General features: G+C 35.9%; 4 protein-coding genes across 6 annotated transcripts; 1 reads left to right on the top strand and 3 right to left on the bottom strand.

The window, feature by feature from the left end:
• Positions 1-1,519: 1,519 nt before the first annotated feature.
• Positions 1,520-29,909, bottom strand: LOC121423004 (WD repeat-containing protein on Y chromosome-like). Its single transcript, XM_041618275.1, has 22 exons — positions 29,453-29,909; positions 20,973-21,213; positions 18,910-19,056; positions 18,146-18,208; positions 17,466-17,697; positions 16,984-17,030; positions 16,444-16,581; positions 15,691-15,879; positions 14,861-15,052; positions 14,246-14,365; positions 13,461-13,598; positions 12,577-12,741; positions 11,964-12,116; positions 10,955-11,139; positions 10,008-10,163; positions 8,283-8,425; positions 7,472-7,623; positions 6,924-7,141; positions 5,818-5,876; positions 4,593-5,449; positions 3,998-4,144; positions 1,520-3,241 (listed from the first exon to the last, which is right to left on the bottom strand). The coding sequence occupies exons 1-22, from the start codon at positions 29,461-29,463 to the stop codon at positions 2,987-2,989; spliced, it is 4,008 nt and encodes a 1,335-aa protein (XP_041474209.1). The 5' UTR covers positions 29,464-29,909; the 3' UTR covers positions 1,520-2,986.
• A 10,622-nt stretch (positions 29,910-40,531) lies between these two features.
• On the top strand, positions 40,532-64,096 carry LOC121422573 (syntaxin-8-like). The gene is made up of 7 exons (XM_041617720.1): positions 40,532-40,733; positions 45,247-45,346; positions 45,975-46,069; positions 47,724-47,834; positions 49,755-49,873; positions 51,336-51,428; positions 63,777-64,096. The coding sequence occupies exons 1-7, from the start codon at positions 40,708-40,710 to the stop codon at positions 63,797-63,799; spliced, it is 567 nt and encodes a 188-aa protein (XP_041473654.1). The 5' UTR covers positions 40,532-40,707; the 3' UTR covers positions 63,800-64,096.
• A 3,873-nt stretch (positions 64,097-67,969) lies between these two features.
• LOC121423217 lies at positions 67,970-71,745 on the bottom strand. The gene is made up of 5 exons (XM_041618538.1): positions 71,565-71,745; positions 70,680-70,876; positions 70,084-70,294; positions 69,459-69,592; positions 67,970-68,967 (listed from the first exon to the last, which is right to left on the bottom strand). The coding sequence occupies exons 1-5, from the start codon at positions 71,743-71,745 to the stop codon at positions 68,734-68,736; spliced, it is 957 nt and encodes a 318-aa protein (XP_041474472.1). The 3' UTR covers positions 67,970-68,733.
• A 34,154-nt stretch (positions 71,746-105,899) lies between these two features.
• Positions 105,900-136,694, bottom strand: LOC121422396 (netrin-1-like). Of its 3 annotated transcripts, XM_041617406.1 has the most exons (7): positions 136,507-136,694; positions 124,074-124,136; positions 123,020-123,169; positions 121,682-121,690; positions 114,487-114,552; positions 110,977-111,051; positions 105,900-107,963 (listed from the first exon to the last, which is right to left on the bottom strand). In XM_041617406.1, exons 1-7 carry the CDS (start codon positions 136,652-136,654, stop codon positions 107,641-107,643), a joined length of 834 nt encoding a protein of 277 aa, XP_041473340.1. In that variant the 5' UTR covers positions 136,655-136,694; the 3' UTR covers positions 105,900-107,640. The 3 variants fall into 3 exon arrangements, with proteins under 3 accessions (XP_041473340.1, XP_041473342.1, XP_041473341.1); XM_041617408.1 differs by lacking the exon at positions 124,074-124,136; XM_041617407.1 differs by lacking the exon at positions 121,682-121,690.
• Positions 136,695-144,179: the final 7,485 nt, after the last annotated feature.

Here is a 144,179-nt window from a genome sequence, read left to right on the forward strand (position 1 = left end):
AGCTGGATTCATTGATGTAGCATTTTTAGAGTTGATTTCTAGTTTCTTTTCACTATTGTGTGGTCAGCAAATTATAATAACCTCCACAAGAAAGTTGAATTACGATGTGAAGGTCAAGTTCACACAAACAAAATATTGATTCAAATGATCTTGGCAAAACGAGCATTACACTGAAAATTTCACCAAAATCAGATATGAAATGAGAAAGGTGTGACATTTCAATTTCACAAAACAGTTGTGGCGATGTTCATGTGAGGGAGCCAATCACATAACCCACTCATTGTTTCTCTTATATTTGATATGAAAACTTCTTCTTTCGTCATAATGTGAAACAAAATCTGATTCATGCTTTAATATGTGGCATTGATGTTCTTGTAATTGTCTGCAAAACAGGAAATATTGCAAATTCACTCATAAAAAAACAATACATAAACAAATCAAAGAAACAAAAGTTGAGATGTTAAATATTTTAATGTTAGAGTTTACAAAGAGATTGCACTTAAAATGAGATTGTCATGTAACTGACTATACTATCAAACTTTACAAAGATGATAAAATGTCTTTTTTTCTTCAATAATTTGTCATCCTGCTAAGTGTTGTTGCTTGATTTTATGTACATACATGTAACGCCAACAGCCTCTTTTTTACAGAAATTAGAAACAAAAGGGAGAAAGAATTATATATACCGGTATATATATATATATATAAATATATATATTTTAGTCTTTACATGAACAGGCATAAATGTGCCTTTTCAGTCAGGATAAATGTACATCAACCATTGAAATACATGTATTTTTCATCCTTTGGATTTTGTATTCCTTTTAGCATTTTGCTTATAATACCATACCCACCCCTATCCAACCTTGTTGACAGACAGACTTATTAACTTTTTTTAAATAGCAATTTCCTATGAAAATGATATTTTTTTCAAAAAATGTTCCCGGACTGACTGTGCCATGCTTACATCCATCCATAACAAACAATTAGGATTTCGCTAAAGTCACCAAATGTCATTGAAATTTCAAAATAAGGTTATGGCTAAACAACATTGTTAGCAAAATTACTTTTTCTCTGTGGTGAAAGTTTTTGTGGAACTTCTGGAATGCGTTCCAGTCCATTGATTAATCTGTGAGGAACTAAACAGTTGAACAATCCTCAAAATCTTTACTTAAAGATAGGGTGTATATCTCTTTCACATTCCTTCCTTTGGATGTGTTTGAACTGATTGTTAATAGATCGATTTAATGTGATGTGATGAAATCATCCAGTATTGTTATGACAGGGAGGAATCCAAACCAAACATAAATGCAAAATGAAATGAGTAGATAAATTCGTAACAAAGATAGCCCGGTACTTGTCATTATGGTCATTTTCTCTGAGGAAGGCTAATACCTTGGTCACATTTGCTCTACGGCGGCCATACGGCGAGTTGAAACAGTTTTATTTATTTTATTCAAACCACCTAGATGTAGCTGGTACCAAAAAAAAAATTTTAAACGGCTGTTTTCGACTTGCCATACGGCCGCCGTAGAACAAATGTGACCAAGTTATAAATGATTCAGTTAAAAATTTTGTATTGGTAATTTTCCAATATTGTTAGCATTTGCATGATATTTCACTTTGTGTGAAATGATATTCATAAATATAGTGAAATGAATAATAAATATAAAAAAGTAATGATACAAATATTAATGATCCCATATCATATCTTTTCTCATAAAAAAGTTTGGCAAATCTATTCATAATTAGTAAGACATCAATCATTAGAGAGCATTTCAATGACAAAACACACATATATATATCAAGGTATATACCGAATAAATTAATATATATACATATTTCACAAGTTATGGTGGTTTGGCAGTAGTGCATTGCTCATATGATTGTTCAGATGTATAAATAAATAAGGTCTAGTTTAAAACTTCTTCTTTCGTTGATGAATGTGATCAGCCCCTTGAGATGACATGCTTTAGTTTTCGTGTCTTATTCCCATGAACTACTAACTCATTCCTACAACTTTGAAACCTAATCCATACAATTTAAGAACTTGCTGTAAGTTTACCAATGGTACAACTTCTAAGATTAGGAAAAGAGTTATGATAAAACACATGTCATTTCGCCTCAGAGGTTCCATAGTTAATCAGCTCACCATTTTAATCTAATAACATAAAACATAAAAATAGTGACCTAATGCTGAGCATGATAATGCCAAAAAGTTAATTACAGGAATGTCAGGATGGATACTAATTACTTTGTTAGGAATTGTACCACATTACGATAAGATTGATGTATGAAAAAAGCGCTTTCATGACCATAGTGAAATACAGTGATATAAAATGTAGACCACAAACAAACTAAGTTTTTTCACCTTCAAAATCATTTATAATGATTATAAAATATGAGAAATTGATGTTTTCCTTTTCCATAGAAATTTTGAAATATATATGTATTCAGTTGTTTTCATGTAGAAAGGCAAGTTCTTCAAAAAAATTCTAAACAAGATCTACAATACTTAATCACACTTTATAACCATATAAATTTTATATCATATTTTTCAATTCATTGAAAATAAGACATGACTATACAAACTTTTGATCATATCAGAAGATGCAAATTTTCTTGAAAATAATTATTTGCCATGAATTTTACTTTCTCATGCTAAATGCATTTTTAACTTTGCAAACTTTAATTGATTTGAAGGCACTTTTAGTTAGAAATAGCTTAAACTATTAAACTGTTGACAAAATATTGAAATGTGCAAAGAATCTTTTTCGAATTAAATATCAGACGAGTTGCAAATACAAGCTGTACAAGGGGTAAAGGGAAAGTCAGATTTCCATCTTAATTTGTTTACATAAGTTCGTAAACAATTTCACATTTTGAAAGTAAAGTTTCATTTAAGTAAACAAATTGAATGCATTTTTAAATTGGTCACAATTTTTATGCAAAACACATTTTTGCTTTAACTTTTAGGGACTAATGATTATTTCTTTCCCTGGCTTCCGGTGAGTGCATTGGGCAGGGGCTCCAACTGTGTCGCTCTCCGAACGGCTGCAATTGCACCCTCCATTGCACCGCCATTCTCTCCCCCATATGTTGACCTATCGCTCTTAAACTCAAGCTGAAGAGGGGTCAAGGTCAACTTCTCAAGGTCAGTTTCGTTGGTACATGAGACACCCCGTTGTTTCATTCGTTGGGTCATCGGTAGTGTGGACGGGAACTCGACAGCCTTGGTGGACTGTATGGAACAGAGGAAACAAAATCATCAAGCTTTAATAATGAATTAACATGTTGGGTTTTACACTTCTTTTTTCTTTCTTCCCCTGCCCCACTTTATCTCCATATTTATTTTGTTTAACTTCTGTCTTTTCTGAATAGTTTTTTAAAACAGTGGACCCGGGGGGGCCACTTACATTGATGAGTGGATACCATACGCGACCAAAAAAACACGTAAAAAGGATGTCTTTTTTCACGATAGGGCACGTTACGTACGTATCGTGATAAGGGTGTCAAAAACACAAAAATAATGAAAAAAAGGGTATCTATTTCGCTAGGAAAATTACGTGTTTAGGGTCGAATTTGCGGGGATGATTAAACAAAATTAAAATGTTTTGTAAAGGATGTCCTTTTTGCCCCAACACTTTGTGTTTAGAGTCCGATTTGCGCGAGGTGTAGAAGGTGGGGTCGTACAAAACCAAATAAGGTAAAGCCGACGAAAGAAGGACCCGTAACAATAAAACATTCCTGTACTTGTTTAGGGGTTCATTTCAGGGAATATTTGCCAAGAGTATCGTTTTGTTTCCAATACTTGTTAAGGGTAGGGTTTCACACGCCAATACTTGTTAAGGGGTGCATTTTCAGAATATGGAAATTACGTGTTTAGGGTGCTTTTCGAGATCCCATGGTCGCGCATAGTATCCACTCGTGAATGGAAGTGGCCCCCCGGGCAGTGGACATGAAAAGAAAGAAAGAGGTTTCCAACTTGTCATATTACCTGAGTTGCAAGGGCTTGGAAAGGAGCACATATCTTTCCAAATCTTGATACCCTGGTAACATCGATGTCCCCAAACCTCTGACGTCTTTCTGAACGACTGTTGGTTATACGAGCCAGACCTTCGTCAACATGCCGACCCAGTAGACTCTATGGACGAATCAGAGATTATGAAATTTTTTATTAATGGAGAGATTAATCCATTGCACTGACATAATATCACCAAATATTATTTTGGAGACAAATATTCAAAATTACTTAGTTTAGTGTTGGTACAAGGTTTAAAATGACAATGCAACTCTACACTGTATGATTATATTTTCGAATTTAATTGTGCAATTGCAGGGATCATTTGTCAGCTACGCCACTGACTTGCAAATATACTTTATCGGTACAATGATATCAGATTTAAATTCTATGGTGTGGATGGGATGACTTCTTTAATGTATGAGAGCTGATGATTTTGGAACAAAACCTTGAATAATGGCAACATATCCTTGCAAATCAGTTATTTCATGAAATTGAATTTGAAGAGATTCTAAATTTTGCTAATATAATATTTTTGGTTCATTTTGAAATTGAATTTCATATTTCTTACTGTATTTGATCTTGAGCCCAGTCTTATATCCTCAAGGTTTCCTGTGTTGCTTGACCCAGAACTGGATACACTCCTTGATCCTTGACTTCCGGTCCTACGTACTCTATCGTCGTCAGGTTGCGTTACCGTCCCTTTCCGTTGTTTGATTGGCCCATTGTTACCCTTGCTGCCCTCTGATTGGTCAGATTGACTGCAACTTCTCACCGTCCCATCAACATTTGATTTCTTTCTGGCACCATCTTTGTTTTTGATTTGTTCGGAACCAGTATCAGTCTCTTCGGGTAGTGCGTCAAGTGATTTCGAGATTGGAGGGAGAGGATGAGCCGTCTGTGTCACGGTAGACCCTGAGGAACTTTCAGAAGTACGAGCCACTCGAGATATTGAAGAAAGGGCACTTTGATCCCGTTGTGTTGCAAAGAAACCCGATTTTGCTTCTGGCGCTGAAGCAGAAACAAGTAATTTTGCAATGGCAGGCATGCTACCTATCTCAGTCTTGCTAGTTCCACGGTTTTCCCCTGATCCCGGTTTGGAATTTGTATGTTGTTTAATCACCGGAATCTGAACGGGACTGCTGCTGTGACCAGACACATTCGCATTTCCTACCAGGCTAGTATTCAAGTTCACATCAAGAAGAGAAAGCTCCCCGCTCTTTCGGCTGTTTTCCGAGCTGCTTGACTTTCCAGCGCTTGACCCTCTTGATCGTCTGCTCTGTATCGGCTTGGATCCTGGTAGCATAGCAAGGTTCTCCTTGGTAAGTTCAGTGTTACCAGTGTTGTCTTCTGGTGGTAGGGTGATGTCTTCTACCTTCACATCTCCATCGTCAAAGACATCATCTTCCTCTTCGCCTTCTGAGACCACTGCCATTAAAAATGTAACACACTAACTTCGCTCATTAACTCTTCAAAAATCGTGGTCCCCAGCCCTATCAAGTATGCAATTAGGTTTGTATTTGACTTGAATTGTCTAATTTATTCACTTCTTGAGTTTGTACATTAGGTTTCTGCTTCAAGATGCCAGTGGCTTACACGCGATCCCTTCCACATTTCTCATGATAATTTATATAATGTTTTTCTTTTCTTTCCTGTGTAAGATTTTCTAATGGAAAGTGGGTGATAAACTTGAATTAAACTGAATTAAATAAGAAGTATAAGTTTTATAAGGAAAACAAGAAAGTATTTGTCATAAATTTTATTTGTATCTGTCAATTAGAACACATGTATCATACCTCTCTCAAAGATACTATCCTTCTTTTTGGGAGGCGGCTTATCCTCTGTCCAAGGATCTCTGAAAAGAAAAGGAGTATATAAAAGAAAGAAAAATAAAGGATAAGTGAAATTTAACGGTTTGTGAATGGATACAATGTTGTCAGTAGGATGGAGGATGTGTTGGATTAATAATAGTGCTTTTCAGGCAACAATTATCTAGTTGCCTGTTCAATGTATTGTTACCGAACACTTTCTTAACACTTTCAGAGCTCATTTGTGAGGTACATATATCATACTAATCATGCACGCAATCATTTCTACAACTGTTTAAAGGAATTTCAAACACATTGTTACTACTATCCTTATCGGGTCACTTTTTTTCTTGATCATGCATATACAAACTCTTTAAACTCATTGTGTGCACTTTATGGTGACACATTCACAGCTTTATAGTATGTTACACATTCTAGCACATTTTTGCACCTTTAGCTCCAGTGTTTCTTTGTGTGATTACCAAGTAATACACAATGTCCAAAAATAACAACTGTGATTCATTACTGAAACATGGTTTTGGATTAATCCTATGTGGTGATATAATTACAGTGTGAACACTGTGACACAGTCAGCCATGATGTATTAAAGTGTCACACACTGTGACACTGTAACATTATACCACAGTGTCACACACTGGTGACACAGTAACATATCTCAGTGTCACACACTGGTGACACAGTAATATATCGCATTGTTGCACACTGGTGACACAGTCAGTAACATATCACAGTGTTGCATACTGGTGACACAGTACCATAATATCACAGTGTTGCACACTGGTGACACAATCAGTAACATTATATCACAGTGTCACACACTGGGGACACTGTCAGTAACATTTTACCACAGTGTCACACACTGGTGACACAGTAACATTATATCGCATTGTCACACACTGATGACACAGTCAGCAACACTGTGTTAGTTTCCCAAACTGGTTTGGATACATTGTGTCACAGCATCCTGCACTGTGCAACCATTGAAATCATCAATTTTTTTCTCATCATCGCCTCTGTGGAAAGATATTTGCTCACCACGTACCGATATTTCAGATTCTTGAAACCATACTCACTTTGGATGCTGATATGTATTGGGATTCATCAAATCCCAGTTCATGCTCTGGCCAAAGGTTCCAACAAAATGACCTTCAAGTGTCCACAGTCTTGCTGTGAAGTCAGTGGAGGCGGTCAGTAAGAACTGTCCACAGTGATGATCAATGTATTCCACACTGACCACAGTAGAATCGTGTGCCTTCCAGCTTTTTATCAAGGGTGGTCGGCTGTTGTCCTCCTGCAAATTCAAATTTAGGCAGAAATCAAGAAAAGTAACATTTGTGTGTAGTTGACAGATAATGTGTGGATTCAGTTTGATATGTGGACCAACTTCATTGGTGAAATGTGTTTCAAGAATTCATATTCCTTTACACAATTACTCTGAATTCTATTTAAAAAAAATATCTCCTGTATTACTGGAAGAATGGTTTTAAATGTTCTGATATTCTTCAAAATTCTCTTCTTTGATGTTATTTGAAGAAAAGGTGCTCCCGCGTAGGGCCTAGTTATTATTCTAGAAATTTCTTATTATAAGAATATGATCATAGCCACAAGGAAATACACTTACAATGTTGGTAGGGTAGATACAGTGGTTTGAAATACCCCATATATACACATGACCCATGGTATCACCAGATATGAGCAGTGAATTGTCAGCGTTGGTGCTCAGAGCTAGTACAGATTCATCTTCTTCCGCAGAATCACTCGAATAAAACGAACCTATTGATTAAAAAGAAGAAGAAAGAATTGCATTCAAATTCATATGCTTCAATTTTCATACATTTTGTTGCAGAAAAATTCACTATCTAGAATCAAGGATGAATCCCTATTGTATGTTTGACATTCTGTCAATTACTTGATTTAAAAGACATAATGACGGTCTATTTGTCTCTGCTGTGGATTAGTCTAGGATTTGTTCTGGTTTAGTTGTTATGATGAATGGCCATGCATTATGTTTGTGAGAAAAATTAGTTCACTTTAAATGAAAATTTTAGGTGTGTTTTTGGTGAGCAGGGAAAGATTGTGGTAGATGATATTAAGAAATATCTGTTAGATAAAAAGCATAAGATTCGTTAGGAGACATCTATTTTACTAAGAGGTAAATACTAGCTGGAGTTAGACCATCCCACCGCTGCCACCATAATAGGACCGGACGTCATTGATACACTGTGTGGTTTCAAACAACACCTTCACCAAATTTAAACACCAAAACTGAAACCAAGTTTTATATTTATAACCTGATAATTGGATGCACCCCATATTTATTTAGAACCAATAATATGGAGCAGATATCCGATTACAATACAAATTCTATACTGAAACATATCATTTAAAACTCAGGGGAGTAACATCTTCCAAGTCAATTTTTGTAGTCTTACCTCTGTGATGTCTCTTTTGACCATAGATAGCCCAGAAGTGTAGGTGTCCGGCCTCACTTGAAACCAGCACAGCACTGTCGGACATACCACCAGATAACCGGGATGAAAGAAACAACAGTTTCTCCACGGGGGGTTGTGAAAACCTAAAGAAAACAATACGAATTAACTGACCATTAAAATATCAGATATAGGCCTATAACGATCCTGAAAGAAGGCGCACTTATATGCTTATGCATGTTCTTTCAAATTTCTCACCCGAGTTTATATTTGACTAATCAAGTCTAGAGTAAAATGATTTGGACAATTCCATATACATCTAAACCCCATATACACATTTCATCCTGAAATGTTATGTCTTCACATTAAGAATCATATAAAAAAGATATGGTATAACAACATTGGTTCATGAAGTAAAACAAACAAGTGGAATGCCTCTGGCCATCTCACCTGCATCACGCGATTCAACATAGCAGCATTGCTGATTTTGAAAACTACTATAACTCGCACAGGATGTTCAGTGATACTTGATTACTCTTATGTCCAAGTTTTATGAACTAGACCAATATACTTTCAAAGTTATGATGGTAATTCAACAAATACCCCCAATTCGGCCAAAGTTCATTGACCCTAAATGACCTTTGACCTTGATCATGTGACCTGAAACTTGCACAGGATGTTCAGTGATACTTGATTACTATTATGTCCAAGTTTCATGAATCAGATCCAAAAACTTTTAAAGTATTGATCAACAGATACCCCCAATCGGCCAAAGTTCATTGACCCTAAATGACCTTTGACCTTGGTCATGTGACATGAAACTCATGCAGGATGTTTGGTGATACATGATTGACCTTATGTCCAAGTTTAATGAACTAGGTCCATATATTTTCTAAGTTATGATGACATTTCAAAAACTTAACCTCAGGTTAAGATTTTTATGTTGATTCCCCCAACATGGTCTAAGTTCATTGACCCTAAATGACCTTTGACCTTAGTCATGTGACATGAAACTATAATAGGATGTTCAGTAATACTTGATTAACCTTATGGCCAAGTTTCATGAACTAGGTCCATATACTTTCTAAGTTATGATGTCATTTCAAAAACTTAACCTCAGGTTAAGATTTGATGTTGACGCCGCCGCCGCCGTCGCCGTCGGAAAAGCGGCGCCTATAATCTCACTCTGCTATGCAGGTGACACAAAAAGGAGAAAATGGGAGTCAGATGTAGGAAAGTGCTGATTATATTATGGAAATGTCCATAATATTATGGTCTACTTAGTATGAAAGCCGTTCTGTATTTCAAACTGTGCAAATGTTTAGTTCATATATTTTCATTATTCTTAGGTAACCATGGATGATGAAGAACTTAAAATTGGCCATGTTGAAGTATAAAGTTGAACAGGTTTATGTTTATAAGAAAAAATATTTGACAAAGGTAAAACTTGCCATCATTTAAATGTTCAATGATTTCACACATATTCTTGTATTTTTCCAAGAACGAATTTGGACAGTTTTCATAAAATTCTTTCAAATGCTTACCTGCCATGAGAATAACACGATTGAGGTTGTTGTTTTTGCCTTTGAAAGGATAAGAGATATTTAGAGACATTTAGGAATGATCTCAAGAAATTGTTTCTCATTTTGAAAAAAGCAATACATTACACACCATGAAAAGCGGCGGAAAGAGTGCATAAGCCAAACATATTTGAAAGTAGTACTTTACCCTTCTGGTTGCTTGTGATTCCTTCTGTGTCTTGAGTTGGGTCTAGATCTGACCTTTGACCTTTCTTCAGGGGTCAAATCCATGTCAAGGACCTTCTTCTTCATAGCAAGCACATTGACACCAAGCAAACTGAGCACAGCTTTCAACCTCTGGCTTCTAAGGCGTGCATTGAGAGGGAAAAGAGATAACGGTGCTTACAGAAAGACGGACAGACAGGCATAAACATAAGTGGAAATGCAAGCAGAAACTAAAAAATAAAAAAAAACACTGTTTTAATATTACCAACAACGAGTTTGATATAGTTCCCTACTTAGATAAAAAGAATCAAGTGACAAGAGACTGAAATCAATTTAATTTCATGATTCATATTTTATGTTCTTCTTTCTGGCAAAATTTTGGAGAAAAATACTTGCTCCATGAGACGTAACTGGCTTAACGATCTTGCCGTTACACTGGCAACTATTTAGACCGATACACATTTAGCCAATTTCAAAGAAATTAGATTTTGTCACTTGCATCTCTTTGTAAAAGTAAGAAAAATATAGAAGAAGAAGGGAATACAACTGTAGTATGTGTTCAAGAAATACAGGCTGAGAAAAAAAGACAGATAAAGATGGACACAGGATGAGCTTAGGCCAAAACATAGATGCCGCAGGCTTAACTCGTAACATGCAGTCAAATAAAGTTTCAGAATATCAGAGAAATTCATTCAACAAAGTGAGAGCTTTTGAAAGGAATTGCAGTGCAAAATTTCAACAACAAAAAAGACAGACCAAATAAATATGAATAGCAATTTCATCTTAATAATAAACTGTCCCTCTCGGTTTTGCCGCGTTCCTGAGAGCTCCCCAATACATTAAAAGAATTGGAGGTGGATCCAAGGTTTACAGCCAGACTCTGATAATTCTCATGACTTAAGAACGAACAGACATAGAGCTCTGACTTACATGATAGTAGGCTGCCCTCTACGGAGTCTGACTGATATTTTCTGTGTCTCCAGACTCCAGATGAGGATCTCACCATCAAAGCTTGCCGTTGCTAGGAGACTAGGGGGACTGTAATCGAACGCTAAGATGTCATCTTTGTGAACCTGACCACCTTTCCAGTTGGTGTTTGCTTTCAAAAAGCTCGTCTGAAAAGAGGAATGATACACAATGATAAGTCACTCATAATATATATTGCATAATTTTCTCCTCACAAAAGATATGATTCATGATTTTCATCACACATATGATATATTTTGTGATTTTCATCACACACATGATACATGCCATGTTCTTTGTCACGTTAATGATATATTTCTTTTTTCGTCATGCATATGATATAGACATGGTTTCCATCACACCCTACATATTTCAGGATTTTAGTCACGCACATCTTATGGCATACATAATTTTTTTCATGCCTATGTCAGAAACTGGGTATATTTCGTGATTTTCGTCTCACACACGATGCATGCCATGTTCTTTGTCACGTAAATGATATATTTCATTATTTTTGTCACACATATCATATAGACATGGTTTTTGTCACACCTTTCATATTTCAGGACTTTCGTCACACATATCTTATGGCTCATATAATATACTTCACGACTCACGTCAGAAACAGAGTATATTTTGTGATATTCATCACACACATGATACATGTCATGTTCTTTGTCACGTAAATGATATATTTCATTATTTTTATCACACATAATATATAGACATAGTTTTCGTCAATAATATTTCAGGACTTTCGTCACACATATCTTATGGCTTACACAATAATTCTCATGCCTTCGTCAGAAACGGGCTATATTTTGTGATTTTTGTCACACACATGATATATGTCATGATCTGATCGTCACAGATGAAATATTTCATTATTTGTGCCATACATATCATACATGTATACTTCATAAATGACCCATTTCATGACAATGTCACACACATGCAACCTTTCCTGACTTACGTCACAATCCCCATCCTGGTATTGGACTATCTTCCTACTCCATCCGACGCTGAGGAAACCTTTCTTCTTCCCGACTGAGATGAGTCCGGTGATCTCATCATCTCCTACACTCTCACATTCATGAATGCTGTGGCCGTTCTGGAAACTCCAAACCTTTGTAGTTCACAAAAAATAAAGATACAGGTTTCGCGTAAAAATAAACTTACAACACAAACTATAAATAAAAAAAATTACTTTTTAAAGACTGTTATATTCTTATGAGTTTCTGAGGGTTCAGACTGTCTCCTCATCACCTATCTATCTATCTATCCATCTATCCATCTATCTTTCTATCTATCTATCTATCTATCTATCTATCTACATACCTATCTATCTACTTACCTATCTATTTATCTATCTATCCATCTATCCATCTATATTTCTATCTATCTATCTATCTACATACCTATCTATCTACCTACCTATCTATTTATCTATCTATCTATCTATCTATCTATCTGTCTGTCTGTCTGTCTGTCTGTCTATCTATCTATTTATTTCTCTCTATCTAATTCATTTTTTATCATATCTTATTGTATATCACGTTTTGTTTTAAGATGATGTGTATCTTTACCTTTATCGTTCCATTTCTAGCTCCTGAGTACAATTTCCTTCCCGTGGTGCTAATGGTGAGACACGTGATCTCTTCATTCCCATGAGCCTCTGGGATAGTGAAAGATTTGGCGCCAGTCTCCACGTTCCATATTGAAATGGAGGAGTCGTCTGCTGCTGTGGCAACCTAAAATTAAGATGAATGGCAGAGGAGTATACAGGTGTTTTAAAAATATATTTTCAACTTTGAAATGTGTAGATGTCAACAATATTTCTATTCCATAATAAACTTTAAGTGAAATATGAATTTAAACAAAACACCTAGGTCTATTAATCTATACATAAGGAGACCGATTATTATATCAAATAAGATGAAATCGATTGGGGAGTGAATACAATAAAATAATTGGCATAAATTGTATCAAAGAATTCCAAGCATTTCACTTTACAGTCATTTTTTTAAGTTAAGTTTTGTGATATCAACCGTGCACTACTGAATCTTTTTAAATACCCATAAGCGATACACAAGGACCAGCCACTATGACGCCGACGGCTTGAGATGATTGGTTGATAGGAAAATGGAAAAGATGACGTAATCTTAAGAGAAGAAGAGCATTCATGTTTTAATATATGACATATATGTTGGCACCGTTTTGAAATGAACGAAAACCAGGGGCGGCATGAAGCTATTTTGGTAAGGAGGTAAAATGGCGGAGAGAGGCAGGGGAGCTCCCTATTGACGTCCTTTGTTCTCAATTAAATAATAGGGGTGCGACCGGCATCTCCATTTCTCTGATACTCTCCGTATTACTTCTTTTTTTTACTCCCTTTTTAATAAATCCACCTATAGTCTAACCCCTGACGATATTAAAAATTTAGAAGTAAATTATCTTGATAATCTCTCACCATTTTGAAGAATGAGTTGTAAACTGTACAGCATAGTTGAGTTTCATGTGTGACTGGTATTCGTCTCTCTAAGGCATTGTTACGTCCCAGGCTCAGAAGGGCGATATAATCAGCACATGCCGTCATCAGCTCTCGACCCTATATAAACAAACATCAATATTATTATCTGATTGTCATTGTCATGGTTTCATAACTTCCGTGAGATCATTTGTCAGAATATGTCCAATAGTTTACTTGCGTGCCCTGCCTGTATATGTGTATATTTTTTTAGATAGTTTTTTTTTCATCACAACCATAAAGATCAGTATTACTTTAAACAACTTCATATTCCATATTAGTTTATTATATCTCCAAATCCACATCTTTCTATATATACTGACTATTTTTAATAAATACAATTATTACTGTTCTGAACGTGTTCGAACAGAAACGTTACGTTAGATTATCAAATAACACGAGACAGTATCATCTTGAGTATTTTGCTCATAACCGAGTCGGTCAAATAAAAAAGTATTGCTGTAAAGACCATTCAATTCAAAATGGTTTATTTAGATAAAAAAAACTTTCATCACAGCACAGAGCCGAATTACAAAAAGTTTTTACAATATAAAAGATTGAAATCATAAGGAATAAACAAAGTGTGGCATATAACAACAAAACATAATACGATAAAACAACAAATATGGTACACAAAATGTGTTCAATATGACGTTAACATCAATCAGAATACTTTTTCAAAAGATGAAAACATTAATATTTTGTAAACTACTTTATTTCATACTTGCCTGGTATAACACCATGTTGACCATACCGAATTCTGGATTTCTGGCATTCTGCAGACAAGGAAACCTCACGCTTATGGTCTGCAGGCAGGTATATTCGTAAAGGTCCCATACTTTCACAACCTAATCATTAAATAAGAGAAATCAAACATATATCGTCTGTTAAAGATTATACTGTAGTCTAAAACAAGATAGTTTCATTGATTGCGCATAACACTTTCATGAGAACAATTTTAACTACCGCCACATACATTCATTTGTATGTTTTCTATCAATATCACATAATTCATTTTTATGATTTTTATGCTCTATTCATAATGCTATTAATGGTATTTAATGTAATTTTCATCGATGTATATACTATTTATTTTTGTAAGTTAGCGGGCATCTCCATTACATCGTTTTTCAAATTTAAAATAAAAAACATATCCAATGATTGTGATTGATATCTCTGAAAATGGATTTACTTATTTTCTGGGACGTACCGTACTGTGCATGCTTAATATTGATCAAGTTCTTAGAAATTATTTTATTAACTTGAGTACATCCGTTTCAATTTTGTTAGAGCAATGATCTAAGATATTTTTTTAATTTAGTTATAATAGGGAATTCATTTACTCCATCTTTTGCAAAGCTGTAGACGTGCTTGAATCGATCGTTGATGACGACGCCTACGACCGCCATCGTATGACCACGGAGAAAGGCGATTGGTTTATCTTGAACATACGGGTTCCAAAGTCGTACCACGTGATCAATACCACCTGTAGCGATCACGTTCATACTGCGATTATAGTCGAAACATTCCACACCCTACATAAGAAAATAATCAAAATTTAAATTGTGTGAAATTTGAAGGAAAAAAATGTAAAAAATTCAAATCGATTATATTGCCTAATCGATTATATAACTAAATACTCAGTACAAAAAAAAATCAGTTTTCACTGTACTTTGGCAAATGACTTAAAGTCTGATCAACTTGGACGATAAGGTGATATTCATGGTGGCTCTCAGAATATTAGAAGGAGGTTTCAGACTTCAATAATTTTTGCCAAAGTTGAAAAAGCAGATGAAAAATATCACTGAACAAATTAACGACACTTCATTTGTTTGTGTTGGTTTGAAGAGCATTTCGAAAGATTGACTGGAGAGCATTTTGAAGAATTGACTGTTCGGATCTGCCTTTTATATTCCTTATATTCTTTATATAATACCTAGTTCCCACTTTCACAATTCGCCCTACGATTGACACGGTGATCTTAATCGTGTAATAATCGTAATAATCGTATCAGATTAGTCGTGGCAATCGTACTGATCGCAGAAAAAATTGAATAGTTACAATTCTCACGATCAGTTACGAAAGGGCAAATCGTGGCGTTCGAAACGGATCACATGGCAGCGGGTTTTCCCAACTGATGATGATGATGATGAGTAGCTGCCAATCATTTTACCTTACTGAGTTTATAGGTGTAAGATTTTCTCTTTCCCTGTATGTCCATCATGATGAGGGGTGTCTTTCTACACCCACTTGATGAAAGGATGAAATCCTTGTCAGGGAGGTATCGAACCTTGCGGATATACTCTGTGTGCACATACGGTATGACCACATGACGAACGTACTTCTGATGTTGGCAGATGTTCTGAAAGGAATTAGTTTTGTTTCATCAATATCAAGTTTTTCAGCATGACACGAGACATATATGTCAAAATTATGTGAAAATAATTTATATAATTTTGATCAAAGTAAATGTGTTCACTTCAACCATGGACCTATTACGGTCCATGCTTCCACTAAAATGCATACAATATAGAATAAATTCAAATCAATTTAATTTAAACAATCAACAATGTATTTCGAAAGTTATAAAAAGAATTTAATGCTATCCTGAAGATGAAATATTAATTGGTCGCCTTTTCTGATATTACAGACTAACAAAAATGTTTGTTCTTTTCAAAATGTTAAATGAACGTATCTTTCGAAAAACGTTTTGCGGAATATATTATCCAAAATGTTACAAATATTACATGACATGATTTGAAGCGAAGTTGAAACAATATTGTTTAAAAGTGGAATAAATTTTAAATTGAATACTTTGCAAAGATTATCATCTACCTGTCGAGTAAAGAAGTTTTATAAAAGATGGTCGGGCAGACAAAAAGATTCGAATGTCAGTTTAATGAAAATGAAAGTAGACCATACTCACATGCATCCAGATTTTCTGAACAGTGTCTTCAGGCTTGAAGGGAGTCTCGAATATCTTCTCTTGAGGTTTTAGGAAATAGAATAGATTGATAGATCCCTTATCAGAACCCATCACCAAGATAGATTCACCAGAAGGGTTCTAGTTAAGGATGGGGGAGATAAATTAAAATTTATAATAAATACATGAAAAACTGCTGCTGGATTACATTTCATGCTATCGTCGTCGTCGTCACAACCGTCACAGCACACATTCGTCATCATCGTCACCAACATCACCATCACCACTACCACCTCCATCATCGTCATCACCACTATCATCATCATAATCATCATCCTTCTTATCATCCTCCTCCTCCTCATCATCATCACCACCACCACCATCATCATCCTTATCATCATCATCATCATCACCACCACAACCATCATCATCGTCTTCATCACCACCATCACCATCATCATCATCATCATCAACATCATCATCATCATCATCATTCTTATCATCATCAGTATAAACAGGAACAGATGCATGAGCACTAATTACCTTCTTATCATACCAATAGTCCATACACGACGGAATGTCACTTAGAGCTGTAAGGCGATAGAAAAAAAAATCTGAATAACACAGTTTTAAATATCATCATTTGGGTCACAATAATCATTTAGTTTGTAATGAAAACCTTTAGAATTTCAATGACCGTATGTAAGATCAATTAACTACCTGACTCATTGACGGAAGTCAAAAAGGAACAGTAACCAATCTTCGGCTTATAAGTTTTTCTTCTCTATTTTTCTTCTCGAATTCAAATTATCATCAAATATTAATTTCAAAATTTCGCATTCAATGCAATGAAAAGACATGTCATTAAAAAGAATTAGTTGTGTTGAGAAAGAATTTTTAAGTTAGTATGGAAAAGTTATCACAATATTAAACAATTAGTCAAGACAGGAAAGAAAAACATTTAAGCAAAGAGGTGAGAAATTTTAACGCATCTTATCTTTGTGGATATCAGTGATCTATCTTACCATAGAGATTGAATTGTTCAATGCAGGTCTTTGTGTTGACGATGTCCCAGAAGCGAATCGTTCTGCTATTTGATCCTATAGCAATCATATTGACATTGGCCATGAAGACAATATCACTGTACCATGTCTTAAAACGTCTCTTAGATCCATTCCGTGGATCCTCAGTGCCATCCTTAATCTCCAGGCACGTCTCCAAGCGAAGGTTCTCATCGAACAGACACAGTGTCCCCTCCTGAACAAATGAGTGAGTTAGTCATGTTAATAGGCCCCTTGCGTTTGTACTTCTAAGACAGTTTGATCTTTGTAACTTTGTTATTGTTAAGACGTAAACTTTAGCAATTTCGTTATTTCCACGAAGAAAGTACCAGTACTTCAATTAACCCTTTGAATTGAACTGAATTAAATAAAATTGAATCAAATTTATTTTACCTTTGATTTCAATTTAGAAATTTCCAATTAAATATAACACTAATGCTCCTGCGAATGACTATTAGTGTATTCCTAGGGATTTCTGAGTGTTCTTTTAAGTACATGTATATGGTATCCTGCTTTGTATTTTTGATTGGTCTGAGGTAAGTTCCGTTGATGTGACTGGTATACTCGCTCGAGTCGATAGCAGCCATGATGATTGTTGAGCAACACTGCATATATTATAGGTGAATATTGTATGATGGACGTACCTTACTCAGTGTTATATACCGACAGGGATTCTCCAGAACTATATTGCACCATACGATGTCTTGCTGCAAATCGAAAGAAAAGTTTAAACATGTTTAAGCTGATAGACTGTGTTTAAAATGATCAGTGAAAGAAAAATCACGTTGAACTAAAGAAATTCAAGTTTAGATGATAGAGGTTATAACGACCTAAATATTTTTATTTGATTACTAATCAGATGGGTTTTTTCTTAAAACAATTCTCACCCACCAAATGCTAGATCTAAGAGGCCCATTTTGTTCAAGATACAGAATAACATATCCTGCAAATTTCTTTTCATGTGGAATTTTTATATAGAAGAAAGAAAATCAGTAATTTTCACTATTTCGAGTTAGAACTCATAATCAAACAGTTTTGAAATTCTATTAATCAGAACGAGTACTATTATGACGACATTCTGTTTGAAAAAGACTAGGAAGGATACCAATTAGAATTTGAAATTCTACTGCATGTAAACTTCAACCAATCAGAAGTTCACTGGGGGTTGTATCTTTTCTTTAATGGGAGCATTTTTATTAAAAGAAATGTTTAAATTTAACTGTTAAAATCCTTGTATCTGACGGCGTCCGCAGCAAATTCATCAGCGCAAATCACTGACTATAATGTTTAATGAAATGATTTCCTGTGAGAAATGTGTGATGTGCTTTGTGGATACAGGTCCACTTCTCATCCCCGTTGCAGGCTGTGGGAAGACGAGGGATGGTTCCACAAATCTCATCACCCTTACCTTATTTTGGGCGATATGTCGTATTTTAGGCTCCTTGTTAAATACCACATTCTTCCTCAGTTTCATGTTATCATTCTCCCTGTAGTGTAGCAGCATGTACGTCACAAATTCGTTCCAATCGACCATACCATCGGCTGAAGTGTCCACCTTAATTTGGAAAAAAATATTAAAAGAACATTGGTGAAAAGTAATACATGTTATAATAAGTGACAAAAATACGAATTATTCCAAGTGGAGACATGGATAAATCAAAGTTTTAATTTCGACAGAGTGTGGACGTTATAATGTTTGATTAGACCTGAAAATACAGATCTTGCTTGATATCAACAAATCATATGTCTCTTTTATTTTACGTTTGGGGAGGGAAGGGGGAGGGGTCAAAAGAAAGCCATTTGATAGTCTCTCCCTCCCTCCGAAAAGAAGCACCGATATCAGTGAGACTTAGATAGCACATTAGGGCTACAACTGAAAAAAAATGAGACAAATGAGTGTAAGAAAGATCGAAGATGTGTGTGAAAGAGAGAGATGTGGAGAGAGAGAGAGAGAGGGGGGGGGGTGCAAAGAAGGAGGGCAAAATAGAAAGAATAAGAAAGAAATGAGAGGGGATAGAGAGGAGGGAAACTGACATACAGAGAGAGAGATAGAACGAGGGAACGAAAAAGGGAGAGAGCGAAAAAATTAATGGTGACCTAATTAAACACAATACTATTATTAATAGTGTCTGATTTCATAATTAGATGCCCATCCTATCTCCTTTCCGATAGAGAGTATATAAAACAAAATATTGAATGTATCGATTCCTCCCGAACGATATTGCTTGTCCTCATATCAGTTCTATATTTGAGGTGAAGGCCATTTGCTATTTGAGATGGTGACCAAAGGCTACAGAGCATTGGTGCATGTTTTATCACTCAACATAAAAAAAATCAAGTACGAAAAGATCAATTTGTAAAGAAAAATATATGTAGGCCCTATCCTACACATCACCATTATTTTCGGTGAAGAGAACATAGGATAATTTAAGAATTTACAGTACAATAATAAGCATATAAGAGCATATAATTCGTATTTCAGCCTTTGCCTGCGATTAATTCATTTGATAAACCATTCCAATTCATTTCAAATGATAATCAGAAAAATATTGCTTTATCAGAATTTTATTGGCGAGCTCGTTTATACTTCTCAACGATGCTGGTTTTGCAATCACATCCCATGGATATCGTTTTTAGATGTACCAAAACCACATGCATGAACAGTGATCCCAAATTAAATATTGAGAGTATAATGTGGCAAAAGCATATATGCCATTTCTAATTTTGCGCGGTTTTTTGAGCATGAATCGAATTTTATTACCATCGAACGCTCGGTTGCTTTGTAAAGACCGTTCCTATGGCGACGTGTGCAAAACGTGCATCTTTGCCGATGGTTAACAATAGTACAAACAGAAAATTCACTGTTAATGTTTTATTCATATAGCTGAAATTAAAGAGCAGACAAATCACCGTGACATTTAGGAGACAACTGAACAGTATTTCGCAAATAGTAAGCACTTCCTTTCCTATTACTTTCATAGCCGACGGTGATCTTTTCTGAGATATAAAGTAGAATTGGCATTTTATTGACTATTCAATAACGAAAGGTTCAAAGTCAAATTAAGCCAACTAATCTTTGACAGACATCTGTAATATTGATAGATGTTTGAATAAGTGCCTCGACAGATAACTATAAATATTTACATTAAGAATCTCTATTTTGCTTCAGTAAGTGGTACAAGATCTGCCAAAATTAAGATATAACAAGAGAAGAGGGAGGAGTGTTACAGCACATTTTGGTAAGTTACAAAAGTAAAGAAATCAACGAAGAATACAAAAGGGAGAGAAAAAAGGGATATCTGAATAAACAAAAATCATCTGAAGGGCAGCCGAAAGGAAGCGTTTTGGGGAAAACAATTTCATGCAAAGAAAAGAAAGAACAAAGAAAAAGTTTATGAATAATGAGTACGAATGAAAAAAAAACCCACAAATGCTCCTAAACAAAAAGAGGAGACAGTACTGATACTTCACCTTTGCAAAGAGTGCTTCAAGGTGAGCGTCCCAATCCGACGATTTAAGCAGACTTCTGACCATGTTTTTAAACTCTCCAAGAGTCACATTTCCCGCCTCTCTTCTGATAATACGACCAGGGGAATAGGTACCATCATCTGGCATCTCATCAGTCGGCTGGTGGACAGCAAACTCCGACATGAGCTGCTTGAGGTGCTCTAAGTTGAGTTGATCCTCGAAAAGGATCACCCCGTTACCCTCCCTTAGTAGAAAAAGAAAAAATAGGATTAAAAAAAACACGATGAAGGGCGATGCATGATCATAATGGTTGCGTAATGAAACGAAAATTATACAGGCTGACATACAACAAAAACTGTGGTGTTAACCGGTGTACATAGAGGACCACACCAGTTATTTTACATCGGTGTTAAATTGGTGGTGTTAGTTTTACACCTATAGGTGTTATAACAATACCTTTGGTTGTTAGATTTACACTCTTTGGTGTTATGTTCAATCTTTAGGGTGTAATTTTAACACCTCAGGGTGTGGTCCTCTATTAACACCAATTGGTGTCAGTTTTAACACCACAGTTTTTACAGTGTACATGTACTAATACAATGGAGGTGTTACTTAAACCCCATTCCGACTGTATATTTAATTAAACTCTAGTTTTCAGGTATCATTTTCAGTCTGGGCAACCCTTTAATGCCCGGATCAGGCAAGTATACATTGTATTCACCGGATGTTATCAATTTTCACTCATTGACTATGATCGCCAATCAACGACCATAGTTTAATTAAGGAGCTTGGTTTAATTAACCCACGTCTCTTCATACTAGTAGAAAGCGAAGAAACTTGGTACTGATAAATTACTACTCCGAAAACATTGCTGTACTGCCAACCACCATTGCTAACTCAAATGGGACCGTTTCCACCTACTGAACTATAATTGGAGAACAACCTATTATCATTCATTTATTTATATAGTTTACCTATAAAAAAAGGTAGATCAAACAGCAAAAAAAAAACTTTCATTGGGGCCCTATTAAACGTTCAGCTCTGGTCTATGTATTCTACACAAGCTGCGAAAGCTATTCCCTTGAATAACTATTAACGAGTATTATAAAGGCGCTAATTGATATACGCTTATGGTATATATGGCACTATATTTAGAAGAAATTTCGAATGATTTGATAAGAAGACAATAATAGACAATTATTTAGCGTTTTATATGGATATATTGATGTAACTATGTTTGGATGAATTCAAAATTTGTTTTTACTGAAAAAATTTGACGATTATTTTTAACCGAAACCATGTTAAAAATCGGGCATTATTATGTTTTGATCAAGACCGCCATCTTTGCGCAATGCGATTAATAACAAAGTAGCTACCTTTTTATAATGGTTTGATCAATCGACAAATTGAGATCAAAGATCTATGTCTTAAAATTTATTTCTCTCGCGGACATTTCAACTTATGGTGAAACAGAAGACCTAACGATCAAGTATCATTTCTCGACCAATGACAATGCTTGCAAAGGACGCTCTGTTGCCAAGAGATGCCATACAGTCACAGAGAACCATTAGGTCAATTCTCTTCGAGTTTTAAATTCAAGATGAGAGTGCCAATTGCCTTCAAGATGTCCGTCTGTATGACATCAAGTGGTACATAAGCAAACACTCTTACTCCTATGGTAAACATATCACCCGTCTTCACAAGCCAAGGCGCCTTGGACACGCCGCCATTTTGATTTGGTTGGTTTCACCCTGCTTTATTTGCATGGTATACATTGTATGAGATAGTGCGAAGTGGAAGACAAGGGGCTTTATGTCACTAAAACTCGCTTGGTCATGCATTGAAATACCGACTTTAGACAATATTTGTTGTGCACTCGACGAGGCAATTTGTGCTATGAGCTTCTTAGGGCATTTACTGGTCTTACGGCGTTGTACACACTTTTCAGTTGTGATGACCAATTGCACGTGAATAGCGAATGTTACCACGATTTTGAAGGGTATGCCCTCATATTGTTGGATAACCTTACAATTTATTTTAAAACCAAACTAATCGCTGATTTAAGGGGATGATAGGTTGAAGAGGGGAAATATTTCTATACCTATAAAACAATTGTTCCGAAACCAAATCTCAAATTTCCCCCAAGTTTAATATTCAAGTGGCATTTATTGGAATTTTCATATTATCTTTAAACGAAAGTTCACCCTCCAGCAAGACTAAATTAGTCCTATTGACCATGAACATGAGTAATAATCTAGGACCTCTGTGGTCTATGTAAAAATGAATTAAATCAAGAGTGCCAGCGCGAAGCGCAAGGGGATTTTTTCAAGAGGGGTAGATGATTTTGTCATGAATATTGACCAATGACCGACCTATGAGTTGATTTTTTTTAGCATCCACAATGCAGAACTGGGACCGTTTCATGAAAGCTGTCAGCACCGACAAGTTGTCTTTCTCCGACAGTTACCATAGTAACTGTCAGAGGCAGGCCAGTTCCTTTCAGCCAATCAAAACTAAGGATTTCACTGAAATTGTCAGCACTGACAATTTAATCAGTGCTGACAATTTTCATGAAACTCCCACCGGTATATATTTTAAGACGCTAATTTATAAACTTTGATCGGCCTGCATGGGTTTGGTGAGTATGACTACTACACAACTCCCATATGATGTTGACGATCAATACATACTATCTACTGCAATGTTCCATGCTTGAAGTGAATGCGATGTGAAAAGGAGGCTAAACGACAATTCAAATGATAAAGCACCAGCCTGGTTATTGCAATAGGGCATACAACAATTAAGATTCGACAATGATGAACATACATAACCATCAGTCAGATGAAAAAAAATCAAAAGAATAGAGTGATATGTATCATTGATGTTTGTTATGCCAAAGTCACACACGGGACCGACCCCAGACTAATCAAAAATAAATTTCAATTTACAATCGGTCGGTTTGTTGGTATAAATATGATGTTAATTAAGTCACTTCAACTGTCAAAGATAGATAAATACAATTTTGATGAAACCAAAGAAATGTTCGATGGCTTTTTAGTAAACACACTATCATATGTAGTGGTTGAAAATTGACATAAATCTGATCTGAAAGGAAAATTAAGAGAAATATCAAGTCCCACTCAGACATTTTGAAAAAAAAGTTGAACGAGGAAGTAATATGAAAACAAGTTTGGGACTTCAATGAATTACGAGTTACATGGACGTATCTTTAAAGAAATTGTTATTTTTTAATTAAATTCTTTAGATTTATCTATTCCGTGCCTTTCGAATAATAAATGAACTGTTACTGCGCTAGCACGATAAGCGTCTATGGGCTGTGTATGGCTCAATAAGACACACCACTATTATTATCGATCTCCAAATTAAATATCTCCAGTAAAACTTGATATCTACGGAAGATATGAATCAAGTATCCATGGCAACCATGCCAATCATACACAAAAGTGGGCCTAGAAGAAAAAATCTTCTTCCATTTCAAATTTCGCGATTTAGGAAGTATTTAGCTATAAGTTCTACACTGTAAAAGCTGCAGTGTTAAAACTGACACCAATTGGTGTTAATAGAGGATAACACCCTGAGGTGTTAAAATTACACCCTATAGAGATTAAACGTAACACCAAAGAGTGTAAATGTAAAACGAAAGGTGATGTAATAACACCTATAAGTGTAAAACTAACACCACCAATTTAACACCGGTGTAATATAACTGGTGTGGTCCTCTATGTACACCGGTTAACACCACAGTTTTTGCTGTGTACGATTAAAATGCAGTTGAGAATTCAAAAGCAGGCAATGTGTCCATTGTGTGACAATTTGCCCCAAACATGTTAGATGGGGAGGGAGTGTTGTTGCTATTGTTTTTTAAATATATTATATTAACATGATTAACGACACTCTCATTACAAAATATATACGCACCAATCAAAATTCTATTTTCTCACTCAACGGTACTTATTTTTATTTTATACAATAGATAAGGCCCTATAATAATTAAGAGATAAATTTTGTGTTGCCTCGTTCTCCTATTCATAGCGATCCAATGAACCTTCCCGTCCTTATTTGACCATACAAACGACTGATACCGACCAGCTCACATCCCTGGTATAATCAGGGGCCCGTTGCAGAAAGAGTTGCAATCGATCGCAACTCTAAAAATCATGCGCAACTTGATTTTCAACCAATCAACAGCGCGCATTTGGGACTTGCGTTTGATTTTTTGACTTGCGTTTAAACGCAACTCTTTCTGCAACAGGCCCCTGAGAGTTTAAACTGATTAACAACTGGTTCTATTCTTACTTTAAGAATGGCCGTCCTTGTTCTGGTTTTCTCTGGATACTAATGATACTTGATCCTCCATGGTTATTTTTACCCTCAAATCCGATCAACTGTGATGTTATACAGGAATTTCACTGGTTTTCTCTTTCAATTTGGGTCCGTTATATACCCAGCTCCCATAAAATGCTAATTGACGTAAAGCACATGCGGGGTGCATTGCTAGTCGGTGATTTCCACTGCATATCATTGCATCTGATTGAATGTTGACAAAATCAGTCAGTAAAAATTACCTACAAAACTTTTAACGACAAACTTCAATGTGCAAGAAAATATGAACCACTCTTCTAACTTGGCGACAATATTAAATGGGTGGGAAATTAAGGGCACATTTTATTATCGAGTATATTATCTTCTGTCACAAATCACATCACTTTTGTGGCGCCCAGATTCAATGATTCAATCTAAATCGGTGCAATTTTCTATTAACGACCTTGGAAAAAAAATACAGCTTAAATCTGGATCCGAAAGCAGCGATGGCAAACTTGATCTAAAGAGTAATTTAATCGTCCAATTTCGAGAATGAAATAAGCTTCCTAGATTTAAGGAGATTGAGTTTTGCCGAAATCAATTTATTATGAAAAAAAATGTGTTTTGTGTGTGTCATTATCATGATTATGTATAGGAGCGACCGCCGATGGACAAATATAGATTTCTTATAAAATACGGACGATTATGCATGTATGATGCCGCTTTTGCAATTTATTGATGTCTGACTGTTGATTAATTTCTGATGAGTATTGACTGCAATATTGATAATGGATACACAATGATGAGCTATGGTGGTATATAGTTCTATATGTTAGCTAATTAGCGATATAAATTAAAGGCCTATCTATTCGATTGACTTCAGGAATTAACAGTCATCTTTTTCAAGCACGTTTTTTTTCTCCGAATTTTGATTTACAATTATAATCATAGCTAATTGATATAATCTAACCATCGATGCCATAGGATGCAGTGTACATTCAATGTATTTGTTAATGTGGTTGTATGTAAATTGAACCACGTTTCTGGATGTTGTAGAAAAGGGGATGATGGATAAAATATTTTCATGAATAATATCAATTAAAAGACAATGGATACTTAGTTTCAGGCTGAAATCAGCCTATTACTTACTTTTTTGTATGATATTATTTCCTCTCTCAAATTTAATCAATGTTATACTATAGTTATACGTATAGTGATTTTCAGTGGAAGGGGAAAGATGGAAATAAATTTCAACAAAATTAAAGTTTAATTTTAGTCTAATCCAACGATGTTGTAGGACTAAGCCTGTTCATCGATCAAAGCAGAATGTCCATTGCGCTCCCCTTCAGACAAAATTAGATGCACTACTTGTGATGGCAGGGAGGAATGGCAGGGGTATCGTGATTTAAATAAGGGCAAGTCCGTGAAATAATCAACCTTAATTTTTGCACGTCCGACCCCCGTTTTTATCAAGTGATACTGAGAAAAACTGTCACTTAAATGTATACTTTCTACTCATCGCCTAGTGATTAATAAATTAATTTATTTATTCCAGTTTTATTTACACGGGGTAGCCCTTTCAGTTATAGAATTGAATTACAAAGAGGCCCTGAAATTTTAACTAACAACTCACAACTAGGGAAATCCATATTGATGACCAGTTCCTATGCAAGGATAATTTCCGTTTAAAAAAAAAGAACCCAGTTATATATAATGCAGTGGATATACTATTTCATAACACTGAAGTGGTTCAAGGTCAGCAAGTCAAAACACGGTTGTTGGATATCAAAGCAAAAGTGGCGTTCAGTATCAATCTATCACCGATTAAAGTGCAGACTTTACCGGTTTGACAGATAGGAACATTCTCTGTCTGTACTCTTTATGCACTGTGAGATATGATCATTACTATAATATGGCCGTAATTCTCTTGATTTATTTGTAATTTTGTGTTGAATAACAGGGGCCGCGGAACGGTTTTCAAAGTGGGGATGACCATGCAAAAAATCACAATTATTTTGTCATTTTTACTTTTTGTACAAGGTGTTTGAAAAAAAAAGTGGAGGGCTGAGGCCCCCCCCCCCCGCTTCCGCGGCTCCTGACTATAATCATGTTGTTATACATCTATTCTTAATAAATACTTAATCATTAAAAAAAAGATCGGTGAGATAGAAAGTTGAGAAGAAACAAATATTCATGATATTAGTCACACCGAAGGAACAGAATCCAAAGTTGTCAGTGAGATACAATCGATTAGTGCGATCTGGGGCCCGTTGCAGAAAGAGTTGCAATCAATCGCAACTCTAAAAATCATGCGCAACTTGATTTTCAACCAATCAACGGCGCGCATTTGGGACTTGCGATTGATTTTTTAGACTTGCGTTCAAACACAACTCTTTCTGCAACGGACCCCTTGGCTTGTGGGATGGATGTAGCCATGGAGTACACTCAAAACTGCGGTGTTAAAACTGACACCAATTTGTGTTAATAGAGGACCATACCCTGAGGTGTTAAAATTGCACCCTAGAGATTAAACATAACACCAATGAGTGTAAATGTAACAACAAAAGGTGTTGTAATAACACCCATAGGTGTAAAACTAACACCAACAATTTAACACCGGTGTAAAATAACTGTTGTGGTCCTCTATGTACACCGGTCAACACCACAGTTTTTGCTGTGTATGATCCACGGTGTAACCAATTTATAAGGCTTCTTGGTTCAACAAATGGAGAAAGAGAGAGAGAGAGAGAAAAAAAGAGTTCAGAAACAATGACTCTACCTCGATAGAAAAAAAACGCACGTCGACCATGTAAGACAAATCAAGACAACTCGAATTTGAAATATAATAGACAACTGGGACAAAATCAGACACTTACTATCACTGAACAAGATCAAATCCAAAGACAATAACTAAAGCATACAAATCAAAATCTAAACACGATTTTGAAGTTCACACAGTTCTCAATATTTGTTAGAGGTAAAATACTGCAACAAAAGTGGTAGAAATGTCTTCCATGTGTGTTTTGGGGTTTAGAATTGCACTAGGCTTTGGAAACTATAAAGCACTTGTTACAAGTCAACGTATGTGTCTTCAGTGTAAAGAAATACAGTTTGTTTTTATCATGTAAATAAAAATGATGACTACTGTATATTAAGATGATGTCCATCAATTTATCTTCTTTCTATATCGTTTATCCATTTATCAATACCAGCTATAATGGGACTTTATCATCAGAGAAAATGTGCAGCTATGTGATATGCAACTTTGTTCAAGTATTTGCATTATCAATTTCGTCATTAGTCCGTATCATGTTATGTAGTCATCGTTTCACCACTATAAAGCAATTTGCTACCAACAATAAAAATGTTCAGTTAAATGTATTTTGTTTATCTCGTAAAATACATCCATATCACTAAACTTTTTTGCTCTGTCCAGAATCACCCGTAACTTAGCAACAATGCTTGGTTATTTCATGAAGCCCGGCGTGTAAATGTCTTTAAAATACCCCCTTTGATTGAAAACACGAGAGAGTTTGTACAAAGTGATGCCCCAGGAGACACCGAGGTGAATGAAAGTGATGGTGAGCATCTCTTTTAGGTCTAGGAATAAACATCTCAGTTCTATGTTTTCAGTTTGCATAACAACATTCTAAAGAGGAGCTTATAATGTCAACGAGAAGGAAAGATTTAATCAAAAGTTTGATAAACAAGTTTAGCCTATCGCTTCCTGCACTCGAGAGTGTTTGTTTACCAGGGGGAAATAATTTTGTTACAAAAACAAGTTAGGAAAAAAAGGAAACTAAAATATAAAAAATATGTGTCACTGATGACTCTCTAAAAGATTAGAATTGCCAAACAAACTTATTAATCTCATATCCTACGCAATGTCTACTAAAATCACTTAGTTACAATATGAAGATTTGTTTAAGAATTTGAAATAAATAGTTATGAAGACTCTTGATAATTAGGTTGTTTTCAGGCAGTCGATTATAGATGGTGTGTGAAAAAAATCACATCTTAGATCATATTTTGTAAATACTCATTCGGATGATCAGATTGTCATTACAGAAAAAAACAAGCGTATTAAACAATCAATTCGAATCCATGTTAATTTCAAAATGACATTGGAATGGGGGATATAGAATGGAAAATATACTTACTCTGTATCCATCTTAGACGTGATTTGAATGCTTTCTCATTCGTTTCTCATCAGTTGCTAAGAAGCCTCACTTGTTGTCTCCTCTACCCCGGAGATTCGGCTCGTATTCCAATCATCAAATCACTCGACACCCTTCCTCTATCCTTCTATAGTTTTAATGTTTCACAACAAACACCAGAGCAGACGATAAGGTGACGTTTATTCACACGGCGGGAAAGTCAAGGCGCCATTTCAAACGCCATTACCATAGCAACTGCTTCTCATATTCATTATCCATTTATCCAAAAAGCTCTTTATGGTCGATCTTCGAGTTCATTTTGGAGTTTATTTGTGAGATCCGTAAATTGAGTTGGTTATGAAGACGCAGGGCGAATAACTATTGTCCTTTATGGTGATTTAGTTCTACTCCAAATCCAATAATTTTTTTTTCGGAAATATTAATATCTATAGAAGAAGAAAGTAACCCTGTGAATAAGTAATATTCATTTGACTGATCAGTTCAGTTCCTTACACGATAATACTGCTATCGTGCAATGTCGTGGGTTCCATGGAGATTTGCGAATCATCACATATGTCCTTACACTAATCAAAGTGCCCCGAATTCTGATAATTTCATTTCTTTATCAGGGTGCCCTCTCTCAAGCCCAAGACATGCCGTTTCTGTCATGTCCCATGCCCTATACAAGAAGACCATGACATGTTAATTCCATTCTCCTGTACTTCGTAGATGATGATCCCGTTGATACTCACTTTCGAGCTGTAAAAGAAAAAGAGTGAGAAAAGACAAAACAATATAATTTGTTTCCTACTCACATTGTTACAGTTTCAAGATTTCAATAAACACACTTATTATATTTAGGAATTTGTATTTTTATTTATTTTTTTTATATTCTTTAAAATGACCTGTTCTTATCACCTTACTACCTAGAAAACAACATGCATTAGTTAGTATTCTGTTTATATCTACTTCAAATTTGCTGGTAAGTTGAGGATATCATTTAACTAACTTTTTATTCATTTTTCAGATTGACAAGAATAGTGGATACTTTGATGTAAGATACGTCTCCAAATCCTGATCGTGTTAGTCATCAATCTACCAGTATTTAGTTTCATATTTTTACATGTTTCGTTTCAAGAAAATTACTATGCATGTTTAGAAGGGATTTCACCTTTTCAAATGCAAACACGATTTTAAGGTAAAATGAGTTTGATAGTTTTGGTTTTCATATACTTCAATGTAGAGCAGAAACGTGTTATCGCTTTACACTTCGGCTGTAATTTTGAAATGCATTAAAACGCCGCCTTGCATTGTCAAAACGTGCTCTCAACGGGTGAAAAAAGGACCTATTATTGGCAAAACGATCAATTATTCAAACAAGTGAAGCGGTAGATTGTATTGCCATGCCTCCAACGTTATTTGTTCCAAGGAAAAATATCCTGTGTCTTCATGTGATTTAGAATTTTCGCTTCAAACATGAAAAACGCAATATATGTTTTAAAAAAAATATATAAATGGGAAGTATCTTCTCGTGGGTTTCCAACAAAAACCCGTCTTTCGGATGGTGACGTTAAAGGTCAGTCCCAGACGTAAATAATCAAATCTGATTGATGCACGTCTGACAAAACTCAAATACACAGACACACACGTCACTCACTCTCTATTTCGTTTGTATTCTATTATATGAAATATGAAAATTTTTAATTTTCTCCTCATTGGAAGGTGAAATAAGTATTCTTCCTCCATCAAAATGGGGAATTACAATTGTTCTAACATTTTATGGCTCAGTAAAACTGGTCCTTATTGTTAAATCTGTAAAAATTGAAATATTGTATAATTCAAACAATAAAAAACAACAGAAATAGTGAGTGAGGGACATCATCGATTTGCGTGTTGCCGAGTTGCGCATATAACTGTTTTGTGAAAAATAAGCGAAACTTTAAAATGTCATAACTTTCTTATTTTACATCCGATTTTGATGAAATTTCAACGCCATTCTTGTCAATTAACTTTTACTCCATTTGGATGGAGACCAATCCGAATCGAGTGATATAAGAGAAATGTAATAGTTTAATTTGATTTATGTTGAAGTGTTTCTTATTTAACGAATCGACTTACTCATTCCCTTTTTCAAAGCAAATCCTTTCCTGCGTACGATATAAAATTCGTTCCTCAAACTGCAATGAAAGGAATATCAATATAATCTAATTCGATGTATGACTCGAAAAGAGATTTATCATCTTTTAAGGAGAAAATGAAAAAAATAAACGCATTCGAAACGGGCGCATACATTCGTATTTCCGAAGGTTTGTAATTCCGAAGGTTCGTTAGTCCGAAAACGAAATGAGGTTCGTAATTCCGAAGGTTCGTTAGTCCTAACACGAAGTGAGGTTCGTAATTCCGAATGTTCGTTAATCCGAAGACGAAGTGAGGTTCGTAATTCCGAAGGTTCGTCAGTCTGAAAACGAAATGATTAAAGAACATTATTTAGTTTTCGGACTAACGAACCATATTTCGTTTTCGGTTAATTCAACTAACCTTCGGAACATCGAACCTTATTTCGTTTTCGGATTATCGAACCTTCGGAATAACGCCACAAATGTTCGGATTAACGAACTCTTTTACGTGTTCGGATTAACGAACCCTTTTACGTGTTCGGATTAACGAACCCTTTTACGTTTTCGGATTAACGAACATCGAGGTATAGGCAAATTTACGTGTTTCGGAATTACGAAACTTCGGAATAAAGAACCTTCGGAATTACGAAGTGTAACCGAGACGGGCAGGGGTGGGTGAGTGGTATGCAAAACAGTTCATATTTGAGCTTTCACGTTTGATGTTTGATCAGTGAGGTGGCTTTAAGGAGCTTAGCATTGCCCATCTCTTACACGTTCAGAAATGACAAAAAAAGGCGATGAGACATTTTAAGAACTTAAGTAAACCATGAGTTGTTAAGACTACACGAGTTTGTTATGTAGCAAATAAAGTACGAGTGTAATATGTTCATGGGATATATATCGCGCTTTATGTTAAAACCTTGAAGGAAAATATCGATTGATTGAATACATATCGAATGATCTGTCATCCTTTTTGTCTTTTCCAAAGTTTCAAACAATAAAAGTAAGCAAGCAAACGAACAAAAAATATTCAACTACACATAGATGAATAGTATAGGAACAGAACCCTTTCCCTTTAAAGGTGTGTTGGTACGTGTTTTCACATAATCAATTCTTGGAAAGCATTCGCATTATCCGTTCCAACAAAATGCGAGGAAAAGCATCAGTTGCTTTACTTGCTTAAGGACTTACGCAAAAAAAATATATTGATCATTATTTTAATCACAAACTGTTAACAGATGTGACATCAACCGCCAGTAAACTTAGGTTCAACAAAATAGTATGCAGTTTTGTCAATAATTTTAAACATGACTGAAATTCATTATATTTCCTGCTACAAGTTTATTGTTTTGCTAATGCTGAAATGACAGGACTAAAAATATAAAACTGACAGAGTTTAACTACAGTCTCATTTCCCATATGGCGGCCGTACGGCGAGTCGAATACATCCGTTATATTAATTTTTCCTCAAACCACCTATATCATAGTATATGTATAATCGCCGTACGGCCGCCGTAGAGCAAATGTGACTGAGGTATAACTCTATTACATAACGTTAATACTACTACTACTACTACTACTATTACACTGTAAAAATGAAGTGCTATAGCGATTACAATGCTTCTTTAGTGGCTGAACTATATACGACTACTTATTTTCTAGTTCAAATCTGAACTAGAAAATCAGCACTCGTATAGTGCAGTCACTATAATAAGCAATGTAAATGCTATAGCACTTCATTTTTTTTACAGTGTACTATACCACTACTGCTTCTACTTCTTTTACTACGTAGCATCGTCATCACCACCGCCACAACCACCATCAATACCACCACCACCACCACCGTCACCAGCACCACTACCATCATCATAACCATCATCATCATCATCATCATCATTATCATCACCATCACCATCATCACCATCATCATCATCATCACCATCATCATCATCATCATTACCACCACCACCATCATCATAATCATCAGCATCACCACCACCACCACCACCGTCACCAGCACCACTACCATCATCATAACCATCATCATCATCATCATCATCATCACCATCATCATCATCATCATTATCATCATCATCACCATCATCACCATCATCATCATCATCATCACCATCATCCTCATCATCACCACCACTACCACCACCATCATCATCATCATTATTGTCATCATCATCATTATTATCATCATCATCATCATCGTCATCATCATCATCATCATCAAATACTGATAACATAACAACACTAGTAATGGTAATGACAACACCAAAGCAAGAAGAAAATGGGGTTTATTTTCAACAATAATATTCCCTTTCGTTCATCGTTTCTCTTCCACCACCTAGTAGGTTCTTTTTTCTTCTTCTTCTCAAATATTTTTTTTATTACCATTATTATTCTTTATTCGTCGTTTATAGGGGAAGGGGGGGGGTTAAGTGTAGCTAAGGGTCTGCTTTTAAGTTGTGTGTATTTTTTTTAAATTAATATAACTTCCTCATTAATCAGTTTGATTGAAGAGTGTGGTAAACGAGGGAGGAAAAAAAAATCTTGTATAACTTGAGTTTTATATACAGATTATGAGTGTATTTCCGTAATTCAGCTAATAGAGATTTTTGTTGTTGTTGTACCCGGATTCTGTTCTGTACTTATCCCTTCATGATTATAAGTTGTTAAAGAAATATGAGCAGATTGATTCTAAGTTTACATTTGAAATTCATTCCTTTTCTTACCATGTTAAAAGGTTTATGTGTAAACTTGAAACAATTATGTTAATGATGTCATGTTATATTCATTTTTACATGTGATATGAGTAAGAAATAAAATATGATTTATAACAAAAAATTAATGCGTTTGCTTTACACACACCGCAAAATTCGGTGCTAATTTAACACCAATCCGTCATCTACAAACGAAAGCACCGGGATGTATTGACACAACACCAGCTTGGCGTTGAGCTGAGCAACAATCAATGTTAGAACAGCATTGGCTCAAATTGCTAATGTTTAAAAACTTCTCTGGTGCTATATCTTTATATTGTAGATAGCTAACTCGGTGTTGAATTAACTCCAGTGTTTTCATGGTGTATAGGCCCCAATTTGCAGAAGACTTGATCATTACCACACGATATGCCAAGGGAAACAAAGTTTGTTTGAGAGAGCAAAGGTGTGTGATATTATCTTAAAATTTAACATGAAAACATACAAAGCGACCAAAGTTATTGCCAGACATTATCTTTGGTACATCTGTAATTGCTCGCCATGCTAACAAAATTATCTCTCTCAATAGAAATGACGATTTTATCTTTCATTTATACAAATATTAGGTTGCTGAGAGCGGTACATTAACGTACATTATATTGAAGACCATTGTTCCTTGATTCGTTCGGGTTCTAAGAATCAAGTAACAATGTACTTAACATTTTTTAATACTATAATGTCTCCTCATAATTTTGCTGAAGCACGTAATTTAAATTTAGTCATGTTGGAGGCCTAAGCCTATTAGGTATGCAAATGGGCATCGGAAAGTTTATTAGAATTATCTATTCAATATATATGCAGTTACGTAGAAAAGGCATCAATGTGTGATGCACAGTACACGATCCATTGGAGTCCAATTTTCAAAGAAATTGTAATAGCATTTGATATGAAAATTGTAACCTGTATAATTAAACCATCTAAGTCTTATTGGATTTTAGAACCTCCCTGTATTGCTGTAGGAATAAAAGCAAATTCAATTCCAGATCGTGATGAGATCGATCGGCGTCACGTCATCGGCTGAGATTTGAAGCCGATGAGAACGTTACTCCTATCATAAGGCTATATAACAAAGCAGAAATAATTTTACTTCTTGGAACTTGTAACTGTTTGTTCGAAAATCGCATCTTAGTCGGATCGTGGTGTGCGGCGGGTTAAAAAAACTAAGTTGGGTGAAATAATGTTGTTTTTTATTCTAATGTTAACCCTAGAAAAATGAAAATGCTTATAAGAGCATAATACACCTACGCTTCCCATGGCATGCTATTTGAAATATGAAATGGATATCGCGCATAGAGACATGATTTTATCATCGTTATATGCGCTATATATAAGCAATGTTTTATTATTATTATTATCGTAAAATTGTGAAAACATGCTTTCAAAATACTTACAGCTCTGGAATCTAGCCAATGGTATTTGTATCATCCATCTTGACCACGTTTTTCTTCGCTATGTTGAAAACCAGATGCAAACATCAGTATACAGGCCTACACAAGTAAACAAACATCGATTGCCCCCTTTTCAATACCAGCTAATTTTCCTTAGCGACACACTAATTGAATGATCCTTCGAGGAATGCGAATATGAACGCTCGTTGGGAGATCATCTCTCTCTCCGTTCCTGGTTTTGTCTGCACAAGTTCGCTGAAGAAACTGATCAGAACATGGAGGTATTGAATTCAGAAGAACTCTATATGCTTATTAATGTAGTCATACTCGGATAAAATCATGAAATATTCCCATCTTCTTAACTGAACTGTTTACTAGAATAACTCTCTCCACCATGGCCCTTGTATGCACTGATACGAGTGCCATCGTTGCTTCCCAGAGGAGCTGATAGTCCTTTGGGTATGAACAATAGGAATCACATTAACAGTTAGCTCTATGACAAAAGCTCACCAGTCCGTTATATCTGCTTGAGGCTGCTCCGTAGTCTGCTACGGCGAACCCCCGAAATAACGTATCTGCATGTTCGTACTTTTGCCAAAATTACCCGGCAAATTTACAATCATTACAACATATACAAAATGAATGTTTGTTATTCCATACCGCAATCACTCCCCTTTACTCGGATGTCGATGACTTCTGATGATCTGTCACAGGGGCGGATCCAGTTTTCGCCCATAGGGGGGGGGGGGGGGGCCGAAAAATATTTTCATCAACATTTTTCTCGATTGGCCGCTATAATCTGATTTTTTGGTTGGTTTTTCAGGGGGTGGTCCTAACTAAAGACTGAAGTCTTAAGTATATGTTAGTTTTTATTGTTATAAACAAGATAAGGTATCTCATGTGGTCTTAAGATATAATGCGAGCGCGAAGCGCGAGCTAAAATTCTTTGATATTTTATGTCCTTAGAACTGAAGATTCTGAGCAGTTTTTATAATCATGAACAAAGATAAGTATCAAACTAAACAATGCGAGCGCGCAGCGCGAGCTGAAAATTTTAATAACAGTGTAAATCAAACGAAATAATAAAAGCTTGATGTGCGAGCTAATTTATTGTGTGCAAATTGATTTCAGAACTGGATATATGAAGTGTCATTTAATCCTCTTGAATGAGATTCATTACACAGGCAATGCGAGCGCGAAGCGCGAGCGAAAGTTTATTTACCAATTCTTGCCGTCAGGGTCGGGCCGGCCGTTAAGGCTGTAAATTACACATCATGGGTATAATACCTCTTTCTTAGTTTTCTTTCTGTTTTCCGTAGTTTCTTTTAAGATGAAGAGTACACTTTTTTCTGCAGGTTGTCAAAAAGTAGGGGGGGGGGGGGCGGGGCCGGCTCGGCCCCCTCCTGGATCCGCGCCTGTGTCACCGTGATTGTTATGCAGACTGTAACTTTTGAAAGCGACAACGATCCCGGGAGACACTGGGGCGACACATGTGGAGACAACATTTATTAACAAGCATGCAATAAATTGGTTTGCTCTATATAGGGACCTTCTTATTCTTCTCATTGTGATTGTAATTTTGGAAGAAAAGCCCCAATTCTTTTAACAGGCGTGTAAGAGCTGATAAAATGATGAAGTGCATAATGTGTAGAATTATTTTCTTAAAACTGGGGAAGCTGTGTAATAATAGGCATCACCATTGGACCATTTCCCAAAACCGTGGCACAAATGCCACTAGATTTCTGGATATCTTGAAGGAATAATTTTATAAAGAAAAAAAAAGCATGCATACTTTGTGATAGTGACATAAGTGAGGCAAAATTGTTGAGGGAGTTGAACACCGCGTATTCAAAATAAAAGAAAAAAAGTTGCGAGCGAGCGAAAAATTGTGTTATTTCTGAGTTTGACACAATATTCAGAAATAATGTAATATCTGCATGATCTACAATGATCTATCCACTTTATTCCTATTTCTTCTTTTTTTCTTGGTCGGATTTCTTCAAAGGGAGCCTCCAACCCCCATTTCTATGCCAGTGCATCATATCAAAATACTTTAAATGACAATTATGACATTACATCTGATGTGAAATTAATTACAAACCCACCAAGTAAAGAAAAATACTGCCCTCAATTAAGACTACACATTACCCGTGGTCAGATTTAGCTCAGGGTGTTCCATTGTCCCTCAAACCATGAGACTATTGTCATGATTATTATAGCTCTATACCCAAACAATCTTCTATCTCCTCTCCCTTCGGCGAAAGTCCTCTTTAGTCCTTCTTTTCCTTGTCAAGAATACTTGGTTCATTACATTGTTTCTGCGACACCACGCAATGGTCCGGTCTATTTTCCTCTTTTCTTGATAGCCGTAAAGTCTCTTAGAAGCCTCTGGGCAGAGAGGGAGAGAGTGGTGGCGTCCTAGCAACCATGAGCAAGTGTCCTATCAAACGCCACCAGCCACCAATATTAGTGGCTAAGCTGATCATTATCATGAAGCTGTTATGTAGCTCCATGGAGGTATATATATATAAAAGGTTCATGGTGAAACGCTTGATCACAGACGACTTAACAAATTGCAATAATCATGGTAACAGTTAAAACTATTGAAATCCCTCCATCTGCATGATTGGCAAATAGTAAAATTGGGATTGTGCATTTGTTATTATAACAAGTCCCTGATTCTAGTTATGCTTACGTCATTGATTTGACCTCAGTGACGTAATGAACCAAAAGTGTAGAGAAGGCGAGATATGGTGTATCAGACGAAATTTATTTTTTTAAATGTGAGTGAGCGAGCAAATATTGACATGTTTTACAATTCTTTATGACCGATTTTGTGATAATTTTGACATAATATTCAGAGAATGATGTATCACCATTTTCTTTTTTCCCTTCAATTTTCTCTTTTTTTTTCCTGGTCCTAAAGATGGGGGGGGGGGGGGGGCGCCCTTAAAAATATGTTCGCCAACCGGGGTTCGCCACTGATGTACATGTCCGTAGAATTATAATAGTTCGCCTTACCATAGACATCGTTGCCGTTACCATTCTTCAACATTTAAAGGGAAAACTCACCCTGATAAATAAAAGTATAAAATTAAAGAAAAAATCCCTAATTAATTTGCGCAATAAAAGATAAGTCTCTTTTATCGCGCTGTAGTCTGATTTTCTTTGCCCTTTCGTTTGGATGCCTGCATCAATTTTAAACTCCAAGTTTAAGATGTGGATTTCTACTTGGATTTCAATTGACGATATGTTTATTGGAAATAAAATTAAAAACCAGCAAAGGTTATGAATTTAGTTCGTCTTTATGCGACCAGGTCCTCAAATCCCCCAAAATGCAATTTTCTAAAAATTGATGAATTTTATTTTGTATGGTTTACTAATTTCAATATCACTTTCTTTTAAAAAAAATTGTCATATTCCAAAGGAAATTGTGTAATTTATGGAATTTAATCAGTAAGAAATTTAGCATTTTGTTCCTAGGTCTAAAAACTGACCCCGAAATAAAATAGCACCCGAAAGTTGAAAGAAAACTTCTAAAGAGGTACTGAATAATTGGTATAGATGGCCAAAAGTAGGAAAGAGAAAGTACTGCCACTATATGAACATGATGAAGAAAATGTCTCAAGACAAGATAAGACGGTGGGCGAAAGTAGAACGGTATCGAATTTTCATTAATTTGTTTGATGTACACATTCTATTCGCGATTTACAAAAAGAAAAAAGATTTCAGGTCACGCAGGCTGCAGACTCGCATTATTCGGTTTGCCTATCCTCCTATTGAATTCTTTTTAGAAATTCCTTTAAAAACATGTTTCTGGACCGCGACTTATCAGGTTGCTCTGTGCGCTTGCTGCTCGTATTTTGATTAGTGAGATGTATCCTCATTGTGAATTCTAACAGTCCTTAAAGGACAAGTCCACCCCAACAAAATCTTGATTTGAATGAAAAGAGAAAAATTCAACAAGCATAACACTGAAAATTTCATCAAAATTGGATGTAAAATAAGAAAGTTGACATTTCAAAGTTTTGCTTATTCTCACAAAAACAGTTAAATGAACGAGCCAGCTACATCCAAATGTAGTCGAGAGTCGATGATGTCATTCACTCACTATTTCTTTTGTTTTTTATTGTTTGAAATATGAAATATTTTGATTTTCTCGTCATTGTCATGTGAAATGAAGTTTCATTCCTCCCTGAACATGTGGAATTCCATTATTTTAACATTTTGTGCTTCAGGCAAGGAGGTCCTAATCATCAAATTCGTAAAAACTGAAATATTGTATAATTCAAACAATAAAAAACAAAAGAAATAGTGAGTGAGTGACATCATCAACTCTCTCATTTGGATGTAACTGGCTCATTCATATAACTATGTCATAACTTTCTTATTTTACATCCAATTTTGATAAAATTTTCAGTGTTATGCTTGTTGAATTTTTCTCTTTTTATTCAAATCAAGTTTTTGTTGGGGTGGACTTGTCCTTTAAAATGCCCCTTTTCATGTCAGTATATATCATCAGTATACGCATCTTGTTTGTTTTACAAGTGTTCAAATTGGTCCTTTTAAGGACTGAAAAAATCCAACCATTCACCTCATGCTTTGCAGTCGCATTATGGAGCACATCTCTGCAATGAGCCCATACAAAACAATCTGTAAAATATTATATTTTTAGGCAACAGTTCACTTTATCATTGATTTGGCTTGATGCGCATCCTGCTTGATTACAATGAGTGTTCAGTGTTCCGATTTTAACTCTAAAGGATGGAGTTTCATTATGATGATTTTTTTTTCAATCACGATTTGGATGTTTCAGCGACACCGTAATATTCGGTCTTGTGATCTTCAACAAGCTTCAACTAAACCTCTTTCACATTTTTTAATTGGTATCTAACCATGTACAAAGAGTGATTATTGTACAAGTGCATGAAAAGATAGTTCTTTGTTAATTGCATTGGTATAGGGTGACATAATTTTGTTGAAAGATGGCAGGATTCGGTGGAGATGCGTGGTAAGTTGTGGCTAAATTACTTGTTTACAATTTCCTCCCAATGTAGTCCCATTCATTGATATCCAAGTTAGTGACACAAATATTTGTGCATTCGTTGATGAACACCTGTCTTTTATAATTAAACGAAATTCAAGGTAAGTGGTGGTTTAAATAATACAGGTTAGGGTTGGTGGTATTTGATTATATTATCGCTAAGAAAGTATATATGCTTGTAAGAAAATAAAGAAGGCTATATTAACAAAAATACCTAGCCAAGGCAAGACAATGATTCAATTTGTGATGATATTTTGATTAAAATGCATGGCAAGTTGTTCCCCTAAGCTAAGTCTGCCCCGTCCCCCTTGTCTGCGCACACGCGTATCTGTGCGATTCTAGTAAAAGAAGATACGCAACAAGCACAATTACAACTGCTGTACATAGACGGGTATTCGTAAAAAAATCCGACTCAAAATGGTGGAAAAATAATGAATTTATGCCTTCTCATTCAATGAACGAGCCAAGGTTATAATATAACCTTGTTCTCAGTTATTTCTCCATGTGTGGCAAAATAAGGGTGGCAATGTTTGGCTTATTTTCTCTTTTTCTTTGGGGCAAATGCTTGATTTTTTTTACACTGACAGTTTCCATTACACCTATTATTCATACAACTTGGCTCTTATTTAAATTTGATTCTTTAAATCATTTTTTTCTTAATTAAATATAGAGATAAAAAAATGAAAATTTTCTTGCCATATTACTTTCCACCAATAGAGGGCGTACCCAAAAATATGCCCAAAATTCAAGTTTTTGAGCGCTCTGGTGAATACAAAAATTATTCCCAAGTTACTAATGAAAAATAAATTGCAACTGTATGGAAATTAGTAATTTTGGTCACAAAAGTGATATTTTAATGATTTTTTAAAGTGTGTGCTCTGTACAACATTGGCATACCATAGTCCTACCCACTCATGGTTTCAAATCGTCTCGTGTGTGAAGGATTCATATGCACCTGGTGCACGCGAATCTTTCACACCCTTTTTACTAAAATAACTATGACTTTACATCGTAGCTAAGCATTATATTTATTCTATGACACTTACCGAATCATATGGATCGTTTGTTGAATTCTGTTTGGTGTTGTTTTGAATAAAATAAGAGCATTTTTCGTGATCTTCACGTAGATGCCTCTTGATCAGCGTTGATATCAACTTTTGCCTAAAGAGGGCGCGCGATATTATTTCAAAGTCGGTAGGCACTTAAGAACCAAGTAAAATTATGTCACTCTCGCCGATGAATATTCATTAGATCGTGGTCGTGCGTGTTCAATACACACTGAGTGCATGCATGCAGAGAGTTTTTATTGAACACGCACGACCACGATCTAATGATTATTCATCGCGAGAGTGACGTAATTTTACGAGTGTCCTTTCAAACTTGGTTCTTAAGTGCCTACCGTACCTTTGTTTACGGTGTTGCAAGCTAGCTGCATTCTAGGCGATCAGCATTATTTTCTTGCTCGTTCAATCCACTTTCATCATCATCTTGTCAAAAGATGGCGTACTTTACCAATAAGTATATACATGAGATGCAACCTGTTGATTTTTGGTACAATTTCCTATTATGCGCTGACGACTTGAATTGAGAATGTTCGATACGAAAAATTGCTTTTCGATTGTTGTTTGCGTACTTTCCACCGCAGTATTAAGGACGGATCGAACGGAGTATCCTGGTTGAGACTTGGAGGTAAGCGATAAAAACAGTTTTATAAATAATTTCCACTTCATTTTGTTTTTTTAAACTAAATTTATTAAAAAGAAATCATTAGTGGAGAAATACTGAAACGTTTGGCGTTTCTAATTCCCTCACATTCGTGTGATGAATGAAAACGTCAAAGTCCACTATGAAACCACATGCGTTGTGCGAGGTTAGTATTACTAACCTCGCATGTTGTGTGAGTGAGTCCTACCTGTAGATTCCCCACAGGCAGGGTGGTAGCACTCATTCAATGAACAAGGTTATAATATAACCTTGTTCTCACTTATATCTCCATGTGTGGCAAAATAAGGGTGGCAATGTTTGGCTTATTTTCTCTTTTTCTTTGGGGCAAATGCTTGATTTTTTTACACTGACAGTTTCCATTACACCTATTATTCATACAACTTGACTCTTATTTAAATTTGATTCTTTAAATTATTTTTTTCTTAATTAAAAATAGAGATCAAAAAATGAAAATTTTCTTGCCATATTACTTTCCACCAATAGAGGGCGTACAAAAATATGCCCAAAATTCAAGTTTTTGAGTGCTCTGGTGAATACAAAAATTATTCCCAAGTTACTAATGAAAAATAAATTGCAACTGTATAGAAATGAGTAATTTTGGTCACAAAAGTGATATTTTAATGATTTTTTAAAGTGTGTGCTCTGTACAACATTGGCATACCATAGTCCTACCTGTAGATTCCCCACAGGCAGGGTGGTAGCAGTGAACAAGTGTATGCCTTATGGCATTTCATGTGACGGCCTCAAAATGCAGCCCTTCTCATCAAAATCCCTGAATCGTGTGCAAATTGAATGAGTGCGCGGACATGGGGTACCATTTTTTTTCAATCTGAAAATGACTGCCCGAGGTTTTTTCAAGAAAATCCTATATTTTCTTTCATTTTTCAATGAGAAATTTGGTAAAATTACTCTTAACAATATAAGGAATATTAGTAACTGAAACATTTTGTGTTCAAAATAAGAAGAAATTCAATGTTAAATCTTAAATCAAATAGTTGGGTGCGCAAACTTGGGGCCCACCATCATATAAATAACTATAATTAACATGATTAATAAAAAAAATAATAAGAGTCTGTCAGATAATTGATGAAACGTCAATATCTGAAAATGTTGTTTGGTTTTTAATGGCGCTCTCATTAAAAAGAATAAATGCACCAATCAAAATTATTCCATCATATCAAAAAATATATTTTATGTTATTTTCAGTAGATAAGGCCTTATATTTTAAGATTTGAGAAGTATAAAGGCTGTTAAATTTAAGATTGTGCAAGCGCACGCAAGCTTTGTTACGCTTACATGTAAATGCAAGTGCAAAATATACTGTGGGGTCACTTTCTCACTGCAACGACCCTGCCTGTGAGGAATCTACAAGTAGGACTATGGTATGCCAATGCAGTAAACAGCACACTTAAGAATTTCATTAAGATATCAATTTTGTGACCAAAATACTTATTTCCATACAGTTGCACTTTATTTTTCATAAGTAATTGGGGATAATTTTTGTATTCACCGGAGGACTCAAAAACTTGGATCTTGGGCATATTTTTATGTATGCCCTCTATTGGTATAAATTAATTAAAATTGCAAGAAAATTTTCATTTTTAAATCTCTATTTTTAAGGTAGAAAAAATAAAGAATTAAATTTACTTAAGGGCCAAGTTATATGATGAATAGCTGTATGAAAACTGACAATGTAAAAAGACTTCAAGCTTTTGTCCCCTAGTACAAGAGAATTGCCAACCTTATTTAACTACACAGGGAATAGTAACATAGAACCTTATATCATAACGTTCATTGAATGGGTGCGTGGGGGTATGGTATAACTTAAGAAATATCAACATCATATCGCATTGGTGAACACCGGATGAAGGTGGAAAGTGCAGTGCAATATATATTATATGATAAATGATGTCTATAAATTATAAGACATTTCTTATAAATATATAAAAAGAGTATAGTTTTGCATCATTCTTAGGTCATTCCTAGCTTCATCTGTGGGGCCTGGTGCCCTCCTGCTTGCTGCCTCGTTCACCGACAGTTAAAGGGGCAAGCCTGGTCAGCACACTACTCACAGGAGCTCTAGTAAAATATTAAGGGCACCAGCCCCCACAAGACTGAATGAGTCATATAAATGGAGTCACCACTCACCAGCAATCATTGGCAAAAATTCTCTTCCAATTCCTAGCCGAAGTCGGGTCATACTCGCAAGATTTGTTAACGAACGTACCTCAAACACAATGTTCCTTGTGCATCTTTTTTCTTCTGAATATTGGTCTAATTAACACTATTAAGGGAAATCTTTCAGAAACAACATTGTTGAAACATCAATTTATTTGAAGGTGTTTGATAAGAAAATGATTAAAAAAGATGCTTACATCATCAACATCTTATTCTTACAGGTAAAAAATGTAGTTGTACAATGTAGCACACAATTATTTCATGAGAAAATCTTTAAAATCAAGTTTAATTGTCATTATATTATGATATATCTATATCTGGCACATTAATATTAATTCATTTTTGTGAAATCCTGAAATCTTGGCTAAAATCCAATAACTCTGAACGTCACAAACACAGAAAATCATATGTGGGGTAGTTTATAGACAAATACCAGATATTTTGATGGAATGTCTTGGTTATATGGTTATATCAGGGGTTACATGTAGATCTCCTTACAGCTTTGTATCATGAACACATCTTCAACTTGAGTGCAGATCTCTAGATGTTAAATTTTTTTCTTATTTTTAATCACCAGGCTGACAGACCATGATGCCTGTGTTCGTCTGGGTCAAACTATCATGGAAATGCTGAATGAACGAGATGGTCTACAGAGAAGTGGCTCAAACTACTCAAAGGTACATTTGTTTTCCTGGTTGTGCTCTGAATGTATTGAGATACTAAACACTCTTTTCATCAATACCTCATTGACATATTTCAAAGACTTTTGTCTACAGACACTAGTTATAATGCCAGCTTATGCAAGCACATACCTTAAAGGGTGGAAACAATAACCAAGATCCTACTCTATTGTTCAAACTCCAAACTGGTACTTCCTGTTCATTCAATATCAATGGATTACCCCCCCCCTTCACCAATTTCTATACTCATCTTGGACCCTGTGTAATACTCTCACAGTATCAATGCTTTATATATTTCTTGAATACAGAAAATCTGTTTCTACTTGTGAATTCACATCAAGTTCACAACATTATGTGAGCATTTAGTTGTGTAGGTTAAGAAAACAGTAAGTGTCTTTGATGGATTATCACACAGTGAGAAACGCATGAAAACTTATTGAATAATCCCTCTAACGTAGAAAAAAGAAATTTGACATTCAATTGATGTTCTTTCATGGTTGATTGCCTTCTAATGAAAATACAGATTTTTTTTGCTTGTTTGAAACTAGAAAGCAGGATAGGAGATGGAGTATATATATATGAATATAACCAGATCATCATCAATATCTTTTCTTTTTTTCCCCAGATTAATTCAGAAATCCGGTCTCGTATCAGGAGGTATCAACAGGATGTTCAACTATTGGATCAAAATCTCAAGAAAGCATCAAGTTCATTCCACTTGTATCCTTAACTAAATTAATACGCCGCAACTTCAGATGAAATATTTTATGCTGTGATTAGAGCTTTGAGAACTGTGGTTTTAGAGTTCACAACTTTGAGAGTCATACATTTTTTAAATTTTATTTTAATATCAATTGCTGTTTTAAAAAGTAGTGAAGGTCCTATATCATAATCATTCCAAAATTATGTTTCTGATTCTAACATGATATCAGCTTGCTTTAAGAATTCACTTCCATATAGTGGCATGATAAATTAGTTATTTTTTATCAAAATCATATTATAAATTTATACCCATGAAGGATATCAATCTTTATTCTACTAGAACATCAGATTTAGAATATTCCATTATGGTGAAAGTCACAATTTGATTGACAGGTGGTCCATGTAATTAACACTTTAAATTTGGAATGTTGGTTCAGAGGCTGAATGATATTCATTATAGGAAGGTTGATTTCTGTATAATGTACATCATTCCTTTCAAACCCTTTCCACCCAACTCTATTGAAAAAAAAGAAATGTAGTTCATTTACTGAAGGTCATCATAATATCATGCATATGCATGGGAATGTGTGATCTAAACTACTTTCAAATTTGATACAGGGAATGGATTGGAAGTAATCTTAAATGTTGATTTTGAACTTTACTACTAGATTATTGACTTACCCTTGTCTTTTGAACTACAGTACAGCATCATCTAATACAGTGAGCTGTAAGGATTGATTTTAATTTAATAGGCATATATCACCTTTTCAGTCTGAGTCCTTTGTAGTATGACTGTTCTTTTGCACTGTACATGTCTTTATATTCTCTGATGTATCAAACCAGTTGCTGTCTCGTGCAAGTGGGTAACATTTTCATATCTTTGTATGGCATGTAAGACACCTAGATGGGGTCCACAAAGCTTTGTGTTCATTTTCAGAAAAATCATTCTTCTCGTAAACTTTATTCTTCATCACAACATTAACCTCATCAATGATAATATTCAGTTCTTTTATAGCGTGTGACACATACATGTAGCAATGCATGTCCCTATGCACTTGGATGAAATTAAGGAAAGAAATTCGAAAGTAAGTAAAGAGTGTTGGGCACTGAGTTCATTACAAGTTAAACAGATACTTTTGTAGGGAAGTCTTAAACTTATCGAAATCATGAATATTTCTCATATAATTGGGAAGTGCATTCCATAAGATGGAAGAGGCATGTGCAAATGAGCGCTCACCATATGTTTTGGTAACAATGGGAGGAATAGCAAACAGCTGCTTTGTGCTTGATCTTAGAGTACGAGAAGTCTGATTTAAAGTTAATAATTCGGTTAAATATGATGGAGCTATCTCATGGAAGCATTCATATGCAAAAACTAATAATTTGAAAGAAATACGAGAATGAACAGGAAGCCAATGTAAGTTTCGTAGTACAGGGGTGATTAATTCATATTTTCGAGTTTGAGTTACTAATCTTGCAGCAGAGTTTTTGATAGTCTGTAGTTTCTTTATTTGTCGCTGTGGTAAACCGAAAATTAGTCTGTTACAGAAATCAATATGACAGAGAACAAATGCATGTATTATCATCAATGATGATTCATAGTGCGCTCAAAGCAAACATAAAATGATTTTAATCTTCATTTTTCCTTGACCAAGATCCTGTCTTTGTTTAGAACACAGAGGGAGGCAGACAGAAGGAGAGCATTGGTAGATAACCTGAAGGCCAAAGAGAAGATGTTACAAAACTCTTTCAAGCAAGATGTCACATATTCGGCACCTGAAAGGTAGCTCAGTTTCTTTTTATAAACTGTGAAAGTAACAGTAATTTTACATGTATTATCAAGAAGCTGCTGTAAACTGCTTATCTAAAAAAGAGCCAAAGGAGTAAATAAGAGAGTCAAAAGGGGCCTAAGCTTTCAATCCTAGCAGAATCTTCTGCTAGGATGACAAACATATAAGGTGGAACAACCATAATATAGACCACACACATTCAACAGCAACACTGGAACAAGGAGACAAAAGGGGCATTAGTGAGAAGAGATGACCAATCAGGTTAATGAAGGGGATGAAAGAAAAGGAGTAGGCAGACACAAAGGGAAGTTGGTGTGAGTAAGGCCAAAGAAAGACCTCAAGCCAAGAGGGATTAAGATAATGAGGCAGGCAACATCAAACAGGATCTGGAACAAAACAGTGATAGAGGGTATGAGGAAGATATGAATAACAAGAGAATTAGTGAGAGGTGGGTCAAACAGGTAACAAAGAAAGGCATAATAAGCTTGTGCATAAGAGTGGGGAAAAAAGGGAAAGAGAATGGAACATTAATTTAACATGTATTATCAAGGAAATGGCATTTACATGAAATTTCAATATATCAGTTAAACTCGCCAATGGTTCATTGTAATGTTTCCAAAAGCTATTCATGAATTACATCCGACTTTATGAAAGACTGGAGCGTGCTATAACTTCTGAAGGTTTCCATGCCGAAGAAGAATAGTGTAGTAGGTTTCACGGTACACCATGTATCTTTCTTGGGCAAGTGTTGGTCCTGAAAAGGACCACCCAATCTCTGGTGTACCGTGAAACCCACTACACTTGAGCGTGCTGATAAACTAAATGAGGTATCCCCAAATTCATCTTTGTGGTAAAACAAAGTCGACTGGATACTCCTAAATTAATACAGGGTTAAAGTGATTGGTTAACATTGGTTTGACTTTTAAAAAATCTGAGCTAGTAGGTCACACTTGTCACCTGTGTCTGTGATATGTTACAAAAATGAAGCCAAGAAAAAATTGCGTTCGAAAATAATTATTTAGTGCTTCAAAAGTTGAAATATAAAGTGACCGGAAACACCATCTTAATTTCATCCCATACACTTATGTGTACTATTTAGGCATCTATAAGACGCCTATTTACAAAATTGGTGTTTGCCTTGTAGATTTAGCTTTTCATTCTCAATAATGGTTGTTTTCAGGGTTTATTAGTTCTACAAAATGTAATACATGCACTTGTACACATGTTTCATCTTGGTTTGAGAATTTTTTAAATCAGCTACTCACAAAGTTAAACAATACCTTTAATGGTAGAATTTGTATTGAAATGATTACTTACACAACAAGTAAAACAATGTACAATTTTACAAAGATCATGTACATATAGCTGATGAGAATTAAAATGATTCATACCTCAGTCACATTTTCCCAGTGAGTCGAAAGCAGCTGTTTTATTTGTTTATATTCAAACTATCTATATGCAGGTGGTACAAGAAAATGTTAAGACAGTTGTTTTTGACTTGCGGTATGGCTGCCGTAGGGGATATATGACTAAGGTATTAGAATCTAATTTAGCAGCTAAAAACATTTGTCTTTTGTAAGTCAAATGACAAAGAGCTCTTGACAAAGAGGTTCATGAACAGTACCCAACTTTTGATAGCCGACATTTTTTCTGTGAACACTTGTCACACTGACTGCATGTTCTTTTAATTTGATATTATTTCTCATTCCAATTTAAACCACAAATCCTTTATACAAGACTATCCACTTGAGAAATATGTTTCTTGACTCGATCTAGTGGTTCTTATTCATTAGTTTTATTATTTTTATGACCATGCTGTTCACAGTTTACAATCCCAACACATAATGTCTTATTCCATATTATCTGCACAAATTGACTTCATTCTGGATTGCAACTCTTTTTTTTCTTGTCAGAACAAGTCTATTGCCGAGTACATCGGGCTTTGCTCAGGATGGCTGGGGAGGAGTGAGTGAAGAAACAAGGAATCTATCAGTCAATGAATTACAGCAAGAACAACAGAGAATAATACAGGGTAAATAAAACAAGATTTTAAATGGAATTCACAGATTGGGGTGATTATCTGTAAATCATGAATTAAAAGCATACCCCAGATCATTATTAAAGGACAAGTCCACCCCAGCAAAAAGTTGATTTGAACAAATAGAGAATAATCTAAGAAGCATAACACTGAAAATTTCATCAAAATATAGGAAAGTTATGACATTTTAAAGTTTTGCTAAATTTCACAAAACAGTGATATTCACATCCTGGTCGGTATGCAAATTGGCAGACTGATGACGTCACCCACTCACTATTTCATTTGTATTCTATTATATGAAATATGAAATATTTTAATTTTCTCCTCATTGGAAGGTGAAATAAGTTTTCTTCCTCCATGAGAATGGGAAATTTTATGGTCCTCTACAACTGGTCCTTATTGTTTAAGCTGTAAAAGTCGAAAATTGTTTAATTCAAACAATAAAAAACAAAAGAAATAGTGAGTGGGGGACATCATCGACTCTCTCATTTGCATGTTGCCGAGTTGTACATATAACTGTTTTGTGAAAAATAAGCGAAACCTTAAATGTCATAACTTTCTTATTTTACATCAGATTTTGATGAAATTTTCAATGCTATTCCTGTTTGATTTTTCTCTATTGATTCAAATCAACAATTTTCTGGGGTGGACTTGACCTTTAATGTTAAATGATGGCAGTGTTGGTTGGGATGATAGATGTAGGGGTCTAGGATTGCCATGATGATGATGATGATGATGACATTGATGAGGAAGAGGAAGATAATGAGGAGGGGGAAGAAGGGAGGGAAAGAAGAAGAAGATGGTTAATTATGATAGCAGGGAGAATTATGACAGTGGCGATTACAATAATGATAGTGATCCCCCTTATAAGTAGGTGTCATATTTATTTCAAATCACCCATAATGGCACATTTCATTGAATATTAGACAATACAAATGGGCTGACGAGCAGAAGTAGATTTAGAATTAAAAAGGAGTAGGGATGAAAGGCAAATCGGTATTAAAGATAAATTCCAGTTTTGGTAACAATCTCAAAATGACGTTTTACAGAATCTAATATAATAACCACCCAAGTGTCTGTATGAATAAAAAATATGTGCCAAAGGATTCTGGAAGAAATTGTGTAATTGCTGAGAAATAAGCAAAATGAGCGCGGATTCGGTCACTTCCGTCGGGTCTTTATTCCAGCAATATTAATACACTGTCCCATGTGTGCCTATCTGTGTTGGTGATCTTCAGTGTGAACATTTTTCAGCGTAGATGTCAAGATTTCACAAAGTTCAGTTTATGTAACTGTACCAGATCTAGATCCTCGATAATATTCTGACAATTAAGCCTGGTTTTACAGGCGTTCTCATGAAATCAGTGTTTACTGCAACTACTGGCATTTCTCTTTAACCTACATGTAGGAGGACAGGGAGAGTGATATTATTTTTATCGTTATTTTATTTTTTTAGAACAAGACCAAGGTCTAGATGACTTATCAGCAATCATCAATAAACAGAAGAGACTTGGACAAGTCATAGGACATGAGGTGGACGAGCATATCGGTAAGAAAGATACGGTGTCAAAAAACTTTAAAAACAAAATAAAGGGGAAAGAACATGAAAAAACCCCACTACACTCGCAAATTCATTGTGGCAGAGGTGGTACCACCTCATGTTTCTAAAAATTGTACTCACCCATCTAAAAAATGATATTTATATCTTGCAAATTATTGCTGCCCTTGAATTTTCCAGAAAAAAATAAAATGTTATACCTTGGTGTAGCCCGCAGAGGACTGTAATGATCTTTACTGATGTGGTATTTCTATTGTACTTGTGAGCATTTAACTCTCTTGGAAGTTTGATGGTCTTAAGATAAATGAGAAGCTTTACTAAGAACAGCAATTTTTTGGTCACAGGTGGAGTGGGGGAGGGGGGATGTTCGACCCTCTCCCATTGGTCACCATTGGTCACAAGGAAAAAAATCCTTCCAAGGGGGCTGGCACATTCCCGTGTAGACCCTAGAATGCCCCCCCCCCCCATAGCTGAGACTAGAATCATAAGCATCATGCTTACTGGACTTGAGAGCTGTAAGTCTGATATGGTTCTTAAATCACAGCCATATTTCAGGTTTCTTGCATTATGCTTTCAAGTTTTTATGTCTCAAAGCATTTTTACGATTTGGTGATTTCAGATATCATTCTTTTGTGATGAGAAGGCTCCTCTATACCTCCCTGTGACAAATTATCTTAAAACTGTTAATTTGAAACCTTTGGAGAGGCAATGAATGAAAAGGTCTGCTGCCCTCTATTGGCTGTTAGTTGCACTCATAGATAGAATGAGTTTCAGTCATTGTTGGTGCACTTTATATCTGTGAAAAACTCTTTTTGAATTCTTTCTCTCTCTCTCCCTCCTTTGAAAATGGACAGAAGGACAACAAGAGGGTATAGTGCCCTCTATTGGTGCTCAGGGTGTCGTCCTGAGGAGAATGAGTTGAAATTATTTTGAGTGGAATTTGTTATGTGTGGAATGCACCTTGCTGACTACTGACACAGACATGAGTCAGAGAACTGTACATTTGTATAAGAAGCAAGTATTTTTTCTTTCATTTTTGGGGGCTACTTTTAATGAATAAATAATAGTATTGAGCTTTTATATAGCGCTTAATACAATACAGTTTCTAAGCGCTTTACAATCTAAACAGAACATAAATAAAACAAGTACGATATCATCAATTTAAATATACACAAAGTATGAATATAAGTGTACAATTTAAGAGGTAATTAATGTTAATCATATAAACAACAAATCAATAAATGAAATAGAAAGAAAATAACAGATAACTGGTAATTATTAAGTGTAAAACAGGAAGAGGTAATGAAATATCAATCATATAACAACAAGTCAATAGAAAGATAACAGATAACTGGCCATTGCAACAGCTTACTTGTTTTGTTGATTAAAAAGATGGGTTTTGAGTCGATTTTTAAATACATCAACAGTAGGAGAATTCTGAATGTGGACAGGGAGATTATCCCAGAGAGCAGGGGCACACACCGAGAAAGCACAATCACCATAACGGGTACGAGTGCGAGGGCCAGGTGCAAGTTTTCACAACTTACTCTATTGCAGTGAATGGGAGTTTCCAGGCCTTTTTTTCATTTTTCAGGGCTTTTTTGAGCAGTTCAGTGGCAAAATTATTTCCGAGCCCCATGCATTTTTTCCCGATAAGAAGTAGCATGATACAGTTGCTACCTCACATGAAATCCTCTGTAATTACATTTAGAAATAATGAATTTACACCAAACTGAAATTACATTTTATCATTCTGTGATCAAATATGCAATTTTTGACTCTGCATGAGGATGACTGTGTAAATTATCCCAAGGTGCGTTTCATACCTGCCCTTCTATCACCCGAGGCCTTGGCCGAGAGGTGTTTGAAGGGCCTGTATGAAACGCACTGAGGGAGTGACGATGTACACTGTCATCCGAATATAGAGCAGTCCATATTTGTTTTATATACCTCATCGATAATCACATAACTCTATCCCCAATCGATTTAATTTCAGGACCACTAGTGTGACACTAATCTCAATTTGATTAGCAAAATCACTTCAGTTGTAATTCAAATGAGCTGCACTCCTGGGGCTGCTCTCCTGCATGCTGGCGCTACCTACGACAACCGATAAATCCAGTTGGCCAGCCATCAAATTTGTGATGTGTAGCGAAAAAAAAAAAAAAAATCTATTCTGATTTTTTGTTTCCTTCCTGTTTTATATGTACATGTACAAGACTATGGAACATTTTGCTATAAGAAGATGAATATTCCACATTTTCATTTTTATCTATTTCACTTAATGCTTTCGAATCCCTGGCATTGGTGTACATATGTATGTCATATTTCTTTCCCTTGCCTACAGTAGGGAGTAATTGAAAGGGAAATTAAATAAAATGCCAATGAGAGCATGAAACACAATGTAGCCTGCCAATAATGAGATTTCCTGCCCAGATAACAAATACATGCTGAATTGTACATTCATGTCTTGGCGAAGCATATGTGTATACATGGTGGGATTAGTTTGAGGCAGTGGATTTATACTGTATGCTGCCCTCTACTGGTGATCTGTTGCTAGTGTTCAATAGCTTTCCCCAATGTACATGTACATAGTCTTCTATGTTTCAGTTGGAATTGAACCATTAATGAAATCATACAGGTAAAATAAAGTTTAACCTATATATTTAGGTGTAATATTTTTGACAAAGATTCATGTATCAGCAGTATGGGATTCCTAATGTGCTAACTTTTCTTCTAGGCATACCATTCTTTCCCTTTAAATGGTAAGCGTCTTCCTTTCACCCATTCCACCATAGTCTTTCCAACATTCAACTTTCTGATTAGTTTCTTGTGTCCTTTTGTTACAAAATGTACATGCAGAATTATTCAAATAGTTTCTTTTTCATCCAAAGAACTAAATATAAAAGAGCTCAAATGAATTGACATCATTTTCAGTTCGAGGCTGAGCTCTCACTTATATGAATATCTGAGAAAGTCTACCTTTTGTTGCCATTAAAAAAAAAACCATGAGAGATTCCGCAGCCCTAAGTAGACATCAATACAATGATCACACCCGAGACCGGTGGCTGTTTTGACAATCCGAAACAGAGACCAGCCCCCTCTCGATCCAAATCCCAGCTGAGCAGCCGAAAACTCTGCAGCAAAAATAAACGTTTGTTTAAATGTGGCATACACAAGGGATGGTACGCTGGAGGGAAGAATGAAGGAAAGTGGTGGCTTTCCCCCGTCACATTGTGCTCTTTATATTTGATACAAACATGGTCTAGAATTGTTGCCAACGTAAACCTTTCAAGAGTAGATTGATGACATTTTAAGAGAGACATTCATGTGTTTTGAATAGACCTAGTTTCTTCTCTACAGTATATTTCGAACATGAAATGCCCATTTTTAAATCGATCATCAGTTGGACATTCTTACTAGGGCATGAGGTGTGGATTTCTAACAGCGAAAACAAGTGAGAATCTTCATAAAATCTAGTTCACTTAGACAATATCTTGAAAAAAATAATGAAAAGAAATTTTAAGGAATGTCAGTGAGTCTGAAATCTGTCATTATTTCATGACAAAATAAATAAGAGGATGAAACTTTGTCAAGAAGTTCAATTCAAACATTAACATACAAGTGTGACCAGTAGAAGTAATGCATTACAGATGGATATGGTGTTGGTATTATTGATTACTTTTCAAAGAAATTGCATAGAATGTATGTATGATGAAAGAATAGTTATTGGAAATCACCTTAATGGAATGGAGTATTCAATTCAATTCATTTATCTCCTTTTTCAATCTTTTTTACATTTACAATGGTAGTTCAATTTACAAAATATTATATCATTTAAATCAGTTTTTAAAAATACAATAATACCATGAAATCAAAAGGGAAGGAGACCAACTAAAAAGCAGAGCTTGTAGGGTGAATGCCCCCCTTTTATAGGTACATTTTATGAATAAAAAAAATAACAATATACATGTAAATATAGACATACACAAAGAGAATGAAGAAGGGGGGAGGAGGGAGTGGAAAACATTGAACCCATTTAAAAGTGTTTGCGAATTTGTGTTCAGTGAAATCTTTGACATTTATGACATTATGGTGTATATTTCATGCTATTTCATGGTATATATTTCATGCTCTCATATCATCCTTTAATGTTTTCATGGTGTATATTTTTGCACATTGTAATTACAGTCCTCTGGACACTGATGTCTGATTACGTTTCCCCCTCCTTCCTTGTAATAAATCATGGTTTATTGACATCATCGCCCATGAGGTCATTCCTTATAATTTTAATTATAGTCTGTTATTGCGGACACTCTCCGTCCATATCACTCACCAATAGCTGCTTTAATTGACCATAAAACAGCAAATCTTCTTCAAACATGAGCTACATTAATCACCTCCTATTTCCTGGATCGGTGCTGATGACACTTTCCGTCTTGTTTCCTTCTGTCTGAAACAGGGGGAGGGAAAGGGAAGAGAGGGGGGATGGGGAGGCGGAGGGGAGCTAGACGGAGTGGAATGGGTGGGGAGGGGATGGGGAGGGGGAGCAGGGGATAGAGTCAGGGGGAGATAGAAAGAGGGGGGAGGTTTAGAAGAGGAGATAAAGGTAATAATAGCCAATTTTTATAAAGCGCTTTTCCCAGAATAGCTCAAAGTGCGTTACAGCATATTATTTCCATGGTCATTGTATTCATTTCAATCCCGCATGAAAAGTGCACAATTTCCACTCCCTGGGGAGCATTCCTTGCATCCTCATTACCGCGCTGGCAAAATCAAACATACAATATCTTTTGCATCCTACCGGGTACCCATTTAGCACCTGGGTTGAGAGTGGCAAAGTGTGGATTAACGCTTTTGCAAAGGACGCTAGACTGCGGTGGGATTCAAACACACGACCCTCTGTTTACAAGGCGAGAGTCAGTGGGTTTGCCCAGCAGACTAGGGAAGGCTGGAGGAGTTGTTCGGAAGGTAAAAGGGAGAAACAGGGGAGGGGTAAAGAAGAGAGAGAGAGAAAGAGAGGGGTAGAATGGCAGAGGATAATGAACAATTGAATTTTCTATTAAAAAGCTGGCTATCCTCAAAGATTTCCTACTTTTCTTGAGAAGAGAGAAGTTTTAATCTTCGATTGAGCGCAATCGCATGATGAGAAAGAATGACTCAGATCATCTTGCTTGTATTGACAGACATGGTTTGACCAACTATCAGGGTTTCCCCTCCTTCTTGTCATCCAGAATTACAAGGGCACTCTGTGGTGATGAAATGAGAGGAAGAGACTTGCATTAAGAATAAAATATAAAAAGGGATGAATGAACTCTTGTTGCAAAACTGATTTTTTTTTTCTTTTACTATGCTGCATGAATATCTCCATATTCAACTTGTTCTTAGATCAGTATGGGAAAAGTGTTTCTTTATGTAACTTTTTTATAATCTTCGATTGAGCACAATACGACCAATTTAATTTAATATGCAAATTTCTGTATTAAAAAGTATTCAGTATTTAGTGGGTTAATATGTACAAAGTGTTGTAAGATACTGATGGCGCATGTACCTTGAGGGTATCTTTGGAGTTGGCAGTAAATGTACCCAAAGCAATTGTAGATAGATGCATTGTTGAATGGCTCAGCTGTCGTCAAGCTTTTGATGACAGACATGACATGAGAAGCCATGAGGGGCACATGTCACAGGGAATTACAACTTTGCATATATGGCAACTACCATGGTAACATGGCTCAGTATCCAATCGCAATCAAGGATTCCATGGTAGGTGCAATGATGGAAAAGTTACAGGATGAAAGTTCCATAAGTGTTATGAAATAGGCCCCAGGTTATCACTACATCTGTGGGATTTAGGATATGTGGATAAATCATGAAAAAAGACAAGGGACAAGAAAATGAAGCATTTAGCAGTAAAATAGTAAAGGTATGTACTGTTGCTGTAAAACAGTTATTAGTTTATTCCCAAATTACATAATGCCCTACATTGTAAAATGTTTCTAGTCTTGGCAAGGATTCATGGAGAGAAAACAAAGAGGAAAGTCAAAGAAAAGGATATACAAGTTATATTACCAAGGGCCTGTTGCAGAAAGAATTGTGATCAAACGCAACTAAACAAATCTTGCACAATTTGATTTCCAGCCAATGAAGCACCCGTATTCGGGACTTGCGCTAGATATTTTCACTTGCGTTTAAACGCAACTCTTTCTGCAACAGGTCCCAGGACTGATAGCAGGAGAATGGTTAACACTTATCAATTAATTTTACAAGGTATCTAATTCTGACTCCAGAATCCCCAGTATCTTATTCTGAATCCAGCTTACATTCTCATACATATCCAACTAGTCAATCAACATCCTTGTCATCCAGAAGACATCAGAGATCTTGAGAGTACCAACCTTACCTGCAAACATACAGTACATGTATGTTAGAGTATGAGTCAGGTATGATCTATCAGTCAACAGGCTAGTTCCCCCTTCTTTTCATCCAGTAATACAACACTTCATTAAGAAAAAAAGTGAAGAAATCAATAGGAAGAACATGAAGAAATACTGTGGGAAGAAATACAAAACAGGTTTCAAAGACCTGGCATTGTGACCGATGGTGTCAAACCGAAGGTATGCTGATGAATTTTCCATGGATGTGATGTCGGAATGTTTTACAAGGCTGTTGTAAAGCGTTGAAGGACTGTAGAAATAACTTGATTGGAATAGGACTTGTGAATGTTTGGTCCCCAGTTTTTCCTTGTGTTTTAAAGAGAATATCATTCATGCAAAACTCTCTCATTCATTTTTTAATGGTGAACTATTTTCTTCCTGTCAAGTCTTCCTGTAGCATCATGTTAATTGAGCTGAATAGTAAGCTGCTGATTCTAATGGAGCGGGACTTCCCCTGTGGTCATTGAATGTTGTTTGGGAGTTGAATGCTGAAGGAGAGAGGCGTGCTCTCAGCACGTTAAGAAGTAGTTCAGCTGTCTTTCCTTTGGTTATTGACTGGTGTTTGGGGGCTGAGTGCTGAAGGGGAGGGGTGTGCCCTCAGCACCCTTGGTAGAAGATCAGCTTTATTTCCTATGGTCAATGATTGGTGTTTTAGGATGGAGCACTGAAGGGAAGGGGTATGCTTTCAGCACCCTTGGAGGTAGATCAGCTGTCTTTCCTGTGGTCATTATCTGGTGTATAGAACTTGAGCCCAAAGGGGTGGGGTGTGCTCTCAGCACCTTGGTAGGAGAACACCTGTCTTTCCCCCGTGGACATTGACTGGTGTTTGGGGATTGAGCCAGAAGGGGGGGGGGGGGTGCTGTCTACACCCTTGGTAGGGAATAAGCAGTCTTCCCTGTGGTCATTGAATGGTGTTTGGGAGTAGAGTGCTGAAGGGGAGGGGTGTGCTCTCAGCACCTTGGTAGAAGATCAGCTGTATTTCCTCTGGTCATTGATTGGTGATTGGGGGATGAGCCTGAAAGGGAGGGGTGTGATCTCAACACCTTTGATGGGAGATCAGCTGTCTTTCCTGGGTGAATTTGTCATCAGTCGCAACAGATCACCTTGGTTCCTTTTGACATGCATAGTCACCTCAGGGCTGCAGTTTTGAATTCTTTTGTTTTATAGCTCCCCAAAATGATGTACATGTAGTTTGAAAAGCCTACTGGCCTAGTATCAGCCTTGTCTTTTGGAATCTCCTGGGCCTGATGATCTAATGATAAAAGAATTACCTGTCTTAATAGCCATCTATCTATGGTGAAAACCTGTCTGTAGTGGTCATCTAAATTGTCTCCCTTTAGAATGGAATATGGGTTATAGAACCCCTTTATAAAGGCATTCTCTCTCCAATGACCATTTTTGTTCACCTGCATAGCAGAACGAGACTATAGCTGCCACTTTTCTGACAGCGACGGCGGCTGCGAAGTCAACATCAAATGAGTTTTGATGATGATATACAGTTAACACATGAAATTCCATGAAGGTTTGCTCTTTATAAGGCATAGCATCAAACCCATGATAGATCATCTCAGGGAATGAGGTTTATCAGAGCTGGATGGATCATAATAAAGGTGTAGTAGAGGTATTATGGTCTAACGATTTTAAAGTTTCCTGACTGTGAATCACAGGGTCTGGGTTTCAATCCTTAAGAGGCACTCTACATCCTGATCTTGACTAGACGCCAATCTACTATTCTTTGATACATGTAAATGTAGGATGCAATAGTTCTTGTCACTGTCCACCCAGTTGTTTAAATGGGTATCAAGCAGGAAGAAATTCCTTGAATGCTTGAGCACCTATAGGCAGCCCAGCTACAGACGGGGTATAACAACATTATCATGTTAAGCAGGTCCTCTGGTAGAACAGTTTTCAAAACTGAAATTGCCACCCTGGATGTATATGACATTATTTTTATCATTATTTAGTAACATATTAACTTTGATCCATCTGGATGTGATTTTGCAGTTGTGACTTTAGCAGGAGTGACAGAGTTTAACAGCTCCGTGCTCCAAGTGAGTATAGAATATGTCTGTAGACAATGCATGAATCATATGACAGGTGATATAGGAATTAGCTATAAAAATGTTGGATTCTTGTGTTAACCCCTACAAGATGACCCACATTGTGTCAACAACGTTCCCAAAGCTATCCTTTTGAAGAAGTGGTCAAAATTTTGGATACTCATCTTTGTGGTCTGTTTCTTTTTATTTCATTGTCCAAGCCACAAGAAAAAGAAAAATCCTGTAGAGATTGTCATCATTGATCAAGTATCATCTTTCTTTTGAACTTAATCCAACAGGAGAGGGTTGGGGTCCAAATGAAATGAATCAGCAAATTTTTAATAGCGGGTCAACGTTTTAATGGTCTTGGTGCTAACAAGATTAGGGGTAGCCCCCTGAGAAATGCATATTCATAGATGTAGTTGTGTTTTTTCTTCCTCCTAACCCGTTGACTTTTCCTAAACAAGTAGCTTTGCCCTGAGTAAACCTACATATTATCTCTTAGACTTTAAGTAGAAATTTTATGGACCACAAATCATGCGTGATTTGTCTAAAACTAATAAGTTTTATCAGAAGGGCCCAGTTTAACCATCTTTCAGTCCATGTTTCATTTTGACAAATGTTTGCAGGTCTATTGACCATTTTGTCTAATAGTCACTTGGTCTCTTTTTGCAATTTGCTGTAAGTACCAAGTGAAAAATCACCAAAGGGAAAATCATATCAAGCACATACCTGTAAAGACTGAAAGCAATTTTATAAAAAGATATCCAACCACACTGTTTATTAATGAAATATTTTATGACAACATCAGCAGAGCTGCCAAGTAGTACTGATTTTCAGTATTTAGTACTGAAAAGTAAGAAAAATGCTGATATTTTAATGTAAAATACTGATTTCTAAAGTTTGAGCTTTATGTGTTGTCCTATGAAATACGGATTTTCAACTTAAAAAATGCTGAAATGTTCTTTTTCAGGTTGGCAGCTCTGCATCAGCCCATTGGAACAGAAAATCGTTTATTTCATTCTGGGAGCAAGTTTTAGAGTGTCAATTTTCAATTTGTGCTACGGGTAATTCCTTCTCATTCACATGAATGTATATATCTAGGCTACTGTTACTTCAATAGATTTTTGAAATCTTGGGTTTCAGAAGTGAGAGTAAACTAGAGACTTTTACCTTTCCCCTTAGGGTTTAGAGCCCCAACCAGACAAATCTAATTACCATTGAATCATCCCCTGATTAGCTCTTCTATGCTTCTGTTCACTGCTTCATATAGGACCAACAACAGCTCTTCAATCATTGAGAGTGAAATACAATGTCAACACTGCCCTTGGGGTCTAATCATTGTCACTCTGCATTCTGTTTTGTCCTCATTGACACCCCCTCCCCCAATCTCAAGTCCAGCGAAACTAAACTGTCTAGGTGTAAGCCCCCATCACCCAGAGGCATTCCAACCAGAAACCCGAACCCTTTTGTCTGAATCTAATTTCCACATCACTCAAGGTATGGTCCGTAGAGTTCTTGGCCCGAGGGAGCTGGTCCGTGTGCGAGGGTCAGGACTGGACAGTTCAAGAGAATTGAGGTCTAGTCCATTGTGGGAGTGGACTTGATGATTTGTGAAATTCATTGACTAGTAGCACTCAGTTGTTGGTTAACTTAAGGTAGGCTTTGATACCTGTAAAGCTTCCCTCTTCTTCAGATTGTCTAGTGCAAGGTTATTAGCAATCTTGGACTTATTATTTCGCATGAATAATTTGAATCCATCTTTCTTGCAAGCCAGCTTGATAATTTGTCAAATAACACACCTTTTTACCAAACTCTTATCAGGATTACTTCCTACAAAGAAAGAAGAGGGATAATTAAAAATTTCAGACTGATGATGATGGATTTTTATTATTATTTATGAAATAAGGAAATGTCAAATTAAAATAGGAAGTCTTTTCCTGAATACAAATACATATAAAGTACAGTAAAATGACTAAAAATATGAAGTTTAGGATTATCAGTCTAGGTGGTAAGTGGATAATACAATATAGTTAAGGCTCATGAACCTTGAAATGTGATCTGCATTTGTCTTGTAACTCTTGTGGATGTGTGTAAAACTTGAAGGATCAGAACTGTGTGATAATTTGGACTAGTGGAGACGGGCCTACAGAGTCCACTAATAAAGCACCAAAATGATAATTTATTAAATTCCAAGAAATTCTAAAACCATGTTTCACCACTTCCTGAATGATGTAAAACATAAATCATTTCTGGTTTATTTTATATACTTGGATATAATGGATTTTAAATTGATAGAAATTAGAATCATTACAACCAGCTTTCCATTGGGGATATTTTCATTTATAGCTTGTCTGAATGGCCTTGTGTTATGGCAGGGAAATGGCAAATTGATGGGGGAACATATTGAATCATGCTTGTGTACAAAGGTACAATTATTAAATTGAAATAGTTATTTTTTGTAGCTAGATTTGGATTAAATTTATGGAAAGTAATAATAGTCTAGTGAGACCTTACCTGTATTTAGATTGCCCGACTTCTAGATGAACCAATGGAAATAGCTGTTTTGAAAGTTTACCTATCAGCGTTTGGAAATTAAGTCCCAAAATTTTGAATCACTGAAATGGTCAAGGCTTACAGACTGTTGATCAGTAAGCCAAAAAAAAAGAAGAAAAAAGATTGAGTAATAAACAGCATAACCTTAAATGCAATGTTACATATACATGTAGACTCAAAATGCTTAGTTTCTCAGGTGAGAAAATTACATTTACTGGCTCTTTTTGTAAGCTTTGTCTTAGGACATGTAGACCTACATGATGTAAACTGGTTGGTTATGTCAATAAAAAATAAAAATTCATGATTTGGAACTGTGCATAACACTGCATATCCCCCTTCCTGAATATGAAACAAGAAAATTTATTTCTTTTTAGGCCACAAAATGGTCATCGAATTACCAACAACAAATGTTACAACAAATTCCATTTTTGGTTGGGAACCAACAAAGTTTTTTCATTCCTATAGTCTTCTTTTTGTGAGGAGAAGTAACCAATGTGCCCCACGAGAAGGGGGGCAGGAGAGTAGATTGAATTTGCTCTTGATTGTTACAATTATCTAGGGAAATGAAGCCATGATTGTTTTCGAGCACTGTTCACATTGTGAGTAAGGGGAAATCAGCAAGTAAAGGCCTGGTCACACCGCCTGAGCATTGTTGGAGCGGTCATGAAGCGGAGAGGAAAAATCATCACCGCTCGCTACCGTTCACCATTTTTGATTTCGATTGTTTTTTTGTTTTTCCCCCCCCCCAATTTTGTCAGCGAAATTCGACTCTCTTTCCCTTCCGCTCCGCGACCGCTCGAACAATGCTCGGGCGGTGTGACCAGGCTTTGATTGCTAACTTGAGCTAATTCTATAGTAGGCCTATATTTTCCTATATTGCTGAGTTATACTCACATTGTTCATCTGCATCTTAATTTACATTTTTTCAGTAACTTAAGGCAATGCATTAACCCCCCCCAAAAAAAAAAAGTGCATGACAATATTTGCTTTTGAAGTTCTAATTGTTTTTTAATCCTCCATTTAGATAGGAGAAGTCACTTTTTTTTTATAATACTTTGAAATTTTGAATTCTCAAGGCCTATATTGTTCACATGAAGAATATGTTCAGAAAATAGCTCTTCTTGCTAGTAGACTATAATGCCCCAGCCACATCTGTGAGTCCAACTCAGACTGATTTCTAATGACATACCTTTGGTCGGTTGTGTGTCAGATTTGCCAATGCGACTAGCACTACCAAAGTGAACACATTTTTTGAGTTGTTAGAGGTGTTTCTCTTATCAAGGTTTTTCTTTCTTTTCCCCCAAATTCAGGCTTGTCTTCTGGGACTTCCTAATTCTGTCAAACTTTAATTGTTTGAGGAATGAGGTTGGTTTGCTTGTTTTGATGGCTGTATTTGGAGAATGTGGGAAAGATAATTGATACAGGCAGTATGGGTAGTTCAGTCAGTAGGTGGTTTCAAACCGCCTCGATCATAAGAATCCCCGTTAAATTATGAGAACTTTTTTAGGCTAAAAAAATACCCATTAATTATTCCTACATTCACACCACCCCGAAACATACCTTTCTGGATAAGTTCCTGAAGTTACAAGCATGCGCAGTATGGTCTGTATAAGCAGGCAATGCACGAGATTCAAAATCACTAGCCCAGCAGCCACCCACGGCACCCGCGTCCAAGGACACTCTGGGCTAAAAGTTCCCGTAAATTGCTTTCACATTGCCAAAATTGCCCATTGCCACCTGCGACCTTGGAAAAATCCCCGCAAAAGTTCTAATAATTTTGCCAAGTACCTACTATTTAGCGGGTATTTTCTTTCGGGGAAATTACGCGTAGTTTGCTTTCACATTATCAAAATACCTGGTCTTTTCTGATCGGGGTAAATATCCGGATCAGAGAATACCTGGAACTGACAAACTTCGAGGCGGTCTGAAACCACCTAGTGAATCACCAGATTGTCTTTGGAACTAATAAACCTCATTCACTGAACATGCTTTCAACAATATAAAAAATAAAATACCCCAACATGAACAACCAATTTTCAAACTTTCAAACGGAACCTAAGTTTTTGTTCTCTGTAATGCCCACCTTTTCTTATCTATGTATATCAATACTGCGATTTTGTTAATCCAATCTACCATTGGACTGGTGTCCATTTGTATTTAGTGATAAGACTTAATATGAGAATGTTAGTGGAACAACATTTCATTGGAAGTTTATAGGATCATGGGTAGGATGTCTATTTATGTGGTGTAGTGGTTCCGACTCTCGCCTTGTAAACAGAGGGTCGTGTGTTTGAATCCCACCGTAGTCTAGCGTTCTTTGGCAAGGCGTTGATACCAAGAAGACAATACATCTACTACCTAAACAATTTTGTCATTTCTGGCTTTCCATAGTGGGATTTATTGAAATTATCTGTTCAAAATATGTCCAGTCAACTCAATGAAAAGAGAGATAGAACTTGATTTATAACAATGCGCGGAGTAACTGCTCAATGGGTTTATAGTTGGATATGAAAGACCCCCTCTTGACAGTTTACCCCTCTCCTTTGAGTTACCCCCTCTTCTTTCAGTTACCCCCTCTTCCTATTATCCCTCCTCTTTCTATTACCCCTCTCAATTCTGTTGTTATTCCTTCTTGATTGACCTCATCAGTTTATCATGCAATCCAATCTTCTTTCAATAATTGCTCTTTAATTTGAGTGGCAGATGGTTGGTAAATGGGTGATGACCGCCACTTTGTAGACCCATGAAAATAGGAAATTACCCCTAAAAAATTTTCGCAGCAAATTTCTTCCCCGTCTTTCACTGAAGCAGATGTGTTAGGGAGTCGGATTTGAGGTTTAACCTCTGTTTGGCCCATCTGCATTATCCAATTTCAGACTTTCCCCAATTTCGTACCTTTCACTAAACTCGCTGTCTATGAACATGGTACCTTCTATAATTATTGCTCATTTTAAGGTAGATGTGTGGATATGAAGGGAAGTGTGGAAAGAAAGATAAATTTCTTTGGTTTGTTCAGTTCTTTTGGTAAAATGATTAATTCTAATGCAGATAAAAGTATATCGAGTCATAAATTGGGCAACATATTTGTGAATCTGTTTGCCTTTGGTGCTTCTAGTTCAATACTGCTCGTACACTTTGATTTGTTTTTGATTGAAAACAAATCTTAAATTCCTATTCATAAACTTCATGCATGTAGGTCAGATGAAATTGGTTGTTTTCAATCCACACCATGAGAATGAATAGTACAATACGCCTGGTTAGATTTTGTTAAAGATACTGACAATTAACTTGAATAAAATACTTTTTAGTAAAATCAGAATGTTGTTGACAGTATATGTAAATATCTCTTGTACAAAGAGAGGACTCGTTAAGGATCTGTATTTTTAAGTATTTCACCTTTACAAGTGTAGACTTGCATATTTTGGGATAGACGCCCTCTTTTGGATGAATCCTTATAATTTTTTAGGGTTCATTTAAAAAGGTGAGAGCAACATCTTACATTTTGAATCCCAATCATCTGGTTATTTCCTAGACCTATTTTTCCCTTGAATGTGTTTTCTCACATCTTTTAGAACATCTTCCTCTAACATATAAACAATATGACTCTGAGAACAGATTTGAAAAATATTATTGTGGAAAATTATGGACAAGTAGTGGAAAAACAATTCCGAGGGCATCTGCACCTGCGAATCAGCGGGATAATTTGTAAATAGCGCGCTATTTTGCAAATTATCCTAAGTTGACTTGGGATTGCAATTTCGAGATTAATCCAGCGAACTATGAGTGAGTCTCCATTACAAATAATCTGGAGGTTGTTTTAATTTGGTGGATCAGAAATTATTTGAAAACTCGGGCTGGTGCAGATGGACCTCCAGAGAACAGCTTAATAGGAACAGAATGCCTCCCCCCCTGAAAACTCCCACATCCCCCAGAAAATTTGCCAACCCTCCTTTGTGGAAATTTTCATGGAACCAATTATCAAAGGCTATCACAGGATTTGATGTACAGTGTACTGAGAAATGATTGATTTCAAACTATGGATGCAAGGTTTAATTATTATCATCATTTATTTGGCAATTTCATAGAAAAATACATTGATGTAATAATGTTGCGAGATATAACAATTCGACATGAATAAAAAAGTGATTCCTAGAGTGCAAAACATGGCTGTCATGGACGGAGTTAGCTAACTTTTCTTTGTGGCTCTCATACCCTGTCAAGTTTTGCACCATGACAATTTTATCAAACATTCGTCTGACTCAAATTGGAAAGGTAAAGAGTGAAGAGTTCAAAACAGAGAGTGTGCACATTTAAATGATTTTTACTATTTGTTGACTATGAAAATCAAAAAGGCTTCATCAACTTATAAAGCCAAAAAGAAGACAAGGGATAATTGAAAAAGGAAATTTACTAAAACAATAACATCCTTCTTAATTATTTTCTTCTTAGGAGAATTGCTTCTGTGTGATAATTGGACATGACTTGATAGACAGACAGTTTTTTCTACTTGCATAGTCACTGAATGGCATCATTATCAGCATGCATTTTCTCTGATTTCAAAGTGAATTGTAGTCAATAACAACAAAAATAATAAAAAATAAAGAAGTGTTTATGATTAGCCTCTGTGACCATGTGAATTACTCACTGAGAATTGAGAGGAAATATCAACAAGCCCAAAACACTGACCACATGAGTAATCCTTCCTCTCTCTTAATTTTTTTCAGAAACTGGTGTAAAGTAGGAAACATCTTTCACCTTGACGCAATAAACCATGGGTCACTATTTGAGATACATATTTTGGATATGACTGAATGAAATTGTATTGCTTTAGAATATATACACAATTATGCATAACACATGTCTGAACTTGAGCAAGTTAATTACACTTTCCACATTCATTACAGAATGGTATAATTCTATGTCTCTCAAAAGTTTGTTTGATTTAGGACTCATGCACATTGAGGGTAGGTTCAATATCGTTGGCTACCAGTGTGATATCTGAGGAATACATAAACAGATCTATGAAATCTGGAGAAACGCAATCAAATTTTAGCAGTAGACTTTAAAGAGGATTGATTGCTTAAAGGTAAAAAGGGCAAATGACTTACACAAAGTCAGTTAAGCCAAGTGTCGCCGTCATCATGAAGAGTCTTTTATAGACTTTATACTAACTAGTAGAGTTGCTAAAACTCAAGTTCAAAACTTAATGTATCGTCTTTATATCCGAACCCAAAGTTTAACAGTAGTCAATCCCTTGATATCACTTAGAAGTACAAGGTATCGCGTGACAATGGACAATAAGAAATTATGGCATTTTTGTTATGTCAGGAAGATGAATGATCAGAAATAGCTGATTTGATCATATATATTTCCTTTTTTGATGATTATTTTAATATATTCCCGGTTTGATGAATCTTAGAATGACCATTTGGACCCATAGGCATTGAAAGATACTGATCAGTTTACTGGCCATCTGCATGTATGTGACATCGTAGTTGAAGCATACACCGTTAAATGACCATTGCATGCAAAGAAATTGTTTAGTCATCACCATCTCTGGTTATCATCAAGAAGGGATTTTCCTGACCACTACACATGAAACTTATGAACGGTAAGCTTTATGCATCAGTTCAAAGATGGTTTAGATGGAGAGGGGCAATGGGAAGCATTAAATTAAACTCCACCATATGGTACACCATGTACATGGAGTAACATTTTAACCTCAGTAGTCAGAGAAACTGAGGGGAATTTAGAGAAAGGAAAAGGGTTGGATATGGTCATTTTATGGTTTCTTCCGAGAGAGTCCTTCCGCCATCAATGGAGCCAATTATAGAACAGGTTTTGTGAGGTGAAATCTGTTTTTGAACTGTTTTACCCTTCATAGATAGCCAAGTTCAAGTGACTGAACAGCACTGGTACACTGTCAAGGACCTACATTTGTTCTCAGGATAAGAGATGATCCCCCCCCCCCAGGAACGGTCATTTCACAGATTGTTTAATTAATAAATTGTTTTGTCTTAGTACGGCTAACTCTGGTAACATAAATGTATTGTTATCCCCTAGTTACATTTGGAATTTAAACATAGTAAACAATAGGAAACAACAAACCACATCAATCAGTAATTTAGAACAAACACAAAGCATACTATTACATATTCAATGTATTTTTTGCTATTTTTGATGCCCCTCTTGTACATGTAATTGTAGTTCCTATGCTTTCACACACTATTTTCCCCTCCCACTCCCCGTTTTCCAATCCTCAGAAGTTCATCCATGCCTGATTACCCACAATGCCCCTTTCGCAGCGTCTGATAAGTTAGTGTCTGTAGACTGACTGAGTGATTCCAGCGCCCTCATGCAGTCTACGTCTTCCTGTAACCTTTGACGCAGGGCAGCAGACAAAGCTAGTGCCCTGATGGTGTCGGCTGCAGCCTGTTGAGAGTGTGCGTTGTCGAACTTGAGCATCTCCACCAGAAGGGGGAGTCCTCCTCCTTCAATGATCTGAAAAGTAATCAAGTGATTTTGATCAAAATACAGTGATATATAAGCAGATTATGGTCTCTGTGGACAGGTGGTCATCAAAGCAGGTTTGACTGTATGAATATAAGTTTGAGTAATTTATGCACAACAGGAAACTCTTTCGTCAACCGCATCAATAATGATAAACATATCTAGTATGGTACTGTACCAAAGTACTGATATCATTGGATAACAAATCTCACGGTTTGAGTTCAAGCTCTACTGCAGTACAAGTATTTTCTTCCTGTTTATGCTATGTTACCAACTTTGAACTGATTGACTTTTTTATTATTTAGAAGTAATGGTATCAAGGAATACAAATTATCTTAAGAATAGAATGCCATAAAACAAAACTCTCTCCAAAGTCAAAACCGCCCATTGGTATGTCACTGGTAATAACTTAATATTTTTGTTATTCTGGGGTTGGTTTGGCTGGTGTGAGTGGCATAAGACAGCAGTCCTGTCCAGTGTACCTTGAATTTGTTGCCATCGTGTACAGCCAGTCGTCCAAGGGCTAGAGCTATCTCTCTATCACACAGACCTCTGTATCTCCTGTCTGGACTCCTGATGGCATCCTTGAGAATCCTTACCAGGTATTCTGTTGTGTCTGTTGAGAAACCATGACATGATAGATCTTGGTCTTAGAATGACCGTGTCTGAGACTGCATGTAGTCGAGTTTGCTTCAGATCTACTCTTGAAATATTCCATTTCACTGAAATATGTGTTTTCACTTGACTTGTAGTGAGTAATTGCATCAGAATATTATATTTTACTTTGAGGATTTCAGTTGGTTTTCTAACTATGAAATGCTTGATGGTTTTTATGGCACTATCATTGCACTGCTAATCAATCAGCTGTATTGTCAAAGAAGTGCTCACGTAAGTTCCATTGGAACATTGGAATTGTCAGGCATAACGCAACTACAAAATAAGGTATGGATTGTCAAACACCTTGACAAGATACACTATGAACGTGTAGATTGCTTATGTTCAATACGGTCTTTAATCAATTGTACCATTTAAGTACTATGTAGCTCATTCTAGAAGCTTTTATCGTGCAAATGATGGCAAGTTTTATGAAACAGTACCCAAACTCACCTGTTCCTTGTTGAGCCAAGGTAGCTTCCTGCCCCTCTTCTGCGATGTATGAAAGTGTAATCATGCAGATGGATTTGAGAAAAGGGTCCCCAGTTAGGTACGGCTGCATTTTCTCAGCCACCCCCTCTTGCCTGAAGATCACTCGGTTGTTGGGTGCGGTCGACAGGTTACAGAGGATGCTCAGTGAAATCCGAACCAGATCCTGTACATCCTGAACAAATGAGTGGGAATAAAAGAAGAAATTCTACTGGTAGTTCTAAAATCTTTCACATCCTCCAGGTAAAGCATTATGGATAAATATTAAAACTTGCAAATGCCAGGACTTTTGCTAGAGAAAGGTGGTGGAGGTGGCTTCCTTAGGTGCACACCTCAACTTCCTTTCTGCCCTTGAATTCTATTCAGTGGTTCTAATTTTAAAGCAGTTTTCCATAAACATGCCTTGCCTTTATGAGGGATTACTGTGGATGCCGGCAGATGTATGTAGTTTAAGTTGTACAAAGTTCGGCAAGTAATATCCTGATATTGGATTGTACAACTTTGGCAATATTATCGTTTGCAGACATGTATGTTTCTGAGAAAACCACTCCTTTGATTACCTTCAGGTGCATTTTCTCTGCATATTTCACAATATTGTTGGCACATAGCTTCACCATGCCCTGCAGTCCAAGCTGTACAGACAGTGGTAGGCTGGCCTCACTCATGTTGCATAGACAGTTGTAGATGATGAAAGCCGTCTCCCAGGCACCAAAGAGACCATCCTCATCAAACTTCTTTAGAATGGAAACAAGGATCTCTGGATGTAGAAGAATGGGATATTGGGATGAGGGAAGGTTTACATGTATGTTCAGTTGGTCTACCAGCAGTTGGTCTAGTTCTCAGGCAGTCTGATATCACATGGGCTATAAACACCATTTGGTCTATTAGCAGTTAGGTGTTATTGCCATTTAGTCCACACTTAACTTCTTATACCCAATTAGCAGGAATCATATTTATTGTAATGACTAGATCATCCAATTTCTGCTTCATCTTCTAATGATTGTCAAATGAAAATGTTGTTTGTAACATTTCATCTTACCATATAAAGTTTAGAGTAAATGGTATTAGACCAAGTGGATATAAAAATAGGTACAGTCAAAGTAAATATTAGACAAAGTGCTAAATTGGTGAAATGGCAATCATATCAAGTGGTTAATAGACTGAAGAACAAGGATAAGGTATACAAAGACCATTAATAAATATTCCAGAGGGAAGGGAATGTGAGCAAAATTGACCGGGGGGGGGGGGGGTAGTATTTTCTGTCCTTCTATATGCTATGAAAAGTTGAGATTTATTTTGTAGAGTATGTATTTCTACTGTATTAAATTGTTGTTCAAAGTACAGCAAGATTGTTCAGTATTATTTTTACATACATGTAACTTGCAAGTTCAATATCTTGGTGTATCACAAGGCATTTTCAAAGTATAAAAGTAAAAATCTATTACCTGATCCACCACAATCACAGAAAAACTGTGTGAATTCCGCCTTGTCTTGACATTTCCAGAATGCTTTATCTATCTCCTCGCAGATCAGAGCAACTTTGGGAGTTGCCCAAGAATCACCTGCTCTCAGCTCTTGCTTTAGCTTCTCCAGAAGATCCGTTGTATTGTTTTGAGTGGATGCCATCTTGATCGTCAAGTTTGTGAATGATCCTCGCCTAATAATGACTAGGGAATGACTTTCTAATGTATTGTTTAGATTCTTGAACTGGTACTAATGATAATTTGTATTGTTGTGTTTTGTATATTTATATAGGCTTTGTGTTAGTGACATCATATGATCCAGACCTATCCTGAACGTCATGCATTACATAGTCCAGTGATAAGAGATCTATTTCCTGATCCTGCATCATTGAACTACAAAGTCACTGTCAGAATAGATCCGCTTTAAGATATATAGCGGAATACAGAGACAATCAACAGGAAGGGTGATAGTTGTTTATTACTTTAGATCCATCCCTCTCTGCATTGTATTATTAAGTTATCACCCTTCTAGCTTGCTACTGACATGAGGGGCGTGTATTATTCAAGTTCATATTTCAGCTACTGCAAAAAGGCCATAACAGCCATGTAATAGCAATGAAACTTGGTGGCCTTTCAGGAAGTAAGCAATAATGTATCCTGTTGTTGACTGATACTCTCTTTTTTTTAAGAATAGTAATGACAAATAATGAAAAACATATTTAGAGGTAAACTGTTTCTTCTTTCGAACGATACTCAACTTATGAGAGACATGAATGATTTATGAAACATGCTTGCAATAGCTCAAACAATCAAATTTCATAATTTAAAAAACATTCAATATGTTAAAAAAAATTTTTAAAGAGTCGCCCCAAACTTCTTATTTGCTTACCTATTCATAGTTAAGCGCATGTATGAACCACAGAAGGTCTTATATAGGCCTGTGGTAATGCTATATAAAGTGAAATCTCTTGGATTACTATTTCAGTCTTTGCAATAATTCTTCGATTATAAGTTGTATTTCTCCCTATTTTTCATTGAAATCCTGTTCTAGCCGGGAAGTAATAATAAATTATAGAAACTCTCTTCCTACCTTTGGTATGTAAATGCAAGAAAAGGAGGTGGATCTATTCCGTCCTTCTATAGAGATACACATAGAAATAAAAGAGGAACCTTTAAGGTATGTCTTCCTCCTCCTTTCAGAGTCACTTAATGATGTAATCATCAGTCTAATGTCATGCTATCGGTGGGTATCTAATCTTTGCCTCTTCTACTTCCGGTGTGTGAGCAGCAAGCCAAGCCGAGTTGTTTTTTCCAATAATCTTCCCCCAATGCACAGTGGACCATCGGTTATCATTTAGCTACGATTGATGGTAGAGATATGCCCCTTGCGGAAGTGGGAATAGGTTAAGTATCACTTACAAAGTCAAGTGCGATCCACCCTTCACCGTCTCAGCAACCCGCACAGGACTGGATTCTGTTTCTTCTGTATCTTGTTTTCTTGGGGATATGTGATTTTACATCCAGTTCGTGAGATCGATGATATAGAAATGACTTAATGATAACTCTTATTTACCCAGGGTAGCCACTCTCAGCTGTAAGCTGTTCTTCCAGCGGGCCCTGTATAACATAATATGTTATTATTACCCTTCTCCATTCTCACACGTCGAGCGCCTGACAAAAAGGCAGAAGGTCCCATTTTTAAAGTCTTTGGTATGACACAGCCGGGGATCGAACCCACGACCTCCCGTCCATGAGGCGGGCGCTCTACCACTGAGCCACCATGTCCAGTTTTTGAAAAGTTTTGAAAGTTCTCATAATTACAGGATTCTGTCTCAAACTTATTTATTCGTGTAGATGATGTATGTGTATACTTCAAGTTTTACATTTGTTTAAAGTAAGACCATCTTTACTCAGTTCAATTTAATAAAACGATGCCCTGGAATGTTTCTAGGTGAGGGATAAAGACTAAAATAAAAAAAAATGGAGACTGAAATAACAAAACATTCACTAGAGAATGAACCAAGTGACCATTCTCCATTCACAAAACCATCAAAATTGCCATGAAAAAAAAATTCACTGCCTTTTTTTTGTAGTTTATGTTTAAGAGTATACCATATCTTGTGATCTTTAGAAACAGGTGACTGGCTGGCTGCTATAGACAGGCTCTATGTATGTGGTTCCAGTATACAAATATACCGGATGTGAGAAAGTATAATGGAAATATTTATCCGAGGTTGGTTCGGCAATTAAAAGAAAAACAATAACATTGCCTTATCAACCAAGGATGTGTACTTCCAGTATACCTTCAAAAGAAATGCCCGGTATATTGTTTTATATCCCTTCCATATTCAAGTTTGAATGAAAAATGTTTGTAATCTAGTCTTAATTGACCCATCTCCATGATCTGGACAAAATCTAGATGGGCGTAGCTCTAATTAATGCAAAATTGGCTTATCAACTAAGATAGCGGTTCCTGAATAGACTGCGCATGGCTGCCGCCGGCTCCCAAGCATCACTCATGGTAGTTTGGCGGCTGTACTGAAATCGATCTTCTCATGTTCTGTTTACCGATGGGACCGGTTGTGAACTAAAATCAAGTAGCCCAAATCTTTTGCTGATCGAATGATGGCCATCATTAATTTTATTTTCACCATACAGATTCATTATAAACAAGCAAGAAACGATTTCACAGTGATTTTTAGTTATCGGAAAGTTTGTGATTCAGATAGCTAGCATTGCATATTTACCTGTGCTGATTGCACTGTGCACAGCTCAGCAGCGAACCGGATAAAGCGTCTGTGCCAAAGCATCACTCGACTTGCCCGGTGGAGGCAGCCCGTCGTGCACTGTGACCGAGAGATTGCGTGGTTTTCAGTTGGATGCAAAATAGAAAAAAAAAACTATTCTACTCTGATGTCATTCTAAACTATTTTGATCTCAGATGGATATTGTTTTTCTGGTGAAATTATGATTAGTCACCTGAAGGGTTCTCGACCAATCAAATAGCAACAAATTTTCAGTAAGGGATATACATGTAACAGTCACTATCGAGAGGTGGCTGTTATAGAGAGGTGTCCACTCACACAGAATTTACTGTATATGTTGTCTGTGAACTCATACTTATCACAGTTTCATGAGAACAGTATCCCAGGCGTGTTTCTTGGTGAGAGATTTGAGCTGGAAATGGGAGCTGTCATGCTGGAGACATTTCTTTGGTTCCAGGGCTTGATGTGAGTAGGTCTGAGTGTTCAAACCCGTTTCCTCTTATTACTCATCAGGGTCTATCCCCATCATCCACCTTGGTCATGCCAAGCTAGTCTGTCTAAGAAGACCTTGCTTTCTCATTTCTCTCTGGCTCGCAGATGTTTCCGTTATAATTTTTTTCTTTAGATTTTAGTTATCTATGCATCTTTGATCTTCCCTGATCATGTGATCTTCAGATTTCTGCGTTTCAGCATCTAGAAAGATCCACAAGTGCTTTGGGGAATTATTTTGCCATTTTCATGTGTTGGTAATGAGAAAGATCGTGATCATATAATACTTTCCTGATTCTTATTTTATATCCCTCTGAATATGCACGTAAATTTTGTAAAGGAATTAAGTGACATTTATTGAATTGTTTCTTTCATTAATTACACCAAGGTCTACAATATTTCAGTTAAATCGTAGGCTCTAGTTTAAAGCATTGGATTGCTTAAGATCTGATACCGGGAATTATATCTACTGTATGAAATTGCTTTTCCATGCATGACGACCATTTGGTTGTGAAACATCTGATTTTATTTGAGTCACTGCATGGTTTGCTTCATTATATCTTTAAAAAGAGGAGGAAAAGGATGCTTCAGTGAAGTTCAGATTAGGTAGGAAGGAGAGGGAAGGAGTTACATGTACATGTTATCATTGGTTAAACTTTTGACTATACATGTATGTATCTGAATGTTGTACATGTAAGTACATACAAGCATACATTGACCCAAAACTGACCATTTCTTAGCACTCTCTCATTGGAGGAAATAAAATGATATATTAATTGTGGTGTATTTAGTATTTACCCAGGGAAGCCACTTCAGTTCCGAAAACTGTTCTCCCAGCGGGCCCTGGTATTATTATTACCCTGACTTTAGCTGGGCTGCCTAGGCACTCAAGCATTCAAGAAATTTCTTCCTGCCAGGTACCCATTCATCTCACCTGGGTTGAATGCAGCACAATGTGGATAAATTTCTTGCTGAAGGAAATTACGCCATGGCTGGGATTCGAACCCACAACCCTTCATTTCAAAGTCAGAAGACTAAACCACTGGGCCATAAATGACTATCTCTGCTAGTTTCACAGGTATCCTCTGACATCTTGTTAAAAGCCCTGATACAAAGATCAGGCAGTAATGTTGATATGACTCTAACTACAATTTGAATTAGACATTTCACATGTGACATCCTTTTCATAGAAATCCCCAATCACAGCATTCAGATCTGTATCTGAAAGTAATCCCTGCAACTCTAACTTGTCTGGATGCTGTATGAAGATTCCCAGATTGATATGCATTTTATGTTGGCCATGTCCCAAACCTTATTTTTTAGCAAATCACTTTTGACTTTTCAAGCTCCAAATTTTGGGCAGAAATCATTACAGTAGGTTGAACCATATATTTGTGTACTGATTGGCTTATTTGAAAAACTAAAATGTATTTCAGACAAGAAGGGTGAGAAAACCCAGTTGGAAGTTTCATTCTGCATTTGTTTTTACCAGTTTCAATTGGCACTATCCTACGGTCACTGCACATCCAGACCTGTGGGTTCTCAAATTGAATGTGAATATTCTTGCTATCCTACATTATGTTGCCTTTCATGAGTTTTTTGCAGAACCATATTTTTCTGTATTTCCATACTCGCTTTCAATCTGTCCGGTATCTTCACATTCATGTTACTTTAATGCACTTGGTCTGTTTGTCATTTCACATATCTTTTAGTCAAATATTTTGACAACATAGGGGAATAGGGTTACATGAATGTGACTCAAATTTGGTTTCAGGTAGGAGCACATTTCCTTCCTGTTTGAGCAAGAACATTCTTTCACAGAAAACATGATTTTGACCCATAATTTGGTCCCTAGACTACAAGTATACGTGTACATGTACATATATACATGGATGTTGAGAATGATTTAGATACTGAAAAGTGTATGAAAATGCTATTGTTGGACATTATTCCATGATGACAGACAGGCAGATGTATATAGTCTAATGCAAAAAAGATGCATCTTAGCCAGTATTCTAGGAGCACAACTTTTTCCTAAAGTGACTTTATTCACGATGTTGGTTTCTTTAGTCTATACAGGATATAGACCTATTCTGCTCCTGTGGTTGAGGAGGAAAGAACTTTGCATGTTACCTCTAGGTTTGGTGATTCCCTGTGCGACCATTTTGACTGAATTCATCCATGGCTTTGTCCCACCGCGTGTTAGCAAGGATTGATCCCGGCATGTGACGGATATGGGAAATTATCAATATATGCACACACCCAGATTTAATTGTGATGTCTCATTTGAATTTATTTCTGGAATTCGATTTTTTTTTCCTCTTGGAATGTCTGATTGTTTGAATGTCTGATTGAAAGCTCGAGAATGAGTAGCCATGTGCATGGTATGCCTGGCTCTCTCTTACAGTTCACCTTCTCACCATATATATTCCATTATGTTAAATGCAAATGTTAGTATTTATTACCTGAGAAAGTGAAGTTTTTAAGGGATGCTTCAAATTTGAAATTTGATTTAATTTTTTTTACAGATTTTACAGATCGGATAAAAAGATCTTTCTGTTTGAAAAATGGAAGTAAATAGTGGTAGTGACTTTTAAATTGTAGATGTGTTGTGGCTCAGTGGATAAGTCTCTAGACTTTGGCCATGTTTATGCTTCCACTTTTCAGGTCAGAATCAGCGATTTCATACGTGATAAGTAAAAAAGATGGTTGCGTCCATGCTTAGTTACATTTGAACGACGTTTTAGAGCGCAGATTGTAACTTTACAAAAAAGTACACTTTCTATTCCTCTAATTTTGATTTACAAACCCCCCCCCAAAAAAAAAAAACGGAACATGAGTTATGATGAGGAGACATCACTGAGCCAAAAGCCCGAGTAGCAAAAACAAATAGATGTCTTATTATTTTCTTATGTACATGTATACATTAATATTCTTGATTTTATATTACTAACCATGGTTAAAAATTATATACAAAAGTCAAGTAGCTCCATGCAATTGCTTAAAGATTGTACATTATTCGAAGTTAAAATAACACTCAGAAAAAGCCTTTCGAAAAAGAGCGCGCCCAATTTGACCTCGCTTTCCTGCTCAACAAAAATTAGGATGCGAAGCCAGCTGCAGATCGCCATTTTGTCTGCAAAATTAAGCATATACAGCACCTCCAGAACCACGGTTGTTATCAGTGTTTTGAAATGTCGCTTGAGAACGCTGATTCTGAATCAGAACCTTTGAATCACATGGTTCACTTCAGGGTTTGAATCCTACTGCAGCACATCCTACATTTGCCACTCTCCACCGAGGTGTAGTAAATGGATACCCAGTAGAGAGCAATAGTAGGGTTTAAATGCTTTATCACTTCATCAGAGTAGCTTTGCTTTATAGCCGGCATCATGGAGTGTACAGCACTTAGAAATATTGTATTGAGCTTCATAAGTTACTACTACTGCTGCTGCTGCTGCTGCTTCTACTACTGCTACTACTACTGCTACTACTACTGCTGCTGCTACTACTACTACTACTACTACTACTACTACTACTACTACTACTACTACTACTACTACTACTACTACTACTACTACTACTACTACTACTACTAGTTCTACTACTACTACTACTACTACTACTACTACTACTACTAGTTCTAATGCTGCTACTGCTGCTGATTCTACTACTGCTGTTACTACTACTGCTACTGCTGTTACTACTACTCCTACTACTACTGCTACTGTTAACCATTCTATTCTCAACTTTCGTCAAAGCTTTTCTTGTCTATTTCCATTTTCAAATCATCCTGTGTCTCTCAGACAGGGAAAGTCCCTTTGTAACTAGAATCTTCAAAACTGATTCAATTTTAATTATTTATTCTGTTGTGTCTCTCATTTTTTACAAATGTTCATGACCTTTCAAATGATTGTAATCTTCATTTTTAATCTGGTTGGATATCTGGGGGATTAGTACCCTTTAAATCGATGGGGAATCCTTCTTCAGATGAAGATAGAGTGATGTGTGGTCAATCCCTATGGTGTGTTGATATGTTCATATTGCAACCTATCATTATTTGAAAAAGTTAAATGTGTGAAATTTTAACCCCTCTGAACGTCTGTGATAAAATTTATTTGAGCTGAAACAAAATAAGTTTAAGATGTTCATCAAGTGACCAGTACTTAACTAGGCAATCCTATTGTCATTCATCTAGTTATTCGTGTTAATTTTTCAAGTGATGAGGTGGCGTATGGTAGTCGTGAAATGCAATGAAAAGCGCATGAAATTAGTCCCCCTGACTGGCTAGTTATGATTGTGTTCATGTGGAGTTTGCACCTTGTAGTTGTAGTGCTAGTTTAAACTCTTTGTAGGCCATGTTAAGCTGCAAACCTTTTTCATGAATTATTTCAGTAAAATTAAATCTCCTTCACCATATTCAATCATTATTCCTTGCAAATCAATTTTCGAGATTCAGGAAAAATTAGAGTCATTAATAACCTAACTACTATTTTAACTTTTTAAGCATTGAAAAATATTAGAGATGATACAAATTTTAAAACATGGCTTTGAAATCTCATGTAAACCTAAGTTATGATGACCAGACGCCTGACTGACAGGATATTTTTCTTGATGATGAGAGATGACTATTTCAGGTGATCTCTTGTGAGAAGAGATGTTTTCAAGGATTGAGGTTGAGAGATAAGGTAACTTTTCAGAGTGGCTGACATTGCCTATTTTCACTGAAATTACCCCCTTCCAACTTCTAATAATTTGAAAGAATTCAGGTAAATTTTCATGAAGGGAAAATATGAAAGGGGTTTATGTCTATATTATTTGTTATTTAAAGATAAAACATGTGTAGAAGTATAGCATGTAAAGCATTTTAACCTTATTTGTTATAAATTTGAAGGTTAATTAAAATGTTTACATGGCAACCCCCCCCCAAAAAAAAAAAAACTAGGGGAAGTTAACCATGACATTCTTATTCATAACCACTGGTATTAATGAAGCCTGAGAAGTATCATATTTCACATTTATTTGCATAATATTTTCAGGTAATAAATGTATTATTTTATATTGAGGAATCATTATGAATTGAAATTTGAACCAATGCACCTGTTTTCACACAAATTAAGTTCTTGAACTCTTTATTCATAATGCAACCTTTGTAATACTATATCCATTAAAAAGTAAAATAACTAGTTTCCAACACTTGAAAATGATATCTGGATAATCTATTTCATATAGTGTTTGGAAATAGGGAATAAAAAGAACTAGGAGCACTGTAAAGCAGAATAATTCTCTTTCACTCTCATGATATTTTTAGACAGTAGATCTCACCAAATACACCATTCTGTTTCCCTGTAAACAAAAATGAACCCTTATAACAATAGTGCCTCACACCTATGAAGTAATAACTATAATTCTAATTGCTTTAGCACATGTGCTTTGTTTCTCTGGAAATCCACATATGTGTTATGGCACATCAAGGGTGCGTGTGTTCAATGTTGGTTTCCAAAGTTTAAACATTAAAGAGAAATGCCAGTAGTTGCAGTAAACACTGATTTCATGAGAAAGTCTGTAAAACCAGGCTTAATTGTCAGTATATCATCGAGGATCTAGATCTAACTTTGTGAAATTTTAAAATCTACGCTGATGAATGTTAACACTGAAGATCACCAACACAGATAAGCGCACGTGGGACAGTGTATCATTATTGCTTTGAATGTCAGCCTGATGCTTGAACCGAATCCTGTGCTTATTTGCTAATTTCTCAGCAATTACCCGGGGCAATTACACAATTTCTTCCAGAATCCTTTGGCACACATTTTTTATTTATACAAACAGACACTTTGGTGGTCATTTCATTGGATTCTGTACGAACTCATTTTGATTTCATTTCCACAACTGGCATTTATCTTTAACTTGAATCATGATTTAAAATGCTGTTACAAAATGTGGATATAGTGAAAAACAAAGGGTTTGTTCAATGTCCTCCATTCCCGGTCCTGAAGGTAAACATCTTTCAAATCATGAAGAAATTTTGGAGAAAAATTTAGACGTAAAAACAGATATGTTTGGAAGCGCAATCAGCTCAGATTTTAAGACCTTCAGCATCGCGTTTGCGACATTGAACACTATATAGTTTTGAAACGTCTTTAATTTGATCTCGCAGCAGAAGCCTACACACTAGCATGTGCCAGAATTTACCTTTCTTTTGATGGGTTGAAATGCACAATAAAGCTGCGCTAACAAAAGTGAGAAATCTAAAGACCAAAAACATGGGCAAGTTGTCGTCTAGTGGTTCTGCCTTTCAAACAAAGGGTCGTGGGTTCGAATCCTAACCATGGCGTGTTTTCCTTCACCAAGAAATTTATCCACACTGTGTTGCACTCGACCCAGGAGAGGTGAATGGGTACACAGCAGGATTATTTCTTTGAATGCACTAAGCGCCGGTGATGGTAGCTCGAGCTAAAGCCGGGGTAATAATAGCAGCGCTTTGTATCCTCAGGCAAAAAGCACTTTATAAATCCAGCTGTTGTTATTATTACTATTACATAAGCGGCTTTATATTTTCCACACTGAACGATGCACCTCTCATCACGTTTGTGTTTTGTTATAGCGTTTTCAATCATGATTCAAGTTGCAGTGTAAATTTGAAAATTGACATTGAACACACCCATAGTATTCTGCTATCCCCGTGAGCCCCTTTGGATGTATTTCAGACCTGTCAGGATAGACTCATTCCTCTCTGTTGTTGCCATGGTAACTGTAACCACTTTGGCAACACCAACGCTGGTTTCCTGAAATTGTCTGATGGTTCCTGTTCTGTCAATTATGTTTTTGTTTGGATGACAGAGTTAATGCTTGATCCAATTGTTGTCTTGCCCCCAATGTATTGAAATGTATGTAAAAAAAATCACAAGGAATATGGGGGTGGGGAGTAGGTTGACTGTTACTGGTAGAAATAGACATTTATGTACATATATAGGCCTACTTGCCTACCAGGTACCATAGATTAGCAAGTCCCTTGATTATCAGGAAGTTTGGCATTAAAAGATTGATTGTTATTTGTGTTTGAAAATGTACACTTCTTAGTTTAACTTGACAATGCAGTTTAACAATAATTATAAGTTTAAAAAAAAACTTATCTGTAATTATTGGGTTTTTTTAAACAACAAACTTACATGTAATTAACTAATTATTGTTTTAGGGAAACATTTTAGTGTGGGTCCCCACTACATAAATTGGTTTTGAAGCATGCACACCTACAGTATGTACAGTGTATGTTCTTCTCTGTTATAAATTATGCAGAATAAGAGTTAAATCCCTTCAAAACTGCACCGTGTTGAGGTCAATTTATCTACTATATCATCAGAAATACAAAATAATGTATATTTGACAATCATTTTGAATTATTTGTTGTATATGGATAGCACTGAGGCGTCCTCAATTTGTTTATTGCCGATGGGCTGATTTATCCCTTTAAGACTGGGATTTGACAGGTAATCACATCTGAATTTCACCTAGTTGATATTTGATGTCGTTGACCCTGAACATGTGTTTCCTTCAACGTCCTCCTTCTTTAGTCCTGTTGAAGAGACTTGAATGCATTCATGAATTGGGGACATTTTGAACCCCTCCCTACGACATTAATTTGGTTTGATATCAAAAGCCATTAACAATTGGTAGTTTCTGGATGGAAGCTTTCCATGAAGGAATTTGCCAGTGATTTTCACTGATTACTGTTAAAAGCTATTGAAACCCTTGCATCTGATTGGCTAAGAATCGATCTGTCATTGAAAAGTCACACATTTTCCATGAAGGAATCTGTCAGTGACTTTTACTGATTACTGTTAAAAGCTATTGAAACCCTTGCATCTGATTGGCTAAGAATCGATCTGTCATTGAAAAGTCACACATTTTCCATGAAGGAATCTGTCAGTGACTTTCACTGATTACTGTTAAAAGCTATTGTAACCCTTGCATCTGATTGGCTAAGAGTCGATTTGTCATTGAAAAGTCACACATTTCCCATGAAGGAATCTGTCAGTGACTTTTACTGATTACTGTTAAAAGCTACTGAAACCCTTGCATTGTATTTATTTTCCATTCATAAAAAAAAAACATACAAAGTACAAACAAAATACATCATATATAATTACAAAGTAAAATGAATACATATTAATGGCCGGATTGCCCATTCAGAGTGGTAATTATTACCACTCTGTTTTGCCTAGGGGTCCAGAACATAATAAAGTAGATCAATTTGAATTATAAACATAATTAACAACTGAAAGGAACATTAAACAAAATATAAAGTAATGAAGTCTTTTTGAGACATAAAATAAAATTAAAAGTTACTATTTCAAGATAAAAGAAAATACACCCCCTCCCCCCTCCCGGCAAAACAACGCGTTGCTCAGATATCAATATAGTTTGAAATCTGATCTGATTGCTTCTGATTGGCTTAGAGTCGATCTGTCATTGAAAAATCACACACAAGATTCTTAGTGCTGCCATGGTAATAGCTCTATGGTTGAAGTGAAGTACCGAGACGAGACTATAGTTGAATGGACAGTTTATATTGCATCTGATCCATCACCACCTGATGCCATCCTGTTACTTGGAGAGGAATTTATCTCAGGTAGTCATCTTCCCTCTCTGGTTTCTCATCCTCCTACCATGCTCCTTTAGAACATTGCATCGTACGTACAGCCTCAAGAGCAGCCAGCCAGGTCCTCATTCTTACTGACTAAATTTGCACGAGGTTTAAGCCTAAGAATTCCCTGGCTTAAGCTATATGCTTCAATCAGACTAGACGAAACAAACTCCAAACATGGTTTGTCACTGGTAATATTGTGCATCTGTCAGTATACAATGTTAGTTGGGGCTAAAAACTTGAAAGGTGCAGTTTATCATCAAACCTTTATTCTTCATGGGAAGTTTGGGATTATGTTTATAATAGAGAAAACATTACTTATAGAAAGTGCTCCATATTCCATATTCATGACATTCATCTTGTAGTTGTATGTAACAATAAATTTACATGAGGAGTATCATATGCTTTGGGATATTGTATTAAAGAGCTGTCATGTTCTTCCAATGTGAATGGGTGGACGTTTTGATTGAGTGATTGATTTATCATCCAACAACAATAACATGTTTACAAATTAGCCTTCTACATGCCATTCTTCAACATGCCATACCAATTTGATATACACAATGCTACTATTCTATTATAATTGATATAATCCGCATACATTCGTAATTCCGAAGCTTCGTTATTCTGAAGGTTCGTTATTCCGAAGGTTTGTAATTCCGAAGGTTCGTAATTCCGAAGGTTCGTTAATCCGAAAACTAAATGATTGATGAACCTTATTTCGTTTTCGGATTAACGAACCTTCGGAACATCGAACCTTAATTCGTTTTCAGATTATCGAACCTTCAGAATAATGAACCTTCGGAATAACGCCACAAATGTTCGGATTACCGAACCCTTTTACGTTTTCGGATTAACGAACATCGAGGTATAGGCAATTTACATGTTTCGGAATTGCTAACCTTCGGAATTACGAAGTGTAACCGATATAATGGTTCTTTTTAAATTTATTCCAATATCATTTTTCTATTCAAAGATGCAATACGATAAAAGCAAAATGATCACATAAAAAAACATACATGTATGCCTACATAACACAAACTGTTTCATTGGTATGTACTGATTATGAAGCTTGAGGAGAAACAATGAAAATACAATTTTAATTGAAATTTCTTGAGACAGTGATCCATAATCATAAGTGAAAAACGTGATATTTATGATAGTCTCCAGTGAAAAAAAAACAGGTAAATGAACAAATTTGAACATTTATTTAAGATATTATGAATTTCTTCAAATTTGTTTTTTATTTGTAGCAGATATTCAACAGGAATCTTGTATTACATTTTTATTAATATCGGAAGAACAATGCCACCAAATACTGACACTTGTCTAAACGCAAGAATCTGAGAAATTGGTCAATTCCATCGTGACTTATGGGACATTTGATACTTTTTTCCACATAACTGAAGTGCATATCTGAAATAGTAGCTGCACAAACATGGATTTACTTTATTAAAATGTAAGAAGAATACTGAAACTTACTATGTACAAAAGTGTATGCTTTCAGCTTGGTTGCATAGGGTGCTATATCTTCAGAAATGTCATTGTGACTTATGGGACGTCGATGGACCACACAAATTGAGCTCTTTTGTTCAAAGTGCCATATCTATCTCAGTTTCATGTCAATGTTTTTAGATTTAGGCTTGGAGATTAACCAGTGATAGTGCTCACTAACAGTACCTAAATTGGACTTGATTCATTTCATTTGTTTCAGTAGTTGTGTGCAATCATGTGTGACTTATGGGACAAGTGAATGTGACTGATGGGACCCTATCTCATTTCATGGAATTTACATTTCCTCTCGATGACTTTTTAAGTCAAACTTAATTTCAGCATGAATAAATATTCCCTAATAAGATGATACCTTTAATAATTCATGCCATTGTGTCAGAAATAAATTCAACAAAGGGCAGAAACATCTTTTCATGCACTTCATGTACATGTATATACACTGTAAAGGGAACATTAACCAAAAAAAGCTTCCTAACTTGTCAGCAAGCTTTAAGAACTGTAATCAAATAAGTACAAAATAATCAAACAATTACAATCATAAATATTTAGCAACAAATGAAAAATGAACAATTAGAATAAGAATGTAAACACTTTCCATTGTGACTGATGGGACAAAATGATAGGACATATTTGTTACAGATGGGACAAATAAATGTTGCTTTTCTCTATCTGTCTCATACAGTATGGTAAGAAAATGACCTTTACAGTGTATTACATGTAAGAAATTAAGACATTAATGCTGCCATGAAGTACATGTATATCAATATTCTTGTTAATTTATTCTCTTTTGTGTCAAATGCTGATATTTTTCATTAGTTGTTGATGTTTATGATAAAATAGATGGATATCAGTGCACAGGCACATTTTTGACAAAAAATATTAAAATTTTGGCATAAATTCGTAAAAAAAATTAACTGGACTGTCTAGAAAATGGTTGCAATTGTACTATCTAAAGTGCATGTACATGTATACATGTATAGTAAAAAGTGTATTCATTTACATGGAAGGTTTTACCATTGTTTGTGAAAAAATATGAAAATAATTGATTTTCATGAAAAATCCAAGATGGCCACCAAAAATTGCCAATTTGGAACCCCATGGGACACGATTTGGCAAAGGGAATAGATTCATTAACTACATGTATACACTTCAGGCAATACAAAAAAGTTGGTTAAAATATATATCATGGGGGTGCACCCTATCACAACTTCTTTTTTGCCAGCTGCTTGGGTTGATATGTCATCTCTTTCATAGAAATTCTGAATGTCTGTAAGGACATCATCATTTATAGAGTACCAAAGTGATGATGTCAGTTGTCATGGTGTAATGGAGGCCTGGTTCTAAACAAAATAACCTGGGGCCATTTCATAAAGCTGTTTGTAAGTTAGGAGCAACTTTAAGAATGACTGGTGATCCTTTCTTATATGCTAAAACATATGCTAATTTATGATGACATTTACCACAAGGATCATCGGTCGTTCTCTAAGTCGCTCTTAAGTTACTAATAGCTTTATGAACCAGTGCCCTTTTACGACTCTCAGAATGATGGTAACAACCAGGGACAACACACATCACCATTTTTGCAAATACAAATGTGTATAGACGATCGTGCAGCTGCGACTTGGTTTAGAACCGGCCGATTCGAAGTTCATGACATTGTGACGTCACACTTCGGTACTCTTTAAATGCGCATGTTCCTTTCTATTGGCAGGCGGCAGGAATGATTCTGAGAAAACTTGATTGCAAGCTTCTGAACAATTTTTTGGCATTTACAGGGGCCTTGATAGCTCTGGTCATGGTAGCCTTAAATGCATCTGAGGACTGGTGGTGCTCTTATTTTGACAGGATCCAGAGGGTCGCTCAACTACAAAATTTGTGACTGATGGGACATTGCAATAGGTTTTAATAGTTTCCATGGAACTACATGTATATACATGTACCAAGTTCACATCATATGTAAAACAGTGGATGCATATTCCAAGGGGGACAAGAAAACCAAGAGAGTGATCTGGACCTAAAAAAATGAATTAAAGCTAGGGTGAAACAAACCCAATTTACCTGTACTCAACTTTGCATTTTAGCAATCATATTCAGTTTTCTCCTTCTTTCTGGGCTGGGCACACAATGCAAACTTTTTTTTGTGTTGTTCCATGCACTGCCTATGATATTCAGACTGTTTTTTCTGACAGTCAGCATACTGTTCTCCAGCTTTTGAGCATTCTCATGTCACTCGTTGATGTCATAGACAGCTTTAAGGTGGCATGGTTTACGAACTGTATATGTGACTTATGGGACATGTGACTTACGGGACTTAAATGTATGTCCCCCCAGTATAGCTATTTCAAGTCCAATACAGATGCAGCTTGATTTGTTGAAGCAAGCATGTACTGTAGTAGATAAAAAAGTCCAATACTTGTCTGCAAGAGTCTATGGCAGCATGTGAGGGAAACTTAATGCTTAAAACTGTGACTTATGGGACATCAAACATACATACATTGAAATGTATTTTGTGCCTCACCGTTTCACTGCAGCATGTAAAACAATACAGCTAATGGTAAATTATTGCTTGGAGGTCACATGGACAGTGGAATTTTTCAACAGCACCCTTTGCTTGCCAGGAGCCAGGGATGGGTGAAAGTTGTACACTTTCTATGAAATCTTAGTACCAAAATGCAACAGAGTGTAAATTGTATATTTTATGAACGAATGAGGGTATAGTAAATATAAGTGTGCTTTTGTAAACCTTAAACTGTATACTTATTAACAGTATAAACAAAATTGCTCAAAAAAGAAATTTTTAAAAATGGAAAAATGCAACATTTGGCTGGAATTGACCACTTGTTAAAAAAGTTGATTTCATAAAATAGCATTAAAAACTGACATACTTAAGCTTTTAGACATGTACTCGTCACTATACTTTAATTGATTGAAATTACTTGACATGAAGCAGCCTCAGACTTCAAAAGGGAACTGGATGATAAACTTACTCCGATGAGTGCGGCATTTTTAAGATTATTGGCATTTTAAAGATTATTTTGAGTTGGCAGATATTTATTCATTGTATTTCACTGTTGCAATTTTCAATTCAGTGGACCATATAATAATTGTCTATACACACATACTGTCTCAGTGTGAATGGGGTCTAGTTGAATGTGTTAAAATAGGTGCCACGCCAGGTCCTTGGTTTGAGGGCAGCAGACAGTCGTTTGGTTAATAATCAAATTATTGGTTATAATTTATTGATTGAATTTTATTTCACTTGGAGCATCCTCAAATTTCAAAAGGGAATCTGTCAATACAGTTGAAGATGCAAGGAGAACAGCTAGGCCTAGATATAAATGATGTTTGTTCATTGTGATATATATGCATCATGCGTGAATGATCATTTTTGACCAATAGTGGTCTTCAATCTGCAAATCCTTTCTCTCATAACATAAACCTTCAGCTCTGATGTATTTAACGAGAAGCTTGGCAAAGGTAGCTTGTGAAATTTGAGCTTGGTCGATTCTGGAAAAAAGTTCTGAAGATGGTGAAAACATGGACATTTCTCATCATCTCGCTTCCTCTAGTTGATGACCACTAGATGCCATTTTAGACATAAAAATATGTATTATTAACAATGGTTACAAATTTCCATGTGGCCAATAAAATAGAATTAAATTGAATTGAAAATTATTATCATATAAGAGAAAAATGTAGAACAGTATTGTATTTCATAATTTTATTTATTTTTACAATAATATTGTTAAATCTAAGTAGGTCAGTTCAGGTGTCTTACAACAAGAGCAAGAAGGTATTAGTTGTAATTATGTTAAATTTAGATAGGTGTAAATTTTCATTTGGAAAAGACTCTTTCAGATAATGTGTAGTATCAGTATTAAGAGAAAATCTTAGGAGGAAACCACTTGAAAATAATGGAAATAGAAGGGTTTTTTTACCAATTAATTTTCACATTAAGTGTTGGTTTTAGAAACCTTTGGTTCAGCTTGAGTCGTGTGCACAGCCATAAATGTTATGGAACGAAATTTCAAAAGCAAAATTAAACCATTTGCTAGATTGATATTTTATTAGTTTTAATTCGAATTGATAAATAAAAATATTTGATATATTACAACAGCAAGCAGTCCGTTTCAACTGACATATACATCGATTATTATAAAATATCCATTTGAATTCTAAACAAGCTGCCCTAGAGAAAATTTAGCTTGCATTTTGACCTAGAGGATTTTCAAAAGCATATTTAATGGATTTTCAAATCTAGATTATTGAATCTTCATCATCTTATTTTCAAATAAGGACTATGGTACAGAAATATAAAATAAATACCTTTTTATAGATATGATTTGAAAATGGTAAAACTGCAATTAGAATCTGCCATATTAGTTGAACTTTGATAATTAATTAGATGAATGTATGAAAACACTTGCATGTGAAATTATGAAGTATTCCACATGCTAGTAATCATCTTTTAGAACAATCTTTTGTTTTCTGTTCAAAAGTAAAAAAGAATGAATTTTGACAATTTTAAAAAGTTTTATACACTAGTGCTTCTCATCATTTTTTATCACCATCATCATCACCACTACAACCACCACCACCACCATCATCATCATCGTCGTCACCACCACCACCACCACCACCACCATCATCATCATCATCATCACCACCACCACCACCATTTGATTTTGATTTATTGTTTACTTCTGCAATTACATCATTCGTATATAATACATTTTCCATAACATAACAAACATAATATATTGAGAACTTTTTTGGCATGAATCATAACTAAATGTACTAAAATTATCATTACAAACAAAACTGATCTCATACCAAATTAGTTAACATTTACAATTTGCAGGAGAAGGATTGTCATCATAAGTAGATTGCTTGAAAAAATGACAACCCCAGGTTAAAACTCATTGATTAATATAATACATTACTACAGCAGAATCGATATACAGTACATTTCATGAAAAACAGCAGTAATGTAATTTGAGCAATGAAGATGGAGATGATAAAGATGAAGATGATGGTGAAATGGTGAAGATGAAGGCGATGGAGAGGATGATGATGGTGATGATGCTTTAATGATGACACATCGACACAGAAATTTTACTTCAAATATTCTGATATCAACATAGATTTAACGTTTGCATTAACATCCTCATCATCATCTTCAAGCTGATCAATTTTAATGGTTAGGTTATTTTCAAATAAAATGTGGTGCATTTTTCTTGAAAGTTGGATCATCTTGTTATGTTGGTTAAGAAAGTCGTCTCATTTTTCATACCACCGTCTTATTATTCCCTCATCCTCTTCTGGGAAACAGGTCTCTTCTCTTCTATATGGTGGTGTTCACATGTTGCACAATTTCAAATATTTCAAGAAATTAAGCTAGAGATACACATGTATTTCTATAGTCAGGTCTACAGTTGTGCAGAGTGTAGTATGATGGTACACATATGTAATGCACTTTCTTTATACATTATCTTCAAGTTTGATAGTTAGCGAAGATGAAAGTTAAACAAGGCTTGGGAGTCCATGACATGATTTTTATGATAACTGCCATCAGTTTGCAACTAGCATGGGAAGATGAAAGCAACTAATCAAAATCTTGGTTCCCATGGTAACATTGATGGAAATATTACCATTGATGGTAGATTTATGGAATGGTTATAGAGGGAGGGGCAGATGTCTTGCATTAAAATCTGAAGCTCTTCTCATGAATTTCAAATAAGTAGATGAAATCCTGAAACTTATCCTGAAAAATCGAAGTGTGAAATGACCCCATCAGATATCTCTTAAACGTTGTGGTGAAGATAAACCTGAAGCGAAATCTTGTGTATTTTCTTTGATTCCTGTCTTTTTCTGGACCCTATATTCCCAGGGATTAGATCAGGTTTCCGGCAAGGAACACTAATCAAAACGCTTTCAGACCGGATATTGGTCCGCTCGGAGAGAAAGGTGAACCAAATTATTGCAAATGATCCCCAGACCTGTATCAAATTACAAAAAGTAATTAACTTCTAATGCCTAAACCGAGTCTTTTGTTCTCTCAAAGCAGTGAGATTTGAAGGGTATTCTGGAGCAAAAGGAAGAACAATAATCTCTGAAGTGTTGTTCCTAATATTGTTTGCAAAAGTAGCTTATAAAGAGAAAGAAAAGGATTAAGAATGAGATAAAGAAAACGCTAAGATTTAGGCCAAGGGAATATGTTTTGATAAGAAACTAAATGCTTGGACAGAGAGGTAAAGAGAGAGAGAGACGGAAAAGACAGTGAGAGAGAGAATACAGAGAAAGAAAGAAGGAGAGATCTAGAAAGAAGTGTAGGTGAGAAAAGAGTCTTTATCAAATTCACTGGTTTCACCCCGAAAGTTTGAGACCTACTTTGCCATATATTCTGACCAGAGAGCAATAGAATCGTGAGATAACAAGAAACATTGATCAGTTGTCGCCTGTATAACACAAATGTGAAGCCAGTTTTAACGGCCACATGAAACTAATGAAGTATGCAGAGTATTTCAAATGGCATGTCAGAATCAGACTCGACCAGAAATAATCTTCGTCTTGCGGACATTCGGGTCAAAATATTTACCCTTTTGTCACTCAGTCTAATTCTCAGTGTATTGTCAGAATTCCACTTTCAAAGTCAGTTGTGACATGTGGCCATTTGGGGCTAATCTTTGTATACATCCCTGAATTCCAGAACAGAAAATTCATCATTTCTTCTGTTCGGTGGAATAAGGAAGTAGAAGTAGTTGTCAATAACTGGAGTATATTCCTTTCTAGCTCTGAGCAGAGGAATCCAATCTGCTGTGGCCTTTGTAAAGCAACGTTTTGTAAATGTTGCTGTTAACGCTACATTGTGATGTGCAATTGAGTATGCTTTTTAGTGGGCTAGAAAAAGAAGTCTTATCAAATACTAGACAGATTGTTGATTAAGTTTTACAATTTTTCTCTAAACTCAATTTCTTCCATGCAATGTTGAAGCAATTTCGTCTTGGTATTATATGGAGACAGATAAATATAGTACTTTTTTCTATTTGCATTTTACATGGAGTCATTTGTTTTATTTGAATTTGTTATGTACAATACAAATGTCACCACGTCCCTTACTTCATTCTACCCAAAATGTTTGTACTTGCGTTGTATCTAATGGTTCTTTGCCCATATTTTTGTTGTCCTTATAGCATTTTTTAATGATTTATTCCACTTTCGTATGAAAACTAAATATAAGTTCCATATTTCTCTTTTCTCTGTATGCAGAAATCATTGAAGACATCAATACACATGTTGGTAAGACTGATCAGAGACTAATACGCGAGACCAAACATGTACGGAAAGTTGGAGAAAAGGCTAAAGACTGTTGTAAGTATAATTTCATGGAACTTTATAAATTGGGTTCCAAAAGAAACTTATCAAACTTTACAAAGGGCACTACTCAAATTCCAATTTGTCTCGTGTTTCCACAGATCCAAAACAAATTTCCCGAAACTGAATCCCAAATTTCCTAAATTCATAGAGATTTCCTGGAATTTCAAAGCAATAATATTGGGAGCCTAAATTTGGTCGATATGACCAAAATCAAGTAATTTAACTTTTTTCTTGTTTATATCCTCTTTAAAAATGGGAACAAAGTTATTAAATGTGAGCAAGGGGCGCGAGTGAAAATTTTTGAGCTACGTATCAAGATTATTTTGACCGAGTCAGTGTTTCCACTCTTTACGAAATCTGGGAGCTTTCAGGAAATTTTGATTTTTTCCAGGAAAATTAAAAGATTGGGTCAGTGACAGAGAGGCTATAGCCCTTCAAATTAATTGGTTGCAGAATCCAAAGTCACAGAATGGCAAAAGAAAGAACGATGAAAATAAGATGCAATTAGACAAACTTCCCAGTTTATTTCACATGCCCTTCATGAGTATGTTTAATGAATGGCTCAATCACAAAGAAGCCAAGTTCAGTTTGGGTGGTTAGTATTGTTTATTTTTTAAAATATTGGCTGTTACCTTGAGATGCCATTTCAGTATTATCACTTACATGTACATGCCATTAATGATGTAACTATAATTTAATTCTTCTTTTTCAGCTTTCTTTGTCATCATTGTTGTCCTGCTATTAGCCATTGTCATCATTGCATGCATACCATACAAGAAAAATTGAAGAGCTGTGAAAGTTGATGCATCTATTTCAATCATGGAGGAAATTCTTAGAAAGTGAACAGTATTTTGAACTTCTTTGTGAGAAAGTACCTTGGCAACATGAAATCTACATGTATTATGGATTTTTCATTTGGATGTCTGCTGCAAATCGCACCAAAATGGAACACTGCAAAAATCATGGTGTTACAATCAGTCTTCAGGGTGTTAGGTTGATACCAGGGGTGGTGTTTCACAAAGAGTTCAGTGTGACTTAAAGTCAAGCTTAAGTTCTTTTTTGAGCTTGATCTGAGTCCCATGTCATAAAACTTGTTATGGTAACAAACTTGCAATAAAGGGCCGTCGGCACCATCCCGAGTTTTCAAATTAGCGCGCTATTTCTGATCCGGCATATTATCCCGATCTGAACAATCTTGAGATTATTTGCAGTGCAGACGCAATTATCGCGCTAGTTCGTAGGATTTATCTCGAGATTGCAATCCCAGGTCAACTTGGAATTATTTGCAAAATAGCGCGCTATGTAACGAATTATTGCGCTTATTCGTTGGTGCAGACGCACTCGGGATTATTTAATCACCGCGTCAGACCATAATGCATCGATGCCTCGTTCGAGCAGGAATCGCTCTTGCGATGGTGGAGACGGGGGTTTCTTGAATCTCGAGATTAATCGCGAAGAGGGCAAATCGGGCTAAGATTGAGCAAACTCGGTATGGTGCAGCACCGCCTTAATAGTTTAAAACTACTGAAATCCATCAAATTGATTGGCTGATAGTCATCTTGTGATAAAAATGGTGCAGTTGTTATTATAACAAAAGTTTTTGTGAAACAAGATCCTGACCAGTGCAGTTGTGCATCATTTACCAGGGGGGTGTTTCAAAAAGATTTAAGTATGACTTAAATCGCACTTACATGCCGACGTGTATCTGAAATACAACGCGCAATCTAATTGATCAATATGCAATAGTGCGCATCCTCTTTGCATGATCTGACCAATGCGGTCATGGCTTTTATACCGCACGCAACTAGGAATTTAAGTGCGACTCTAAGACATACTTAAATCTTTGAGACACACCCCCAAAGTGTGTATTCTGACATTAAGATTGACTTAATGATATCATTGCAAGCAATCTAATCTTGTGATGAAGGGAATCCAGTTATTACAACGATTTTTTAGAAAATGTTTACCAAGCTGTGATTGTGGCAATTTTGCTTAGCAAGGAATATTGATTTCTGCCTGGTAATTAGTTGCCTCACCTGGATTGGGTGTGGCAAGTTAAACCAAAGGACAATATCGTCATAGCAGGGGCAAGGGTATAGGAAGAAACTAGCAGTTAATAGCTTATCAACTTTAGTTCCAAAAGCAATGATAAATCTTGCAAGGAATTGCAAACTAGCATTTTTATTGCTTAACTTCTCTTTGCACCAGACAAGACAGTTCAACATTAATGATAATAATGATAACGCAGTTCTTGTACAGCGCATATCACATTATGTCATAACGTCCCTATGCACTTCCAAAGGACTTGGATATTATTACCATTGATTTGCTCTTGTTCATATTGAACTTTCAATAGCAGATTGCAATTAAATTTTGAAATAGTTCGTCAAAATGTTTTTTGAAACACATTTTTCTAAGAGTTGTACCTGTACTATACATATTCCAGTCATATAAAGTCTTTACAAAGTTCACAGTATTTACATATTGTTGTTTTGAAGTTTTTTTTCGGCAAGTTACACTCAAATATGCAGAAAAACACTACTTTTAATCTTCGTCAAGAAGCGGAGCAAAAAAAAAAGAACAACTTTGAAAGGTCATTTAATCTCTCTTTTCCCCCCAGGTGAACCCTTAACAACCAAAGGCAGGTGGGGATTTAGACTCTCTGTTCTCATTTATTTCCAAGATGAAGATTGTAATCTTCACCCTTTATTTTCATGAATATATATTGGAAATTAACCTGGACACTGGACGGAGTCCCTGTCTTCATATCAATGCTTTGTATTTCTAATATTTTCAAGTTTATATGGATGAAAAGTTTGTTGCTCCAATTCTTATAAGAAGATATCAGATAGCCAGATATGACTTATTAACCCTATAGATGCTGGTAATGGATACTGGAATATGTCTCCAAAGTCAAAATGCATGGTCATTGGAGATTGCTGTACATGTATTTTGATTTCCGTTAAGTTTCAAAGGGCCAGTTTTATGATGTCTTAGACGTAATCACTGGTTTGTCTGAATTGTACATAAATTATGGGTGTTAGTATAAAATGGCAAACCATACAATGTTGAAATTTCATCCTGTACCAGCTAAACAGAAAGTTTTTATAACTGCTTAACCAGTGATTACATTGAAAACTCAGCTGAAAATTGAGTTAAAAAATTGAAGAGCAAGTTGCATCCTGACTATTTTATTGATCATTCTGGTGCAGTACAAAGATGTATGAATTTAAAATCTGATTAATGTACTTTCTTGGTTTGGAAATGAGTTGTCACATTTGTTACTTATCTACACAATATCACTCCTGCTTGAGTGCCCCTAGTTTTGTCAAAAGCGAGTGATTTGTCCCACTGAGAAATGAAATAAAAACAATTTTTTTTATCCCTGATAAAACCAACTACTTATGGCCACCCCTTTGCCCCATGGTAAGGTTTCGGGTAACTTAGTTCCACCACTTGAAAATCCTTTGTGACAAACTTGTACAGAATTATGCATTTTAATATTGTTTTTCTTTCTTTGTATTCAAGCTGTAAAATATGGTTATTATAATTGTTACCTGAAATCTCATTATTAAGTTATCTTAGAAGTCACAAATGGTCGTATGCAGACATTTTCTGCGGGGGGGGGGGGGGGGCCGGATGTGCAAACTTTTTCAATAGCGAGGGAGTGAAGTGACCAAGCTTGTAATTTGGGCACTTTTGCATTTTTGTAAATTGAAATTGTAGGTTTTTGTACATACTTCTGGTGAATTTTGTGAAAATTTTCAGTAAAAAAAAATGAATTTTCACAATCATGAGGGGGGGGGGGGGAATTGCCCTCTGTCTCCCACTGGTTATGGCCATGTAATCATATACTTATTGTTCTGTATATTTTTTGTTTAATTAACGTTCCTAATGTTTTCATTTTATGGGTCAACATCTCTTTGTATATAATATGTGTTTGTTCTACAGTGCAATCTTGACTGATCAGTCTATGTCTGCAAGACGTATGATACTTAAATAAATCAATATATGTATTGTATTGCGAAGCTAATAAGGGGTGTTTTATGAGGTGTAAAATTAAATTATGGTGATTGTTCAGAAAGGGCTATATTTTTGCTCAGGTGAAGTCAACATTATTTTTTTTGCTCACGTTGCCTTTTATTTGCTATGACATGTAAACTGTAAAAATAACAAAATGATACCTTCATTTTTGCACATTTATATCACATGTATATCTGGATTTATTTGAATAAATGAGTAATATGCATTTATAGTAAATGTCTGTGTCAATGTATATCTATGTGGATCAAGAACTTGGCTTAATAATGTAAAATCCTTCTCTTTGAGCTTGTTTATATACATGTATGACTATTTTGAATCAGCCAACATGGACATAAATAATACTTTGTGTGTACACATAAAATTTGAGAGGTAATACTTTGTGTTTACACAGAAAATTCAAGAGGTCCTTCCAAATCTGCCAATATCCAGATTAGATTCTCTGTATAAACATGACCCTTATAATGTCTTCTTTCTGTTGGGGCAACCGTAGCAATATTCCAGTTTGGCCATTGTGCGAGATATACCTTCACTATGTCAAGGCCAAACTGGACTAGAATTGTAATTACTTGTGAGTATAACATGCACAGATTTCACTATTGTGATGTTATTCTTTTGTTTTGCAAAAGTAAATTTAAATGAGGGATAATCCTTAAAGTTTGTAAATTAATGCTGCTTTTCATTTATGTATAAAGTCAAGACTTTAGGAAGAATATGTATTATTATGCATTTCATAACATTTTCCAATGCTGGATTTGGGTGCATTGTTTGTTTGTTATTTTTTTGTTTGGGCTATTATTACTTTTAATGGGGGGGGGGGAGGGGGTGAATGAGATGGACAATGATGACGAAGAAAAACTAACCACTTCCACTCAAAAGATAATCCATACAGACAAGTTCAAATAGGAAATAGGAAAATTCAAATAAATGCAAACATTTAGCAATCACAGATGTGTTGGGAAAACAAAACACATGTAAAACCTTCAGACATACAGTAGCAATAATAGTTTGACTAATATTTTCATCTAATCACTTCTTCCGTTATCTTGGCCCTCCCTTTGCTATTTGAGACCTTGAACTCGAATGAGACAGACACACACAAGTGATGATATTAATTTGTTGCAGTTTGTGATTATTTGCTTTGCGGAATGGACGAGGAGATTGCAATCGTGTTTCATGAGACGTTTCTGCAGTGATCATCACCAGTAAATTTTCTATACGCCAATCAGATGCAAGAATTTTAGTAGCTAACTACAATAATCTGACAAATGCTTTCATGTGATTCTCCCCGGTCCATGTTCATTATGCGTAATATCCGTATTGACCAGACGACACTGGTTTGATTTCTGCTCAAATTTTACCCGCCAAATCCTTTCTGACGCCCAGGCTGACGTGTCTAATGGTGAAATTGTGACAAATCGCTTCAAAATTGAATTATGGTGGAATGAATGAAAACACTTTGAATTTATGTCAAGAAATTTATCAATTTTTATATTTTAGTTGCACTTTGCTGTACTTCATCAAGTGTCCTGGATGCATTTTAACAAACTTTTAAAAAGAGAAGTATAAATGAGGCGACCATCCTTAGTCATTGAAATTGTCCTTGCCCATGATTATGAAATCTCTGCTCTCATCAAAATGCAAATACAAAACAATCACTAATCGATGTTCAGCGAAGCGCGCACATCAAAATTATTTCTCTCTCCCTATTTTGTTCAACTGCATTAATTTCAAATTAAAAAAAATGTTTCCCATAATCGAGGTCTAAATATAACACGTTTATAACATGCACCTAAAATATGTAAGGACTGATCCGTTTTTAGGTAACAGGTCCCAAGAAATAATAATGTTTTTTAATTTGTTTCAAAATATGGTGCTGAGATCAATGCTATGTTGCCTATATACTTTCCCCTGTGTTCTCACATCGTGTATTTCATACACTGCAAAACTCCGATGTTGATTTAACACCAACCCGGAATCTATATGTCCACACCAGAGAAGTATTGACAGAACTCCAGTTTTGAATCAAACCGATGCTGTTTTAATACTAAATGTTGTATAAACACCTTTCTGGTGTTAGACCAAAACGAAACTGGTGTTGTTTAACACTTCTCTGGTGTGGACATATAGATTCCGGGCTGGTGTTAAATTAACACCGGAGTTTTTGCAGTGTATATGATGCAGAGATGGAGGAAATAAATCCATGAGGGATGATAGAATGAAGAGTATGTCAGAAGAAAGAGAAGGGGGGAATACGAGATGAAATGAAGGATGAAAAGGAAGGGAGTATAAGGAAAGAAAGAGAAGAAGATCTTGGATGAAACGAATAAGAATCAGTGGCGACATAAATGATATATGAAGATTTGAAGGTCAATCTCTTTGGAGTCCAGTGATTCGTAAAGTCAAGTTTAGTAAGACTTCCTCGATACGGGTGATGTTATTCAGGGGTAAAAGTAGTTGGACCGCCTTTGATCTTTGGAATAAACTGAAATTCCTGATAAATCTATATACTAAATATAGTTAAGGGTATGAGTAGAGACACCTTCCGGTTAGCTACGAAATAGAACCTGCTCTCATGATCTCATCATCCATTTTTTTTTCAAAATCAAGTTGAACATGGCCCTCGCACTAAGACCCGATATGGTGGTCGTGCATTGTTGCACCTACCCTCTGGAATAAACTCCCAACTCATATCCAAAATGCCCCCTCCATTGAAATTTTCAAATCGTCACTTAAAACTCACCTTTTGTCATAATTTTTATTAATTGACTGTAGATTTTTATAATCTGCCAACCTGTGCGCTTTGAAACACCACTATAAAGCTCCCTACAAATGTTATATTATTTATTATTATTTTCAACAATATTTTTTTTATTTATTATTTTTTTTTATAGTTTGTTAGATTTTGTTGATCGCGTTGAAATACGAAAAGGATGGAAGACAATAGACGGAAAAGGCCGGCGTTGGCCCGTCGTTTAACCATAAATAGACTGGGCCATTTCGACGCCTATGAAGAAGGGGTGCTGATTTTTTTCAGCCCCCCCCCCCCCCTTCCCTTTAATATGATCTCGGCCGTCAATCACGCGATCGCGACGAAAATTGGCACGCGCATTACCTATGGCATAATCTACAAAATGGTAAGATCGCTTTCTGCGAAAAATGTAATTGCTAATTAATTATGCTAATTTATGCGTGCAATCAAGAGTTTGCTCTAAATGAATAAACGATGCCCCTAAAATGCTTAGTTTTGGTTCACATACTTTTAGGAGAATTCTGATCAAATGGGGGATCGCAAAAATTTGCGCAATACTTGAAGGTATAAAAAGTCAGCGAGCGACGCGGTCAAAAAAAATGCACGGCGGATTTATCACGAAAAATGTCGAGGGGGGGGGGCTATATCTTGTCGTGCATGCACACATGGGATATGCCTATATGACCTAAACAGCACTATCATTTCTCTGATCATTTTAACAACAAGAACGACGATATTTTTTTATACACAAATTGGGCTATTAAAGAGGATAAAGATGAGAGTTGAGGAGCTTCCTTCAAACCAGACAGAAATGGAATGAGAACTTTGAAATCTTCCAGGCTCGGGAGGGATTCTGTTCGACCGATAGGGTAATACCAAGCTTCCGTTTGAGCCAAACATATTTTTGTCCACCTTTGGATGCTATACTTAACCCAGGACCCTTTCTTACAGGTTCGACGGATGGAAGTTCGTAAAACAACCCCATGTAAAAAGAAATGAAACGGAAACATTGCAGTGGATCCAATAGAAGTCATAAGATTGACTTGATTAGGAAAAAATTATAACTTTCATTGTTTTGAAGCAACAGAGGCTTATGCCGACCAAGGTGCTTTGTTTTCTATTTATGTGTTAATTGGTAAGATTATATGGGCGATCGTAATTAGCCGTCCCTTTTTTGAGCCAGGGTATCATCAGTTGCAAGCAATAATTTCCTAATGAAAAAATGCCAAAATTCTGGGTCGCCGGAAGTTTTTTTTATAAGACAGTATAAGGGGAGGAGGCTCCATCGTGTTCCGGTGTACTCCTGTCCGTGCAATTAAACGAAACTCAGGTATATAAGTAAAAGGCTAAATGATTTTGACAATTTTTTTTTTCTATCGGTGGGGATCTTCTTCACCACCACACTGGTTATTTACCCCTATTTTTACCAATACTTACTTCACAGAGTTGTATTTTTCATTGCTTCTCGAGTTGGCTGCAAAGTCTAGTTGTTGTAATGATTTGAATTCGTTTTTTGACGCTCATTTTTTTTCTTCTAAGGGGGAGGGCAGGAGTAGGGGCAGGCTTGATACGTTGATTTGATTTTTTAAAAAGGCTTCACCATTTAAAGCATTTTTGTTTCGCGGAAACACCACACACATCTAAATTTGTCAATATTATTGGAGAGGATATATAAAATGTGACATATCAGGGTGTAAATTCTTATTCCCCCCCCTCAACCCTTATCATAACATATTTTTGCCATTTCGATGATTTTTTTATTTTTATACGAAAAATTCATTACTGTAAAAAAGGGAAAAAATGCATTTATGGTCTTGTCATTATCCGGAATTACCAACGTGCGAAAAAAAATCGTTATTAAGTTATTTGATAGGCCTTCGAAATAGTTGTTTTGTATTAGAAACCCTGTTCTCACTGTATATGCATATTTTCGTTGTGTGAATCCCCTTGGGATATACTGTAATCTCTTGGTTTAAATATATTCATGGAAAAGGTAAAAGCTTTCTAAGATCTTGAAGAATACCCCCGCAAGCCATTATACCCAAAGCTTGTGATTATTGTAATGGAAAGACGTCCTCTTGAAATGAACTCTCATCAAAATGACAGATGGATGGATTTTGATTACTTTTCATATTCCAGGTAAAACCTCTCCTTCGGTGTCTTATTTCTTGACAGTTTTGCTGGGTGAAAAAAGTTGCCCTTTAAATATATCCGTTCGTATGGCGAATTTCGTACGATTTATTCAGAAAAAAGTGTCAGGAAATAAGACATATATGTTTGGGAAGAAGGTAAAAATGCGTCAAGATTATCTTCTATTATCATTCCCCTTACAGTTCTTTCTCTTCATCTCTGTTTATTCTATGTTTCTCATCAGTCTCCTCTCTCACTCTCTCTCCCTTGCACCCTCCCATGCACCTGCATGCAAGAAAACATTTACGCTAAAGACCACCACACATGCACCTAACGATTGGTCTTCGACCAGATTTTGGAATAAAACGTAGAAGAATTTGATGCTAATATTGAGACTTGGAGTATCTTACTGTGTAATGTTTTAATTAATCCTGCTGATACCTATGTTCAAATATGTGTTAATATTATAATTCTTGTTAGAATAACCTCATAGCAATCGTACGATTGGCTACGATTTTAAACTAATTTGGCCTTTACTCCAAAATAAAGGCTTGCAATCATCCGAAATTGTTATTAGTATTCTTTCAGTTAATTATGACCTCAAATACAAAGATACCAATTTTCATTCATATTTTCAGAAAATTAGCAAAATGCGATTTGTTCCAAAGTCGGATCGTGGACCAGCCGAATGCTATGCGGTAGCCAATGAAACCAACCGATGGTATGCCATTGGAAATAACGTATTAGATTTGATCGGTCTGGAGTCAGTTTCATTGGTGTAACTGTAACCGAAACCGACTCCAAACCGACCGATTAAATGCCATTGGAAATAACGTAATATAGCTTTGATCGGTCTGGAGTCGGTTTCATTGGTGTAACTGTAACCGAAACCGACTCCAAACCGACCGAATATAATGCCATTGGAAATAACGTAATAGATTTGATCGGTCTGGAGTCGGTTTCATTGGTGTAACTGTAACCGAAACCGACTCCAAACCGACCGATTATAATGCCATTGGAAATAACGTAATATCTTTGATCGGTCTGGAGTCGGTTTCATTGGTGTAACTGTAACCGAAACCGACTCCAAACCGACCGATTATAATGCCATTGGAAATAACGTAATAGCTTTGATCGGTCTGGAGTCGGTTTCATTTATGTAACTGTAGCATAAAACATCCTGACTCACGCCCGAACCCTAGCCTGTTCCCCCATCCGATCTCACCCCCTCTATTCACTTCCTTGCAATCTCTTTAACAGTAGAAGGAGATATGGATATTTCATATCGCTTGTTAATACTCATGTCGTGTTGGAATTCCCTCATCTGGTTTTTGTTACATGAGTTATGATTCTGACAGTTTTACATCTATTCCCCAGTGAAAACAGAACTATATGCTTACATTATATCATTTTTGTGAACGAGTTAATACAGGAGATCTCAGTATATAAATCTATTTAGCTAAATGATTTTGTTTCTATCTCTCGTCATTAGTTTAAGCTTAACAGTATGTTTGTTAGTCTCGATGCATGATTAACATGATTAATGGGAAGATTCTACCTGCTTTCTCCCGATCGAACCTCTGAATGCAATTACATGAAAGAGACATTGATATTCTACTCATATAATCATGATAATGAAATAATGCTATTCTTCCGATCCAATGTAACTGGCGTTAAGATCTAAATCGGATTATGTTTCTTCATGTTCATTTTCATTCCCGTCAAAATTGGTAAACTTTGCAGAAGAAATTAGTGATATTAAGAAGCACCTAAATGCTTATCATGCTGATCATGTTCGTAGGGTAGTGCATAATTTACGAATAGCTTTATGGAATTACCCCAAGGTGTATCAATAATAATGCTAAAAAGAACATTTGAAAAATAATGTTGTTACCTCCAGATAGTGGACTGAATGAGGAAAATAAGGAAAATTGCTAAGATTTATTTTTCAAAAAGGTTAATAAACTTAGAAAAACAGGAAAAAATTAAGGAGAGCTATGAGATGACGAACTAAGATTGTACTTTCTTGTCGTCAAGATGACACGGAGTTAACCTCGTCTCCAGGGGAATGAGTCTTCAACACATCGCGATCTCGGCCAGCAATCTGGGCACAAGGCTGTTTCATCCTATTTCCTGGGACCAAGCTGATACATGACAACAGATTCACGGAGTAATGTTTAACCAACGGGTTTTTAAAAACCATCACAAGAAGGAGCTAATTTTCCAGTAAACTCGCATTAAACCCGCCCATACATTCATGTCAGTGACGGGTTGTGTAGGATAATTGAATAATTCGCTGAATTGTCATCATCCTAATACATCCCCCACACTAATGGCGTAGGGTTCATTGAAAAAAAGGAAAACAAGGAGGTACATAATCACTCAAGATAATAAGTGATTAAATATTTAATTAACACGGCCATTGAATATTTTCTTTTATGTTCCTTATCCTTCGAACCTAATTCTGCCCAACCGTCCCAACTACACCGGTTGCCCCCGAGGCTAGGGTGGTTGAGGTGCCAATACGACCCATATCATCCTTTAAAGACGGAAAATAAATTTAATAAATTAATGTGGGCGGTAGATTAAGAAAATGAGATATTTTCAGGATTATCATTAAAGTTGATAAAATCAATTATCTGTGTTGTATTTGACATTGTGATCGTTGGGGCAGTTATTGCTTATCAGAAGTCCACAGGAAACATACGCTGCAAAAACTGTGGTGTTAACCGGTGTACATAGAGGACCACACCAGTTATTTTACACCGGTGTTAAATTGGTGGTGTTTGTTTTACACCTATATGTGTTATTACAACACCTATGGTTGTTACATTTACACTCGTTGGTGTGATGTTCAATCTCTAGGGTGTTATTTTAACACCTCAGGGTGTGGTCCTCTATTAACACAAATTGGTGTCAGTTTTAACACCACAGTTTTTACAGTGTATAATCTACGCATGTCGTTCACTCACAACCATCATCGAGTTATCTATCATTGATTACCTTTTTTGTTGCTAACTTATTCTTTGTAATGAAGTTATGAATGACATGCAGATAAACGGAAGAGGAAGAAAATCTCTATTATGGAACTACTAAAATACAATATTTGAACAGATACTAATTTTCTCAATTTTGTATACCCTACAAATGTTTTTGTAAGTTGGAAATTAAATTCAAACAACTGAAACTGTCTACCAAAGGTATTTCATACAAAAATAAATGCAATGAGAAACACAAACAACAAGTTCCGTTTTTTATACAAAAGATGTCAATTTTTAATATATATTACACAATACATTGATAGTCATCACAAATTTAGTGTAGATTTGGCCACATTTATTTTTTTCTTCAATTTTCACGAATACATTAATGCTTTCGGTTTCACCTGACAATGAACTCAAGCTTACTCAAATCATTGGCGACATCATATAAAAACGATACCTCTGTGACGTAATCAATAAATTCGATATAGACAACCCCCTAAATGTGGCTTTTCTATATATGCATCCATATTAGGACATAATTATTTGCAGGACTATCCTTTTTTCAAAGCAGACTAACATTGTGTGGTACCGCCCAAAGAAGCTTAGAATACCAATGTCAATATTGTGTGGTCTAACTAAAATATGTTAAACTTTACAAATAAAAAGTTGTTTTGTCTATTATACACAGCAAAAACTGTGGTGTTAACCGGTGTACATAGAGGACCACACCAGTTATTTTACACCGATGTTAAATTGGTGGTATTAGTTTTACACCTATAGGTGTTATTACAACACCTTTGGTTGTTACATTTACACTCTTTGGTGTTATGTTCAATCTTTAGGGTGTAATTTTAACACCTCAGGGTGTGGTCCTCTATCAACACCAATTGGTGTCAGTTTTAACACCACAGTTTTTACAGTGTACCAGTGGGAGGTGGCATACACTGTAGTGTTTACTTACCCGTGTTTTCTCTTGAATGATCATACTTATGAAAGTACATGTTTTAATTTAACGATAATGCGTGAATATGAATTGATATCCGAAATTTGTTCCACAGAAAGTTTTGTAATAACTCCTTGGGAGTGTTTCATCAACATTTTCATCCGACAAGTTGTCAGATCTGACATCTTTCCCTGATGTTGATTGGCTGAGAGGTACTGTTACTATGGTAACTGTCAAATAAAATGGGACTTGCCGGATAAAACGTCCGACAAGTCCTTTCATGAAACGCCCCCCTTGTAAGCACAAACGTTGTAACTTCTGAAGGTTTCCATGGTGATGAAGAATAGTGTAGTAGGTTTCACGGTACACCATGTTTCTTTCTTGGGCAAGTGTTGGTCCTGAAAGGTTGCAAGTCATGTCACCATGCCATAAATTGAGCTTTCTAAATTTTGGATATTTTTTTCCATAGTAATGTTGATGGGGCTGATTAGTTTTTTTTCTTGTATTGTATTTTTGAAAATGGGAATTTTCGATATATTTGGCATCTCACTGATAGCCTTGACTATAATTTCTTAAATACAGCATAAACATTTCGTGCACATTATACGCTAAAAAGGTGTCGCCATTTTGTTTTGATTAATTACCGTCAATAAAATAGCATCAATGAGAGTACAAGCACTTTATACAGTTCATCATTTAATCTAATATCATATCATTAAATAAAGTATTTACATATACCATAGAGAATACATCACTTTTGTTGAGCAATAAGAATACATTACAATAGAGACATGAACCGAAACACAAACGATTTAGGTAGTATCAATACCCTAAAAAACAAAATAAGACAAATAAGCTTTGAACGTTTGAAGGTAGGAGAATAAATGGCTCGCAGGATTAAAACGACTAACATTCAATAAAATTTCGAAAAGTAGAAAGAAATATACATCAATATACGTATCATTTTACCAAGTAATTGTTGAAACTTTGTGAAAAATATAATTATTATGGGAGAAATAGATGATACGGTGAACATCAATCCTCTATTTTTCAATTTCCTACAAAGGAGTAAAAACTGTTTGAGGAATATATTTATTTGAATGAGAAAATATTTTATAGTGCTTAATACGAAACAATTAATAATCGCATAGTGAATAATAATGTTTCGATATGATAACATCCACGTATGAACAATTCTGTTTACAAATATGCTGTTTGCATCCACGAAAATGGTATCTATCTTAATGTTTATGTACAATGTGAAATATAAATAACAAACTGAAGACGGATAATACACAATTAATATGGCACGAAATATTCAGCCTTTAAATCACATGTATATCTTTTTTGGGACTTAACGCGCCGAACCCATGAGATCGTGGCTCTACTGTCCCTTTTCATGAGCTTGCTCTTAGCATTTACTACGCATGCGCGCGCGCCATTCACCACTCTTCGTCAACGTGGCGCCATTTCGCCATTGGCATGACAATTGCACGGCATCTTATAGATCGGGATGTGTACTTTGTGTGTTGATCAAGCAATCGCAATGATACTTTTGTGCAAAATTGTAATGATTAAGCTGTCGGTCGCCATCATTGCAGTCTTTTCTTCACATAATTACCATAAATTATCACTTTCAATTCCTAGAATCAGTTTTGACAACTTCTATCAAGTCACGCCCATTGAGATGATGTCTGCAACTTTGCCATTCATTGAAACACGTGCCTTTCATCTGGAGTGGCGTCAAAATGAATTGTACCTGTTCACCATTCTCTCGCAAAATTGAGAAAATTCAATAAATAAAAACCTTCAATAATAATAGACCAAATATATTCCGTTTCGTGTTTAATCAAAACGCCCGTGGAAGCTTTTGTTTAGCAAATAAGTAATGCCCTCACACATCGACACCAATGGGACAAGAGCGTAGATTCGATAATCACTATGGAACATCTGCAAAATTCAAATACCAATAAAGCGTTGATCAATAGGTAACTTATTTGAATACACTTTGGCTTAGACATATCCCGGTCTCTTGTTATCTACGCCATTTAAAACAGTCCAACTTCTTAAACCTTTAGCTCTCAAGGTAGGCCGTAAGTTCAGTTTCATGATGTCTTCAAGGGTCTGGTATAGCTGCGATTACTTCTCCTGATCGCAGCTAGGCAATTATTCGACCGTATCAGTAGTTGATCTCTCACTAATTCGTCTCTTGTCATCTGTTGACTGAGCTCCAAGCTATCTCGGCTTCATTCAGGATTCCATTTTCCCCATCCGTACGGCCTATAATATCGAGTACCGTTTACATGACGCCTTCGTTCCATGTTCTTTTCGTGGATTGAATTATAGACAACATTAAAAACAAGTCGAGTCTCTCATTCCTTTTCTCGTCGTTAACAAGATTACACTACCATGCCTAACCTAGCACTGATTTCGTCTCTGTTCTCGCTGGAATTTCCGCATCCTCATGTCCCACTCGTCCCTCCATTTCAGGACGATGCTCTTGTTGTCGACGACGATGCCGTCCCGTTTCGACGATGACTCGTCCTCGTCGCCGAGTATCAGGTAACGATGTCGGAGTCGTATCTTGGGGCATTTACAGGTCAGGTCTCGTTGTCGAACGTAAATGAAGGTGTTTCCTCGTCGGATTCGTTGGTCGCCTCGCTTGTAGACGGTGACGATGTTGACTGTGAATTTGACCCACTCGTCCTCCATCTCTCGCGATAATACGTGCGCATGGAGAACTGAGAAGAAGAAACAAATTTATTGCATTTTATTCATTGTATTTTCTTAATCATTCATTTAAAGGAGTTAGCCTCAACAAGCTTCTATTTTCTACGTTCTCCACTCTCTCTTACAATCAATTTGAATGTATCTACTTGTGATTACCTTAATTTAAGTTGTAATTCAACTTCATTTGCGTAATTTCCTTTGGTGTCAATCTTATTTATTGATTCTATAGTGTATCACAAGATATTACTTTTTGTATTTTATGTTGCATCTTTTTAATAAACTTGAACTTGACGATTAAACATAGGGAACACAAAGAATACCCCACTTCATAATTATTCATACACCAACACGTCTTGTTTGAAGTTAAAATGGCAGTGTTCTCAATCAAGACCTGATTCTACGCTCTACTTATTCCAAATCCTTGTAGGTCAAGTTTCTAAGAATGCGAAACCATTTTCAAATATTCCCCTCTTGAAATCCTCAAATTGGATACTATACCATGGTCACAGCCAACCAGAAAACCAAAGAAAAACAACGTTTAGAGACGAGAAGAAGATGATGATATTATCCATCGCCAGAGGCAATATTTATGGAATACAAATTATAAGCCTGGATGAATAAGTAAATTCAAATTTGAATTTAATCGAAACCACACCGACTCTTAGAGAAAATAACCCTCAAATTATGTGGTGGGAATTATTATCTTTTGTGTGGGAAGAGAAATAGTATAGTCGTTTATCCCTTACTGATATTGGGCAAATAGTCTTTAGCTGACGGGATTCTAAACCTGCCGATTTCAAGTTATCAGAGTGCATTTGTGAAAAGTAGGAAATATGTTGTAACTCTTAAACCATTTCCTATTTATTTCATTTCTTTTAAATTGACGTTGTAGCAAAGCAATTGAAAGGCATGTGTGCGTTAGAAAGGGGTTGAGCTAGGCTAAACTTATCGAAATGATATTCAAAATTAATTATGAAACTAACAATATCATGGAAGGGGAACACACTCTTGACAAGAAGGGCAATTAAAAGGTACGTTGATGATGTGGATAGTTTTCACGGTTTCACATGAAAAAGGGAATTCCTGCAAAGAAACATGTTTTTTTTAAACAGGATGAATTGGATACACCATGGAAAAAATAAAGCACTGCTTGAAAAGAAAGTAACGTTCAAGTAGTGGATTTGAGGAGGGACAAGAGAAAGGTATGGTTTCATGAAAATGTAGGCCTACTTTTTTTTTAGAGTTGCAGTCAGGGAGGGTGTATGGGGAGTTGGGTCGCGGAATATTAGGGGGAAAGATATAAAACTCCCACCAATCCACAAAAATAAAAGTTTCTGAAAAAGAAAGCTGTCTGAATTGAGAATTGTTACTTGATATTCTCGGGGGTTATGCCCAGGCTATCACAACAGACGGGAAATATTTGATACCGTGCCTATTCATCTGTCACTCCCCATATTCCTTTCCAAAATCTGAAGACTCCCATGCTCCTCTAAATACAGACTGGCAATGGGTAAAACTTTCTAAATATATCGCATTTATAACTCTCTTAACAACGGTCTCGTGAATCGGTGAAGTTCGAATGAAAGAGTTTCCTTTTTTAATTGAGTAATTGGAAAAATCTCACATTAATTTTACAAAGAAACTATCACTACAGAGCCGGATAAATGCTTATCTTGGATGTGGCTTTAATAGAGATATACGTGCAGCTTTCATTGTGAAAATCGTTTATTATAATCAACTGTAAATGGACGTATAAATTACTTTTTAAAAATCAGGGGTGAGTATTTCGATTTTTAAGATGAAATCATTTTGATGACCGAAATACAACCCTTTTCATTAATCGGAATATTAGGATCACTTAGGACTTTTTTCATTTACCTACAGCAATACATGTATAAAGTATTAAATCTTAACTCCAGCAATATCCCTGCATGGTTTATAGCCCGATTATGGCATCGCCGCCTAGTTCACGTTTGTCGTTACCATGGTAACTTGTGACATCCTTTGAGTGTGTCATATCACCCCAAGTCGGATGCAAATTATGAGAGTTTTCCGCAGGGCAAAATCATCTTGTACCAAATTGATCTCTGAGCAACCATAAACAACAGCCTTCGATCGACTGAGTATTACCTCGAATAACCCATCTCAATCCCTGACACCTTTCAAACTCTAGAGGTAATCTGGAGATTTCCTTTGGAAAACCAAACTTCAAAAGTATATTTTAACCGTTTCGAAGTCAATGATTATGCATATCAACATTTAAAAGGTTGGAGGAGTGACAACCTTTTCCAAATGTTACATCCAATCTTGTATAAAGTTGAATCCAACATTTTAAGTGTTGGGTACAACCATTTAAAGTGGTTAATGCAACATTTAGAAAACGTTGTCACTCCTCCAACCTTTCAAATTTTAAGTTAACATTTCTAGTTTTTTAGAGTGCGTAATGTCAATGAACTGTATAGCGCAAGATTGGTAGAAGCGGATGATTAAAGTAGGATCTACTTATTAAAACCTACCCTGAAAAAAAAGAAAACCTGGAACAAACTAAACTCAGTTCCAAGAGAAACCACTTTATTCACCCTTCCATCAAAAATACTGAGGTAATGCATTTTCCCGTCAACTTGAAATATCACTGTAAAAACTGTGCCATTGGTGTTAATAGAGGACCACACCCTGAGGTGTTAAAATTGCACCCTGGAGATTGAACATAACACCAAAGAGTGTAAATGTAACAACCAAAGGTGTTGCAATAACACCTATAAGTGTAAAATTAACACCACCAATTTGACACCGGTTTAAAAGAACTGGTGTGGTCCTCCATGTACACCGGTTAACACCACAGTTTTTGCTGTGATTGATTAATATTATTTTCAATATTGCCTGACTCTTTGGACATGCTGGAAAAAAATTGAGGGTTTTGACGTGAAGGAAACCCCAAACTCGATAATAAAATTTGAATCAAAGTTATTAATCGACAATGTTCGTGTTGCTTCATTTTTCGGAAACGTGCATTATTAGACTTACCATAATCTTTTTTGCAGTATTTATTTTGACTAATTTTTCTTGTTGATCCCGCACAATTTCTAGGACAGTCATCATCTGCGGAAAGAAATAAAACACATACATCAGATAAAACTAAAGTACATATCTCAATCATAGCTTTTATTATGGATAGGCACAGTATATTCTTATAATAAGCCGAATTCTGTGTCATACATTGTGTGTAAAATTGCAGAAAATTGGTATCTGGCATAAGGGACGTTACAAATTAGCTTTAACATTTTTTTTACTATCTAAACAGACGTGTTCTGTTAAATTGCAGAAAATTTACTGCTATAACAATTTACATGATAATGAAAATTATACATATTTAGCTTTTTGTTGTAAAATATTATCTTTTTTTAATAGTGCACCTTACCCACACAAATTCAAAATGGTTGGCTTTTTATATTACATATTCAGACAAACAACAACGACACAAAAGTTTGTTACTTCAAGCGAGGGGGGGGGGCGCAATTTTCACTAGTGGAGGTGAAATGTAAAATGCAATTTTCGCTCTAGACGGATGGCGATTGAACAAAAAAAATACAGTCGCTGCAGGGGGGGGGGGAATGCTCCCTAAAATCCGCCGCTGGACTCTTCGCTTCAAGTCATACAACAATCACGACGGATTGTGAAAATTAGGCACGCCGTACGTGCCTCTGCCGTAGACTCCCAGGCCAAGAATCCGAGGGACAATTTTTGATGAATGAAATATTCAAACATTTGTCTAAGAGCGATTTGATCAGTAAGCACTCGAGGTGAATGGTACAGGAGGGAATGTCATATAGATAAAGTCTGTGACCATGACTGCGCATCGCAAACTGAACTTGCAAATACAAATAATGGATGACGATATGATTTCTGTTTCAGACAAAAAAAAATGTTATTTTTAGGAATGCAACAGATCATCTGCAGATCAAAGCGAAAGAGAGAAAGATCTAGAGTGAGGTGATTTTTTTTTAGGTTACAGTGTTTGACAGGGTGCAAAAGTCCACAGGAATTAGCAGTAAATAGAGTAAATATAATAGGCCTAATTATCGAAAAAGTATAACAGGTAGGCGAGAAAAAACACAAAGTAATCTATCCAGATCACAGGTCTACGTGAAAATACAGATATAAAAAAATGAAATAGATATGGGGGGGGGGGCAAAATACATAAAGAATGACGTTGTGAAATCGTACAAATTAGTTGATTTCCGAATTAAATATTTCATTAACCTTCAAAAATTGTGGTCATGCCGACAAACGATAATCACATATTTCCGCCAAAAAGCATAGTACATTTTGGGTATGTGGACGGGGGCCAATCGAAAGTTGCATCTTGGTGAATCGCATACGTGCACTGTCCCATTGAATTCACTGGGATTCTTTACTCGACGGGAAGAAATCAAAACATGTCGAAATTTCAATAAAAAAACTTTAGAATTCCTTTAACACTTTCAACCTTACTCTTTTTCCTCCGTAGTGGTCTGATTCTGTAGAGGAACGACCGATTAACCACAATCCATGTTTGAAGCAGAAAAATATAATTCAATAGAGGCACCCGAATGAAAAATGATAAATTAAATTAATATTGTCCGTGATTTGAATGATGCATTCAATTCAACGATATGATAGTCCGACACATTATATATTATGATCTTTGATTACGCCCCAACCCCCAAATAATATCAATAATTAAGAAAAAAATGGAGAGCAATCAAAGGAGAAAAGTGACAGACTGCTCACACATTTTGTCTTCTTTTATATACAGTTTTAACTTCTTTGTCATTATTTCGCATGCCATTCAGTCTGCTAGGCTTTGTGATTTTTTTCTTCCCCGAATTCAGAACGGACCCCAATTTTTGTTTCTTTATAGACGCGCCATATCTCATTTCTGACACTATTTGTGTCGAGGGGGTCAACCAAGAGGTCGTTGTAAATTGGTTCGACTGGCGACTATCTGACGCATCCCTCATCCAGCCAAGTTCAGGTCCCGCGCATTCATAATCACGTTGGACATTTTATAACTAAAATCTTCCCCGTAGTCCAATTTTGTTCTACTGTGGCTGTGCAGTTTGTCGCATCCTAGTCCAGCTAAAAACCTAGATGGTCAATAAATCAATTTCTGCCCTCCTTAAACGCAAGTTGGTTGTCCCCCTCGATATTCAAATAAGCTGATATCGAAGGGTTCCATTGGATTTGCGTTTTGTCTATTGATACTGAATGTAGCGATGTCAGACTGACTGGATTAACATAATTCTTATTTTTAGATTGAGAAAATAAAAATCTCTCCCTTCGTAGACCCCACAGGTGATAATGGAACCTAGAATACAAAATTCTTTGGTGTAGATTTGTCTTGGAAATAGAGTCTCCTAAAATGTGAAAACACATCTCGAACGAGAAAGGGAGACGTTGCACTCAAAACTAAATTATGTTGGGGCTTACAATACACGTACATACATTGATTATGGATGGACAATGGTGGTGGAATTTTTTTGGGAAATGGGTCTCATTTCATTTCATGAGTTACACTTGCAGTAATGTTCAGTCAGACCCATCTCTCGGAATATTCAAACGAGATGGAAAGTGATTGATGTGCAAGAGAAGGTTTCAAAGTTATTAACACTGTAGTCCAGGAGCTTGTAAGGTGTTTAGTCTTGCGATATTCCGGCACATTTATCACCTAACCGTGAGTTATCCCTTGACGTCAAAATTCTTCCAACGTACGTTGCACAAGGATTGCATGGTTTAGTAGGTAACTGGTTAATTTCCTCCAGAATAGGATATGCCCCAAACCAGGAAGCGTTCTCACCTTACAAGATCACGTTTATGGATTCTTTATTTGTTTATCACAAGAAAACATACACCACTGAAATAATCTTCAAAGTTTCTTTACGAAAGTTACCGGACAGCGAGGAAATGGGCCGATTCGCGAAACAAACTTGTTCCTTTCGCGAAACACTAACACATCGCAAAGAAGTTCCTCTCATTTGTTAGTCATGAAGTTTTGTTATCTCTAGTTTCGACCAAAAATCACGTTTTCCTGGTTTTTGCTAGTAAATATTGATGACACGTACCTTCCCGCTGAATATCGTTAATGGCCCAAACTTCCTCTTATTTCTATTTCGAGTGGAAAATGACCATAATGAGAGACCTGCATATTGGATGCGTGCAGATACTCCATATTACAAAAATTTGAAAAATGTCGTCTTCCAGACTAATTAATTTAGTCATGCGTGGAGTCAGAGTAAGATTTCAATTGAAAGCTGTGGAGTAGCTAATTTATATTTTGGCATATTCAAAGGAGGGAAGGTAAAGGAGGGAGGCGATGGCGGCATCTCTATCAGCATCAAATTGTATAACACCTTCGACGACAACGACGACGACGAAATTTTGATATTTAATAATAAGACGCATTCGCCCTCTAAATTTGTATAAGCCTTTTGTTGACAAGCACTGTATCACTGACGATGGGGTATTTTCAAGCTCTCTGAAAGGAAGGTTGCCTACCTGTTGTTTGTGAAGTTGCAGCTTCATCTCGCTGTTCTTGAGGCTGGCTTGTTATTCGAGGGTGTTCTGTTGGTGAAAAAAAAATAAACAAAAATCATTCCTATGATACCGGAGACGTGTTGTTACGATACATGTACACTCTTAAAAATGCGGGGGCGTCTTGGTCTAGTGGTTAAGACTCTCGTCTTTCAATATGAAGGACGTTGGTTCGATTCCAAGCTATGGCGTGTTTTCCTTCACACAACACTTGGTTAAACTTTATATCAAATTTTGAGTATACTTTTAAGAATACTATGAATTTTAAAAAGAAAAATAGTGAATTTACAGGATGTTAACCTTTTGATAACAGACGACACAATGATTCAACAAACCAAGCGCATTTATGCAGTGATTTGTAACCATGGTAACGTAGAATTACAAGTTAAACGGAAAACATGTAATAATCTTTGTAAAAATACCAACGAACTATCGTGTTTTTGTGTTGATTGCAGTGCATCTAGCGTAAATAGTGTTTTGCCAATTGAAAGTTAAAATGCTGTTGTTGTTTTTTTTTTACTGTTTTCCAGTATATTTGCATTTTTTACAGCTCATCGTAATTTAACAGTTCATACTGTTAGTGACTTCCAGCTTCCAGTAATAACTACTTTTTTTAACAGTTTTATTCTTAACAGTGTAGTTTAAAAACCAATTATGTGTTCTACGGGTGAAAACTACACAGTATTGGTTGAAAACTACCCAGAGTTGGATAATTTTTTAACCAAAAGTTGTATACAGTATGTCGCCCAACATTACAGGAGTGTATACAATACGAACACGAACATGACGAAAAAAAATTAACTTAAAATTGAAATGGATTTCTATCATGTATCGGCCATTTGACCATTACAAACAACAAATCAGGGAGAAAACTTTCATTAAAGTTAATTTTGTATTTCATCAAGAGATTTTCACTACATTTACATCGGCCGAGTCATCATCAGTAACAAGTATAAAAACAACAGTCAATGAGAATATCGGCTAGCAGCTCAGAAACAACAACAACAACAATGACGAAACGCCCCCCCCCCTTCGGCAACTGGCGGCATCCAGCAACAAGGAGCAGTGCTCGTAGCATTATTATCAATCTTAAGGAATTATATTAAACTTTGGCGCCGATTTTAAGAAAAGAGTGCCCGGAAAACCTAAGGGTATCCTTTTCTCTTTATATTCTTCAACTTCTTAGTGTGTGAATAGATGGTTTTATGGATTTAGCTAGGGGTAAAGTGTTTTAATAGCCGTAGTATCCAACCATATATTGCCGTATTAGCGTGCACGGTCACTGGGCAATTGAGATCAATTTTCGAGAGAGGTTAATTCTTTAGAAGACTTAGGCAATGAAGATTATTATGGTAATAATAATACACTTCATTTATATAGCGCCTTTTCATCAGATACAAAGCGCATGATAGGATGGTAGGATCTAATGTGATATGTTGAATGATGAATAGACCTTTAAAAAATCGATCAATCAGGACCCAAAACTCTTCATGGATAGGGTATGCAGTCTTGGTTTTTATTCATCTACCTATTTGCATGTACATATTCAACAATATTATTATCATTTTTGAGTTGGAGGAAATGGTATTCTCCCGCCATTTATAATGTATTTTATCAAAATGATGGTTTGTTTATTTACACATTTTATGGATATATTTTCAGTGTATTTTTTTTTAATTCGTCCTGTATATACTATTTTGCCAGGGGCCTGTTGCAGAAAGAGTTGCAATCAATCGCAACTTAAAAAATCACGCGCAACTTGATTTTCAACCAATCAACAGCGCGCATTTGGGACTTGCGATTGATTTTTTTGACTTGCGTTTAAACGCAACTCTTTCTGCAACAGGCCCCAGGTTTGCCATGTTTACGCAGCGCCTTTTCAAAAATGTATCGCATTTTTCTGTAATCTATTTTGTTATTCTGAAGGATCATCTGAGAGAATCTGTAACGAGCTTTCAGAGTTAAAGTAGTGTAGAAGGTAAAATGATTTTTCTTATAACGCAACAACAACTATTTGATGACCACACACCTTAATAATCCAATCTACAGTAAACTAGTCCAGACCTGGGGTCCGTTGCAGAAAGAGTTGCGTTTAAACGCAAGTCAAAAAATCAATCGCAAGTCCCAAATGCGCGCTCTTGATTGGTTGAAAATCAAGTTGCGCATGATTTTTAGAGTTGCGATTGATTGCAAATCTTTCTGCAACGGGCCCCTGTACAAGGGCATCCTGAGACCAAACCTGTGAACACTGAATAGATTGTCTGATTTTTCCTTGGCAATTATATAAAGACCAACACTCGGTGACAAACTACCACCATCGATAAACATCACTGCGATATTTGATGTTCTTCTACATTTTCAATCAAAACGCAATTAAGATGTTTATCAGAAATCCTTTCACCAACCACAATCGTTCTCCAATGGACCAAATACCCGAGTGTCGGGAGACCCTGCAAAAACTCTATTACATTTTTTTTTGCAACATTGGAATGTTACCTTTTGAAAGATAATTGTGACCTTTCGGCTATGAAAGAGTTTTTTTCTCCCTTCCCTTTCATTCCTTATTCTTTTCTCGTCACCTCGCCTTTTTACGTCCTCTCTTCCATTTGAGCTCTCCGTTTTATCGGGTCCTTCTCAAGAAAATTTTCAGCGGCTCAACAACGAGGGTAAGAAAGCAGGAGGAGGTGATTATATAGCTATAATGGGGGGGGGGGGGGGGGGGGGGGGGGGGGGGGTCATTGGATATCACACTGATAACCATATTGTTTCGTCACCCTTCTGGTGGCAGGAGAAATGTCCTGTTTATTGCGTGTATGTTAGCATGTGTGTGAAGTGTAGAGGTTGTCACATTTAGTTTTCGATATAGCTCTGTAGTAGGAATTTTCCCTCATTTAATATCACTTTTCAAACATTTCAAACACACCGTCTTGTTTCATTATGTCCCCCTCTCAAAATGCATCTTTTCTGCATTCATGATATTCATCTCATGTTCTTTTTACATCTTCCCAGTGAATCTATCCCCTTGCCGCTCATCACTATATAGGCCCTACATGATAATACATGATGTAATTTCTGACCACTCTCTCGACCCCATTCTCATACCACCTCTCTTTCCGTCTGTCTCCACATTTCTCCATCTTTCTACGACCTTCTCGATTGAAAATAGCTTCTGACATATGCGCCGAATCTGGGGACACCTTTTCCAATATTTTAAGAAGCCTTCCCGGTTAGAACCTTGGGGCGATGCTTACTTCTTTGTATCTGACAATAGAATGATCTGTTTTCTCCCTGGATGACGTTTTATACTGGAGAAAATAATCCAACGAATAAAATGAGAAAGCCCTTTTGCATTTACCTGCATGCGTTACAATCTGAATTAGAATTACCATTGTGAAAAAGTATTTTTAAAAAGAGAGAAGAGGGGTGGTTGAGAGTCTCTGCTAAGCATTTGCAATTTTACACTATGTGCATGTATTGTAGGTTTATAGTCTAGGCACCATTTGGTGTTTTAGATAATTTTGCATTCAGCATATATATACAGCATTATTTGAAAGCTTTTTTTTTAAAATACAATTTCAATTAAATAAATCATCTATTTTTATGGAGAATTAAATTTTTTTGAAGCCAAATATGCGAAATTGAATATTGTATGGTTCATAAGGAAATATTTATTCATTTCTATTTTTGGCTGCTATGCTTCAAGCATATATTTGCTTATATAGTTTGCCTCTGCATATTACTCATTATATGTATTTTTAATATATTGTATTCATGTCTTTCTCCAGTCACTACATATAAGATTGTCACTTGGTTATGTACTTTATGCTATATTATGATGATGATTCAAGCATTATCAATTTGTTTTGTATATTATTCCAATAAATGCAGAAAATCTTGCAAAAAAAATAAGGAAGCAATATCTCTGAATAAGCGCGCGCACGCGTGTGTGTGTGTGTGGGTGTGTGTGTGTGTGGGTGTATGTTCGTGAGCGCATTATATTTTTTTTTTATATACATTTTTATAACTGATTTCATTGTTTCTCCTTTAAGTTATATATGATTTATGCTGGTATTAAGTTAGTGAAAAATGTCCAAATATGAAATGTAAAATATTATGTGTTTTGAAATGTTAATTTGAAATGTTATATATTTTTGTTCATGGAATCAGAATAAAACAATATGAAAAAAAAAAAAAAATTATTATGATACCATTATCCATTAGAGTGGACTGTTTTTGCCATACCCTATCTGGAATTCAAAATTTTGAGACTTTGAGTGGCTCAGCGGTTTAATGAACTATATACATGCAGGGGTATGCAAAACCTTTCAGAAGCTTGCGAGAAAAGGATTTATAATTCATATTTCAATTTATTTATTTCTATACATTTATATATTTAAGTTATCGTTAACATCCTTCCTACACTATCGCCATTAAACATGTTGAAATGTGAAGAAAACATTCATGTTTGTGATAACTTTTTTCTTATTCATTTAAATACCTTATCGTCAATATAAAAGTAAGGTCAACGGAAGGTTTACAATTAAATTTTGTATTTGTGTATTTCTATTTCCAGCAGAAGTAATGGCGAGGAATATCGGCGATTTGATGAAGGACGAGACAATGTCACCCTTAAAACATTTGAAATACTTTGAATCTACTGGCGTTAATATGAAATAATGTGTATCCTACTTTTCTTATAATAGTTCTCTTTTACAGAAGCTTGTTGAGGTTGATAAAAACGAACTGTCTAAATATCTGTCAATATTACTGTTAAACGAGTTCCTATTCAGATCCACTTTCGGAACTTACAATAGCATTAAACGGCACAAACATTTAAGGATAGCTACTGGTCAAATGGGTGCATTTACTGCTCTTTTAAAGAAATTCTTAAGTCTCTCGGATTTCTAATCTGTCCCTTGATCCTCCTTTTCATTTCATCTCTTGTCGATCCACTCCTTTTTCTATTTTTATTTCCGTATCGGTTCATGAAGAATGGGGGTGTAAGAGAGGAAAATAGGCATGCTAATGCTTGAATAAATACCACACATTTTGGCTGTCTCCTCTCGTTGTTAAAACCGTCTCATTCAACACCTGCCTAAGGTTCACGTTACTTAAAAAGAACGCCGCTACAACCACCCCCAAAAGGCTAGTACCTTTTCTCATTTACATCCTTTATATTTACTTCTATCTTGCTATTTAATACTTGAAGGTGTGGAATCTTTCAGTACGAGAACGGAGAGATTAGCATCAGGAGCGTTGGGACCGGGTGAGGAAGGACGGATAGAAAATTGGAACACCGATCATTACCGGTTCAGACTGAATATGACACTCCGTGATGTCTAACAGTGTACATGAGCATGTTGCATGTTGATACGTTAACATTCTCAATGTTCTACCTTTTACAGTTTAGAATGTTTTGAAATGTTGCATCGTCTTGTTCTACTATCTACGTCGCGCCGACAGAAAAACCATATCTTGAAGTGCATGATATTAGTAGGGCAACACCTTTATGTCTTCGCAATGCAACTTTCCTGCTTGCCATTAATGAAATATTCCCAGAGCTACGCAGTTAAGTTGCACTGATAACAAATAATTTTCGACATTCAACATCTGAAACTTACTGCCAACGATACATCTAGTTCTTTTACATTCTCTTATACACTCAGACCATGCTCAGACAAGCAAGAAAATTTAATACCCAGATACATGGAGGTATCTTTTTTACTTCCAATATCATGATTATGCTCATGATAAAAGAAGACATTATTTACTCAATATTTAAAGTATCATTCCAATCAACATTGATTTGCCATCGTTTATGTGAGGCGATGATGATTGGGTTTTGGCGGCTCACGAAATAAATGCATGTATGAAATTAAATGAGGACGATTTGTGCAAATACTGATATGACCACACATGAAATTAAAACGCCACTGTCACTTGCGAAAATGACAGTGACACCTTGAATCAGGTCTGAAATGAAAGAACTATATTTCTAAATGTCTTCATGGTTGTCATTGTAGTGTGCAAATGAAATACTGCAAACTAAAAGGCAATGGGACACAGCGAAACCTACTAACAAGACTTTACGAACTAGAGAATGGGCGAGTTGGGAAAACGTTTAAGACTCATGTGGTATCGTCCAGATAACCTTCGTTCAAAGCCGGTTCGGGATACAAGCTATTCTCCAGTCTTATCTGTATGTTTAACCATTTCTCACTACCTTTAATTGCTGATTCTTTATGAATGACGTCATGTGGTATAGTCACACCAACAAAACCAACTCCAGTTAACGGTTAATCGTTAATTTGAAAGAACAAGAACAATTTTGATTGGTTCCTGGTCCGTCTCCTGAGCAAAATGCGCATGCAACGTTGATCTTGATAGGCCGTTTCAATTAGCAATCAATCGCTAAACTTATTGTTATTGAACACAGACCGATCAGATTTAAAGGACGAGTCCACCCCAACAAAAACTTGATTTGAATAAAAAGAGAAAAATTCAACAAGCATAACACTGAAAATTTCATCAAAATCGGATGTAAAATAAGAAAGTTATGGCATTATAAAGTTTCGCTTCATTTTACAAAACAGTTATATGCACATCTCGTTCGGTATGCAAATGAGGAACTGATGACATCACTCACTCACTATTTCTTTTGTATTTTATTATATGAAATATGAAATATTTTTATTTTCTCGTCATTGTCATGTGAAATGAAGTTTCATTCCTCCCTGAACACGTGGAATTCCATTATTTTAACATTTTGTGCTTCAGGCAAGGAGGTCCTAATCGTCAAATTCGTAAAAATTGAAATATTGTATAATTCAAACAATAACAAAAAAAAGTGAGTGAGTGACATCATCGACTCTCTCATTTGGATGTAACTGGCTCGTTCATATAACTATTTTGTTAAAAATAAGCGAACTTTGAAATGTCATAACTTTCTTATTTTACATCCGATTTTGATGAAATTTTCAGCATTGTGCTTGTCTGATTTTTCTCTATTGATTCAAATCAAATTTTTCTGAGGTGGACTTGACCTTTAACGTATAGATTACATACGATCAATCGGATTGGACTCTGTTTGGTCGGTGTGACTAAAGCTTAAGATGAAACCTTTCGATATTAAGTGCAAGTGCAAGATGATGATAGTTACCTTTGATTCCTATACACACCAACCGGAAACCATGAGTGAAGATGATAGGAATGAAGATGATGATGAGGAGGAGGATGATCAAAATGCATGGGGGATGAAAGAAGATAAAACAACCATCGGTCAAATAATCCAATAAATCAATAAATAACAATCGTAAATAAAGTTTTAAACATACACTACTAAAATTAGTGGCATTTGCAATTGCCCCAAAATATGAATGGGGTTTTGAGGGAATCAATTAAAATGAATCCTACCTACGATATCAAATAAAAAAAATGTAATGAAATGTCATGGAAATGTCATGAAATTAAAAGTGCAGTGAGGTGAAATTAGGTGCAATGTTGTGCTTTTCAAAAGAAATATACACGGTAATTAAAAAAAATGAATTTATTTTTTTGGTTGTCTTCCTTCATATCCCCCAAAGACCTAATTTTGATTGACTGTTCTCTGAATCATTAGATCACGTGTGAATTTATCAAAGTTTGGATTATCTAGGAATTTAATTAGAGAGAACTGCAAGGAAATTACTAGTATTATGGGTATACGGGATATTTTCAGATCACAATGTTTAACATTTTAGCCGAACTAACTGTACCATTTACGTGAATGACATGTAATCAATCAATAACAATAGAATGCAAACTTGTACACTTTTTTTTCTTCTTTTTATGGGGGTGGGGGGGGGGTGGTTGAGATTGCAATTGAGTTTGGTTAAAGAAATATTCCATAGCACCGAAATAAAGAGATAAACCACAACCAGAATGAATAAAAAAAAAATGGTATATCAAATGTTAGAAATTCCTTTATTAACTATTGCCCCACTCAGCTGCCAAAAATAATGTTCGAGTTAATTTGTATTATTCTTTATATTTTATATTAAAATGTATTGGTTAATCGTATCAAAGAATAGAAAAATTGTGCAAAAAAAAAAACAAACCAAGTGCAGCTTACTAATTGTGCATAAATGTATGGGATGGAATATTTGGTTTCTAGAAAAGACACTTCTCGTACGGTGTACAGAAACAATTTATTATTCCATACTATTTTACTCCTGCAAAAGGTACGTTTTCCAATTTGACGTATAGATGTCAATCACGATTGAAATACAAACTTCACAGTTGTCGTGATTTATCAAGAATCACGTCAAAGCCTTTATTTTCATCGAAAGTGTCTTTTCGAGAACCAGACATGATAATATCTAAAGATAATTGACTTGCTTACTCCTAAAGAAGCACTTGTTATATTGCATTGTTATGCTCTACATGGGCTCTACGTTAAGAAAGTGGCGCCGCGTACGAGGCGCCATTTCCCCCACGGAGGCGCCAGGCCTGTACTCACTTATACACGGTGCGACCGGGGAGCGACTCTGCTGGTAACCTAATGCACACCTGTTACACGTCAGACCCGTTACGCCATCTTTACAGGGGCATTGACCGGTGGTCTGGTTACACACACTACCAAGGGATCCGATGGGATGACAATCACATGCTGCAAGAGGATAAGAATCAAACTGTGTGTATTACTAAAAGATAAATATTTTATTCTGATACCTGTAAGTAAAATGAATACGTGAATTGTATCCGAAATGGATCATATTGATTTCATGTTGACCATATTATTTCCCATCCGTATTCAATAATACATGCAGACTGACTTGAGACATCATGCTACGAGAACATAAAAATGATTAGGTAACCAACAAACAGGTTAGATAAAAGATAACAAATGACATATATTCAAAAGACCCACTCACGTACTACATGTATTGTTATTATCATTATGATACATAATGGTTTTACTTCAAATACACAAAAATACACAATCTTCAAATACACACAACTTTATTTCAAAGTGTAACGTACTGGGCGAACACAACCCTGTCATAGGAAAAGAAATGATGCATTCGAGATTATAACTCCAACCGTATTTGCAAAAGCATATTAAAATGTTAATAAAAGTGAATAAGAAAACAAGATAAAATTGAAATACACAAACAAAGTAAATGCTTGCAAGAAATAAGGATATACACAAAGTTTAACTGATCTCTTAAAAGGCATGTCACGGTAAGGTTATGGGAGGGTTATCAAATGAAAAATGGGAAAGATCAACATTCCCAACAACATATAGACATCAACATGCCACTGAATATGTGCAAATTATATGTACAACAAATCACATGCCAACCCAAGTGATACTTTCTTATACAGTTACACACCCTACAATATACACATTTTACACAAGTGCAGACTAGAAAACACCACGACGACATTTGAATGTAACCATAAAAGGCTACTTGAGTGAATCTCTAAAAGGGGTACGGGAACACCAAAACTCCATGTCAAGGGGTGGTAGAGGGGAACTAATCTCTTGGTGGAGGGGGGCAGATTGTCACCTTGTGAAGCATCTGAGAGTAAATCAGGAAAAGTTGTCAAGTCGTCAGGAGCTTCAGAGAGAGCTTTAAGCGTGAAAGAAAGCCGTTTGAAGCACGTGAAAATACATTTATTTCGTCATTTAAAGGGATAAAGTTGCCGAATGCCGAGATAAAAAATGTTTTGATCATTTTTTCAAACATTTTTTTTCTTCACAAAAATTCGTTTTTCATTCTTTTTTCTTTCCTTTAAACACGAGTTATTTTTGATTGAATTTCAGTGGCATATACTCACACACTATATCCCTTCATTCTTTGAAAGCGGTGCGAACAATACATGGATAATAAACTTAAAGAATAGCGTGAAATTGTGAAATGATTAGTGAGTGATATATAATATGATTATATTAAATAAACAGTACAGTGTAGTAGCGATAGCTTAATGACAAATATGCAAAGCATTTAATGATACTAGTATACGATAGTATATTCTATATTCTCTTGATCACATTGTAGCATAATATTAATAGCTTGAGTATTGAAATAAACTTATTAAGTTGTTTCAAATAATAATAATTACAATCACACTTGCTTATACTATATCTAAAGTGATTGACGTACAGTTCTCAGTGAAGAGTAATTACACTGGGTTTTATAACATGATAATAAAATAGATACATGAGATACAAAACGTAATGGATTCAAATGAGAACTATATGAAGGCATCATGTAATTAATAAAAATGGAACTATAAACATTTTTTTGTATCCACAAATATGTACTGGGTGTTTAAGAATGATTTATTATTATTATTATTATTATTAGTGACATAAAAATAGGAAGAAGACGAAGAAGAAGAATGGTGGGGTGTGGCAGAGGAGAACACGGGAAAGGGACAGAGAGAGGGAAGTGAACAAAATACTGTATGTTTCTATATGAACATGATGAAATGCTGTATAACCGTCAATTTAACAACATTTGATGTGCTTTCTTTCATAAATATATCCACAATCGATAAGGACGTATTAATTGTGAATGAAAAACGTTTATCACTAATTTATCGTGTCAGTCGTGTGTGGCTGGATAGGAAGCTAGCTAGAGTAGATGGCCACCTTTTATAAGCAAAGGGATATTTTGTTGACAAAGTTTGATACTTAAATACCAACAAAAGAATTGGCGGTAGATGGCGAGAAATGAAAACATACCAACAAAAGAATTGGCGGTAGATGGCGAGAAATGAAAACATTCCAAGGGTGGCTAATCTCTTTACCTTTAGGCTGTGGGTGTCAAGACGTACTTAAATTTGACAAAAAAATGTGTACAAAATCCAATGCACAATTGGTGTTTTATATGGTACATTGTAGCGATAACTATTGTCATAACGCTGCAGAAGGTCGTTCGGTGCTCTATCTGCATGATCTGCATGATTTGGAAATACACGAGTTCTACTCGGTATATAGACCCAATGGTCGTTTCTTCTCGGATATGCCATCTCGCATACCCCCCCCCATCAACCTTCATCCTGCCATAAGTGTTGTGTGGATCATGATGGTAGAATGCCAAAGGTGCTCACCCCACCCCTCCATCCCGTGATACAGTGTGATAAGTGGTGTGTGGAGCATGGTGGTATAAAGGGGCTAAAGATCACCCCTCTAGCAATGATTTAACCTAAATATTAGTAGAAAAGACCTCCTGCCTCAGGGCTCGACTACAGGTCTCCATTTAAATATTGCTTTGAGGTTGTTATTTTATACATCGAGAGATGGGTACCGTAGTGTTGGATGAAGACATTTAAGTGAGCGCCCGTGTGTGCAGTGTGTGTGTGTGGGGTATGGTTATGCGTATATCTATATATCACGGTGTAATATGCCAATATTGATATGAACAAATTTCATACTCTGCAAATAGTAAACAAAATAATTCTCAATCATGATTATTGTATAATTAAATCCAATATTATTTCTCTCTTCAAAATTTAGGATTTTGGAAATGTGAGGCACATAGATTTTCTTTTAACTATACAAAGAAAACGACTCGCAAGAAAATGATAAATTTCTACTATTCATAAACCCCTGTTTAAATCTAATTGGCAATAGCCTGAATTTCTCCGTATATTAAACTATTCATATAATTTTATCCATCAAATGTAATAAATTCATGCCATTTTCGTTATTCATTCCTCTTCAAATCCCTCTTGAGATCCCCTATGTTTCCACCTTTTTTGTACATTTGCAGCTACCGTAACTTAGAGGTTGGCACCGCTTTTTCCTTGTTTTTTTTTGTCCGTATATTCAGTTACATTTTCAATACGTACCTAATCGCCTTTTCTCACAACTATTAGTTTCTAAAAGGAACCCCCTTTTTGTTATCACCCTAGCATCGTTCATTGCCCGGGGTAAGTTGGTTCAATTCTCCTCAATGAATTAAATTTCTGCCTATTTTGTGGAGAAAATAGTGCGGAGACGGTTATCAACTAAGCAAATTGGTTTTGTACGAGTTAACAATCGTACAAGGTTTTCCTGGACAAAAAAGTGTATTATAAAAGAAATACACGTAGAGTTATTATTAAAGGGAAAATTGAAACAGAAGTTGAAAGATCATCCCCTTTCTGGACTTACAATGTACATGCAGGGCTATAGTGCTTATTTCTATCGAGTTAATGTGAGGAATCCTTATTTATGATATAGCGACACTATGTCCCGGGTAAATACTTAAAAAAACACATGGGAACACTTTGCTACATTGGTTCCATAGCTGCTGGATGAAGCTATGTACCCCCACATTTACAACTGTTACCATGGTAGCATAAATACTGTGACGAGGCACAGCATCAGCTTCGTGCCGTGGTGAGAATCCTCTTTCAGTATTTTAGAATCAGGTTTATCTAATTGGTAGTAGGGGGCGTCTTGGAGACAACCTATACAGCCCAAGATATCGACCCGCCAACTTGAGTCGCTCGATGTGCTACCCGAGAGAATGAAAAACAGTGTCCAATACCACTGGGATGAGGGTCGGTGGGACCCCTCCTGTACTTTTCAAGTTCACCAAGCTGTTAATCCGATGAGTGATGCGAGCATTCCTCCGACGCTAAGACAATATTTGAATCTTGTTGGGTTGGAGTGAGAGGAAGGTCGAGGTGACGAGATGATCAGGGGCGCTGGTAAAAGAGTGTGGATGGGGTATCCAAGCCAGGGCCTTGGTTTTAACATCATGTCCTTTCACCTCATAAACATACCGATATGTAAATTCAGAATAAGGACCCCTCGATTGGCAATGAAATCCTTTGGGGTGAGGGTGTGGTAGAACTGAATTTTTAAGTTTTATTGGTAACCTACTGAAGTACTGATTAAAAGTGATGAATGCATTTTCATGGATGATGATTTGATGGTAGGAGGAAAAATACAGTTTCAACACGGTGCGGTTGTATCTTCGGAATACAAGAATACTGTGTAAAGAGAAGTAAGTGGTATATATGAAATAATTTAAAGCATATTATAAAATATAAATATAAAGTATAAATATTAAAGTTTCATCATGTTCATCGATGAAATTTGTAGTAGTAAACCAATGGTTGATCAGGTTGTGTTAGTGCACTTCAATGAAATGAATGGGAATATGGCAGACTTCCAATCTGCAACTCAAGCAGTACGTCGGAAACTGTTTAAAAGTCCAGGAACAGAAGGAAGGAATTTAATGTTAATATCAGTCTCCATGTCTGTTATAAGCTACCAAACTCTTGCATCTGATTGGTTGAAAGCAAACTAGGCCCACTGACATATCTCTTCATGAGACTGTCCCCTGACAGCAAAATGTGACAAGCGCGTGTCACAACGACAGTTTGGAGGATTTCTTAAATATGCGCGGTTAGCCGCACAACTGAATATACCTGTAGGATATTCATTGGAGAAGTATACAAATCAAAAGAGAAGTGAAGGTATAGTAAACGCGTGCATTATTAACCATCTTGCACGAAGTCTGGCGGAGTGAATAGCGCAGAGGTCATTGGCTGAAAGTAGAAAGTGGATATTTAAATAAGATAAGTTGAGAGGTCTATCTTGTGTTGTCAGAACTCTCTACAACATAACACTCTAGAATTATAACAAAACGGAACTGATTGTCAAAATTGAAATGAGTTATCGGACGAATTTGTCATCAAATGGAAGTGTCTCATAAGCATCTAAAAGTTCGAAAACCTACAATAATTCTTGTGGTCAAAATACGGAGCAAGAGAACGAGGGAGAGAGAGAGAGAGGGCGGGAGGTGCTGCAATTACTACGATTACTAAACTGTCACGTATAAATGACTAATGACTTGTCAAACTGCAGGTACGTAACTAGAAATTAGTATCATTAGAGAATAAAAAATTACACAAATTGCTGGTAAAAAAACATACAATATTAATAACGCATAGCCCTTTGTTAGTACAGAGACCAACGTGAAAATAATTGAATATATCCATATTTCAATTCGTATCAACAACCAAAATGCATTGATTATGTTATTAATGACTGGCTAAGGTTAACATGACGGCAATTTCCTGGGCTAGATCTTGACATAAAAAAATCACCGCAGGGTAGGTTTAAAATAAATATATATTTCCCTATCTTTTTCAAAGAAAACCATCTCATACATAATTATTTTGATATTGAATAGTACCCCCGAGGCACCTTGCGAATAAGCCATCTCAGATTTTCACATTGGACAAAATGCGGGAGAAATGACAATAAAACTGGGAAACAGTTTGACGTGTTTTATCAAATGTACTTTTATAGAAACCTAACAACCGCTAAATGACTGTTAGTTTGCTTTGATTCTTATCATAAATTTCAATCTTTGCCCCCATTATTCTCCTCGCTTTCATTGGCGCTAGAATGAGCCCCCTATTTGTACTGTCAAAGCAACCAGTAGAGTCCTCGCACTTTTCTGAGACTATTTGTTCTGTATTTGTTGGGGCTCTGACCCCGTAAATTGGCACGATTGTGAGTGATACTGTATGAAGATTGGATACAAATCTCTCTATTCCTTTCAGTATATTACTACTCTATTATCATCCATGTTTACAAAACATATTGGGTTAAGCACGGTGCATAAGGCATAACAGCTGAGCTGTGAGAGCTCGGATTTGCTGTATGGCAAGGAACCAGTGATAGTGACTGCTGGAAAGCATCAGGGATACCAACCCAAGCATTTGAGAGCAATAATGTCCGTTTGGCCTGATATGGGGAGCATTTTAAGCAATAGATAATAAGTGATTTCCACCAAATTTTGTTAAACGCCACTGCATATCCTTGCAGCTTATTGCAAATAAGTCTTTGAAAACTTCCGTAGAAACCTTTCATGAAACGCTTTCCTGATGGCAAACTCTTCATGTCGTTTATCGTGACAGCAGTAAAGGCTGGCTGTAATTTGTAGACATATATTTTGGTAGGGATGGTTATAGGCAATCAGCATACCTATTAAAATGTATAGTACTACAAGGTAGCATTTAATTGAAGCAATATATTATTATTCATACTAACAGTATTTCTTTTTTAACAATCAAGTCTTTTAAGATACAACCAGCATGATAGGAAGCGATACATCACATACTGACTTCTAGTTGAAGAACCAATATTTTGAGAGTATCGTCTAATAGCGCGTCACTTCCTCGTGGATACCAGAATTTTTGATACATGTGTGTGGCTAAATTCAAGGGGATAAACAACGCACGTGTAGTATTTCTCTATTAAAGCCACATTCCGAGGAAAACAAAACTTTTCTGGGTCGATGTCAGGGCGTGAACTTCTAGTTTGACGAGGTCGTGTGAGCTAAGGCAGGTGGATCTCCTTCAGGTTCCGATAATAAGCAATGTATTCCATGTGTTCGTACTGCCAACATACCGTACTGTCCAGTCTAGGTAAGGGGGGGGGGGGTTTACACGTGAATTGATATTAACCGATTTGAAGGACCCTGTCGCAATGGAGTGACCATTAAGACAATTTGCTGACTAGCGGACATGTCGAGCTGTATATTTTATAATGTAAATAAATTTTGTTCAAAGTCAAATTATTTTTATAAAAGAAATCGTTCAAGGATCTTGTAAGTCGCTTTTCTCTCTTTTTTTTTCTTTAAATAAAAACATGACGTAGACCTAGTTCAGGAGAAGAAGTAAATCGATTTATTATTACTTGTTTAAATTCAGAATATAGCCTTTGTCAGATAAGGTAGGGTCAATCGCATCATGATGTGATGATTTTTATCTTCGGTGAAAGCTCAAACAAACCGTCCTTTGAATAATACAATTTGGTAAGATACAGAAAACTACGTGAATATTTTTCCAGCTAATTCTCTGATAATTTCATTTTCTGGGCCATTCTAAAAAAATGCCACAGCCGGGCATCAATAATCAGTGGGACTTTTTTGAAAGAATTAATAGCATTCTGGAAAAGAACGTTAAATCAATACTAATAGTGTATTACATTTGTTATTGCTTTATCCTTTATCTTTATGCCCCAATCGACTTAAAGTCTATATATGGATCCATTTTCTACTCCCTATTTTACGCAGTTCGTCATTGCTGAGAGGTTTCAACACATAATTAGGCGAAGATCAGTGATCATCGGATAGCTGGAGTAGAGATGGAATCATTCGTTACCATGATTCACAGCTTCTTGTGTCTAATTTCCTTTATCATGTCTCTCGTCTGGTCTATCCATCGCGAGTCAGACGTTTATTTTTGGTGAGCGAAAATGATCTTATATTATCTTTCTGGAGGGCTAGGTCTTAAGGGGGCCATGTTGTAAATCCAAAGTTTGTATAGACCTGTCCGATCTTTCCTTGTGGCGGGAAATGACAATTTCTTGTGTTTTGAGATTCGTTTTTGTTGATGGTAAGCCTCTGGTGTTTGACATGGATAAAACATGTCAAAATGAGTCTGAACAAGAGTCTGCACGAAATTAGAATATACCTTCTAAATCCTGTCTTTTTGAAGCATTGTCAAACCAGCTATAGGTAAATAAAATAATGACAAAAAGAAGTATTTTGAACTTCAACAAAACATTAAGAATATAAAATCAATTAAAGATATATTGTCATACCTTCACATCTACTTTGAATTATCGTAATGAAATAAAGTATGTATAAAGTTATACATTGTTTCAGCGTATACATGTATGACATGCAGAAAACTTCACAATTGTTACGGCGGTGATTTCTTGTAGAAAAAGAAAGTGAAAAGAAGAATAAGAGAGAGAGAGAGAGAGAAGGAGAAGGATGGTTAATATAGGGACCAGGAGGTGATGGTGAGCATTCTTGAGTGAAACAGGACGAAATGGTAAAACTGGAATAAAAGATGGAAATAATTTATCACTGAAAGGTAAGTACATCATCTTTAATTTAGTGTGCTTAGAATGGACGAAGCTCACGATTCGAAAATGAAAGGTGACGAGATAGTCTGTACCTATAGGTCATGGACGTTATTCCAACAATTCACAATTGTCATGAGGGTAATTTGGAAGGCATCCCGAACAAGCCTTTAGCCCAAAGCATCATTGAAAGGTCTAATGAGAGGATGTAGAGTTAAATGATTGAACATTAGTTCTGTGGTTGACGTGACATTTGAATCCCTGTGCTCTCAAAACGTGTCAATGAGTCTTGCAGATGGTTAATGAATTAGTGCTTTTTCAAAATGGCGATATTACAATGTCTGAATGGCCTGTACCTACATGTATATTCATTATACATCAGAGTCTCAGGACCCCCATCTTACAAAAAAGTTGCGATAGAAACATAAATGCATTTGATCTCAAATCCCTGCCTCATAACTACAAGGATCTAGATCAATCGCTCTTTGTATTTGATTGAATAGTTCGTAACTTGTTGAAAAACGGCCCTGGTCTTCTAGTTTCAGTATTAACATACATTTAATTTTTGCCTGGCTGAAAGTTTAAATTGATGTCCATTCCAACAGTAAATCGGACTCTAGAACTTCTATTTACATTTTATTTGATCGAAATGGCTTCATTTGCTTTAAATCTATTATATACTATTTCTTTGTATTTTATATAATTTCATTTGTTCATCAATGTATTCATTTATCAATCTGGTGATTACATATCAAATATCTCCAATTAATATCTTGTTAAAGGGGAAGTCCACCCTGAAGAAAACTTTGTTGTAAAAATAGCAGAAAAAATAGTAAAAGATATTGGTGAAGGTTTGAGGAAAATCCGTTAAAGAATAAGAAAGTTATTAGAGTTCAAAGTTTTGGATTTGTGACGTCATAAACGAGCAGCTGCCCCGTGTGTTATGTAATATAAAATGCATGAATTTCAAATTTTATATGGTTGCTGGTGACTTAATTTTGTTTTCTATTCATGATCGGGTGTGAAATGATTTGTCTATTGATATACAAAAGTTCCAGTGAAAACCATTTTTAATTTTCTGAGAAAATGACATTTCATTGATTTTTTACCATTCGCCATGTAGGAATGCTGCTCGCATATGACGTCACAAATCAAATAATTGAAATTCTAATAACTTTTTAATTATTTGATGAATTTTTCTCAAACCTTCGGCAATATTTTTTATTATTTTTTCTGCTATTTTTACAATAATTTTTTTGTCAGAGTGAACTTCCTCTTTAAAACAATGAAAAAATCAAATTATCTATCTTTTAATTTTGATGCTTATTTCATTTTTCTTTGTATTTGTCCTTTATCTGTTAGCTTGTCAGGATCATGGGTGCAATGCAGTCTTCATGGCGACAGGAGCCCTGTCACTCTAAACAAGCCAAGCTCAAGTCGGATGACTGGACTCAGTTCCTCAAACAATCGAGTTACTGATCATATTTGTCAATTAAACATGAGTGGTGTCTCTTAGGAAAGGTAATGGACTTGAAGCGGAGGGTGTGAGCGAATATTTACTTTATGAAACAGTCACAACGGTCTTTTCCGACCACAAAACACTCATTGATCAGTACCCTGAAGTCGGGTTTAATTTAAACTCTGGTTTAAAGTTGCAAATTTACTATGGACAGCCAATAGTGGCATAAATCACTAACAGTAGAATTTCAATGTCAGTATCAGTTTATTTTTCTCTCAAATCATTCGTAACTGGTTCGGAAGGATAAATAAGCATTCTTCACAATTGACGAATTAGGTAAGATCACAGTAAAGAAAAATATAATGTAACTGAAGAAAATTATGACATCTCTGGCTTTCCATAATAGACCATGGTCTAGGTTAGATCTGACTTCACAATACGGGTCCTTCCAATGACATACCATCGGTTTATTTGGAGTCAGTATCGTTAGTATAAATGTAGCATGACGAAGATTGAAGTCTCCTGACAAAAATAAGTGTTGGAATAATGTCCACTGCTTATTTTCGAAGCGATAAAAATCGCTATCCTTTTGGAGAAAAGTTGTCCAAACACTTATAATTTGCATCACTGATTTTGTTCTGTAGCCTTTAAACAAACTACATGAAAATGGTATATTTGGCGTTTGCACCAACATTATGAGTGCATCCAATTTCTTTCTCTAGTTGAATATCAGGAATATGATTTGAAATACTTGTTTATTTCGCAATATCATTAACATAATGATCATCATGATGATAGGAATTTATACCACCAAGAAGAGAGAGAGAGAGAGAGAGAGAGATGGGGGGGGGGGGGCATTGGCAAGATTAGGGCTTTGACAATTCAGTTCAAATCGCATGACTTGACATATGGGCCTACTCGAGTGCAATATGTTACAAAGTATACGTGAACATGGCCCTATATTTGAAATTTTCAATCAATAAAGAGAATAAACAATAAAATATGAGAAAAAATATGGAAAAATATAATGGTTCATATGTGTGTGATTTTGTAGGGGAAATAACAGTTTTGTAAAATAGTTTATGGATGTAATATTGACATAGATCTCTCATAATCTAGGAAGTAAACTCCTTCCACAATTTAAAACGACATTGCGTTTAGGACCAAAGTTTTTTTTTCTTTTTCTGGTGGGGGAAAAAAACCATATCCAAATATTAAGTAAATTTTGGAATAAAAATGGATCACGTGGGTTATTGAAACCATCATAAGATGTGTGTGGCCGCCAACAAAATAAAGGAACAAGGGAGGGGTTAAGAGTCCCAAAGTCACATTTAGACAGGGATGGTGGGCGTGATCGATGGAATCATGTGTTGATGTTAGATGAAACTGCTTGAGGCGTACAGTGAGGTAGAATCAAATACTATTCACAGACCGCAGGGTACATGGTAGTTATAATACAGGACGAAATCGATTTACGGAAAAGAGTGTAGTAAATTATGTACAACTATACGAATGTTAACCAGTAGAGAATTCTGGTATAATCCGCAATTTGTCTTAAAATGTAAGCCATATCCAAATACTACAAAGACGTCGGCCTATCTGGAATAGCAGCGGCGTTACGTAACGGGGTGTCTTGGTTGTAAGCGGTGGCACACTTTTCATTGTCATGTGCATTTAATGTTTCTGTTTTTATGCTATAGTGCCTAATGCATTTTAATGATCCCACACTCGACGATTAACAAACTAATGTCATATTTTTTCACTTTCGTTTTGATAAAGGTATGTAGGTTTGTTTATGAGTGAGCAAGTAGAAAAAACTGGCTTAAGGTCTTCTCTGAGAAGTTTCATAATGGCAATTAAGTTTTGACCATTTATGCCGAAAATGGCACTGTACACTTTAACGCGGCTTCGTACCCCTGTCCCCAACTTGACGAAAGCGTTAAGACATGGACACTTTACCACTGAACGATGTGGAATATGAACCTCTCAAATGCATTGGAAATTTAAAATCAATCATCATTTTGCAATTGAAATTGAATGTTTCATATTGATATTTGATAATATGCTGAGTTAGGTTTATACCAATTAATCTGTTTAAATAATATTGTGAGTCGCAAGCTTAGCATCCCAGGATAAGGTAAAGAAAATACTGACTTATTTATTTCCCAAATACCTCGTGGTTAACTCGGTGCCAACTAAAACAAAGTCAAAGTTATTCAATTCAGCGAACGGGAAAGTATAATTTCGACAACCTTGGCATCGACAATTGATCGCGGGTATATCCTACATGGGTAAATTAAACCTTTCGGCACTTGAGATGATGCGAAACAGTAGCGAGAAACAATGACCTTAATATCGGCTGAGGGATGTGAACAGCGCACCGTGACAGAGATAGGGAGAGTGGAAAGGAGGATAAAAGGAATGGAAAAGACAGAGGAGGGGGGTAGCTACCTGTGGAAATACGGAAATGTGGACAATTTTCATAATAATTTCAATTAATTTGCTTTTTATAAACGGCCTTTAATTGTCATTGATATTTTTTGCTAACCTGTCAATTGGTTTCAAATATTCTCCCAAAGGGTAATTAATTGTATTAAGCGCATATTGACTCATATGGTTCTCGCAATCTGGCTAATACATGTAAAACATTTGCATTTCCAGTGTAAGCAATGCAGTAGATTGAAAACGGAGAGAGGCCGAATGAGCTGGGTTACATTACGAATTGCTCTTGAACAGAAATGTTGACGTCATAATAGCTCAAGCGGGCATGGAATAATTGTAACAGAGTCAAAGTTATATTTAAAATAGACTTAAACCAGGCTTCTGTTCCAGTTTCTTTAGACCGCAATATTTGAAGGGTCTGGCTCTACGTTTGCTCTGTTTCGAATTGGTGATGTTCTAACCCGATTTCTACCCCCTTGGCTCTTCTTTGTGTCAAGGTCGGAGATGCTTGAACTCCATTAACCCTCACCAAACTCATAAAGAATCCACGGATCAGGGCTCGACAGTCAAGAAGGATGGTGCTTGTCACTTCTCGGTGGCAACGGAGACCTGACAAGCTCATTTGCCATCGTGTTACACAGCCTCAATAGTGCAACGGAGAATGGATACTCACCATTCCACTGTTTCTTCACTTGCAAGAGAATGGACACCATTGCAAGTGGGTAAAATGTGTTTTGTACATGTATATTTACTCATTCTGAAGTGTTACTGAATTCTAAGCAGATGCCAAATTCAGATGATTATCTGTGTTAATATACATAAATGATTATAAATGAAAATACACTACTTCTGACGTTTCGTCTAACACATAAACTTGTTTGTCTAAGGTAGATGTCGACATATTGGAGATAAACGCAAAGTTTTAGGAAATCATTTACATTTTCTTGTGGTGAAATGGTTAAAATTATTCTGTGACAAGAATAATTGTTAAAATATTGGTAAATTGATGCAATTCGAAGAGGCTATAATCAAAACATATCAAAGTATCAAAGTTATTTTGGGAGTGTGCTGGTTGTATTTTCAAGATAAAGCAATTATCGAACGGCAATAAAGTTTGACTTAAACAGCCTTTTTGCAACGCGCATATATCATTTTCATATATAAAATGGCTTAATATTCTACTTTTCTTTATTTTGTTCACTGATTGACTTACCTTTGCAAACTTTCCTGTGTGTGATAGGTTTAGACTGATCCCTATAGAATCCTTCCTTACAGTAGTGACAGTATCTCCCGTCTGTGTTGTGGCGACATTTCAGGCAAACCCCACCGCTCTTTCTCCCCGACAGTTTGTAAAGCTCCATGTTAAAACGACACTTGCGTGCGTGTAGGTTGCAGTTACATGCTGTAGGGAAAGAATAAAGAAAATGATCGAATTAAAAGATGTTCATGTTAATTATGAAAAAAAAATGCTTATTTAATGAACTACAATATGTTAATTAATTATAATTGGACACGTATACTTTATATAAATAAAGTATGCCTCTTTCTGTATTTTGACAATTCGAAGGAGGTTGGTTTCAATCATTTCGATCCTCAATTTATCTTGTGTCGTCATTTTCATTTTCATTGAGAATAATGGAACTGGGCGAGATGTATGAATGCTATGCAGGGTTTAATACATTTCTGGAACATAAACATATTGCTTAATCGCACTATACAGTGAAACGTTCACATACTATTGGTACAATTATATTCAAGGGAACTATACGTACTGTGTTTAAGTTTGACAAAGCTATAACATGAATTTAATAAATTTCCTCCAGCTATGTAGCTTTGACCACAATTTAACCCAATTAATCCACTTGGTTCGCCGAAACCGACTTGGTAGAACCAAAAGAGGACTTTCTGATTAAATTTGACCATTTTTAACACTCCTCTAGGCTATCCTACCATGAAAAGTGGGATTGACCTCTTTATAAAATCCACAAAAGTGTGTCAACTTGTCAAAAACTAGAATATTGTGACGAGGATGTCTGGACATTTCAGTTTCTATCGTTACGCCGATGTAAAGCTGTGGGACTGAAACTGACAAACCTGGTCAAGCGGTTTAGGTATGATAGCTTGCACTATTGATGAACGAGTGTCGTTTTGGCATTTCGGTTGAGATGAATACCACACAAATGATGGTATTTATAGTGAGTACTTTGTGATGTCTCCTTAAAGTCGAATCAATATTAATACTGAAGCTAAAAGAGCATGCATCAAATGTAAGCTTTAAATGTTTGTCATGTAATCAAAGATGAGATTGATTTCAGTGAACATGGTGAAGTAAAAAAAAATGAAAATGGTAGATGTAAGAGACTTCCAATACGTAACTTGATTACCAAGTACATGTATAGAGAAAAACGTTTCTGTTAAATTCCCTATCTACCCTGCCTTTTCAATTAAGAATGAGATCTTAAACAGATTTACAAATTCTAAAAATAGATTTTGCACAAATTGAAGTACAATTTACTATTTATAGACTAGTTTCCTCAGCACCAGTCGAGTGAGTTGATCAATTATTCAATCAAGCACGCTCCCAAAGTATCCATACCTAGTCACGTGATGAATAATTGTCAACAAATTTCGATTTTTTTTTGTAGACGGAAAGGGTTAAAATAACACTTATCAAATTAACGCCGTCTTCGAAACGAGACCCAACTTTACGATGGAGGGAGACGTGAACATGGTGAAGGAGCGAAAAACGCGCGAAATAGAGAAGTACAAAAATATAGCAGATTACGCGCTGTCGTCTGCCGGAAACAAAATGCTTATTGACAGCCTCGGCAATGCATAATTCCTTCCAATTTCCGAGTAAGAAGGGATAGGTCTTTCTAAAAACGGTCAACTCCATTATGAATAAACCATAGTGCGACGGGAAACGAAAATACTTTTATTTAATCGAGTAACCATGGCGACTTAAGTTTCCGCTTAGTCCGACAAATTCGAATCCTTGTTGCAAGTCACTTGGGCACGGCTAATTTAACTTCGGTAGCTGCTCATTTTTGCTATTTCATTCTTTGTGTAGATGGAAAGAACAGAGGAATGCCACTAAAGAATTATCGCGCACGTGTTGGTAATTCAATCATGACTCGCTGTGTTTGTGGTCAATTCAGTTATTTGTTTGAGTGAAAGATTTAAGGTGTCTACTTTGATGGTGGATAAATAACCATCCAATTTGATGACCATGAGATACATATTTCAGGCACGTTATATCGACCACAAAACTTCAAAAGCTTTTGCAATATCTGAGCTGTTGTCACGTACTGAAACCATACTGAAACTGTTGGACACGCTTGGAGAATCGAACGTTTCAAGTAATTTATGATTATGGTCGAAAGGTATTTAACAGCTTGAAAATATCATTAAATCGTCACCTCGTATAAATTATATGTGTATACGCCCCCCTTCCGGTTCCCACAACAAGTTTCTAAAAAACACGTATTTTCAGTCTTTTGATTACATGTAATAAATGACACCTAACCATGGTAATGTACATCATGTATTGAGCAAGTAGGTGTTATTTCAATTTACATGGTTATGTTTTGGGATACAGCCCATATGTCTTCATTGCAATTGTTAATTGTTTTCATGAGACTAGGTCCCTAAGGTGACGTCGTTTCCCCAAACTATTTCTTAAAACCTTTCCATAATTGCGAGCTAAATGGTGAGTGTAGACTGTGTAAAACAGTATGTGCACGGCAGACGCCTCGAAATTCAAAGGTAATCCACCTATCTGTTAATAATCTTTGGTCGACCGGTAGACGAGCTTCTTCTTATAGGCCATGTGTACTCTAAAACAACCTACTGAATGTTACATGTATACTTTGCCGGAGGAGCATTTCACAGAATTTATATTAAACTGTTTTCTTTTTTACTAAAACCTATCATTTAAAGGAATATATATATGTTCCTTTTGACAAGACTGTTCCTAAATTACGTCAACACCCCTAATAAAAATTGAATAGATTGTTTTAGGATGTCTATGAAATATGAAATCGAAAATGTACTTATTTATATATATTTTTCTTTTTATAATTTTATCCACAGACCAGCTAGACATGCCAGAGGGATTCAACAATCTCGCGGTTAAAGGGAGGATACGGTATACACATGGTATAAACGGCAATTGAATTCTAATGCAAATGAAGCATCTATAACGATAAAACCAGGAGCTGGCCAGCAGGAATGTTGGGCAGTTCAAAATATTTAACCACGCGAACCTCATTTATCATATTTTATTTAATTATAAGATCGTGTTTGCCACAAACTATTCGCTTGGCGGTAGAGGAACAAATATATCGCAATTATTTCAGAACTACGGATACTTGATGACTTGTATTTGAAATGTCAATTGACGGAGCAGATGGAAAATCAATTCGAAGTTTTTTTTTTTAAAGATCAGTATTAGTCCAAAAGTTAGAAATGTAATAAAGTAACGATATACAAATCGAATGTAAACTTTCTGTAAGAATTGGTGGAAATGTCAGAAGATAACCGAATGTCATTTAAGGATGTTAAGCAAGTTTCTTGTGGACAATTTTTTTTACCTGTTTCTCTGAAAATTACTCAAACTGATTCGGCTTAGTATAGTTAATTTCCAAATTAACTTGAAACGTACATTATTTTAGTGAAAAATCGTCCCTACGGATACGGTTAGAGCATGTAGATACTATACTGATCATTGCAGTATTAAGAGCAAGCTCTAATACCATTTACCCACATTAACTCTTCATACAAACACATTTTTTGTCTAAAAGCGGATATTTTCTTTTCATAGTCACATCATCTTTACATAAAACGACAAGTAAATATTGGCCATGTGAGCGCTGGTTCAGCATATTGAGTAGTTTTGGGTGGATTGTTCTTTTTTCATATTTCGTTTTTTTAGAAGAATACTCGAAGGTCATGGATTCAACGCCGAGAGTAAGAAATCAAATATTGACTCTGCGTATTTGAATAATGCTCACAAACCTGACAATTCAAGTCCTTTCATCCTCGAAAAAGGACAAAAGAATCTGTCCATATTTCTGTTTGCACATTTAAAGTGGATAAATATTTAATACGATTAGCAGACACTTATCATGCTTTGGGTGAAGCAGAGAGGTTTGTATATTCTCAGATATAGAACGAAACTTCACCAACGAATTTGTTGGTGAATGAAACGAAGAACATAATGCAGGTAACTGTAAAGGATATAATGAAAACGGGAGGAAAGATATATCTTTGCAACTCCTGGGAAAACATGATACAGAAACCGGCAATGAAAATACAATCCATATCAACATATTTATCTTTGGAATAAGACTGATGATGAATTATTGAAATATAACTGAGCCAAGACTGAACCAATATCGTAGGTGGCAAGATGTTCTGATTGGTTAAAAAAATGAAAATAAACTTATTCAAACTTGCAAAAGAAAGACACACTTGACATTTTGATTGGCATCATCTTGTAGGGGGGAGGGGGACTCCAATTATCAAATGCGAGACGGTAAGTACATGTAATTCTTATAAAGCTGGCAAGAGAGCAAGCAAACCCTAGACATACGCAGGTTTTAGAAAATCGAGCAAGCTCCGGCAGACAGTTGCAGTTTTCTCCAAACCGCAGTTTTTGAAAGACTGAATAATCATTTGAGTGGAAAAAGGCAAAAAGGGAGTATTGATTTTATTCCACATGATGTGAATATTTCAAATGTACATCAGAGAAGCACAGTTTGCGGTTTGTTTTCTCGTAGCTTGGAGATGTTTTTGAAGGACGTGTGAATTCGAGGGGCTAAAATACAAGTCGAACAGCAGACAAAGACGGAGTAATTTATTGAAAATGCATAAATCGTCTGTTCCCCTTTTTTCATAATATAAGATAGCAGGAAGCCTAATGTTTGAAGCATGTCTAAATCTTCGTTGAAACTTTCAGTATAACATTAATTATCTTGTAACATTTTCATGTATTAGAAATACGAAGTTACTATTATTTTTTAATAGTTTTATTCTCTGAGAAAAGTTTGATGCAATATTTGAGATTAGTGATGGGCTCTTAATTTGTCGGTACATTGTAATTTCTTTCTGTGAAAAGGCATTTTGAACACTTATTTTAGTGACTTCTTATCAATAATCAAGAAATATTATGAATCATCCAGAAATAATGAGCCTTATTTGTGGTAATGCGACCAACACTTAAATATGGGAGAGGGTACCAAAAAACCTGAGAGAGAATAGCAAATTTTTATTATGTGTAAGTGTCGGCCAACATGCAGCACAGTCAAACTCATCGGCAGAGTCAAATGCAGCTATTCATATTCATAGCTCATATGGACGAAGGGGGGAAATAGGTAACAAAAGGAGAACAAAATTAATATGATATATAAAAGATAAATGGTATGACGTCCTTCAGACGAAATCAAGGCAGATATCCTGAAAACTCGCGCTGAGAGGTGTGACAAATCGCAAAACCCTGCTGTGAGCCGCACACCCTTTATGAATGGAGCATGACGCCAATGCTTCCGAGTGGGACTGCATCTTCATTCAACGAGGCTCCGACATGTCGGAATATTCGCATTAGCTGCTAAAATAGGCAAATTTTGCCTGTTCTTAGAAGGTGCAGGGTGTTACATTTTCTGGGGGATGGGGGGTTGACTCCTTCGGGATAGTTGTATGGAATATGGGCATGTGTGACCATTCATAATATCAGTCAGGTGCTGAGATTTTTTTTCACAGCCGGGGTGGGGGAGTGGTGGTGGAGGGTTCCTTGCCCCTCGTCAGGAGAATACGGGATGAGAGTATTTAATTTTGCAGTTGAAAAAAATACAGTCATCTGTACTGCTAAATGAACGCATTTAAAAGGCTAAGGCCTATTCTTATTATAAACTTATGATTTAAGTTCAGCCTTGGGAATTGAGTTATCAAATAATGTACTTGAACAAGAATTGATCAAGAATATTGAAAATGTCTGGGAAATTTTGTTTTAATCTTCAGAAAAATAAGAGGTGCCAAATATTGGAGACCGAGAAGAAAAGTTCTTTAAAATCCTATGTCATCTATTAACACATGCTTGAAACTATTGCTGGAAGTTTTAATCGATTTATATCATCTTTTAACAAATTGAAAACAAAGTCGTCAGCTCTTGTTACACTGTGCGTGGTCTCTTCCATTCTTGCAATCGTTTTGTGTTTTTATAACAAAACGATTTTCGAAAGAAACTCTCCACTTTACAATTGACTAGATCTCAGTAAATAATACAGAGTCTGAAATCGCGAAAGCGAAAACAGAAAAGCGCCGAAATTTCGCTTCGTATTCTATTTTCATTGCATCACGATCAAACAAAACTCAATAACCTGAAAATGGATTTTAAGTTCTACCAAAAGAGTCGTATTACAATGCCACTATAATCATCCATTTATTTTCGATAACAAACCGGGTTTTCAGCAAAATGTGATTAAAAGAAAACAGACACATGTAGGTCGATCACTATGAGGTGCCATTTGATATTTGAGTGTTTTTATCTGTGCCTCTCTTAAACGTCTTGGCACGTCGCTATTTAAAATTTACACTTTTTAAGAACTTTGTTCGAGCATAAATGCACAAGATGCTTTCTTTACAAGGATAGAAGTAAGAACTTACAAATCATGTGCATAGTGATGTTTGTTTAAATGAAGTCTTTGTTGTGACTTCATAAATAATGACTACTAAAGCGTTAATAAAAAGGACGCGAATGCGTAATGTCATGCCTTTTTCAATGTCCTCTACATGGCAATTCAGACTTAACCATTGGAGTATTGTCTAAATAAATCGACATGGAAAGTATATACGCGCCAATAAAAAGGGAACAATATTGAATGAAATAATCGTATGGAAGATGTTGTACAGCAATCATTTTGTGCTTCAGCGGGAGAATAATATTCCAATTATGCAATCAATGTTAAATGATCTTCGGAAAGGAAATCTTATACAATTTAATGAAAGCTAAACATCAGCATTACAGCTCAGGTACGAGTACGGGTGTTAATGTAAACACACGTCAAAGGCACCCGCTTAAATCGATAATGAAATAGCATTAAGGTTAACAGTAGCAATCACCCACTAAGAGACAACCCATTTCATCGAGGAACAAATGTTTGATCAAGACGTGGAAAAAGCAAGATCCAGCTTCTTAAAATTTTGGAAGGGACAAAGAACAATTGAGGTAAGGAACCCCTCTTGAAGAAGACGGCTTTTCAGTTTCATCCTTCGAATGTGTCAGGAGAGTGGCAGCTTTACCGTGCAATTGATAGGTTTGTGTTTAACAAACCGTTGCCCTCTTCTCAGTCATTAACAGGGTGTTCCGTAAAAATGTCTAGTGAGGGATAGCTCTGCCATGGACTCAACTGATGGTTCTAGTGAATGCTATAATGGAAGGACTTGCAGTATTATGTGACGAATCGTTTAAAGAATATTCGAGATCAAAGTAAGGAATTAATGAATCAAGCCAGACAGTGGTATAGACCTCGTAACTAAAATTTCCCATTTGCTACATTAACATAACTTCATTCCAGGATCTTCAACCCTTTTCAAATAATGGAATTGCAATCCTTAACTTTCATTCTGTTAACTCGATCTTATTACATGGACTCGTAAACAATAGTTTCTTTATGAAAGAAGTTGAAACTTCTTTCCTTTGTTTAGCTACCAACATCATTCAAGTGGAAATATTTTGAGATACCTTGTAGTTGTGGGTCATGGTGAGTTCCTGGGTTTTAAGAGCGCATCACACTGACTGAACACGGGCGTTAATTGGAAGAAGGGGTTCTCATGTCAATAAACAACAAGGTGTGAAAGGAATAGGTATCGATCTGTTTGACTTGAAAC

This window comes from Lytechinus variegatus, chromosome 10 (genome assembly GCF_018143015.1).
Source record: "Lytechinus variegatus isolate NC3 chromosome 10, Lvar_3.0, whole genome shotgun sequence".
NCBI lineage: Eukaryota > Metazoa > Echinodermata > Echinoidea > Temnopleuroida > Toxopneustidae > Lytechinus > Lytechinus variegatus.

What these genes read in the sequence shown, in the direction of transcription:
- LOC121423004 (XM_041618275.1), bottom strand. An exon ending in ACAGCTTTGCAAAAGATGGA is followed by an intron (nt 14,366 to 14,860) that starts GTAAATGAATTC and finishes TTTAATGATTAG; the next exon opens with GTTGTGAAAGTATGGGACCT. An exon ending in GTATCTACCCTACCAACATT is followed by an intron (nt 7,142 to 7,471) that starts GTAAGTGTATTT and finishes TTGAATTTGCAG; the next exon opens with GAGGACAACAGCCGACCACC.
- LOC121422573 (XM_041617720.1), top strand. Translation starts at nt 40,708, where the DNA reads ATGGCAGGATTCGGTGGAGATGCGTG. An exon ending in GGATTCGGTGGAGATGCGTG is followed by an intron (nt 40,734 to 45,246) that starts GTAAGTTGTGGC and finishes TTTAATCACCAG; the next exon opens with GCTGACAGACCATGATGCCT. An exon ending in ACATATTCGGCACCTGAAAG is followed by an intron (nt 47,835 to 49,754) that starts GTAGCTCAGTTT and finishes TTTTCTTGTCAG; the next exon opens with AACAAGTCTATTGCCGAGTA.
- LOC121423217 (XM_041618538.1), bottom strand. Translation starts at nt 71,745, where the DNA reads ATGGCATCCACTCAAAACAATACAACGGATCTTCTGGAGAAGCTAAAG. An exon ending in CAGAGAAAATGCACCTGAAG is followed by an intron (nt 70,295 to 70,679) that starts GTAATCAAAGGA and finishes TCATTTGTTCAG; the next exon opens with GATGTACAGGATCTGGTTCG. An exon ending in ACGATGGCAACAAATTCAAG is followed by an intron (nt 68,968 to 69,458) that starts GTACACTGGACA and finishes ATTACTTTTCAG; the next exon opens with ATCATTGAAGGAGGAGGACT.
- LOC121422396 (XM_041617406.1), bottom strand. Translation starts at nt 136,654, where the DNA reads ATGGAGCTTTACAAACTGTCGGGGAGAAAGAGCGGTGGGGTTTGCCTG. An exon ending in ACACAGGAAAGTTTGCAAAG is followed by an intron (nt 124,137 to 136,506) that starts GTAAGTCAATCA and finishes TCACGCTTAAAG; the next exon opens with CTCTCTCTGAAGCTCCTGAC. An exon ending in ACTCTCAGATGCTTCACAAG is followed by an intron (nt 123,170 to 124,073) that starts GTGACAATCTGC and finishes ATCCTCTTGCAG; the next exon opens with CATGTGATTGTCATCCCATC.